The following is a 144,179-nucleotide window of genomic DNA, read 5'->3' on the forward strand; positions in this document are numbered from 1 at the left end:
ACTGGGGAATACCCTCCGACGTGTTTCTAAATTTATAAAAACACTAAATATAAATACTGCTTAATTCTGATTTTCCGTGTTGTTAAAAACAAGCATATAAATCAAGGGAAATATCAAACATGAAGATTATGAGAAGAACATTACAGGAAATTTGTTTTAAGTTCAATCCTTTTGTATGTTTTTACCTTTTAAAGCAAGGCAATCATTAGAATCTGAGATGTTCCTTAATGTTTAGAATAAAACGGTTGCCGTGAGGGCATAGCCCTGAGTCCATGGTATAAGTCTTCAGATTGCTTGAAAGCAATCGTATCCCAAAAACATATAAAAAAGATGCCGAAAGGAGTAGTAACACCCCTTTTTGGTCCCAAAATAAAGCAGTTTTACAAAATTGTTTAAATGTAAACTTTTAATTATTTATTGGACGGTAGAATGCTTCTGCTACATAAATATGGGCTGTTTTTGACAACAGAATGCACATATATCGGGTACTAGCACCATTAAGTCATGCTAAATTACTGAAATCTTCACAATTCTAGCATTTTAGTTAAATTTTAGACGGTTTTCGTGTAAAACGAAAGTGGCCGCATTCATGTTCATCCTTAGTATTGAAATGAAAGTTGTATTTGATGATAATACATAACATATAAAGATTGAGGATGAACACGGATGCGGCCACATTCATTTTTGACAAAAAAACATCTGAAAATTGACATTTGTCGGCATATTTGGTAGATTTTTCATATTTGAGCTTGAAACGGATCGTTTTTAATGACTAAATCAGTTAAAATCTTTCACATACACTAATTGAATCAAATAAAATAGACACTTAAGTGTTTAAAAAGTAATCAAAATCTTTCGTCAGACGAACCTGAAATTTGAGGCCAAAATCGGTCCTTACCGGACCTACTCCTTAGATAAACTGGAAAATCTACGTAGAATTATGTTTTATGTTAATTATGTAATGAGTAAATTTGGATTTTAGCATGAAATAAAATACATCACCTTCTCTGCATGATGTATCTATTAATGAATTGCTGCAATTTATACAAAAGCCGTTAGGTATACATTACATTCGCTCGAAACTTTATTCATTACCCCTTTCAAAACTTCATTCTCTGTTCAATTTATGTTTGGAATCCACTGTTACAAACCCTCATTCAAACCTATACAAAATTACAGTTATAATTTCGGATATTGCAAGTCACAGACTTTTCAAGCCAGTCCGCATTGGCAAAGATAAAAAAGAGAAAAGATCTTTCCTTAATCTTTCCTTTGCCAACACAGGTATCGATGGCGTCAACTTAGGCAATATCCTTCATCATAAATTAGTTCAATCGAAAATAACTCCTTATTTCAAAGACCAGTCTGTACCAATCATTTCTTATACCTATACCAAACCTATTGCAACTAAAATTTTCAATTACAAACACGTTTTGCAGGATCTCTATATTGACTTCAAGTCTAAACCTCCCGATTGCACTTGTGCTAGTTCCAAATTCACATACAATCCCGCTGGCCACGTTATTACCGGTGACCTCAACATTGTTAATAACACTTCTCTACGAAATGTGTTATCGAAAAGTCCGAAATATCGTGAGCCTAAATCCATCAATTGGAAATTCAACTTTAAAATTTTGATGGATTCAGTTGCGGATTATGCCAGGCAATGGGCTAAGCGCGAGAAGGAAGACGTAGATACTCTTTCCGAATGGATGAAGGCAGTGAGGTCGTTGATACAAATCAGAATTAAGAAACTGAATGGATCTATCAATGCCCATGCTACGTCAATCTTTGAAGACCCAAAATGTTGCAAAACACCTATCCTACCTCCATGACAAATATGTTGTTGTCCCCGCAGATAAAGCCCCAAACAACATCGTTTTTGTATGTAAAACTCATTACATTAACTGCTTGATAAACGAATTAGGTATTAACAATTCACTTGGAAACTCAACATATACCCTCACGACACTTACCAAAGAGGAAATCCTGGATAATCATAGGTCTGTTCTGTGTTCCTTTGGAATTTCAACCAAAGATGAAGAACTGGATCTGCCATCACTGTATTGGATACCTAAACTACATAAGTGTCCTTACAAACAACGGTATATTGCTGGGTCTTCCAAGTGCTCCACGAAACCTTTTTCTAAATTATTAACATCTCTTTTATCAGCAATCAAAGACGGGCTTCGAAGTTATTGTGAAACTGCCTATTCTAGAGGGGGCGTGAATCAGATGTGGATACTTAAAAAGTCCAAAGATCTTACAGAGTACATACAATCTAACTCTCTTTCATCTTGTAACAGTATTAAAACATTTGACTTTTCTACTCTGTACACTAGTATTCCACATTCAAAACTAAAAGACAAATTGAAAGAGTTGGTATTGCTTTGCTTCATAAAAAAGAATGGCCAACGTAGATACAAGTATCTTGTCTTAGGGAGGGATAAATCCTACTTTGTAAAGGATCACTCTGATTCGAACAAAAAATTCTCTGAAACTGATATTATCAAGATGCTTGATTTCTTGATTGACAACATATTTGTTACGTTCGGAGAAAGTGTTTTTCAACAGACTGTCGGCATTCCAATGGGAACAAACTGTGCCCCTCTACTTGCCGACTTGGTTCTTTATTATTATGAGGCTAACTTCATGCAGGAACTTCTTAGGAAGAAAGATAAGAAGTAAGCACTATCCTTTAACTCTACTTTTCGCTATATAGATGATGTTCTTTCACTAAATAATTCAAAATTTGGTGACTATGTGGAACGCATCTATCCAATCGAGCTAGAGATAAAGGATACTACACATACAGTTAAGTCGGCCTTATATCTTGACTTACATCTAGAAATTGACAATGAGGGTCGGTTGAAAACAAAATTTTACGACAAAAGAGATGATTTAAGCTTTCCAATTGTGAACTTTCCATTTCTAAGTAGCAACATTCCAGCAGCACCTGCATACGCGGTATATATCTCCCAATTGATACGATATTCCCGTGCTTGCATTTCCTATCATGATTTTCTTGATAGAGGGTTGCTGCTCACAAGGAAGCTATTAAACCAAGAGTCCCAAATGGTGAAGTTGAAATCATCCCTTCGTAAGTTTTACGGACGCCATCACGAGTTGGTTGACCGTTATGGAATAACCGTTTCACAAATAATATCGGATATGTTCCTTACGTCGTAACTACAATCCCCTTCCCTTTCCTGAATGTGACCTACCGAATTAGACTATTTACCGGATTTGTTATCACATAAGCAACACGACGGGTGCCGCATGTGGAGCAGGATCTGCTTACCCTTCCGGAGCACCTGAGATCACCCCTAGTTTTTTGGTGGGGTTCGTGTTGTTTATTCTTTATTTTTCTATGTTGTGTCGTGTGTGCTGTTGTTTGTTTGTCTTTTTCATTTTCAGCCATGGCGTTGTCAGTTTGTTTTAGATTTATGAGTTTGACTGTCCCTTTGGTATCTTTCGTCCCTCTTTTAAGAATGATTTCAGGCCAGAAAACAGATCGAACGCGTTATCATCTGTGTCATGTCGCAGGGAATGATGATGAGTGCTATAAAAGATAAGTTAAGATAGGTAAATGTATAAAGTTACTTACATGTTAAATAGTTGACAATACGACCACAACTGGAAAAACTGATCACACAACCGAACACTTGAAGAGAGGCTTTGTTAATGAAATAACACGTTGGAAGGGATGGTATATGTTTAATATCACGTTAGTGTGTGCGTGGTCCGAGGATGTAACACATGCTTACTGTCGTATCAGTGGTTCAACAAGGCAAATGTTTTTACGAATTTCTTTTTCTGAGAAGGAGCGGTTCGTACTAATATAAAACTACGTATGAATAATCATAAGAAAATAGAAAAAATATGTAACCTATTACGTATGAAAATTTATGTACATATTGCAAATAAAGTCTATGTAACACATTGCAAATAAATGCTTGAACAAGCACTATTGAATTCAACGTTTATAATAAATTATGAATTATTTGATTGAAGAAATTGTCAAATCATCAAATTAGATGAATTGTTTAATTTCATTTTGTTCATGCTTTCTCAATTTTAATTATTACAATTATTTGAAATCAGAAACAGAAAATGAAAACTGTAGCATACTAGGGAAAGCGAAATTTGCCATCAATTTACAAAATGTTTCAATAATATCAATACAAACTTTGATAACATATAATACATTTTGAAAAGAATAAATAAACTAAGTATCGAATTATTTTTATAGATTATCGTTGATCATCTCAACGAGATTGATTTTCTCGCTTGAGTCGGTACGTATACGGCGAAAGCGAGAAAAGCCGTTGATATGACCAATGCTAATCTGTTTATCGCTATTTTACCTATGAGGACGTTGTCAATTTTATGTCAATTTCATTAGCAACGCCATGTGCCTCTTTAGTTTCTAGCGATAATTTTCCATCTCAAGCAAGTAGCATTATATAAAAAAATATCACAAAAAATATCAAAGGCAAAATGCACAAAAGAACGATAGTATATTTTACATCAACCACAAATTGACATCTATAGTTCTCATGTCTAGGACTCATGTAATTTGGACCGAGTGTGGATTCATTAGTGATGTCTGCATACATTGTGAGTCGTTATTGTATTCATTCTTGTAAAACTATTCCGATATCGTGTGAAGTTTATCAAATATCTTTTATTTTTATCATATATCGAGAAGTAAATACAGTTCGTTTTAGAGAGGCAAGAGATAGCAAAGGGGCATTCAATCTCATAAGTCGAACATAGATAAAGGCAACAGTAGTTTACTTACTGTAAAAGAGAGGCTAAAGATAGCAAAGGGCCATTCAATCTCATAAGTCGAACATAAATAAAGGCAAAAGTAGTTTACTTACTGTAAAAGAGAGGCAAGAGATAGCAAAGGGGCATTCAATCTCATAAGTCGAACATAGATAAAGGCAACAGTAGTTTACTTACTGTAAAAGAGAGGCTAAAGATAGCAAAGGGCCATTCAATCTCATAAGTCGAACATAAATAAAGGCAACAGTAGTTTACTTACTGTAAAAGAGAGGCAAAAGATAGCAAAGGGGCATTCAATCTCATAAGTCGAACATAAATAAAGACAACATTAGTATACTTACTGTTAAAGAGAGGCTGAAGATAGCAAAGGGGCATTCAATCTCATAAGTCGAACATAAATAAAGACAACATTAGTATACTTACTGTTAAAGAGAGGCTAAAGATAGCAAAGGGGCATTCAATCTCATAAGTCGAACATAAATAAAGGCAACAGTAGTTTACTTACTGTAAAAGAGAGGCCAAAGATAGCAAAGGGGCATTCAATCTCATAAGTCGAACATAAATAAAGGCAACAGTAGTTTACTTACTGTAAAAGAGAGGCCAAAGATAGCAAAGGGGCATTCAATCTCATAAGACGAACATAAATAAAGGCAACAGTAGTAAACTTACTGTCAAAGAGAGGCAAAAGATAGCAAAGGGGCATTCAATCTCATAAGTCGAACATAAATAAAGGCAACAGTAGTTTACTTACTGTAAAAGAGAGGCTAAAGATAGCAAAGGGGCATTCAATCTCATAAGTCGAACATAAATAAAGGCAACAGTAGTATACCGCTGTTCGTTTTAGAGGGGCCAAAGATAGCAAAGGGGCGTTCAATCTCATAAGTCGAACATAAATAAAGGCAACAGTAGTTTACCGCTGTTCGGAATTCACAAATCAATAGAGAAAAAACAAATCCGGGTTACAAACTAAAACTGAGGGAAACGTATCAAATATAAGAGAACTATACGACACAACAGAAACACAACATCAAAATGTAACACACACAGAAACGAACTATAATGTAACAATGACCTTTTTTTTTTACTTGGTACAGGGCATTTTATGAAAAATGGTGGGTCTTAAACTATCAAACACTATAGGAACAAAAAAGAATAAAGCCAAATAAGAGTATACAAAACACAACATTGAAAATTGAAGACTGAGCAATACGAACCTCACAAAATACCGGATGCAATCTTAGATGCTCCGGAAGGGTGATTTGTTCTGTTTTGTCGCTCATTCAAGTGTGATGAAGTGATTGTTTCATTGCAAAGTTTTAAAAATGAAAGTAAAGGAAATTAATCATTTTTGAATAAAAGATATAACAAAAACGAAGTCGTATACATACTGTAAATGACGATTTATACTTTTGTTCAGGTTCTTGTGAGGAAAATTTTAAGTAAGTATGCATTCTACTGGTTAACTCCTCACAACAAATGATAACGAATGTATTTGCAAAGGTGCTGTCTCGAATGTAGATCGTAAAAGAGACGTCAATAAATGAGTTATCGACTATCATCAACGGATCTAAAACTGACACACGAACTTAGTTAAGAAAGAAATTTGGTTCAACTGTTCAAATGAAAAGGTAAACATAATACCGTATAGCGGCTAATTTTCGCGGGTGTAAAATTTCGCGATTTTCATTGAATAAGGTATACGTAATATTTTGGCGGTTATTGTTTTGGCGAATTCAAAACTTTTATCAATACCTTTGCATGTGCACTTTTAATATGGTGTAATTTATTTTGGCAATTTTGTTCTATCCGCGAAAATAAGTGAAAATGTACATCCCGCGAAAATAACATGCTATACTGTATGAAGAATGACTTCGGGAAAAAATGCAACACTTACAATACAATCTAATCAAAGAGCAGAATGCTCTGAGGGATACGATTGCCATACACCTTATCGCTAATCCCGGCTGACCCGGCCCCTTGAACTTTTGACGCATTCAACAATCACTTTTACATTTAGTGGGAGATATTATGGACATAATTGTGCAAATCGTGATACAAGCATGAAATTTGGTATAAAGGTTGACTAAATGATACTTAAAAAAAATCCGCTGCTGGCCAGAAAAAAAAATCATTTTTTCAAAAAGGCCCCCACACATTTGGGAAATAGCGTCATTACAAATTGACAAATTCGTTAATCCTTTGATAGGTGTGTTATATGTAATGTCCAATGTTAAGTTTGATAAAAAAAAAAAGTAAATGACAGTTCCTAAATTACGACTAGAAACACATTAATGAAACTAAAGGTGACTTCCGGTTTCAAATTGCCGGCAAAAAAGTAAAAAAAATCAATTTTTATACTTTCAAGCAATTTCACAAGGGATGTAAATCCTTGAAAGATGTATTATAGGTATAATCCAATGTAAGTTATGATAAAACGTTAAAAACAGTTCCTAAGTACGACAAAACAACACATAAATGAAAAAAATAGTGACTTCCGGTAAAAAAATGGCGAAAAATACGTAGAAATATTTTTATAATTTCCATCAACTTCACAAGTGATAACACTCTTTGTTATTTTTAAATGCCTAGTTTGGTTAGAAAGACAGGTTGCTTATCTTATAATTATCTGATAGTTGCCTATACAACAACCCGTACAAGGAAGGCCAGAACGGTAGCATCTACAGTTACCAACACAGCTGGATTTTCGCCTCCGCATTTCAAAATATCCTGACACGAGGATGCAACGGCAGTCAAAGAAGTTCATTTTTGTTTCCAAATGTCATTGATTCTTTCTTTCATCCAATCACAACGTTTATGACTTGGTACATGTACCTGTCGAATACATGAATCAGGCTGAGCCCAAACAACTCCTCCTTGATATACTTCTCTTTAGATGTGCTCTGGAAAAGAACCCCTAGTAGGCGGAATTGCATCACAATGCCGCTGCCTCCTGGCAAACAATTCACATCGTGCCTCGCTTCATACTTAAGCCAAAAAAAAACGTCCTTTACATCTGGAAAAACTTCCATTGTTAGCCAAGCTGACATCTTCCCTTTCTCACGACAATTCGACAAAGTGCAACATCCATAGAATGCATGGGCGAAAGGAAGAGCAACCACACAAGGACTAAACGCATTTGACATGTCACGTACAGGAAACCATCAAAAGTCGTTATTCCTTCCATAACCTATCCACAATTTGTTCTTCCTAATTTTCCGATTGCTGCAATTATTGATATTATTTCATCTGTGTCAGTACTACTTAAAATTACATTTTACAACACTTTTCATAATCATGCCGAACATGGACAAACATTCGTGTATCTGCTTCTTCATGATTACAAGGGGATAAATAGGAAGTATCCTTATTGAAACTGCAAAGAATATTTTAACCATGAGTAACATACACATTTGTATTAGTCTCTCAAGAAGCAATTTTGTCAGCAAGAAACTTGAACAATTTCGTTTCGTTGTCATCTTCACAGAGAAAACTACTACAAACCCTTGGTGTTCTACCAGAACCAACACCTTTCCATCTGCCACAAGAATCTTTAGTAAACATTAAATACAATGTCTACTTTTGAATATTTATATAAGGCAGTATGACATCATTAGTATAATCATCAAATATTTTTGCCCAACTTTGTGACCTGGAATTAACCATTTCTACCCCACTAACGATAAATTTAAATGCGTCCGAATTTGGATCAGCAAATCACAGAATGTTTCAAGTAAACCCATTTGTAGCGATTTAATACCACTATTTCAAGTGACATCCTGAGATAAAGACGGAGGAGCAGTTTAGTTTTTATGGATAAAGAAATATTCCAAGTAAAACTGTCTACTGTGACAAGAAATGAAAAGTCTAGAAAAGATATCGCAATCACTTAAAAGGGTCTTTAGCCTTGTTTTTGACAAAGACGTTTTGCATTTACTTCAAAAGATCTTCGTATTGTTTGGACCAATATATTGGGGTTTATTTACATATCTTATCTGTTTCCGAATCAACAATTTCCTAAATGGAGTATTTTTTTTTTACAAATCTGTCGACTCTTCTAGAAATAAATTTCCAGACTCGTTCATCACTTTACAAATCCTTTAAAGCTGTTTAAAATAATCTTTTTGTGTTTTCATAGTCTTCATTATGTCGTTCGACTGTTGTAGAATGACCCAAACCACTAGATCTTTTAAATTCATATTCTAGTATACTGAATCCTGGTCCAGCTACCATCCATTTGTCTAAACGTGATCTTTGGTTAATCATATGGCACCAACATCGCCCTTCATAATTTCATTATTCTGTTTTTGTTGCTGATCAATTGTGTAATAAGAAAAAATTTGCTGGTCTTACGTACAGTGAAATTATCATTTTCCATCGCCACATGTGGGTGATGTTCGGGAAAGGAAGTCATAGTTCGGAGACGGGTCGGTAACGATCGAGCATAATTCACATGATCAAATCCTAAAACAATATGCTATCATGCTTTATATGTACTGTTTGAAAAGTACGAAATTTCACACATAATGAACATAATACCAAAATCAAAAGAAGTTCTTAATTTTTAATTGAACGCAAGGAATAAAACTGTGGTCGAGATGACTCTGTTTCCTTACACCAGTCTTTTAAATCACTGAACGCCACAGAGTCATGACATAATTATATATTCTGAGTTTAGCTTTCATAATCTGAAATCAACAATTCAAGCAAACTACATGCGGTTGTCTGATGGACCTGTCTAGTTCTAGATACATTTGAACATTCACAAAAAGAATCTTCCGTTCTTGGTGTTGCAATATTGGCTTCAGTAAGACAACATGTCCGTCACGAAATATATCACCCAGAAATTTAGAACAAGTCATTGCAATATGCAATTCACGAAACATGACGATACACTTATTTTTTCCGTACAAATCAAGCCATTCCTACTGAATTTCAAAAAGTGGCTGATCTGCAATTACAATTGATGTTTTTCCGGGATTAACCACATTTTCGCCTTAAGCATCGAATACCTGAGAATTACCTGGTAGTGCATACAAATCGCTCTTGATGTCTATAAATAGTTTGCACATGCGCAAAAGTGGTAAATACATGTGTATCATAACCTTGAAAAATGTTATTTAACTAATTCATAATATTATTAGAAATCCAAAAACACTAAATAAATGTTTTTGAAAGAATTTTGTTACATTTTAGCGCATGCGCAAATACTGGATATGTCAAATATTCATTTTTTTATAAATATGTGATGTAAGGAATGAATCCACCAAACCTGGTAATTGGTTTTCACTAAAAACATGATAAAGAAGTTCAAAGAAAATTTTTCCAGAAAAATCAGTATTTTCAAACTAAAGAAAACAGCCATTTTAGAAAATGGCCGTGGCCATCTTGAAAAAAATCATTTTTTTAATGGCCAGCAGTTAATTCTTAAAAAGTATATAATAATGATGCTTTGTGGTAATTTTGCTTGCTAACATCTCTCACTAATTGTGGCGTCAGATATGTTGTTCTATGACGTCAAAATTTTAAGGGAACCTGTGCGATATCCAGTAATGGCGGACAAATAGCGATAAGGTGTATTGTTTTCATTGACACATGTATAGAGCAGTTCTGACAACTTTTCATAAAGCTAATGCGTGAAATTTGGTCAACATTGAAAAGATCAAAGAAAAAAACAATAGATCGAGAGATCATGCCGCAAAAAAGCATGATTATGTGTGAGTCTCGTGCATATATAGCAGCCCTGGTATAGCTGGATAGCATTATTTCAAAACTAATTCAACTGCACAGTCATTTTAAATATAATTTTCTTAATCTGAATAGTTACTCAACTTTAAAAATAGCAAAACCCGTATACACGTGTATGAGCAATGTACTTATTGGGTTTTATTTTTGTACTATAAATTCCAAGTTTATTTTCCACAGCAGTCACTGAGAGTGAGATAAAGTATTTCACTTCGTATCTTATCACCATTAATCCTAGGAGGAACCTCATTTCTAACTCTTTAAATATCTACTTTTCTTTGGGTCAGCGGGCATGACTCCTTTCCGTACACACTTCTCTGTTTAAATTGCGATCGATTTTAATATAATACGACGTTTGTCGTAATCTAAGGAGTTAATTTTTCTCGTATATTGATTTTTACGGAAGTTACTTACGGAAGGGAGACAACTCGAAACGATAATATGGAAGACTCCATTCCGGCTAAAGGAGTGTTAAAATAACACCTTTACGATGTGGACTACATTTATTTTAATTAAAAAGATGCATATGATTTACAATTATGCAATAACAATAACCCTCAATAGCAGACAGACATAGAAAGGATCCTATGAGTTTCAAATTAATCAATGGAGTGGGGAATCCAGAGAAACCATTTAATCTGATACCCCATGAAGTCAAGAAAACTATACGCATGCGCATAACTACAAAAACAAACCCTTGACTTGCGATTTGGAACAAAAACGTTTATTAAATGATAATTAAACGACCTAGATGGTTCTCCATTTCTTTATGCGCGTACAATATCAAATATAAGTTTCATAACGGTGACATATAAGAAAAACTCCATTTCAGTTCTTATATGACAGAAATAGATTTATTGGAATTCAGAGAACTGAGGAAAACTGGGGAATTCCCTCCCACGTGTTTCTAAATTTATAAAAACACTAAATATAAATACTGCTTTATTCTGATTTTCCGTGTTGTTAAAAACACGCATATAAGTCAAGGGAAATATCAAACATGAAGATTATGAGAAGAACATTACAGGAAAGTTGTTTAAGTTCAATCCTTTTGTATGTTTTTACCTTTTAAAGCAAGGCAATCATTAGAATCTGAGATGTTCCTTAATGTTTAGAATAAAACGGTTGGCGTGAGGGCATGGCCCTGAGTCAATGGTATAAGTCTACAGATTGTTTGAAAGCAATCGTATCCCCAAAACAAATAACAAAGATGCCGAAATGAGTAGGTCCAGTAAGACCCCTTTTTGGTTCCAAAATAAAGCAGTTTTACAAAATTGTTAAAATGTAAACTTTTAGTTATTTATTGGACGGTAGAATGCTTCTGCTACATAAATATGGGCTGTTTTTGACAATACAATGCACAAATATCGGGTACTAGCACCATTAAGTCATGCTAAATTACTGAAATCTTCACAATTCTAGCATTTTAGTTAAGTTTTAGACGGTTTTCGTGTAAAACGAAAGTGGCAGCATTCGTGTTCATCCTTAATATGGAAATGTAAGTTGTATTTGATGATAATACATAACATATATAAAGATTGAGGATGAACACGGAAGCGGCCACATTCATTTTTGACAAAAAAAAACATCTGAAAAGTGACGTTTTTCGGCATATTTGGTAGATTTTTCATATTAGAGTTTGAATCGGATCGTTTTTAATGACTAAATCAGTTAAAATCTTTCACATGCACTAATTGAATCACATGAAATAGACACTTAAGTGTTTAAAAAGTGTTCAAAATCTTTCGTCAGATGAAGCTGAAATTTGAGGCCAAAATCGGTCCTTATCGGACCTACTCCTTTGTTAACTGGAAAATCTACGTAGAATTATGTTTTATGTTAATTATGTAATGAGTAAATTTGGATTTTAGCATGAAATTATTAAGAATGATTTCAGGCCAGAAAATAGTTCGAACGCGTTATCATCTGTGTCATGCCATAGGGAATGATGATGAGTGCTATAAAAGAGGGACGAAAGATACCAAAGGGACAGTCATACTCATAAATCTAAAACAAACTGACAACGCCATGGCTAAAAATGAAAAAGACAAACAAACAACAGCACACACGACACAACATAGAAAACTAAAGAATAAACAACACGAACCCCACCCAAAAACTAGGGGTGATGTCAGGTGCTCCGGAAGGGTAAGCAGATACTGCTCCACATGCGGCACCCGTCGTGTTGCTTATGTGATAACAAATCCGGTATAATTCGGTAGGTCACATTCATGAAAAGGAAGGGGATTGTAGTTACGACGTAAGGAACATATCCGATATCATTTGTGAAACGGTTATTCTATAACGGTCAACCAACTCGTGATGTCGTCCGTAAAATTTACGAAGGGATGATTTCAACTTCACCATTTGGAACTCTTGGTTCAATAGCTTCCTTGTGAGCAGCAACCCTCTATCAAGAAAATCATGATAGGAAATGCAAGCACGGGAATATCGTATCAATTGGGAGATATATACCCCGTATGCAGGTGCTGCTGGAATGTTGCTACTTAGAAATGAAAAGTTCACAATTGGAAAGCTGAAATCATCTCTTTTGTCGTAAAGTTTTGTTTTCAACCGACCCTCATTGTCAATTTCTAGATGTAAGTCAAGATATGAGGCCGACTTAACTGTATCTGTAGTATCCTTTATCTCTAGCTCGATTAGATAGATGCGTTCCACATAGTCACCAAATTTTGAATTATTTAGTGAAAGAACATCATCTATATAGCGAAAAGTAGAGTTAAAGGATATTGCTAACTTCTTATCTTTCTTCTTAAGAAGTTCCTGCATGAAGTCAGCCTCATAATAATAAAGAAACAAGTCGGCAAGTAGAGGGGCACAGTTTGTTCCCATTGGAATGCCGACAGTCTGTTGAAAAACACGTCCTCCGAACGTAACAAATATGTTGTCAATCAAGAAATCAAGCATCTTGATAGTATCAGTTTCAGAGAAGTTTTTGTTCGAATCAGAGTGATCCTTTACAAAGTAGGATTTGTCCCTCCCTAAGACAAGATACTTGTATCTACGTTGGCCATTCTTTTTTACGAAGCAAAGCAATACCTACTCTTTCAATTTGTCTTTTAGTTTGGAATGTAGAATACTAGTGTACAGAGTAGAAAAGTCAAATGTTTTAATACTGTTACAAGATGAAAGAGAATTAGATTGTATGTACTCTAAAAGATCTTTGGAATTTTAAGTATCCACATCTGATTCACGCCCCCTCTAGAATAGGCAGTTTCGCCATAACTTTGAAGCCCGTCTTTGATTGCTGATAAAATAGATGTTAATAATTTAGAAAGAGGTTTCGTGGAGCACTTGGAAGACCCAGCAATATACCGTTGCTTGTAAGGACACTTATGTAGTTTAGGTATCCAATACAGTGATGGCAGATCCAGTTCTTCATCTTTGGTTGAAATTCCAAAGGAACACAGAACAGACCTATGATTATCCAGGATTTTCTCTTAGGTAAGTGTCGTGAGGGTATATGTTGAGTTTCCAAGTGAATTGTCAATACCTAATTCGTTTATCAAGCAGTTAATGTAATGAGTTTTACATACAAAAACGATGTTGTTTGGGGCTTTATCTGCGGGGACAACAACATATTTGTCATGGAGGTAGGATAGGTGTTTTGCAACATTTGGGTCTTTAAAGATTGACGTAGCATGGGCATTGATAGACCCATTCAGTTTCTTAATTTTGATTTATATCAACGACCTCACTGCCTTAATCCATTCGGAAAGAGTGTCTACGTCTTCCTTCTCGCGCTTAGCCCATTGCCTGGCATAATCCTCAACTGAATCCATAAAAATTTTAAAGTTGTATTTCCAATTGATGGATTTAGGCTCACGATATTTATAAAAGATAAGTTAAGATAGGTAAATGTATAAAGTTACTTACATGTTAAATAGTTGACAATACGACCAAAACTGGAAAAACTGATCACACAACCGAACCCTTGAAGAGAGGCTTTGAGAGAATGAAATAACACGTTGGAAGGGATGGTATATGTTTAATATCACGCTAGTGTATGTAACATATTACGAATAAAAATTATGTACATATTGCAAATAAAGTCTATGTAACATATTGCAAATAAATGCTTGAACAAGCACTATTGAATTCAACGTTTATAATAAATTATGAATTATTTGATTAAATAAATTGTCAAATCATCAAATAAGATGAATTGTTTAATATCATTTTGTTCATGCTTTCTCAATTTTAATTATTACAATTATTTGAAATCAGAAACAGAAAATGAAAACTCTAGCATACTAGGGTAAGAGAGATTTGCCATCAATTTACAAAATGATTCAATAATATCAATACAAACTGTGATAACATATAATATATTTTGAAAAGAATAAATAAACTTAGTATCGAATTATTTTTTATAGATTATCGTTGATCATCTCAACAAGATTGATTTTCTCGCTTGATTCGGTACGGTGAAAGCGAGAAAAGCCGTTGATATGACCAATGCTAATCTGTTTATCGCTATTTAACTATGAGGACGTTGTCAATTTTATGTCAATTTCATTAGAATCGCCACATGCCGCCTTAGTTTATAGCGATAATTTTCCATCTCAAGCAAGTAGCATGATATAAAAAAATATCATAAAAAAATATCAAAGGAAAAAAGCACAAAAGAACGATAATATATTTTACATCAACCACAAATTGACATCTATAGTTGTCATGTCTAGGACTCATGTAATTTGGACTGAGTGTGGATTCTTTAGTGATGTCTGCATACATTGTGAGTCGCTATTGTATTCATTCTTGAACAACTATTCCGATATCGTGTGAAGTTGATCAAATATCTTTTATTTTTTGTTATCATATATTTAGTAGTAAATAAAGTAGTTTTGAATATTTGATAAATAGCCTGCTGTTTAATCCGTATCGCTCAACGTTGATGTAGACCATTTATCACACCCCTATATCGCATGTCTACCCTTTATCACACCCTTTATCGCATGTCTATGATACCCTTTATCACAACCCACCTTTTTTTATCACACCTTTACTTGGAAATATGAAAATAGAACAAAAATTAAAATTGAGAATTTTTCTTCAATGGGTCTAAAATGGAATGGTCATTACGCCATTTTTTAAATGACGTCATTGTTTGGTATGTGACTTCACATACGACGAGCTCTCATATTTTCGAGACCTTAACCCATCTTATAAACCTACATTAAGATAGAATAAACAACCACACAGCAACACCACAGTAAAATCAGTTTAAAAGAAGTCCGAAACTGGTGTCAGAATAAGAAACAAAATAAACTGTTATCACAGAAATACATCTCAAAAGTTTCAAAGTCAATAGACCGTAATTTAGGGGGCCGGGCCAAATGATATCCATGGTAATGAGATGTGCCAATGCTAAAACAACTGCATACCAAATATATCTTTGACTTTTCACTAGAAGTTCACCATGAATTAAACCTAATCACAAACAAATACATTGTTGACGCCGCCGACGCCCGAAAAAAGCATACATATGTTTCGCTTTTTGACTCCGAAAAGCGAGAAAATAAACTAAGCAAAATTACAATCAAACCTTAATTATCAAAGGACAACTACAGGAATTACTGACATGCCAGCTCCAGACTTTCATTAAACTGATTGAAAGGTATGTCTTCAGTATACATTGTTTAAGAAAATCAAGTACAATCCCTCTCGTTATGGTTGTTTCATACCATCATAAAATATATGAGACGAACTTAACTCGTATCATGCCAACAACTGGTTTTAGAATAAATTTTTGGTTTTTATATTGTCTAATGCAAAGGGTCTTTGCATCGAAAAATGCAAATTTATTCTAAAACCAGTTGTTTTATGCTTTGTAAAGAATATTAACATGAAATATTAGATGGGAAATACCTAAAAGTATAAGTTGATTGCATGTTGAGTCATTTTTTCGAATGATGTCCTTGTACCGACGATACAATTGAGTAAATGATTTGAACAGTTTGTGATATCGAAAACCCGGGTGTAATAATTTTCAGTAAGACAGAGACTTCTTGTATTAGAATCTAATATGTTGTTACATACACGAGCGAATCGAACAAGTTGAGATACGGAAACACCGTACGATGGTGACAAGGGAACGTCATCGTCTAAAAATTGATAATTAACAATAGGAAAAGAAAGCATCTCCTTCATCATACGTTTTAGTTTCAAGCTTCCAGATACAGAACGATATAGATAATAGTATCAATATCCAGAAAAGGGAGGTATTTATTGTTAATATTAGCAGGATAATTCTAATCAGTCTACATACTGAGGTCGTAATTATTGAAAGCCAAATCATAATCCAAATATCTTGAAGTGTTATATTTTAGTATCAGATGATGATTCTTTGATCATTTTATAACGATACACAAACAAGTCCGCGATAAGTGTAGCACACCTAAGTATCTTTGAAAATCCGATAACATGGCGATATATGGAATCTCCATACAAGCAAAAATGTTATCTATTAAAAAGTAAGGTAAGTTATAGAATCAAAGCAGGTTCGTTTGACTTAATTCTTTTGTTTGTTGTTGCTAAAAAATGATCTAAAAGAGTTTGAATACATAAATTCGCATTTTGTAAATGTGCATTTAATTAGTATAGGTGTTTGATGTTTTTCTTAATAAGATTATGAGAAATAGTGGTATGTAGGGTAGAAAAATAAAACATTTGAACAGCTTTGGAAGCCAGGCCTCAGTTGAAACTTTACATTTGGGGTTCTGCAAAAGGAAATCACAAACTCACTTACATTCCAACTACTTCATTTTTGAAAAATTTCATCTGTAACAAACATAAATCTTTAGTTACCTCTGTACAAGAGAAACCACATACAATGAAAACATAACTCGTATCATGCTAACAACTGGTTTTAGAATAAACTTGCTTATTTCTATGTAAAGGCCCTATACATGAATCAATATAAATACCAATATAGGTCCTTTTTGCGCTTTGTAAAGAATATTACCATAAAGAATAGATGGGAAATACCTGAAAGTATAAATTAATTGAATGTTGATTCATATTTTCGAATGATAAAATTGAGGAAGGAAATGGGGAATGTGTCAAAGCGACAACAACCCGACCATAGAGCAGACAACAGCCGAAGACCACCAATGGGTCTTCAATGTAGCGAAAAACTCCCGCATCCTTATGCGTCCTACAGCTGGCCCCTTAAAAAACATGTATACTCGTACAGTGGTAATGGACGTCATACTAAACTCCGAGTTATACACAAGAAACTAAAATTGATAGTCATACAAGACTAACAAAGGACAGAGGCTCCTGACTTGGGACAGGCGCAAAACATGCGGTGGGGTTAAAGATGTTTTGTGAGACCTCAATCCACCCCCTAAACCTACAACTAAGATAGAATAAATGCAGCAATACCCACAATAAAAATCAATTTAAAAGAAGTCCGAACCAGATGTCAGAATAGGAAACAAAATAAACTTAGCAAAACTACAAGGATACGTTAATTAACAAAGGACAACTACAGCAATTACTGCCATGCCAGCGCCAGACCTTCATTAAACTGATTGAAAGGTATGTCTTTAATAAACATTGTATACGAAAGTCAAGCACAATCCCTCTCGTAATTGTTGTTTCATACCATCATAAAATATATGAAAAGAACATAACTCGTATCATGCTAACAACTGGTTTTAGAATAAACTTTCTTATTTTCTATGTAAAGACCCTATACATGAATCAATATAAATACCAAAATAGGCCCTTTTTGCGCTTTGTAAAGAATATTACCATAAAGAATAGATAGGAAATACCTAAAAGTATAAATTAATTGCATGTTGATTCATATTTTTGAATGATAAAATTGAGGAAGGAAATGGGGAATGTGTCAAAGCGACAACAACCCGACCATAGAGCAGACAACAGCCGAAGGCCACCAATGGGTCTTCAATGTAGCGAGAAACTCCCGCACCCTTATACGTCCTTCAGCTGGCCCCTTAAAAAATATGTATACTAGTACAGTGATAATGGACGTCATACTAAACTTCGAGTTATACACAAGAAACTAAAATTAAAAATCATACAAGACTAACAAAGGCCAGAGGCTCCGGACTTGGGACAGGCACAAATTGCGGTGGGGTTAAACATGTTTATGAGATCTCAACCCTCCCCCTATACCTCTAGCCAATGTAGAAAAGTAAACGCATAACAATACTCACATTAAAATTCAGTTCAAGAGAAGTCCGAGTCCGATGTCAGAAGATGTAACAAAATAAAATAAATAAAATGACATTAATACATAAATAACAACAGACTACTAGCAGTTAAGTGACATGCCAGCTCCAGACCTCAATTAAACTGATTGAAAGATTATGTCTTCATCATATGAATATCAGGCACAATCCCTCCCGTTAGGTGTTTAGTATCATACTATCATAAAATAATTTAACAGAACATAACCCGTGTCATTCCAACAACTGTTTTTTAATAAACGTGTTTAGTTCCGATGCAGAGACCCTATAAGTGAATCTATATTAAAGCCAAAATATGCAATCTTTAATGACCTGACAACAGTATCGTAACTATAACTCTTCTTAATAAGTCTGTTGAAAGGTTTTGTAAGCTTTTGAGGTGAATACTGACATTTTTGTGCTTTGTTAAGAATATTACCATAAAAGATTGGATGTGAAATACCTGAACGTATAAGATGTCTGCATGTTGAGTTATATTTACGAATTATTTCCTTATACCGATGATAAATTTAGTAAATGTTTTGACTAGTTTGTCATATCGAAAACCCTGGTGTAATAATTTTTCAGTTATACATAAATTTCTCTCGCTAAATTCTAATACGTTGTTACATACACGAGCGAATCGTACAAGTTATATAAACACCATAAGATGGTGACAAGGGAACGTCACCATCTAAAAATGGATAATTAACGATAGAAATGAAAAATCATCTCCTTTATCATAAATGTTGATGTCCTTGTTCCGATGATAAAATTTAGTAAATGATTTGAATAGTTTGTGATATCGAAAACCCTGGTGTGATTATTTTAAGTAAGACAGAGATTTCTTGTGTCAAAATCTAATACGTTGTTACATACACGAGCGAATCGAACAAATTGAGATATGTAAACACCGTACGAAAGGGAAGTATTTATTTTTAATATTAGCAGGATTTTCCTAATCAGTCTACATACTGAAGTCGTAATTATTGAGAGCCAATACATCATCCAAATATCTTAAAGTGTTATATTTTAGTATCAGATATTGTTTTGATGGTTATTCTTTGATGATTTCGGTCATAAGTGTAGCACACTTAATTTTCTTTGAAAATCCGATAACCTGGCGATACTAGTATATGGAATCTCAATACAAACAAAAATGTTATCTAGTAAAAATCAAGGGCAGTTATTGTATCAAACCAGGTTCATTTGACTTAGTTCTTTTGTGTGTTGTTACTAAAAAAATGACCTAAAAGAATTTGAATACATAAATTCGCATTCTGACTTTTTGAACTAGAGGCTCTCAAGAGCCTGTATCGCTCACCTGACTCTATTTGGGTTTTTGAAATCATATAAAAAAGATCAAATTTGGCTACAAAGTAACAACACTTGGCCAGCACTAAGGAACATTCATGCTATGTTTAGCTTCATTCAATTCAGTGGTTCTCTATAGGATGACTTTTGTATGCATTTCCCATAGGGTCCTATGTTAAACGAAGTCCCCCGCTGGCGGCCATCATGGATAATGGATCGAATACAAAGTAACAACACTTAGCCAGCACCTCATAAGGAACATTCATGCTATGTTTGGTTTCATCCTATTCAGTGGTTCTCAAGAAGAAGTCATTTGTATGCCTATCCAATAGGGTCCTATGTTAAACTCAGTCCCCCGTTGGCGGCCATCTTGGATGATCGATCGGCTACAAAGTAACAACACTCGGTCAGCACCTCATAAGAAACATTCATGCTATGTTTAGTTTCATTCTATTCAGTGGTTCTCTAAAAGAAGTCATTTGTATGCATTCCGTTGGCGGCCATCTTGGATGATGGATCGGCTACAAAGTAACAACACTCGGTCAGCACCTCCTAAGGAACATTCTTGCTATGTTTGGTTTCATTCCATTCAGTTGTTCTCTAAAAGAAGTCATTTGTATGCATTTCCTATAGGGTCCTATGTTAAACTAAGTCCCCCGCTGGCGGCCATCTTGGATGATGGACCGGCTACAAAGTAACAACACTTGGTCAGCACCTCATAAGGAACATTCATGCTATGTGTGGTTTCATTCCATTCAGTGGTTCTCTTAAAGAAGTCATTTGTATGAATTTCCCTTAGGGTCCTATGCTAAGTCCCCCGCTGGCGGCCATCTTGGATATGTCTTATTTCACACATTTTGATTGATCTAACTGTATGTTATTCTGTAATACCAAAGATTTCCTCCCGCCCAAACCATTGGTGTCAAAAAGTAATTTGAGCCAAAAAAGTCATATACGACATTTTAGAAGCCCAGCGACGATATAAGGATTTTTTATCAGCTTTTTCTCGTTTAATCCATTTCGAGCAGGAAGTACGAAGTGAGTCATGAATGATAATACTACACGCATTTCAATTAATAATTGACAGAGGAGGATTTTTATGATTTTTTTTTAGGGAAGTTCATCTGTTGCATTTAACCTATTGTTGTATAAACTCAGCAAAGATTAACAGGAGTGGCTTGAACTATGTGGTTGTAAAAACTCATCAAATATTACCGGCAGTGTATTAACCCTGTAGTTGTAAAAACCCATCAAAGATCACAACCAGTGGCATCTACCTTGTGGTTGTAACAACATATCAAAGACCCCAGTTGTGGCATCAACTATGTGGTTGTAAAAACTCACAAAAGACCAGTGAACATGAGGTCAAGGTCATATGACACATACCAGTTTGACATGCAAACCTTACTATCAATTTTTACACTAAATAAAGATGACCTATTGCCTAAAGAATCTGTGTTATGAACTTGACCAGGAAAACTTTACCTTGTTCACTGATCTGTGAAATGATTTCGAGGTCAGATGTAAACTGTCTGACAGGCACGAGGACCTTGCAAGGTATGCACATATTAAAGAAAGAAATTAACCTTACAAAAAAATCAAACTTCATTCAAGTAGTCACCTAGCAGTGAAAATGAAATCAAGGACAAATGACTGATAGAAATTTCATAATATAAGGCATCTATAAACAAAGTATGAAGCATCCAGGTCTTCTAACTTCTTAAATATAAAGCTTTTAAGTAGTAAGTTAACACTGATGTTGTGGTCAAATCACTATCCTTATGTCGAGCTTTCTACAACAGAAGTAGCAGGCCTTTTATAGCTGACTATGGAAAATGGGCTTTGCTTATTATTGAAGGTCGTACCTGACCTATAGTTGTTAATTTCTGTGTTATTTCTTGTGGACAGTTGTCTCATTGGCAATCATACCACATCGTCTTTTTTTAAAATGACAAACACTCACCAAAGATGAAGAAAACATTATAAAATTTATATTTATTCTACAGACAAAACATCTGGCACTACATTTCTATCAACAGAAATGTTGTTATCACAGGAAATACAATCACATTTGATTTAAAGTAGAGACAATTTCAACTCATAACAATTTCTAATCATTTTCACATGATTCACATTTGATTACATGTAAAAGACAATTTAAACTCATAATAAGATTTTTTAGTACAACTGGTGACTAAATGTTACATTATTACTTCTTATCAATCATTTTACACTATCAGTGATATAAATGTAAGTGAAATGTAAAAAAATATAATTTGAAAATTTTCTTTCAGAAAATGTGAAAAAAATAATAATTTATATCCTTAAATAATAGATTTTACTTTAACAATACAAACTTGATGTTAATATTAAGTTAAACTCATTTTTGTCTCAAAATTATTTCAATAATTAAAAAAATGTATTATTTCCAAAGCATCAAAAAATAATTAGCTGATTTAATTTTTCTAGTGTGACAAAAACATGAGAGCATGGAGTCTTCTCAAAATCGAAATCTTTTAAGTAAAATGTAAAATGTTAAATGTAAAATGTGTATTATTACAATGTAGCTTACACAACCCTGTAATAAATCTGACACAAAATTGTTCATTCTGTGATATTATAACAAAATATATAGCATCCACAACAACTAGTTCAGCATAATGTCCAAATATTGTTTACAGATGGAGAATCAGGAATGTTTATTACTGTATTTGGCTCAAATTTCCATTAATTTTACATCACATAAGTAGTGTCATGACATAATCAAACAGAAAAATATGTATAACTTTCATATAATTAGGCAATAAATTAGTTGCAATGTCAACCATGATTATAAATCTCAGTTAAATTTGACTGAAATATTAAAATAGGATATTTTTTTTATTTTTAAATATAAATCATTTCTTGCACATATTATTTTTTTCAATTAGTGTATTCTTCCAAAATATATTGTTTTGTGGAAATAAGAGTGAGATTTTATTTTGAGGCATAAAAAATTGATTCAAAATATTTTTTCTTTCTTTTAAACTATACATTAGTGTTGTTACAATTCAAAATATATATTTTTTGTAATGCATTCAGAGCCAAAAGTCAAGAGTTTAAAAACTTACAATAATAAGGCCAACATCAGAACTTCCATGTCAATTTGAATAGCAAATACAACAACAAGTCACAACCCTCAATTTATTTTTCAAATTGTATATAAATATCTCTATATAAGATTTGAAATATAAATAAACAAAATTCAATTAAAAGTTATTTCAATAAAAATAAAATCACAAATCACAACCTTGTTTTTATCAATGAAAAATATCACAATAATTTTTTTAAATGAGCAAATTTACAATATATTGAGTTCGTATTAGCAATGTGTGTGGACGGGAACGATTAAAAATGAGGTCAATATTACAATATATTGAGTTCGTATCAGCAATGTGTGTGGACGGGAACGATTAAAAATGAGGTCAATATTACAATATATTGAGTTCGTATCAGCAATGTGTGTGGACGGGAACGATTAAAAAATAAAGTAAAATTTACAATATATTTAGTTTGTATCAGTAATATTTGGACGGTAATGATAAAAAATAAGGTAAAATTTAATACACATTTAGTTTGTATCAGCAATGTTTGTGGACAGGTGTGATTAAAAATAAGGTAAACATTAAAATACATTTTATAGAATACAATTTAAGTTAGCAGAACATTTCATACCTTAGTTGTAAACAGAAATCCTATAAGGATAACAAATTTTACAAATTGGTACATTTTTTTTTGATGATTTAAAAAAAGAAATGCAACCTTAATTTCCATTAGTACATGAAGTATTGAAATGTTCACTGCAAGACGCTATCAGGTTATCATAAATATATTAAAACCTAGTAAAACTTATTCTCCCTATCTAGCATGTATTAAATGAATAAACGATATCTATTATTAACATAAAAAGTAAAAGTTACAATAAACAATTTAAAATTTGGACGGAAACTAATAATTCATAAATATATAAAAAGTTGTATAATAAATATGTTCGGTCACAGTATTGGCATGTAAGATAGAAGTCATGAATTATAATTAATAGAATTAGTATATACAATTACTAATATACTATATATGTTTTGAATAATTCCCTGTTTAAAAAAAGATACTTTTGTTTCACTGTTCTGTTGTTATATTCTTTTAAGTGTATGTACTAATTCCTTAAAAAAAAAAAAATAGAAGACATATTAATCTATAAAATTCTCATAATCTTAGTTAATTATACAAAAAATCTATAAAATGATGACTAGTGTCTACATGTAGCAAAAATAATTAAAGCCAAAGCCACCAACACCAAAGTCTTGACCATGCTACATTGACCAGCATGCTACATCCTTATATAACAAATCTTTTCTGTTTATAATTCATATAATGTTTTCCTTTGAACTAAATAACCTATGAAATGCTTCAAAAGTTTCAAAAATTAGAAAAAAAATAAGTTCTCAGAATTTGAAAAAAATAAGTTCTGAAAAAAATAAGTTCTCAGAATTTGAAAAAAATATGAAATTATAAATATTTTGTGCCAACAGCTACATCAACTGAAGAAATAAATGCTGTCTTGCAAACATCTCCTTATAAGTCATGGCCGTAACAGTCAGTTATGCACTAAAAGTAACAATCAATAATGGATAGAGATTATCAAATGACAAGATTTTTGTTTATACTTAAGAGTTTCCTAATAGATTTACAATTACTGCAAATGAAATAAACCAAGTTATCTTATTTAGATCTGTAACTACCTTTTTAAGCAAGAAAATGTCAATAAAATATTTCATATCTAACATTTTGGCAAAAGTTCACATTTAAGCAAAAGTCACAAGATTTATTTGAGAGTAGACACCATTTTGTCAGAGCTAGCTGCTTTATTAAGTCCAAGGTAGTTCCTAATCTCTTCCTGTGTTTTCTCAGAGATTTTATTTCCCGGCATGACAGTGATATCTAAAATGGTGGTGTTACATTTAACCAGATCAATTAGCAGCCGTCCTCCTTCATCAGAGATACCGGTTGACTCAAGGTCAAGTGTTTGTAGATTGGTATTGACCTTCAAACTATTGACAAGGGCAGCAACTCCTTCATCTCCAATCTTATTGAAATCAAGGGTCAATGATTGAAGAGTTTTGTTCCTTTTTAAAGCTTTTGACAATCTTTTCCATCCAGTGTATGAGACTTTTGAATTTCCATTTAAATTGAGAGTCGTCAAACCAGAATCATTTTCCAGAAGATGAGCCACATGCCCCATTCCTACATCTCCAATCTCTGTGTCTCCTAAATCCAGTTCCCTCAGTACATGATGTTTGGTTGTCTCCCTTGTTTTGGCTCCATCTACTTCCTGTTCTTCCATTTTGTTCTGATTAGAAGCCTGTTTGATGTCAAGGATACCATTAACTAACTGCTTCACACCATCATCTCCAAGAGGATTGCCATGCAACCTGAAATAAAACAAAACAAGATCAAATTGTTTAGTTATAAGTCTGCGACCCTATGATTATTTTATATCATTTAAACAGAAATTTAAATTCATGAATTAACATTTAATAGTTTTTTAAAAAAATTCATAAGGGTTCCGCGGAACCCAATGACAAATGTAGGATCACTGTATTTTTCTTTAGCGACAAAATACAAATTTTTATGGATTTGAAAATGAAGATTTTATGATTTAAGATTTTTCTAAGTGCTTTCTATACAAAATATGAATAAATTCAATCAGTTGTTTTTGGGAAACTTAAAGAAATAACAGCCATATTTTTTTCTGTTTTCAAATTTAATAATTCAATTTATGTTATTCAAAAGTTGCATGCAAAATTTTGACAAAAATAATATGACATAACCATTAAAATAAAATATCACGTTCTTCATGAGGTATATCTTTTTTAGCATAAAGTTGTCCTTAAAAGTTTTTAGTTCGTCCTGCTTGCTGGTATCTAAACATTTTTGTGGAATTATGCCCCCTTTCAAAACTCCTTGATCCACCTGCCCTTCCTAAGTGTATACTTACAGAAGTATCTGTATTGATGGTTTGCCTGATAAAATCTCTACCAGCTTGTCAGCAGAACCAGACCTCAACTTGTTAAGGTTAAAATTCAACATCTGTAACAACAAAAGCAACTATTAGTAAATAAAATGTCACATTCCATTATGAGGTTCCTGATGGGCTTTCAGAATATACAGAAAAAATATTGGAAAAAATATGTACGGCAAGAAAAAAGTATTAGCAAAAAAACTCCAAAGTCACTTCAAAAAGGGGAAAGTTCATAAAACATGAAATTTTTTTTAAATCAAATGTCAGACTATATCAACCCATCAGAAAACAAAGTTAACTGTGATATTCCTACTTGGTACATGCATTTTTCAAAGAAAATGGTGGGTTAAACCAGGTTTTAAAGCTAGCTAAACCTTCCACTTGTATGTGAACAAAGTTCACAAAAAAACAAAACATCATCTCCATACAAATCAACAAGCAATGATCAGACAAAATTTTGTGAGGTTCTAACTTTCAAGCTAAGAGTTGCCAGGTTGCTGATAACTGTTGACAAACTACTTAGACCCTGGACAGAGGAAGCCATAGGCAGTCTTTGGCCAGAGAAAACAAGCAACCTTTATCAGGCCAACTGGCAATTCTTGTCACATATGATGCAAGGGTTAGAAGATCAGTATCCCCTTGCCAAGTAAGGCCCCATCTATAAAGGGAACAACCAACCTTCATCAGGCCAACTGGCAATTCTTGTCACATATGATGCAAGGGTTAGAAGATCAGTATCCCCTTGCCAAGTAAGGCCCAATCTATAAAGGGAACAACCAACCTTCATCAGGCCAACTTGCAATTCTTGTCACATAAGATGCAAGGGTTAGAAGATCAGTATCCCCTTGCCAAGTAAGGCTCCATCTATAAAGGGAACAACCAACCTTCATCAGGCCAACTGGCAATTCTTGTCACATAAGATGCAAGGGTTAGAAGATCAGTATCCCCTTGCCAAGTAAGGCCCCATCTATAAAGGGAACAACCAACCTTCATCAGGCCAACTGGCAATTCTTGTCACATAAGATGCAAGGGTTAGAAGATCAGTCTCCCCTTGCCAAGTAAGGCCCCATCTATAAAGGGAACATCAATATACAGCTGTATTGAATGAACACAAGACATTAACTGTATATAACTAACTAACCAGTGGTTTGGATTCTGTAGTTTTCAAGGCATTAGCTATGGCTGTAAACTTCTCATCATCAATCCCAGAATTCCTTAGGCAGACAGATTGTAAATTGTCTCCCTTAGATAGGACATCACAAATTTCTGTTACCTAAAATAAAATAAAATCTTTAAGCATCTTTTTATTTTTATATATCAAATGTTAATTGTATCAATATCTGTATTCATAGACAGATATCCTTGGGTGATTCCTGTTTATCCCTCTGAAAAAACTGTTAGAAGGGGTATACTCAGAACACGTACAATTATGCATTTGTTAAGTTGAGAATTTCGTATTCATGAATCTTAAACTATGGACAATGACAGAAAATAACACTTTGATTAACATTTATAATTCGTTTTTAAAGTATTTACTTAATTATGCATGGTTTTATTTAAAATTCATACTGTTTATCATTAAAAATATTTAAAAAAAATTCCAGTTGAATAAAATTCAGACCATGTTTGACTATTGCATACCTGTGAACTACTAGTCTTGTATGATTTTTAACTTTAGTTTCTTGTGTATAATTCGGAGTTAAGTATGAGGTCCATTATCACTGTACTAGTATACATATTTTAGGGGCCAGCTGAAGGACACCTACGGGTGCGGGAATTCTCGATACATTGAAGACCCATTGGTGGCCTTCGGCTGTTGTCTGCTCTATGGTCGGGTTGTTGTCGCTTTGACAAATTCCCCATTTCCTTTCTCAATTTTACTGAAGGCAATACTGATAGGTTTTTTTTCAGTTTAATAAAATGTGCACCATGATTGACCAACTATTGCATACCTGTGAACTACTTAGGGCAATATTGTTGAGTTCCAAATCTCTTTTGCCTTCAATTGAAGATAAAATAGTTCCTTCCACTAACTGAGGCGGAGTAATACCAATCTTGGTCAGGGTAGATTTTACCTCTGTATGACTGGTAGCCAAGTTGTCAGGGTCGTTTCCTGTAAAAACAAGTTCAGTAAGATCTTATTTGTAGTTTCATAGAAAAATTTTGTACATGGCCATTATATCTTAGAATAAAAAAGAATTCATAAAATTGATATTTGAGGATTGAAAAAAGTGACAGACATGAGTAATGTAATGACAGACGGATGGACAGACAGACAAATGGAGGTATTATGGAAACAACCCTTTTGGTTTTTATAAAAAGGACTAACTTAAAACTTTATGTGAGATGAGAGCTTTTTTTGATCTGTGTTGAAGGCCTTATTGCAAATACATTTTTTTTGTCATTGATAGAAACCTCATGTCCTTAGTTTTTCTATTTAGGTCAATTAAGTATACATCGTAATTCATTTCTTGGATACCTATTTTTGTGGTTTGAGAAAATAGTGAAAGTTCGTGGATATTTGATTTTGCAGTACTGCCAAAGTCTGTATACAAGCCTATGGACAGTTTGTAATTTTCATCTTTATCCACGAAATCCATGACAATTGGTATCACAAAAAATAATAATAAAAATTAATCCACAGTATCTAAAAAAAATCATTTGTTTAACCTCCATGCATATTGTCATCTTCACTTTCACTGGCAAATATTGTGGTAGCTTTCATCTGTTCCCCTTCACTTTCACTGATAAATGGTTCTTCATTGATTATCTTCTCTTGATTGTCAACAGGTGGCGCTTCACTAACTGGAACATCATCTTTAGTCAGGATTTCTTTCATTTTTTCTGCAAGAAGAAATTACTGTATCTTAATACTCTTATACAAAAAAAATTGTTCTCTACTATTTAACTGTTAGCTCACTAAGAGTTATGGGCTTTGCTCATTGTTGAAAGCTGTATGGTGATCTGTAAATGTAAATTTCTATCATTTGATTTTTTTGTGGAGAGTTGTCTCATTGGCAACCATACCACATCTTCTTATTTTTTGTTTAATGAGAAAAATAATGTCCATTTATTTTCTAAACGTACTGTTTCATGTGTGCTTTATTTTTGTAAATACTTGTTGTCCTCAACTTTAGAAAACTTAATGGTTTCAATTACATAGTAAATCAAAGACACAAATTTATTATTTTGAAAATCATATTTTTATGCCCCATTTATGGCCATAATGTTTTCTGGTTTGAGCCTCCGTCTGTTCGTTTGTCCGTCAGTTCATCGTTCTGTCCCGCTTCATGTTAAAGTTTTTGGTCGAGGTAGTAATTGATGAATTTGAAGTCCAATCGACTTGAAACTTCGTACACATGTTCCCTATGACATGATCTTTCTAACTTTAATGCCAAATTAGAGATTTTACCCCATTTTCACGATCCACTGAACATAGAAAATGATGTTGTGGATAGTTCATCCCTGTACTGGGGACACATTCTTGTTTGCACTCCTTCAATATAGGATATTTTGTTGATCTCAAAGGACATGATTTATAACCAATTTGGAATTCAAAAGGAAGAAAAGATACGGATAAACGTACTTAATGACTATGTGTGTGGTTAATTAAACAAAGAACCCTCTCCTCTTTCCAGTGGCGGATCCAGAAATTTTCATAAGTGGGGGCCCACTGACTGACCTAAGAGGTGGCCCGCTCCAGTCACGCTTCAATGATTCCCTATATAAGCAACCAATTTTTTTCCCAAAAAGGGGGGGCCCGGGCCCCCTGCCCCCCCCTAAATCCTCCTCTGCTTTCTACAGATAAGCATTATATGACAGAAATACTGATATGAAGTGGAAATATCTATCATTTACTGATTCTTAAATGATGGTAACTACCTACTATAAATTCAGAAATTAATGCGAGGTTTTTATTATTGTGAAATATGTGATAGAGTTGTAAATGCAATAATTTAAACTCGCATTTTGAAATATTTTATATGAATTGAACAGGATTTTTCTAAAAATTGTAAAAAATAAAATTGCATTTAAGTCTAAAATGACAAAATCGCAATAATAAATGCACGCAATAATTTCTGAATTTTCAGTATATATAGGCCTTGTAATTTTAAATTTTCATAACTTTTAGCAACTCTTTATATAGTAAGAGAATGGTTTAAACAGAAAATCATCTAAAACAATATTTGAGAAAAACTAAGGTATTCTGACGGTTACTGCACCTGATCTATGTACATTACATTTCAATTTTCTTTATAACAAAAAATAGGTGAATGAAGCAAAAGTAAACAAATTTAAATGAAAAAGCTTTTCCACAACATGAAAACTAAATAACTAAAAATGCGAAAATACTGAGATGTGGTATGATTGACATTTTTTCCAAGTCATATTGCACTTTTAAGGTTATAGCACTAGTAGAATTATTGCACTATCAGATAAGGCCATATTGCACACATAAAACTATTGTATTGTAAAAGTTATAGTCTACAAGGAATATTACAATGCAATACAATTAAACCATAATTCGACTTAATTCTACACATTTAATATAAAATATTACCTTTAATGAAAGCCGCAAAGTCTCCTGGATGTTTGAATATTAACTCCAGCCAATAGGATAATTTGTTATATCATCTCCAGCCAATGAGAGAATTTGTTATGTAAACTACAGCCAATGGGAGAATGTGTTATTTTGTTGTATGGAGTGAGATGGTTAGTTACAGTAAAGCCAACAGAAAGATGTGTACAATACAAATACAACCTTGTTGTTGAAAGTGCAAAGGTCAATGACAGTTGCAGTGCAGAAAGTTCATTATCGGAAGGGCAGCAGCTGATATTACACATTAGGAAAGCATAAGTTTAAAACTGTGAGTTAGTGTATGGATATACACCACAGAACAAGCAGTGATTATAAAATCAAAGGAAGGATTTCAAATTTGGATTTTGACCCCATTTGCTAAAGAAATAATGTTTTGTGATTTTGAAAATAAAATGAGAAAAAAATAATGTTTAGGCTAAGTTTGGAAAAAATTCTAAATAACAAAGACAAAAATTAGAATTTCATTTATAAAAAGATTTGAACTGATTTTTAAATAAATTACTTGAAACAATAATGAATAGCACAAACACAGGTTTAATGAAAGATGCGTAAAAATGGAAACAAAGCATATATATATATATACAAATGCATTGGTGTGCAAGTGTTAAATTCAAACAGTTAAAGGCAAATGGCAATTTACAAAATCATTAAAAAATAATTTGGACCTAATAAATATTATGAAATTTTAAAATAAAATTACTAATTATAATATCTAAAAATATTAAAATATGAATTCTACATCCCAATATTAAAAAAAATTAAAATGCATTCACTTGAAAAATATTAAATTGATTTTTATATTTTATTTGTGTACAATGTCCAGACATACGCAACACACATCTATACAACTTAATTCAATTTTGTACAAGTTAAATTTCTAAACAATTATCATGAAAAAATCTGCAAACAGTCAGGGGCAATTATCCCAAAATATACAATCATACGAGTCAAAAACTGCAGACAAATGTTTCTCATCATAATTCTTTTTTTTTCGATTTGAATGGGTTTTTTTTTCAAAATAAGACAAAAAAAAAATTTAAATTGAATTTCAAAATGAATGCATTTATAAAACAAAACATCAACAAAAAGAGTGAAACATTGAACTACAAGGAGCAGAGAGAAAGGGGAAAGTTTTAGTAAAAACTCCATTTTTTTCTTAAGGCTGCTGTCCCTTCCCTGAAAATAGGAAAGAAACAAATGGTTAGCATTGGCACCTCTAAGCAATCTAGGATGTGTAATAAAGAATTCAAGAGGCAGGATATAAGCAGATTATCTCCCTTTGTGATAATTCTTAAGTTATCTTCCTTTGGGAAAATTCTAAATTTTGTTCTGATGCGAAATACATTTGATAGTTTGAAAATCCTTAAAATAATTTCTCATGTAATTGGTGTGTTATTTGAACTTTGTTGATTCATTTAAAACTTGTACCATTTGAACTAGGTGGATTCATTAAAAGCTAGTGTAATTTGAACTATATTGATACATTTAAATCTGGTGTAATTTTGACTAATCTGATTCATGTCCCACATTTGTCCCATATGGACTCATGTAACCTGGGTGTATTGATTCATATAACAAGTTTTTTTTTTAGTCAATTTTCAATAAAACTCTAACTGTCTCAGATTGTATTTGAAATGATGAGAGCTGTATGTTTTTATAGACAATCCCTATCAACTAGAAATTTAATAGTATTTTCAGCAATAACTTGTACTCTAGCTACAAAATAACAATATTCTAGCCTACATTTTTCTAGCTTAACTTATCAATTCAATTATTAGATCAAATCATTTTCTTGTACTATTTTTTCTACAGCTCACTTAGCTGCATTCCAATGATAGTGAAAGAAAAAGTAGATGTCTTTGAGCGTCAATAAAATGGCAACCTTGCAGGTTTCAGATTTAGTATCTATTGTAACATAGATTTCTTTGAAGGTCAATAAGACAGCGACCGAACTGGTTTCAGAATTAGTGTTCATTGTAAAATAGATGTAGATGAAAATACATCACTTCGTGAAGACTTACCAACAGTCTTTTGTTTATCTTCATCTTCACTGTCAGATGAATCAGACGAGGAATCAGATGATGAGCCACTAGATGAATCATCTGTTGTTGTTGTCGTGTCTGAAATAGGTGTTAAAAAGTTGAATACAAAAGAAAATAACTATAAATATAAACTAGAGGCTCTAAAGAGCCTGAATAGCTCACCTTTGTTTATATTTATTAAACAAAGAACACAGATGGATTCATGACAAAATTGTGTTTTGGTGATAGTGATGTGTTTGTAGATCTTACTTTACTGAACATTCTTGCTACTTAAAATTATCTCTATCTATAAAGCACTTTGCCTAGTACATGTAGTTACAGAGGAAAATATTTTGTAAAAATTTACCAAAATTTACCAAATTTATGAAAATTGTTTTAAATTGAATATAAAGAGCAACTCCTTAAGGGGTCAATTGACCATTTTGATCATCATGACTTATTTGAAGGTCTTCGGGACAGGTGAGCTAAAAATGTGGTATGATATATTGCCAATGAGACAACTATCCACCAGAGTTCAAAGGAAATTAATGTCAGCAATTATAGACATGGTAACTATGAAGTCTTGAACAATGATTAAAACCAAACAAAGATGTGACCACACAACTTCATAAAATATTATCATTACTCATTTATTTTTACCTGTCACTAGATTGATGAACAAATGACCTCACAGACCAAACTAGATGTGTCAAAGCGACACGAATGGCCCCATCCCAAAAAGTTGAAAAATCTGCAATTTCAATATAAACACAAACATGATGGTAGCCTCACATATCAAAAATCAGCTCAAAATCTGGAGGGGAATAGAGAAAAAATCTGTATAACTGTGATTTTCAATAATTTATCAAAGTCCAAAGCCCGCAATTTTGGCAAAAATTAGTGGAGCAGAACGAAACTTTAACTTGATCTGTAACTCATCATAGTTAACTCACATACTAAAAATCCGCCCCATATCTGAAGGCGTTTAGAAAAAAACTCTGTATAACTGTGATTTTCAACAATTTCTCAAAGTCCAAAGCCCGTAATTTCAGCAAAAATTAGTGGAGTGGTACAAAACTTAAACTTGATCTGTAACTAATCATGACTAACTCACATACCAAAAATCAGCCCAATATCTGAAGGCGTTTAGAAAATAACTCTGTATAATGGTTTGTTGCGGAATGACGGAATTACGGACAAGGGTAAAACTATATGGCACCGACAACTTTTTTGCGGGGCCATAAAAATATAATGACTTCTAGTATTGTGGGCCAAGCATAAATATCAATTTTTCAAAACTGTACCTTTTTTCTCCTCTTCTTTTTTCTGCACTGTTTCTGTTTTCTGTACTACTTCTGTTTTTTGTACTACTTCTGTTTTTTGTACTACTTCTGTTTTTTGTACTTCTTCAGTTTTCTGAACTGGTACCTGTTTCTGACTCCTATCAGTCTCAGTCTCTGTTTCACTACTACTGGTTCCACTAGAACTACTTGAGCTACTAGTTGTGCTCTTTTTCTCCTTCTCCTGGATAACAGATAATTTTGCCTTTTGTTGCTCCGGTTCCCTTTTAAGTTTTTCGTTATCAGTTTCAGTCTCAGTAGCAGTACCAGTCTCAGTACCAGTTTCAGTTTCACTATCAGAACTTGAACTTGATTCGTCAGTTTTTGGTCTACTGGTCGTTACAACATTAGCTTCTATGGGATGTGGTAAAGTGCTACCAGGACGAGGGGGTGTTATAGCCCTCGGTGTTTTTTCATTGTTACTTTCACTTTCAGAACTGCTAGAACTTGATGATTCCTTTTCTTCCTTTATAGCTTTAGTCTCGGGTGGAGTGATAGATTTTGGAGATTTTTGGTCGGTGTCAGTAGTAGTCTCAGTTTCACTACTAGAACTATCAGATGACTTTTTGGGAGTTGAAGCAGGGGTTATTGATTTAACCACCTTTTTCTCAGCATCAGTTTCTGTTTCAGTATCACTACTAGAACTTGAACTAGATGAAACAGTCCTTGACCTTGGGGGTGTGACCTTAGCTGGAGATGGAGTCCTTGGAGGGGTGACCTTTGAACCTTTTTCTTTCTCTGTGTCTGTATCAGAATCACTGCTACTAGAGCTGGATGATGCTGGGCGACTAACCTTTGGAGAAGCAACACGCTTTGGCGTAGATCTCTCTGACGCACTGCTTGTGTCGCTGCTGCTTCTATTCCTTGTTGACCTTGGTTTCTCTGTCACAACCTCCCTCTCTGCCTCTACCTGTCTATTAGCTTCTTTAACCTCTTGTTCGTACATTTTAGAGTAACTTGGTGCCTCTGGAATATAATCCATTCTAGGGGTGGAATTTAGATTTTCAGTCGGTTTCCTCTTAGCATAAATATCTCTTTTAATTTTCTCTTGTCTTTCTTCTTCTCTCCTTCTCCTCTCCTCTTCCAGCTCTTGTTCTCTCTTTTTCTGATCAGCCAGCCTCTTTTCTTCTCTTACTCTAGATTCTTCTTCATGTCTTCTTCTTTCTTCATCTTCCTCCCGTCTTTTTCTCTCTATTTCTAATTGTTTCTGTTCTTCTTTCAATCTAGCTTCTTCCTCTTTTTTTCTCTCCTCTTCTCTACGTTGATCAATACTACTTTGGTGATCCTTCTTTCTTATCTCTTCCCTAGACAATTGTCTCTTGAATTTTTCCCTTCTTGAATCAGTAGATGAAGAAGATGAAGATGAAGAAGATGATGTAGATGACCTTCTTTCTTTTCTTTTCTCAACAACAGGCTCACGTTGTATTGTCACAACAGTAGGCTTTATCTCTTCTGTCTTTCTTTCTTCTTCTTTTATCCTACAAAATATTAAAACATAAAGCTTATGTTTACCAGTCTTATGAACGTATTAACACTTTTGGTATTTAGCTGAATTTTGTCTCCAAATGACCCTAGATCCGAATAACCTTCCGAATTCAAGCAACAATCACGTTTTAATTAAGACGGGAATTTGGGAACCTGTTTTTTTATGTAATGGTAGACAAACTTGTATATAAGAGTAAATACATCTATTGTACTGTAAATTAAGATTTCTTTTATGAATTTAATAATGAGATTGTTGAATAATGGAACAATAATGCAATGTTGCATACAATCAATATCATGATTATCTCAAATAAGTTTTGCTAAAAATCTATCCTGTCCAAACTTAAAATTGGTTTATGGATTGATTTAAACGAACATCTTTTCTTAAACTTGGTTTTTGCACAGTGTTGAAGGCCTTGCTTTGACTTTGAGATGAAGAAAATTGATACAAGTTCAGTTCCTCTGCTTTTAATATTGTACATTGTACTGATTTTATGTCATGTATGGATACCCCACATATTTTTCTTTCTATTTTATCATTTGTATTGAAAAAGAGGGGAGAAAGATACCAGAGGGACATTCAAACTGATAGATCGAAAATAGACTGATAAGATCATGGTTGAAAAAGAACAAGAATGTGTCCATAGTACACAGATGCCCCATCTGCATTATCATTTTATATGTGAAAATGGGGTAAAAACTTTGCCATTAAAATTAGAAAGATGATATAAAAACTAAGCAACACAAACCCCACTAAAAACTTGGGTTGATCTAAGGTGTTCAGGAAGAGTAAGCAGATCCTGTTCCACAAGTTCCACCTGTCATGTTGTTCATGTTATTATAAACCCAGTAAACAGTCTAATTCGGTAAGTCTCAATTGTGAAAAGGGTACAGGATTGTAGTTACAACAAAAGGTATTGGCTGACTGTTTCTGACTGTTTATTTGTCTGACTGTTATTGACTGTTTATTTGTCTGACTGTTATTAACTGTTTATTTGTATTGACTTACTGTTTTTGACTGTTTATTTGTCTGACTGTTATTGACTGTTTATTTGTCTGACTGTTATTGACTGTTTATTTGTATTGACTTATGGTTTTTGACTGTTTATTTGTCTGACTGTTATTGACTGTTTATTTGTATTGACTTACGGTTTTTGACTTTTTATTTGTCTGACTCTTTTTGACTGTTTATTTGAATTGACTTACTGTTTTTGACTGTTTATTTGTCTGACTGTTATTGACTGTTTATTTGTATTGACTTACGGTTTCTGACTGTCTCTACTCTTAGCACTAGAGCTACTACTGCTGCTACTAGTGCTATCTTTTCTCTTCGGAGGAACTGTTTACAAAAAAAACATCAGATTAAAAAAATAAACTTACTAAATATTAGTTTCTCAAATACAAAAGAAACAACCAAATGATGTGTTATTGATGGAGGTTTATAAACATAATTAACTGATCCATGTTCTGTATGTGATGTCTTTAGTCAGAAATCTGTATTTCAGCAGAAATCTGTATTTCAGTGGTTGTCATATGCATGATAAAACATATTTGTTTTTTGTTTATTGTTTGGTGCATATATGAGGTTGATTGTTTTCTTGTTTTAAAAGTTTTACTTTTCTCTATTTGGTGCCTTTTGTAGCTGAAATTTGTGGTATGGATTTTGTCCTTTTTGATAGATTTAGGTGGCATGGTGATGTATAATTGTTAACTTCATTTGGTCTCTGATTTATCTCATAGGAAATCATACTAAATCTTTTAATTTTAACATAGTAGTAATGATTTGAAATAAAATGTAGCTTGTACTCAATGGGTATGTTTTGGGGGATTATCTTGTAAAATACTACTATTTTGTAGAATCCTCAACAATCCAAAACTGTGGCTATTATAGATTAGAATCATGATTGGAATTCCATTATTTCCTTGTACTTTAACTATTACACTATTTTTCTCTTATTATGAATTTATTTTGCCAAATATTCCCTATTTTTTATGATCAATATATGCTTCTTTCTCTCAGAATATTCTTCATTTTATTGCCCTTAAGCTGTTTTTTTGCCCCTATTCTCTAAACCCTAAAAAGACTCTTATAGATTACGGGTGTGTGACCGTGGCAAACACTTTACCTGGTTCACGTTGAATCCATTTCTTACTCTCTGGCTGTTCATCTTCGTCCGAATAACTCTGTAGCTGAAATCAAAATACCAAATGTTGATGACTAGGAAATATATTTTAAAGATAAGTTCTTGTATAAATATGTGTATTAGTTATTGAATGTACTGTCCAAAAAATAAATCTAATTGGCTTATGAATATTGTTTATAATAAAAGAATATTCCAGGTACCTTGACCTATAATATTTTACTTTTCTAATTTGTTACTTGGGTGGAGAGTTGTCTCATTGGCACATACCACATCTTCCTATATAAACAAAATTGAGAGGTGGTATAGGGTTGGGATGATTCTTTTTTTTTATACCCCTTCACAAATTATTATTGTTTTCACTGGTGACAAAATTGTACCTGCTTCCACTGGGATCACCAACAGGAAAAGCATAACGTGATGTCAAACCCTTTCATACATTTAGTTTCTAAAATAGCCCCAAGGACACTCAAATTTTTCTTTATTTAACACCTGAGTTTCAAAAATAAATCTGAATTTGCAGGAGATAAACCGCAGACATGACTTTTTAAATTTTTTTTATAGAATTTGACCTTCACCTTCACCGGTTTATCTTTCTCTGATCTTTCATCATCTGACAAATCTTTCTTCGTATCTTCATCTGCTCGCAGTCCATATATCTCTCTATCATTCACTTCTTCTGTCTTTGGTGTAGGGGTGTGAGATCTTGGTGGTGGTGACCTGGATCTTGAACTTGAGGATGAGGAACTGGATGAACTTGACCTTGACCTCCTTCCTTTAGGCTTTGTCTCTTCATCAGATTCAAAATCGTCTTTGTATTTTTCTGCAAAAAATAAAAGTTTCAAGTTAAATATTCTGAAGACTAAAAACCTCAATAAAAAAAAATAATTTCAGAATCTTTAACTGCAAATTATCTTTAATTGGTTTTCTTTTTTACTGTCAAATGTATTAGCTATTTGAGTTCGTTCATAAAATCTATCGATCAATTAAATAAAATTCTTGAGTGATTGCATCATTAATATGATTTGTCCTTCTTGTAAGAAAATATACTTTAACTTCAAATTACTTTTTGAAAGTTGCAATTGCAAAATGTATATAATCACAGCATGTTTCCTTCACTTTACAAAACAAAAAATAAACATTAACTTACCGTGCTGTGTATTCATTCATTTTTCGTGGATTGACAAAAAATTGAATTTTGTGGAAACTTGATTTAATGGTTTAATACCAAAGTCTACCTGCATTCCTATAGAGAGGTTGCATTTTGTTGAACGCTAAAATTTGAGGTTCCCCTTTACCCATGATAATTGGTTAAAAAATGAAAAATTATGAATCCACAGTAAACTTGCTGATTGCCAGTACACATCTCATAGCATTTGGTTTCAATTTATACTTACCATAATTTTCATCTGTTTCAGAATATATGACAACCACCTTATCAGAAAACTATATTTTGCATTATCCACTTTTTACATGCAGCAGCAAATTTACTTTATGCATATTTTGCATCTTCAGATTATTGTTTGAAGGGCAAAGTGTCCTTCTGTCACAGTTTAGGTAAACTTTCACTATTAAAAACTTGTTAATTTTTACGAATCTTTATCTTGATAAACAAAAACCCATATCTATAAAGCTATGAATAGATAACAATAATTATGCCTTTTTATCTAATATATCATAACCAATGAAGTGAAGCAACAACAAAAATTCAGATATAAGAGTGAGTGACATTAGAAAACATCAAAATCTGCATATAAACCTTTTACAATGTTTTTTTTTTTATGTTCACATACGACATATTTACTGGCAGAAAAGGGTATCCAATGAATAATAATAAATCAACAGTAATTGAAATTCCTCTAACTCTAGGTGGCATTTAACTAATATATCTACCTCAATAACAGACCTCATCCTCTAATGATAAAATTATTTATACTATGTCTTCAATCAGAAACAATTATGTGACAACTGTTGGACAATGGTGAACAGTTAATAAAAACATTTCAAAATAGAAACAATATTTATTGTGAAGAAATGAATTTTTATTTTAACATTATTACAGACATCTATTTAATACAAGACTTAATATACACAATATGACATAAAGCCTGGCAAAAGGGTAAAGCTAAGTATATTTTGGCACTAATTTCTAGGTTAAAATTCCTGTCAAGTGAAAACACTTCTTTGATTGGAATGATTTAAAAACAAAAAATCTTTCTTAAAAATCACATTTAGTTTTGGTTTTTATTCACTATTCTATTCAAAATTAACAAATCCTTTTTTTTTCGGTTATGTGTCATGAGTGCTAAAATAACTAAGTGCCTTGAACCTTTTGAGGGTCTGTGTGGGGATTAATTTTAAGGTAATTTTACTTTAAATTTTAATACCTATTTTTTTCCAAATTTTTTTTTGCCTGTTTTTCTCTACTTTCAGGGGGCTGATTTAAGTGTAGGTTTGGTCAATCATTCTCATACCCCATCCAGACCCTCATTTAAACATTCACAAAGATTAAAAAATACAAAATAAAATCTATCTAATACAATAAAGATAACCATTAAAAACATTACTATAACATTTTTTTTTATAAAGATTAATAAAAAGGAACAATATCATATATCACAGAGATCTTAGGGTTAGCATACTTAGACTTATATTGTACAACCAATATATGTATGATTTTTCATATTAGTCACAAATATACACTGTTGTACCAAGGGTGAATGATCATAGGGACTAAAATAATACAAACAAAAACAATAACTCAAAAGAAATCTAAAAAGGAGAAATCCATAAGAACTGACGAAATCAAAAGTTGAGACTTTATCAACCAACACAGTGGCGGATCCAGGGGGGGGGGGGTTCTGGGGGTTGGAACCCCCATGTTTTTTGGACGATCAATGAAATTGAATGGGAGCATATAGTTGGAACCCCCCCCTTTACTCTGGGTTGGGAACCCCCCCTTTTTAAAATGGCTGGATCCGCCACTGCAACAGAACGAACGGCAAGCAACTGTGATATTCCCATCTTGGTAGACATTTTCCTGAGAAAATGGTGAGTTAAACCTGATTTGATAGCTAGCACTTTTCTAAGAAAAGTTCCAAATTCAAAGTTTCACAACTCTTAAAAAACTTTTGTAATTGGTGGATGACCGCATATTTGTAGAGGATAAAATCTAGGGTTTATCTGTCAGAATGCCGAGTGAAATTTCAGATGGCAAAACAATTTATTCAAATTCAGGCTGGATCATTTAAATGTTAAACAAAAATGCACTTTAAAATTTGCCAATGTTAATCTTAAATTTATAGTCACAAATATCCTTTCAGGCGCTGATCTGTGTCAGTATGGAAAACTCATTGCCACAGGAAAATCAAAGATTTACTCAAGTAAGTTTATAAAATAGGATTGTTACTTAAAATATTCAACTTCAACAGAATTATATGCTGTGAATTATATATAAAAGGTAATTTAAAATATGAAATGTGAAAATCATTTAAATCAAAATCTATCTTGGTGTTTGTCCAAAGATTATGTGAAATATTCAAATTTTGTTAAAAGAAACAAGAATGTGTCCCCAGTACACGAATGCCCCACTCGCACTATCATTTTCTATGTTCAGTGGACCGTGAAATTAGGGTTAACCCTCTTATTTGGCATTAAAATTAAAAAGATCATATCATAGGGAACATGTATACTAAGTTTGAAGTCGATTGGACTTCAACTTCATCAAAAACTACCTTGACCAAAAACTTTAACCTGAAGCGGGACAGACGGCCGAACGAATGGACTGACGAACGAACGGATGAACAAACGGACAGATGCACAGACCAGAAAACATAATGCCCCTCCACTATCGTAGGTGGGGCATAAAAAAAAATTTCTTTTCATTTATTTTGTAAATCATATTCTCCATGTGATAATGCCAAATATAAAGAGGATATAACATATAAAAAGATTTTAGTAAAACAACAAATTACTCAATAAATGACTAACTAATACAATATATTATAGGTAACTTATTGTTATCATTATACAGTAGAACCTGTTTATAAAGGCCATCCTCCAGACCACAACAACCTGACCATGTAAGTGAAATGACCAATCAATTGAGGCTGAAATGAAGGACCTCACAAGAGATGTTTTCTTTACAGCAATGACTATATACTGTAGATTCCTTTATTTTTTGTGGATTGTTAATAAATCATGTTATTCCTTGATATTTGATTTGGAGTCCTTAAATGTCTTTATATAAGCTTATACAAATTTCATACTTCTTTCAGTATTGAAATTTGTGATTCCCCCAAACCCACTAAACCAAGGAAAATAAGTATCCCAAGAATATTAATGAAACCAAAGTAGTAACGTTTGTCTACTGTATACATGATTTATCACACAATATCTATACTAATTACAATAAACTATTTTCATATAAGGGACTTTTGGTTCTGGAGTATATAAATTTTCAACTGGTAACCTTCTCTGTGGAAGGACTTTCTGGTATTCTCTTGAGTCAGAGCAACTCAAAGACGTAAAAAAAAAAAAAAGATCGATGCAATTTTTGAAAATTATTAACTGTTTTCCAATATTTTTGTCATGTATAGAAAAACTTAAAAGGGTAACTTTTCCTAACATAATGGATCAATTGTAAGCTTGATTTTACTTCTTGTACTAATTGACAGAGTATCAGAATGTCCTACCACAGAGTACGTTACCTGCCAAACAAATTATATACTCAGGAGTCAAAAGTCAGTGGTATGAAAATAGTAAATTAAGACAGAACTATAACCAACAATTATTTTATAATTAAAAACATGTCTATTCTACTTATAATAAGATATGATTATGTTTATTAGGACTGGTTTCCTCTAAAGTTAAACTTCTTCTGTCTGGTACCCTGATGTCTTCACAGTCTCTACAACTAAAACAGTGTTCACGGTATAAATCTTAATTCACACAGACAATATTTTTCCTAATAGAATCTTCTTGGGAATTCTTTCAAATTTTGCAATAAAGCTAATTTCATGAACTGCATGTACTCTAAATTTATAAGAAGATGTGGTATGAGTGCCGATGAGACAACTGAGACTTCATTCAAGTCACAATTTTTATATAGTAACAGGTCTTATGGACGAAATAAAGTTAAACCATAACATCTAAGAGGTAATTTAAACCATGACATTCTTTTAGACAAAGTAAGTTAAACCCTGACATTCTTTTAGACAAAGTAAAGTTTAACCATTACACCTTTTATATGAAATAAATTTAAAAACCATGACATTCTTTAAGATGAAGTAAAGTTAAACCATGACATTCTTTTATATGAAGTAATTTACCATTATACCTTTTAGACGAAGCAAAGTTCAACCATGACATTCTTTTAGATGAAGTAATTTACCATTACACCTTTTAGACGAAGTAAAGTTAAACCATGACATTCTTTTAAATGAAGTAATTTACCATTACACCTTTTAGACGAAGCAAAGTTAAACCATGACATTCTTTTAGACGAAGTAAAGTTAAAACATGACATTCTTTTAGACCAAGTTAAGTTAAACCATTACACCTGTAAGACGAAGCAAAGTTAAACCATTACATCTTTTAGACAAAGTAAATTTATAAACCATGACATTCTTTTAGACAAAATATACATAATTGGGCAGTATTTCAGATTTTTATAAATTTTGTATGCATTTAAGACTTGTTGAACTGCATCTGAATATGGAAAAGTATACCCCTAGGGTAAACTTAAAAATATCAATTTTTGAATATTCAGAATGGACATAAAAAGGGAAAAAATGAAGTTTCCTAATTTTAAAATAGTGACAAGAGGTTATCATCTTTTTTCTAAAAATAAAATGGTTTGTGAACACTTAAAATTTAATGATAAGGAAAATGTTATTTCAAGACAACTTTTCGTGAGTTTTATACATCCCTCAACTTATGATTTAGACAGCAAACTAAAATCTGGTGACCCCTTAATATATCAAATCAAGAAAACAGAATTGTTCACAGCTAAAGCATACAAATTTTGTAAAATCTGAAATACAACTAAACTATATCTATTTTCCCTTCAGTTGAAACTTATTTCAAATTAAACAAAAATCTAATATAATAATATATACAGAGAAATATTCAAAGAAATATAAACAAAAATAAAATAATTATGTGACATGTTCAACTTGTGCTTTATAGACAACTACAGTTAAATATACAAAAAAATAAAACAATATGAAAGTTTCAACAAAAATTGCAGAGAGTTAATAAACTTTAAAGAAATGCAAAATGATTTTACTCGATCAAGTGGGTGCACTTGAAATTCAAAATATAGAGTTCAAGATTTTATTTGTGATAAAATTCAAGATAACAACATCTAGGAAAATCAATATTACAACACTGACTAAAAGTTGATTTCTGATAACTAAGTCTAAAAAGCTAACTGTGGATTCATTTAATTTTGTGAGTACCAATTTGTGTGGATGAAATAAAACTATTAAATTTTGTTGTTTTGCCGAGGTCAGCATACAAGTCAATAGAAAAATTTCTTACTTTGAAAATTTAATTACATTGTACACATTTCCCCACGAAATCCATGTAAAATTGGTATCCAACGAATATCAATGAATCCACAGTATCATCTTGTGTTTAAGTCACAAAAATTATCCATTTGTTCTTTCAGTATTTATTTTGGAACACTTTGTGTGACAGAGTCAGTTGTCACTTCAGAAATGGTAGACATGACATCAACATCATAAGCAGCAGACTTAATATCTTTCAGAGTCTGTTTGTCAATCATTAACTCAGCATCACTTTCCAATAACGCCTCAATGTCTTTCTTTGTCAATATGTTCATCTCTTCTTTCTGTTCATCATTGTATTGGAAGTTTTCTTTTAAAACTTCAGTTAATATCTTCTTCTCACCACTGTTTAGATTATCATCAATTTCATTTAAGATGGCTGAAACTTCTTTATCTTCCAATGATTTTAACTCTTTGGTTGCAGTATCTTTAATCTCTAACCCAACAGAGGCATCATCTTTAATCTCCAACCCATTGGGTAAAGCATTCTTAATCTCTAAATTTTCATTTGTCTCTAAACTAATTTTATCCGTTTGTTCTGAATTTACCATATCAGAGCCTGAATTTTCATGTTTAACGTCAGGTTCAGATGTTTCTGTCATAATTTTTTCTTCAGATTCTTGTTTTTGATTAGTCTGTTGTGGTTTGTTATCAATTGTTTCGGTTTGTTCTTCTTTAGCAACACTTAATGGCAAATCTTGTAAATCCTTTTGTTTTGAAACATTTGAAGTGTTCTGTGTATTTTCAGAAGTTTTCGTCTTTACTTGTTTTTGATCTGAAATTTGTACAATACAGTCCTCATTTGGTGGATTATTTGGACAGGTCACAACAATATCAGGTACATGAGTTATTTCCCCTTTTGTATCTGGATTTACTTCCTGCCCATCATTAACTTCTGCAATATCTACAGTCCAGTTTCCAGAGTTCACCTGTTCAACTGTATTGTTTTGTATGGCAGTGTCAGTTTTGGTTTCAAAAGGATTATTTTGTTGTGTTTTAGGTGTAGAGCATTGAACAGGCTGGACTGTTTCATTTTCTCTGCAGGTCAAATCAGTATGAGAGAGATCAACAGTTATATCTTTTGACTGCTCTTTCTCTTTAGTATTTGGTACATCCTTCTTTATTTCATCAATATGAATCACCCCAGCAGCTATTTTCTCAGAACTAATGACAATATTCTCAATAACACTGTGAACTGTCTGTTCATTCACAGCAGTTTCAGAAATATCATCTGCATTTAAGTGTACAACACTACCTATCACTTTTCCTGCCTCAGTTAATGCAGCTTCAACAGAGGAGCCAGTTTGACTACTGGATTCTTGCGCTTGAACTGGTTCTGCATTTTCTGATGCAACTGGTACTGCAATGATTCCCACTTTGCCTGCCTCTACAACAACAGAATCAATGATGTGTGAACTGTTGTCCTGTTCAGAAACTGGTTCTTTGATATCAGGAACATCTGGTACTGCAACTATTCCAATTTTTCCAGCATCAACTATAACTGAATTAATGTGACCAGGTGATGGACTGGTTTCCTTTTCATGGTTTGGATCCACATTTGCTGATACTTCTGGTACTGCAGTAATTCCTATTTTCCCTACCTCAACAATAGTTGATTCTACAATGTTACCAGTTGATGTAGTAGTTCCCTGTTCAGAAACTGGTTTGATATTAGCTGGAACATCTGGTACTTCAACAATTCCTATTTTTTCAGCATCAAGAATATTTGAGTCAATATTACCAGAATCTACTGGTTTTGATTCAGTCACAGGTCTCTCTGCAGTTTTCGTATCAATGATTTGTGAATTGCTTTCAGTTGTAAATGCTAGTTTGATTTCAGTGTTTTGTGCAAGTTCTGGCTTATTATCAGTGGTATTTGTATCTACCAGTTTAGTTTCAGTGGTTGGTTTATCTATTGGTTTAGTCTGAGTGCTTGGTATGTGTTCTGGTTTAATTTCAGTTGTTGGTGTATCAACTGGTTTTGTTTCAGTGGTTGGTGTTTCTACTGGTTTGGTTTTAGTGGTTGGTATATCAACTGGTTTAGTTTCAGTGGCTGGTGTAACTACTGGTATAGTTTCAGTGGTTGGTGTTTCTACTGATTTTGCTTTAGTGGTTAGTGCTTCTACTGGTTTTGTGTCAGAGGTTGGCGTATCTACTTGTTTAGGTTCAGTGGTTGAAGTTTCTACTGGTTCAATTTCAGCAATTAGTGTAACTTCTGGTTTTGTTTCAGAGGTTGGTCTTTCTAATAGTTTTGTTTCAGTGAATGGTGTATCTACTGGTTTAGTTTCAGTGGTTGGTGTTTCAACTTGTTTGGTTTCAGTGATTGGTGTTTCTATTGGTTTAGTTTCAGTTGCTGGTGTATGTACTGGTTTAGTTTCAGTGGTTGGTGTATCAACTGGTTTAGTTTCAATAGTTGGTGTATCAACTGGTTTAGTTTCAGTGGCTGGTGTATCTACTGGTTTTGTTTCAGCAGTTGATTTTACTACTGATTTTGTTTCAGTGGTTGGTTTCTCTACTGCTTTTGTTTCAGTGGTTGGTGTATCTACTGGTTTTGTTTCAGCAGTTAATTTTACTACTGATTTTGTTTCAGTGGTTGGTTTCTCTACTGTTTTTGTTTCAGTGGTTGGTGTATCTAGTGGTTTAGTTTCAGTGGTTGGTTTTCCTACTTGTTTTGTTTCAGAGGTTGGTACATCTATTGGTTTAGTTTCACTGGTTGGTGTTTCTACTGGTTTAGTTTCAGCGATTAGTGTAACTTCTGGTTTTATTTCAGTGGTTGGTTTTTCTACTGTTTTTGTTTCAGTGGTTGGTGTATCTACTGGTTTAGTTTCAGTGGTTGGTTTTCCTACTTGTTTTGTTTCAGAGGTTGGTGCATCTATTGGTTTAGTGTCACTGGTTGGTGTTTCTACTGGTTTAGTTTCGCCGATTAGTGTAACTTCTGGTTTTATTTCAGTGGTTGGTTTCTCTACTGTTTTTGTTTCAGTGGTTGGTGTATCTACTGGTTTAGTTTCAGTGGTTGGTTTTCCTACTTGTTTTGTTTCAGAGGTTGGTGCATCTATTGGTTTAGTTTCACTGGTTGGTGTTTCTACTAGTTTAGTTTCCATTGTTGGTTTATCTTCTGTTTTAATATCAGTGGTTGGTGTTTCTACTGGTTTAGTTGCAGCAGCTGATGTATCTTTAGGTTTAGTTTCAGGGGTTGATGCATCAACTGGTGTAGTTTCAATAATTGGTGTATCTGTTGGTTTTATTTCAGAAGCTGGGGTTTCTACTGGTTTAGATTCAGTGGTTGATGTTTCTACTGATTTTGATTCAGTGGTTGGCGTTTCTACTTGTTTAGTTTCAATGGTTGGTGGTTCTACTGATTTTGTTTCAGTGGTTGGTGTATCTACTTGTTTAGTTTCAGTGGTTGGTGTATCAACTGGTTTACTTTCAGTGGTTTGTGATTCAACTGGTTCAGTTTCAGTGGTTGGTGTATCAACTGGTTTAGTTTCAATGGTTGGTGGTTCTACTGATTTTGTTTCAGTGGTTGGTGTATCTACTTGTTTAGTTTCAGTGGTTGGTGTATCAACTGGTTTACTTTCAGTGGTTTGTGATTCAACTGGTTCAGTTTCAGTGGTTGGTGTATCAACTGGTTTAGTTTCAGTGGTTTGTTTATATACTGATTTTGTTTCAGTGATTGATGTTTCTACTGGTTTTGTTGCAGCGGTTGGTGTATCGATTTGTTTACTTTCAATAATTGGTGTATCAAGTGGTTTTGTGTCAGTGATTGTTGTATCTACTGTTTTTGTTTCAGTGATTGGTGTATCTACTGTTTTAGTTTCACTGGTTAGTGTATCTGCTGATTTAGTATCAGTGGTTGGTTTTTCCACAATTTTCATTTCAGAACTACACGTTTCTTCAGCTTTTCCTTTAACAATATCTTCATGATTTTTCTCCACTAGTTTGAGTTGATTCTCCTCTTTGATTACACCGTTAATGTCAGAAACACTCTTGTTATCCACTGGCGAAGTAGCACCACTAACAGACTCATTAGAACTAGAGTCCAGGTGTATAATGGCTGCCAGACTTCCCACCATGCCAGTTTCTAACGCAGCCACTTCTACAGCTCTCATTTCATCACTATCATCACTATATATATGTTCATTAACAGCTTCAGTTATCATTTTGTCATCAGGTAAAATCTTTTTGTCTATCTGTTTTGAAGTTACTTGACTGGTTTCTGTTTTTAATATTTTTGAACTTTCATTTTTAGGTTCAGTTCCTTCTGTATGTTTTTCTTCAGTTTCTGTTTTCAATATTTTTTTACTTTCTTTTTCTGGTTTTATTTCTTCTGAATAGTTATTACCATCGACAGTTATAACTGTTTCATCAGAAATTTTATTACTAGCTGGAGAAATTGGTTCCTTTCCCACAATACAAACATCAGACGTTTGATTTGTGCTATTTTCAGATACTTTGACATTTTCACATCCTTTAGATGTGTCCTGCTTTATATGTATTTCAGCTACCGCAACAATTGTTTCTTTCTTCTCATTCTGTTCTGTAGATATAGATGATGGACTTTCTTTGGTTTCATTGTTATAACTTGACTCTTCTGATTGTGTATCTTTCTGTATAGCTGCACGACTGATGTTTTTAAGTGATTCCGGGGCAGACATAGCCGATTCCTGTCCCTCTGGATCTGTTCTTGGTGTTTCAGGCACAACAGCCTCTTTTTCAGCTGCATTACGTCCCACTTCCTGTTCTACTTTAGGACTTTCTCTTTCCTCTTTGTTATTTATTTTACTTAAATCTTCTTTGATGTTATGTACAATACAATTTACATACTCCATTACAACAGAAGAAGAAACTGAAGATTCTTCTACATCATTATGTTTGTCTCTTTTTGATTCCTTTCCATCTTCTTGTAAAATCATTTCTGGATGGATAACTTTTTCTACCACATCTTCATGTTTGTCTTTATTTGATTGGTCAACCTCCTGTGTCTTTCCATTTTTAACTTGTGACATCAGTTTTGATTGGTTGACTAGTTTGCTCCCATCATCCTGTTCCTCTTTAATTGAATGATCAACCTCCAATGTCTTTCCATCTTCAACTTGTGACTTTATTTCTGATTGAACAACGATTGACCTTTGCATATCTTTTTGAGTGAGTAAAGTTGATCGGCTTTCCTTTTGCAAGTCTGGTGACTGGTTTAATTCTACCTTCTGATTTGTAGTTAGCTCTCCCTTAACAGTTTCCAGTACATTCCCCACATATTCCAAGACAACACTAGAGGAGACAGATGTCAAGGACACAGTATCAGCAGTTGAATCATCATTCTCTTGTAATTTATCAGTTGAATCAGTATTTGGCAGACTATCAGATTCCAACTTTGGACTTATAACTGATTGCTGCTCAACTTTGCACCTCAAATCTTCATCTGTAGTAGCCTCAGACACTGTTTTTTGCTGTGCAATGGTATCTTTATTATAATCAGTAGTAAAATCTGAATTGGGGCTTGTTTCAGAACTTGATATGGCTGTAGATATTTCATTTTGCTCGTCTTTTGTACTTATCTTTAGTTCTGGTTCAGGTACTTTTATTTCAGTAGCAGGCATTGTTTCTCCTGGTGTATCTTTTACACTATCTGCTTCCTGTAGCAAGACATCTGGTTTGATGTCAACAGCTAAAGGCACAACCATATCTTTCTTGTTTGTCTGTTCACTTACATCTTTATAAGTAACAGTTTGTTCTGTGGCTGTTGTTAACACATGGTTGACGTAACTTTCTATGACACTTGAGGATACTGAACATAGGTCAGTTTCACTTGTAGTGGACACTTTATCTGTTTCATCTACCTTGACTTCATCTACAACTATCATTGCATCATTGCCTTTAGATGAATCAACTTTTCTTTCATCAAAAGTTACTGTTGCCTTATTTTCATTTGTTTCTTTTTTCCTTTCACCTATTTCATCTGATTTTATTTCATCAGGATTAGATGATTTTATCTCTATTTCCTCTAAATTCTCTATTTTCCTTTCATTGATTCCTTTAGATTTCATTTCATCTGGAGTAGATGATTTTATCTCAATTTCCTCTAATCTCTCTGTTTTCTTTTCATTGATCTCATCCGATTGCTTATCATCATTTACAGATGTTTTGACCTGAATTTCCTCTTTTTTTCTTTCAGTGATCTCATTAGATTTTATGTCATCGTTTACAGATGATTTGACCTGAATTTCCTCTAGTTTCTTAGCTTCAGACATAATGGTCTGTACATGATCATTCATCACAGTGTGTGCCTCTTCTATTTTTTTAGCTTCTGCTATAATAGTTTGAACATATTCCCCAACAATGGCTGAAGATATTGACAAATTATCCTCTTCAAATGCAACAGAAGATTTTGGTTTACTAGTAACCGATTCCATTACTACAGTATCTGCTTGATTCTCTACAGAATATTTCTGATATATAAATTGTTTTGTATTAGTGTTTTCCCCCTTTTCTTTATGGTCTGCACCAACCAAATTTTCTTCAGCATCATGTATCACTATTTGGCTTCCAGTTTCACTGTTTTCCACTGGTTCTTTGGGTTCAGATTTCTTCTCCTTTTCAATATATGCATCTCCTTCTAACAAAGTCTTGTAACTACTGGCTACAGGAATATTGCTGTTATCTATTGGACTTTCTCTTTCCTCTAACATAGTAACGTATTTCATAGGTCTGGGTACAGTCCACAATTCTTGACCAACAGCATCATTTCCATCTAACATGTCTGTCACTTCATTATCCACAGGTTTAACATCTGATTTAGCTTGACCTGCATCTTCAGGATCAGCCACAGATACTTCAATAAAGGTAACATTACTCTGTCGTTCATCTTGTGAAGTTATCTCCCCATTAGGAGTTTCTGTTTTTTGTACAGACTGAATCTTCTCCAAATAAACGTTCTGCTTCTCATCTACAAATTTTTCATCAAAGAAATCAGCTGATGCCATTACCTGAGGTACCTCAGATCTTCCTTGTGTTGCCTTGAACACTTCGGCCTCTAGTTTCACTGTGATAGAACTATCAGCTGTTATGTGTATGGTTTGATCAATTGTAGCAATTTTCTCATTTTTCTGGCTTACAGAATTTTCATCTTTTTGGTTTCCAGTCTTATCATCCACTAAATTTATTTCGTCAATACTATCTGCTTTAAATTTGATACTGTAAGACTTTTCAGCAACAAGTTTCACTTCCTGGTCCATGGATGTAGTTGTTTCTTCCTTATGGTCTTTAGTAGTACTTTGTTCATCATCAGTCTTCTTACCAATGGTTGAAGTTTTGTTTGTTTGGTTTTCAGATTCATTATTATCATCATCCAATTTGATCTCTTCAATTTCATCAGTCAATTCAGTACACAATTTGGACTTTGTACCAATAACCTCTAAATTGGGGCCGTTATCCAACTTAATTTGCTTGGTGGTCTTTGTAGTCAACGTTTTACTTGGACTGTTAGTGTCATCATTTACATTGTCCTTTTTCAGGTGGACTGTCTGTGCAAAGCTCTCTGATAATTTATCAGTGGTGCTAAGTTTTTCAGTAATCGATGGCTCGTCATCATCAATATCTATAACACTTATGTCATCATCCACTTCATATGACTCATCAAATGTACTCTGAATTAACTGTCGTAGAATATCCTCATCTGTAGGGTCCTTCTTCTTCTCTTTCTCTTCCATCTTTTTCATACGTACTTGGTCATATCCATCATCATCATCATACTCTCGCTGTAAATAGCTAGGTTTAACAAATCTTACATTGCTATTCTGCTGTGGGACAACGATTTCTTTGCTAATGCTAACAGTAGGTGTTGTGACTATGTCAGCATCAAAATGATCACTAATTAATTCTTTTTTTGGTTTAATTTTGTGTTTCATAACCGTCTCAACTTCAACCTCTGACATTGATGTTTCCTTCGTAGCTTGTGCTGGTTTGACAACAATGACCTTTTCTCTTCGACAAGTTCTACATGTACCCTTTGAAGATCCGTTTAAACTTGATACACTTGATAAAGAGGAGTCCGAGTGCTGTGACCTATGAGATTTTTTAGTTGTTCTTGATTTAGGTTTAGATATTGGCTTTAGTCTTCCTTGGCAAATTATTTTATCAGAATTCTCAGCCTTACTGTCAGTTTCAGTTTCAGATTTAAAACCATCGTTCTTTATTATCTGACCTTTTACTTCTGATTTACTTCCTGTTTTGTCATCCTGAACATCGTCATCTGTTTTACCTTCCTTTACACTTGCATTACTTGTAGCATCAACTGGTGTATGGTCAACTTGTTTATCGCTAGCTTTACTTATAGCATTGACAGAACTATCATTAACTGGTTTATCGCTTTCTTTACTTGTAGTATCTCCAGGAGTTTGGTCAGCTAGTTTATCGCTTGCTTTACTGGTTGTATCTATAGGAGTATGGTCAGCCGGTTTATCAGAACTATCTGTTTCACTTTCATCAATCATAATCAACATCTGCTTTCTTGATCGTTTTTCCGACTTTTCACGTCTCCTTCTCCTTACTTTCACCAGAAGAGTTGCAAGAGGCCCAATGATGTCCATTTCACTAAATGTAATAGACATTGGTCCTCCTTTCCTAAACTCCATGCTAGAGTCTTCCTCTCCGTCACTTTCCTGTCTTATTTCATAATTATCTCCCTTTTCTTCCACCACTACACTTTTTTCTTCTTTCACTTCAGTATTTTCATGCAAATCATCTTCGTGCACTTTACTAACATGCATGTGCATTTGTGATACAACATCGACTGGTGTCTTGTTTTTATGTTCATTGTACTCACCAGTTTTTGGAGTTGAGGATTCAGAAGACAACGTTTCAGTGCTTTCCCCTTTAATGACCTCAGTGGACTTTGTACTTGATTCACTTACATATGACGTAACAGAATCAAAATCATCACTGTAAACCTCATTATCCTGTTTCTGGAGTCGTTTTAATTTGTCTTCTCTTGTTATCCCATTCTTTTCAATTTCTCTTGAAGACTTTTTCATACGACCTTTAGATTCTTGTTTTCTCCTTGGAGAGTCAAGGTCAGTCTCTATCTCTGACACCTCATCACATGTATCATTATCCTCTAAAAATTCTTGAACTTTGGTTTGGATATCTCTCTCTGTCTTTAAGTCCCTATCTTTGGCATTGTCTGATTCTTTCTGACCTAACGTGTCTTCAGATTCGTCTGAAGCTGCAATACATTGAACATCCTCATCAAAATGGACGTGTCTCTTACCATCAGTTTCATCGTCATCATCAACATTCTCCTCTCTGCTAATTATAGCTTCTTCCTTTTCCTCATCCCAACCAACAACTGGTGTACTTGACCTCATTTGATGAACTTTTCTAGGTGGTGAGACCTCTGCATCTTCTATATCTGACCAATCATCTTCATCATCTTCTTCACATCTATGACCTCTAATGTCAAGGTCATTTTCTGAAAGATATATCAAACTTTATATCTTTTATGTAAGTTTCAATTTTAAGTACAGATTATTTCAAGACATTGTTAAATTCATTAATTATTGAAAACATTAACACTTAGTACAGACAAGAGTTATTAATGAGACAGTTTGAATATATCTTAACAGTTTTGTTGTGTCTTTGGGTTACTGTGCTGTCTCTGTCAAGTTCGTTGGGATAGTTGAATTGTCTCATCTACTAAAACCATTTTAATTTTGTATTCCGAAAATCTTTATAATGATCCAGTTTTGTTGATTATGTAAATTAAATGATAATGTTTTTATGTTTGTTTTCTTTATAAGTTAACATTATGAAATCCTTATACTTAGTTCTCAGGTAGATACTAGCTTGTCTCATAGGCAATTATTTTTTGTACATTAGTTTTCTTGTTTGAATTGTTTTATAACAACAAATGGAAGTTGACTGGCTATACAGCCCTTGTATGGTAGGTGGAAATTGTTTACATTGTCATTTCAGGGCCTTTTATAGCTGACTATGTGTTATGGGTTTTACTCATTGTTGAAGGCCGTACGGTGACCTATAGTTGTTAATGTCTGTGTCATTTGGTCTCTAGTGGAGATTTGTTTCATTGGCAGTCATAAACATCATCTTTTTATATAACCTCATTTGTATTTACAAAAGGAGGAGACTCATCATTTGTAATTAATCACAATGGACAACAAGTTTGAGCTTTTGATTTTTAAGGGACTTTCGGTTTTTATTTTTCCTTGGACTTCAGTATTTTCTGTTTAATTACTTTTTCATCTCTTAATATGGCAAAAATATACAAACCTGTGAAACAAGTCTTGAAATTCAAAATCTGTGGTGATGAGGTGGTGGTCATGTGACATATCATGTGATATATAGGTGAAAGGCACATGTCATTCATATGAGTACAGGTAAAATGGTGATCCTGTTAAAGTCTAGTAAGGTGACAGAACATAAAATACACAACACACATGTAAACATGTAACTGTAGTACACACATAAACACACAAATCTGCAATAATCATTGATATTGTCAATAATATTCCTTCAACTTAAATTACCTGAATACTAAAATGTAAAAATGATTAATAGTTTATAAAATCTGTAGGCTCGATCTAAAGATTTATCATAATCATATATTAGTTATATGCATCTTACACAGTTGAACATGTCACTTATTTTACTTTTGTATTATATCATGGTTTCAATTTCATCTTGAACAAGATTGTTTGGCTGCAATGACAAAATTTGTAGGGGATTTTATTCTCTCAGAAAAGTCAACATTTACTTCAGACCTTAACTGTCAAAAACAATATTAATGCATTGTAATATTGTAATTGGACAAAATTTTAAAATCAAAATTTTACAAAACCTACTACATTAATTGTCGATAAAATGTCAAATAACAATAAATGAAAAGAAGCTTTGTCGCTCAATTATTTTTTTATAACAAAATGAAGGGGTCTTTCATGAGACCTATCAACCCTGAAATACTGCAGCCAACAAGGTTGTTCAAGGTCATTATTTGTAAATATCACATCAACCATGCAGTGATTTCATTTGCCACTGTGGTCAGGGAAACACGTACAATATCAATCTTAAAGATGGAATAAATTTAAATAACAAAATAATAAGCAGCATGCAAACTAAATTTGTTTTACTATCTGACTAATTTTGGCTTTAAATATCTCCCTGAACCAGCGACTTGGAAAACTACATGCTTGCGTGCTTTTACATTACAGCAGGTTTTCAGTTGAGTGATTTGCACAGTTCAGCTTTTAACAAAACATATTTATATCCCCCTTTTCATAGAATAATTAAATAAGGCCTTTAGTTTTCTCGTATGAATTATTTTACACTGTCATTTTGGGGCCTTTTATAGCTGACTATGTGGTCTGGGCTTTGCTCAATATTAAAGGCTGTACAGTGACCTATAGTTGTTTATTTCTGTGTCATTTTGGTCTCTTGTAAAGAGTTGTCTCATTGGCAATCATAACACATTTTCTTTTTTTAAATTTGAGGAAGAAACAGCAGGTGGGGTAAAATAAATTCCATGGACATTCAAATAATTAAATAAACATTATATGAATGAGAAGTTTTATATGTCATCCAATTTATTTATAGAAATATTGGGGTAACACAAAAGGAATATTTTAGTGCTAAGAGAGAAAAGTTCTACAACTACAGCAATTAATAACAATCAGGGGTATTGATTTAGAGCGTTAACCCACTTTAGAACCAGGGCCAGTATGCATAAAAGTGCTTTTCTGAGTAAAGAATTTTCCCGATCGGATGGATTTTTCTATATGTTCTTGGATAAATAAATACTACGAATAAAATAATGCAATTTAAGTGGTTTTAAGCATATCAGTCCAAATTTTTATCAGAATTGATTGCTGAAAAGGGACACAACTCTTGTTAAATGGGATTTATATTTTGTGAAAAGCAGAAATAGAAAAATCTTGTATAACTCAACTGAATAAGCTGTGACTATATATAATATTTATAAAATCTATAATAAGGTTACAGACTTGTTTTCCCTGACCACAGGTCAAACATTTTATGTGACACAGGAAGTGAACTTAAGGGGGGACAACTCAATAATCACCATTTGTTTCATCTCTGTCCAGAATATTTATCCTGGTATCTGGTTAAATTGAGAATAATTATTAAACATGGTAGGAAAAAATAAATAAATAAATAAGACAATAAACTACTATATTCTATAAGCACTTATGATTCATTTTCAACCTTTTCAACAATTCTAAACACTAATGATATATGGTATTGAAAATTTTAAATGTTTTTTAAATTCTTTTTAAAACACTTTAACAGTCTGAACACTTAAATTTACTAACAAATAATTGTACAATTTTAGGAAAATGGGGACTTGTATAGCACAATGTTAATAATATTATCAAAACAAGAATTTGTCTTAAGCCTACTCACAATGTCACATTTAAAAAAAAAATCTTCATTAACTTTTAAAATCTCAATTCATAATGAACATGAGTACTCAGTCTGCATGATGAACTGTAAAATCTACAGGCCCAGAGCTCAATTTTTGAAACTTTTTAGTTACATTCTGTTGGCCTGTAGATATGATTTTTACAGGCCCGAGAGCAATTCTACATGTCTGGGCTGCCCCTCAGCATGAAGATTGAGTACTAATCAAATATCAAAATATTTCTGTGACCACCGGCTACCTTTAACCTTATGTAAACCTAATATATGATAGGATGATCAGAAAACATATTGCCCTATAACTAATTTAGGTAAGGCACAATAGAAAGTTGCCCCCCCCCCCCCCCCCCCCATTTTTTTCATTTTATCAATGAAATATCCTTTTTCAAGATTGAAAATGAATATAAGTGGTGAAAAATTACATGAAATAGGCATTTACAATAATTAAACTACTTATGTATATAAAAACAATAAAAATATAAAATAATAATAACCCTTCTATAGTCAATCATCTGGAATTTAAAAAATATACAGTCATAATTTTTGCATTTTTTTAATCTATTAATTAAGACTATTATCATGTTAGGGCTATTCCAGAAAGAAAAGAAAACATGTATAGGAGGATAGGGTTGGGTACCTAAAGAGTTTTTTTATGTTGGTAAAAATACATTCCTGTTACAAATAAAATCAAAACTTCATGGGTGGTGTGGTTTAACAAAAGTGTTGACAAAACCTCAATACATCTCTTTTCTGGAATAGCCTTTACCAATCTTACAACCATCAATTTTTAAATTATAAAAAATCAAGAATATTTCATATAAAAACAAAAGATTAATATTACATTTAAGGAAAGATTTAGAAGGTTTTTTTTAAATTCTTCAATGCTAGGTTTGATTCTATGCTATGTACATATATCAGACAATCTTTTACATATTAAAAGTGGATATATAAATTACAGTCACACAGTATATTTTGAAAAAAGCTCAACACTAAAAAAATCTTTCAGCTACTATATTATTTAATTCTCAACATGTGAATTTGACACAATATGATCTTACATTACATATACTGTACTGAATTACAGATTAAAAATACCGGATTATTTTGTGTGACACTTTGTTTAAAAATTATTTCAATTTTAAATTAATCCTTAAATTAACAAATAAACTTTGAAAAAAATGTATCAATCTTTTTGTATGAAGTTTAAGCTTCGTATTTTCTCAAATATATATTATATAGTTACCTCTAGAAAAAACATTCTGACGAGACAAATGTTGAGAGCTCATGTGTTTTTTAGTTGTGAGTCATTCAAACAAGATTTATTTTACAAACTCAGGTGTTGTACTGATGTAAGACCTTTCTTAAAGACATTCGTTTTCAAATTGCAAGATACTTTTAATGAGAAAAATCTCATGTTCTCATCTATTTTCCTTTGTTAGTTAATTCTCATGTTAACTCATATATTTTTCTGTCAGACCAAGTTACTAGACAATTGCAAGTATTTACCTATTGTAGACCATTTATATAGACTCTCATGTGTTTACCTTATAATTCTAAAGTTGCAGATCTTTTTGAGACAAATCTTGTGTACTTACCAATTCTCTTCCTGTTTGTAGATCTTCCTTCTGTTAGACATTTCTTATGAGACAAATCTCATGTACTCACCCATTCTCCTCTTGTTAGTAGACTTGATTCTAATGAGACAATTCTCATGCACTCACCTGTTCCGCTATCTTTCTTACTGCCAGATTCTTCATCTTCAAAGTCATCATCATAATTGTCCTCTGCAAAAAAGAACATATTCAAGTGTAATTAGTCATCCTGTAACATTCAATAATTCTACACTGCTTGGGCTAAAAACATCATTGAAACAAATAAATTCAAATATTCCTCAATGCATAAAATTAAGTTTATTGAATTTATTAATTTCTCTTAGTGATGATATATCATTTTTTAAAACCCATCTTTCTTACTGACCGATTCTTAATTTTAATTTTTATCAAATGTATTAATTACAACAATTGCAAAATATGGTAATTTAAATTGAGAAATTATCAAATATCTGTGAAAATTACAATATAAAAATAAGGAGATGTGGTTTGATTGAAAACGAGACAACTATCCACCAAATTTCAAATGAAGTGGATGGTAGCAATTATATCGCCAACTGTACGGCCTTCATTTGATGAAAATCTTACTACATGCAGCACATTAATTATTATATATTATATTGTGATAAAATCATGCAATGTTTATAAATATGTTATGGTGAATATGATATATATATAGTCAAATTAAAAAATGTTCAATAATAAATGCATTCATACTAATAATTCAGTCAAGATGATCGATTGTTGTTTGCTAAATGCACTGCAATAAATGAGTTATGCATAATATTCAAGCATTGTTCTGTTTCATTATGATATCCTAAAACATATATTTTTTTCTCAATTTTATTACTTTAGTATAATAAAACATTCCAAATCATGTTCAAGTTAGACTCAAATAAATGGTAATATGAGGAAGGGTTGTCTCCCCTGTCTAACTGTGAGACAATTTAAGTGATGTATAAATTAATGTTTACCGAAATAAAAGCAATTATCATATTATCTATCTTGAATTTAAACAGGTTTTTTTGGCTAAAACTTTATCCAATTCCTTATTCTAATTGATTAAAACAATAAAATCTTGAAAAAAAATGGAACTATTTCATCTATTACTAATCTTGGAAATTTTTTAAGTGAAAAATAAATTTTAGGCATTTGTCAAGTCTCATATAAATAAATTAGTATCTGATATTACTTTTAGCAAAGTATAAGCATGCCTGTAAAGTCAACAAGAATAAATAGGACAACAAAAATAAAATCCATGCAGATAAAAAAATTCTCAGGCTACAACAAATCAAAATGTATGACCAATAAATACTCAACTTATCTATTGACAAAATTACAAATTTCTACCATTTTTATAAGCATTAACAATTTGACTTTAAAACTTTTGATAAATAAATATAAAGTCAATTAACCAAAAACACCCAACTAATTTTCTTTTAACAAAAATTCAATTTATATATAACAAAAAAAAAGGTTGATTAAAGACATGATTATAATTGAACAATGACTTATGGTCCAAAAAAGACAAAACAATAACTGGTTGTAGCCTGATAAAACAACAGAGAAACACAACTAGCATTCCTATAATATGGAGAATTTTGTACCATTCTGTTTTTTATTATCATTAATTTTGTTATCACTGCGATCAGAATCTGTGTCAGTTTTAATATAAGCTTTATGAGATCTTGCTTTATCGTCGTCATCATCACCAGCGCCCTCTACTGGTACAACTACATTGTCTTCTGCTTCCTCTGAAATGATCCATGTTAGTAACAAAAATCTAGGTTAGTTGAAAGCTTTCTTAAAATCAGGGTCAATCTGAATCGTTCAGTTCTAACTAAGTCAAAGCTGCATGTAAAGATTACCTCGGGGCAAGAGAAGGTCAGATTATAAGAGATATGACCTTGGAATTGAGGTTCAAAGTGCATAGATATTTTAACAGTGGGACCTGTGGGAAGTAATGACCTGACCGTATAGTATTTAGTATGATAGAGGTGACCTTCATAGCAGGTTTGACGGTAAATTACTCATATAGATATTTATGTTCGTGCTAATGAAAAATTAAACACCACAAATTAGTATTTGCACACATAAAAACACAACTATCAATTCATTCAAATTTATGAAGTTAGTTATATACTGTAAATTCAGAAATTATTGAGTGAATATATGTGGGAAATAATGTCCTTCAAACAGTTTTTTTTTTTGCTACTGTCAGCGTCGGCGTCAAATTGGATAAAATTTTACTGCGATGAAGAGTATGTCCTCATTCATCAATGTGATTTTTGAAGAAAAGATAAAATTTTTAGATCATTTATTGTGATTACTGTAAACCAACTTATTTTCGCGGATACTTTATTTCGCGTTTTACTCTTTGTAAACTATTTCGCAGCTATTTAATTTCGCGATTTTCTAATTTCTGGATATAGTTTAATAAGGAAAGATCTAAGTTTTACATATTCGCGACAATTTATATTCACGTTAATTTTCTACTCGCGAAAGTCGCGAAAAAAAATCGCTCGCGAAAATAAGTTGGTTTACAGTATATGAAAATCTGCAGACAGATTAAAGAATCAAATTCAGAATGACAACCTTATTATTGCCATACTCACACGGTCTCACTATTTACTTTAAAGAACTCGTAATCATTTCTGAATTAACTGTACTATATGTTATCCTAATGTGCAAAAGTTTTCAGTTCTTCAAACATCTAATAAAGTTTAGTGCTTTTTTGAAAGTATGAAACATGTGCATTTTGAAAAAGAAGTTCTCATCTATCCATTTGTTGTGCTAGAATGTCTATAATGTGTCCGAAAACATAGTCATTTTGAAGATCATGTGGAAATGTTAGAGTAATGTCTATAACATGTTTTAGAACATAGCCATTTTAAAGATGATGTGACGGCATATATATGTAAGAGTATGTCTATATTGTGCCCTAGAAAATAGCCATTTTGAAGATCATGTGACTATATTTGGAGTAATGTGACATTTACCTTCTTCCTTGTTTTTCTGCTCTTTTCTTACAACAATTATTTCCTCTTTAATTTGTTCTACTTTCTGTTGTCTTTTCTTTGAAGTAGGACGTTTCAATGTACGTGGACTAGCTTGAGCATTCAACTTGCATCTACAGAGAAAAATGAGGATCCCATTATAAGTGCTGATAAATTTTTTTTCATTAAAAACTCTTCTTGACCAAAATCCCTATTTGTCATATATTTTTATATCCAATTTTTAATCAGTCGTGGTTCTGACCCCTTTTAATATGATTCACGTTTTATTGCTATTTTGTGTATATTTCCTTTGATCTTTTTTGTGATTATTTTTCTGATCATACTTCTCTCTTGAATGAGATATAACAGCAAATGCTGTTGTCTATGTTAACATCAACAACCTCAAAATAGTGATAAACAGATTAACAATGGTTTATAGGATGTACATTTCTCGGCCATATCTCATCTCAAGGCTGTTGCCCTTCGAAGATATCAAAGCTGAGAAACACTCTCTCTATCAATAATCTATAAATATATGTGAGATATTCTTACTTGTAGCAAGGTGTAGCACCAGTGATGTTTTTCAGACAGAACTGTCCCATTTTCCCGCCAAGTCTAACTCCTTTAGCATGGCCATATTCACAACATGTACTGACACGAGCACTGATCCTACCATCAACAAATATAGACAGACTGAAAGGATATCCTCTATGTCTTCTAGATATAAAGGTAAACTCATCTGAAAATATAATCATCAAAATTTTTAACGTTGTTTTTTTGTTACCACCCTGACAACTTAGGGGTGGATCTAGTCATTTTAATATGGGGGGTTCCCAACCCAGGACAAAGGGGGGTTCCAACTATATGTGCCCATTCAAATGCATTGAACGTCCAAAAATGGGGGGGGCGGGGGTTTCCATCCCCAAGAACCTTCCCTGGATCCACCACTGCAACTAATATATCTTGCTTAGTCATTGGTTGGTGGAAAACAAATGTCAACTTCAAATACATACATTAGACAAAATTAAGCGGTAAAGAATCATAACAATTTGACAACAAATAAGATTTTTTTTTTAGTCTGGAAACTTTAATTTTGTCTATTCAATGGTAGTTAATACTTGTTGCTGTCTGTAATACTTGTATGATTTTCCTTTATATTTTTAAGCATAAAGCTTAAGGTTTGTCTTGCCAGGAGTATTTTATAGCAATACTACATAATAGGGTTTTGCTGATTTTTGAAGGTTGTGCTGTGATTTAAAGTTCTTTTTTTGGCAATTACTCCAAATTTTTATATCAAAGGAAGACATCAAAGGATGCCCCCTGGTGTGGGAATAGTGCTACATTGAAGACCTATCGGTGACCTTCTGCTGTTGTTTTTTTCTATGGTCGGGTTGTTGTCTCTTTGACACGTTCCCCATTTCCATTCTCAATTTTATGTATTCAATATTTCAATACCTCCAGGCTTTATTCTTTCCTTGAAAACAGGAAGTGTATTTCCCCCACAATGCTGTTGTTCTATTTCAATGTCTTGTGTAGGGTCTCTCTGGTCTCTTGGCAGTATAAGATTTGGTCCATAATATTTCATTGTCACTTCACAAAGGGTCTGGACCTCTCCTTGGTGCATCATGGCAGGTTCTTGTCTATGAAGCATTAAAGTCCCCTAAAACATGTATTTCAAAATAAATATTTCTAGAAATCAAAAGTCTTCATATTATTATTCTTTCATAAATCAGTCTCATAATAAATTTAAAAAAAATTGCACTGGGGGATCTAGATTTGTTTTTAAATGATACGGTACTTTCAATTTTGCGATATTTTTATTGTTAAGAAATTTGCAACAGGATTAATTTTATAAAAAAATATAACTGTTTTATTTCAAATATGAAACTTAGCAATATCTGCATGCACCTTTTCCTTAAATCGGAATATCTACTCTCACTTTTTTCTTCATTTGTCAAACTTTAAATCACAAGAATTTATAAATTCATAGAAAATATTTAGGACTTTTTGCTCCCCACATTGAGATATATCATGCATCCAATGAAATGTTTTTACTATGTATCATCTCTCAACCTTCCTTAGTTCCAAACGATAACTTGTACTTTTATCTTTCCTATTGTTTGTTCAAGGGCACTTTTTTATAAATTTAATGGTTAACTAAATTAATGAAATATTCCAAACTCATGCATGTAAGTCTTATGGAAAATACTGCATTCATTTAAATATAAAAGCTGTGCACATTTGGTATTTGTTTTATATATATGGTGCAAGGATTTTTTCCTTAGTATAACTATGATCAGTGAAATATAAAATAAGCATTGAGTCAAGTGTTCAACTTCATAGAAAATATTCTTGATATCTTCAAAATTATCATTTGTTGTTTGTTGAATCTTGTCAAGTAGCAAATACTGCATGCAGGGATGAAGTAAGCAGTATAACCCCTTTTTCACTTTGATGTTGAAATTCAGGTAAAAAAAAAATTTAAAATTTAATCCTTTAATACATATATATATTGATGAAGATTATATCTTTTGTATACAAGCATTCAATACATGATGAGAGCTGTAAAAAGAAATCAAAATAAAGTTTACATATTAACTATATGATTCTTTTGTATATTTTATGTCAAATGATTTTTTCCAGAACCCAGCAAAATTTATAAACCCAATTTATATATCTAATTCCATGCTGACTACATTTGCATGATCTAATTAGGCAATATATTTCAATTCATGCTAGGTTAACAGACCCAGCCAAACATAAATTGTATTAACAGGTCATGAGGTCCATTAAAAAATATTTTTTACAGGACCTTCATTTCTGTTACAGGACCAAATTATTATCACCGGTGAGCAGCGCGAAGCGCTGCGAACACGCTAGGGGGGTTTGGGGGCATGCCCCCCCAGAAAAATTTTGAAAAATAAGATGCAAAATCCTGCATTCTGAGTGCTTTGACTATGATAAATGAAGTAACCAAAACTACCATCATGTACTCCACTTTTGCATGTTTAATCACATTAAATAAAACTTCATTTTTTAAAACTTTATTTAAATTTATTCCTCTTTGGCATAATCAAGTATTTTGTTTGAATTCATGGATTCATCCTGCGCTTCATAGCTAAAATCATTGTCACACTCCTCATCTCCATACACAATGTTTATTAAATCAATGATTGTTTCTTCTTGGATGCTATCTTCAGCTTCAAGTTCTACAGGGTCAGCTTCAGCTTCTTCAGATGTGCCATCTTGTTGTGTTTCGACCTGTTGTTTTTGACTTGTGTTGTTAGAGTTTCTATTATAGTGAATCCTTCTGTGACCTTTTGGTTTAAATGATGCTGCCTATTGCAATAAAGAGAAAATGTTTCTTAAACACACATGAACAAATGGCGCATTATTGTCATGAAAGTTTAGATACCAGGTTACCATGCACTCTTTTACAATTGATAAGGACTATGACACGTACAATATAGCCAGTTCACTGAGCTGTAAAGGGTAACCATTAGTTAAAATTAAAACATCAACATTAAGTTGAAACCATTTAGTCTTTTATTTTCAGAAATATGCCAAACTACAGATTATTATTGATTACTATAGATTTAATGATCATGTCTAAAATAATATTTTTTTTTTAAAGTTGATGCTAAAAATACGAGAGCATAATATGGTTATAAATTTACCAGCCATTGTTCCACTGACTCCTCAGCTTTGAAGTTTGATATGTCAGGTGATGTCAGCTTCACTGTTAAAAGACTGTTTAAAGTCTTTGTTGTCATGCTTGACCTTCTTGTGGTTTTGATCAGCTTCATTTGACTGAATGATGTTTCACATAACACACTTGTTGGGGGAAGACTCAGCAGGAGGTCTATAACATTGATAATATTATTAAAATCATCATCAAGGTTCATCATCACAGCAGACCATTCCATTGTACTCAGTTTTTCAAATCTGAAAAAGAATTTGATGCTATAAAAGTCATATCAAAATAAAAAGATCATACTGTTTTAGTACTGAACATAAGAAATAGAAGTGTTAATGATTTATCAATTAAGGAAAATGATTGATATTGGGCAATGGTACGGGGACATCACCAAATTGAAATGCAACACACACACATAGAATGAGAGCGTAACACACAACAGAGCAGAAACTACCCACTTACCAGACAACTTTGGGTGGCCTCAAATTGAAATCATGATCTGATCATCAGCGGAAAGTTTTTGAGGGGTTATGTTGGTAATTTAGTATGTGTTTACAGTGCTTATATATACATAAATATCTGGATCTGCCATTAAAACGAAAATATACCTGTTACTAAGAAGCTTTTTTAACAACTGCCATTCTAGCAATGTATCGTCAACATCAAAATCTTTGTTGGCAGCAGACAAGTGACCTTTGTAGAAATCACAAACAAAGCTGACCTCTTCCTTACCAAATTCTATAAGATTAGAGAAAAATCAAAAAGTGTTAAAATTTTCTATTTAGAGTAGATATATTTATAAACAAAATTATATTTAGAGTAGATATATTTATAAAAAATTTCTATTTAGAGTAGATACATTTATAAAAAATTTCTATTTAGAGTAGATATATTTATAAAAAATTTCTATTTAGAGTAGATATATTTATAAGTAAGTGTATTTTATCACACAAAATTACATGTTTTTATTCTCCCTAAATAATTTTAAAAAGAACATATTACATAATCATAATAAAGACATAATATAAACAAAAACAACAACAACAAAAGAAACAGGCAAGCAAAGCAGCAGCAAATAACACCATTTTTTCTGAAACAAAATTGTTTAAGCTTTAATCAAAATAAACAAATCATTTCAACAGTTTTAACCTCCGAAGGTAGCATCTTCAACTGGCCATGCTTTTAAATTCAGGATTTTTGTACAATCTATGAGACTTTTGTCATCCTGGTTCAATTTAAATCGTTGTTCCATAGCATTTACAGCTCCTGACAATATTTCCTCCATGTAATTGTTTGAAGGACTACTACCCCTCTGCATGCCCCTCTGCCTCAAAGCTATGCCCTTGTAATAACCGGTTTGTAAAACCTCAGAAAGATTTTCATTTTCTCTGGGGAAAAAATGTTGTAAAATTGTAATAATACTAAATAGTATATAGAAATACACAACTATTAAAATTTTAGCATTCCTCTTAACTTCATATAACATTGAAAAGTCAGCTACTGCTAGCATGGTGTTACTGTACATTCAGGTAATGTTGAAAAGAAAAATTTCTTTTATTCTTATCTATTAGCATTTTAAAATATAAAACTTCATATATGACTATGAGAAAAAAATGAAATTATCAATATTTACCTGGGTTTAAGGTCAGAAATTAGATCTGATGTGCTTTTGATCCAGAGCATGCTGTCAACAAGTGTAATGTTGCCTCTTTGAAGTTTCATTGACAACTTCATCAGAGGTTCCAATAAAACTTGTAGAAATAATACAAATGTAATGATGTCTTTTCCCATCATGATCTTATATAGACCTTCTGCTTTTGGGTTACCATGGCTTAGTGTGCTAAGGTGGGCTTCATATGCCTTAAAATTGCGAAGAAGGGAAACTAATCCTCTGGAAAGGTGTGGCAACCACCGGGTACCAGTAACTCGTGGCGGCAAAATTCCTTTTATCTCTAGTGCACTGAATGTGTTCAGCAGTCCTTTTTTGTTGTTGTAGGACTTTTTATAAAAATAATAAAGGCCAATCAGAAGAGTCATGAGCTTATCATATAATTTGAATTTTTTGAAAACATCCCGGAATGCCAGCTCAAGCCTATGACACAAACAATGGACATTGAAAAACTCTCCATTCAGATCTTTTTTAATGAGAGCTAACAACCCAGACTTTGTGCCAACCATATTCGATGCTCCATCAGACCCCATGCCTATGAGCTTCTCTGTAAAATAAAAAAAAAAGTTGGAATCAATGAAGCAGTTAAGTTTGGAAGTTTGAACTGAACACACCATAATGAAAAGAATTTTTTTTCACTCTTAATAAAAGAAGACACAGAATCAGATCACCCCCTTTCTGGCAAAAACATAAAAAGGAACATCACTCCAGAATGACACTACTTAAATTAATCTGTGTTTGGTGGAAAGAAACATTGTGATGAAATTTGGAAACATACTAAAGTTATCCATTGGAAACCAAAAGTGGGACAAATGGTCATTGGTACATTATAGTACTTAATGACCCCTTTCCATTTGTCAGTGCCATCTGTCTCTTGCATTGAATTGATTGAACATGCAACAACATTTTTTCCAGAATCGAACAATTAATCATGTTAATGGTAAGATTTTAAGAAACAGCATTCATATTTGAAGCCATAAATACTTAATAGTATTGCAAGTTTTCTAAATTGTCCGTAAAAACCTTAACATTTATAACCATTATGAAAGACTAATGTTTGCTAAATTAAAACAAAATGGAGTACTATTACCATACATGAACATACTTCTGTCTATTCCATTTGATTCAAAAATTTGAATCAGGTATTGGTACAGGTCCTTTGAGCATGTGCTAGGTGGTGAGCCAATGTGAAGAAATCTCTCAGTCACTTTGCCTCTGTGAGAACACTGTATATATACCGACTCTTGCTCATCACCGCTGATGTCAGTGGAACCATCCATGATAAAGGAAAAAAAGTTGGACTGTTTCAATATTGTTGCAGTTTTTGCAGTTTCCACCTCAGCTATAGATTGGATAAATTTCAGGGGGGCCTTTTCATTGATATAAGTTTGTCCTATTTCAAGTCCCTTCGCTTTGTCCACTTCACAAAGCCATACATAATCGCTCAAAGGGCGATTTTTTTTAGCAATGGCATGAGCATTTCTAAACAAATTACATAGGCGGTTTTTATCCACTGATTTTAAAGATAACAGTGCCTTGGCAGAGTGAGACTGACGGACTTCAACTGCATTGCTAGATGATGCTTTATATACCTCAGAGGCTTTAACATGCCCTTTAGATTGTTCATGCTCGACTATTGTTGAAATCCGCATATTAGTACAGCCTGTGAGAAAGGCATTCTGTCCTTTTAAGTTGGAAGGTGTAGATGTGTTCCCATTTTTATACAGCTCAATGCAATATGAGCAAGTCATGCCAGTTTCATTTTTGTTGTTGAATGTCAACCAATCTCGACCTTCTCTCCATTTTTCACAGAATTTTCTGTCACCACGCTTTTCCTCGTACGCTTTCCATGTGTTAAGTTTTTTTTGGCGTGATGTACTTGGGTCATCGGCCTTCCGTTTTTGGCCAGGCACGGCCCCATCATAAAAACGGAGGAAACTCATTATGTTATTGTTTACAACATGTGTTTCCGGCGCATGCGTAATGAACCGGTGAAAAAAGAAATGCCGGAAACTGACGCAACGGACATGACAATCGAGATACAAAATTTTCAAAATATTCAAATTGAAAGGGTTTAGGCAGTTGGGGACAAGCCAGTGATCCTTAAAATTGTCTTATAATATGTTTTTAAAAAGAAGAAGTCATATCAGAAATGCCGATTTTCAGGGAATGCATAAAATAGTTGACAAGAAAATCTCGCCGCGTGTCAATGGAAGCGTGATTTCATTGGCTGCTTTTTATATTATTATGTTCTGATTGGGTTACTATTTGTGTTGCCATATATATCTATATATATGACTAGGGTATTTCCGCGATCCTAATTAATATAAAGACAAATGCTTTTCATTGATCTCGGGAGGAAAACCATATTTTGTGTTTGATATAGCAACACATTTTTCCCAATTTTAATACTGCATGCTGCAAAAAATGTACAGGACAGGAGGTCCTGTAGTTCAAAGGATGGTGGCGGACCTTCAAGTTTTTTACAGGTCATGACCTGCGGTCCGACGATGTTTGGGTTGGTCTGGGTTAATCTATTCATAGACCAATGAAATACCAATCTATTTATAGACCCATGCCAGATTACTACTATATATAGTAATCATGCTTTGACCTACATGTACAGATGGACTTTTGTGAACTTTCTTGTCAGCTACCTCCCATTTATCTCTGAATTCAAGCTAGAAAATCACAATCTGTCTTGTAATAATGAAACAAGTTTAAATATGTAGAAATTCTAAGACAAGTTTGTCCTTTCATGGCCATATCTCCCCAAAGAAGTCACCTGACAATTTTTATGTAAATGGACAGTAAGTAGAGCTCAAAATTTTAAATATTTCTGTCAGATTTCTCAAAATAGACAAAACTTGCATTTTACCCCCATGTTCTTTTTTTACCAGTTTTTAAAAAAGACAAAACTTGCTTTTTACCCCCATGTTTTTTTCTTAGCCATTTCCATCATCTTGGTTGTTAGAAAGGGTCATCAGACACATTTTTGAAACTACAATGTATGTACCCCAATGATGATTGTGGTCAAGTGGTTAAATTTGGCCCAGCAGTTTCAAAGGAGAAGGTATTTTGTAAAAGTTAACCGACAACAGAAGACAAACAGATTAGACAGATGCCAAGTGATGAGGTGAGTAATCTTTTAAAATAATAAAAATTAATCATTTCATCTGGATAACTCTAAATATTTATGTTTGTAACACATAATACAGATTTTGTGAGTGTTTTCTTGCAATATAAAGAAATCAATTTTTGAAAAAAAAACAAAAGAGTATTGACAAAAATAAAATAATTGCAATTAACCAAAATTTGAAATGAGGAAGTGTTTCTATAGAAAATGTTTAACGTACTTCTACCAGTTTATTTGTCACAGGTTTCTGGTAAACACCTTTAAATTTATCTGTTTCCTTAAACTGCAACAATATAAGTTAAATCCTTGCATATTTTTTAGAACAGAAGTACTAGAAGTTCTTAAAAAAACACTCTGTTAACATGTTAAATATGCATGTGAAAAAAAATTTATATCAATTATATACCTTGAAGAGTTATTTGATTTCTAAAAATCAAAAGAATATCTTAATTTGACTGGATCTTACTGGTTCTGAATAATCCAGCTGTATTTTGCTCCAAACTTCTCAATACCCTTAGTCTCCTAGTAACAACAAAGGGAGATAATTACCTGAACAGCTCCAGTCCTGGTACTTCTGTAAGGACTCAAGCTATTGGCTGTTCTAGGTCTTTGGAGGCGGGACTTGAACCTAGCATCCCTGTAGTTGTTCCTGGAACTAACTCTAGCACTTCTTGGTGGAGAAGGAACTTGTGAAATCAGATATGGTGATGTCATTCCTTCACCTTGTTCTATTTTTGACAATGTTAAAGCATATTTTTTCAAAGCAGCAGAGTCCAGCTAAAATGAAAACAAATTAAAGGTAAAAATATTAAACATGTGTCAAAACATCTTTCATTAAATGTTATGTGTTAAACAACAGGTATCCACATGTGGAGCAGTTCTGCTTACAGTTCCATAGCACTTAAAAGATCACCCCAGTTTTTGGTGGGGTTCGTGTTGCTGGGTCTTTAGTTTTCATGTTTTGTTTTGATTATTATTGTTTCTGATCGCTTTTTTAGCAACAGCGTTGTGAGTTTAATTTTGACTTATTAACTAATTTGAATGTTCCTTGGGCATCTTTTGGTTCTCATTTATTACTATTTTTAATTTGCGAAATATTTTTTGAATTCTACAACTACAAGTTAAAAATGGTACTCAAATAACCTCTAGATGCTTTGCAATTCCTTTTGGTCTTAAGAAATAATGACCTACATTTTCTTTTTTTGTATTCAAATATGGCCATGATAACTGCTTTAATTAGAATGGTTATAGATTATTGTAAGTGTAAACATACAAAAAGTCTACCATTTTGAATTTAAACCAGCTTTGAAATGTGATTTTTGTCCCACAAAATACGTACAGCATATAGATGTCTGGTATCAATTTCTTCTCTTTTATGATCTTCCTGTAGATCTTTAGGTGGAGTCACTGGACGGCCCTCATCATCAACATATATCACCTGAAATAGTAACATATATCATTATACATTTGTATAATTAAATATCACATCAAGCAAAAAGTGTTCATCGGTCAGGAGAGCCTAGAAATACAATTTTTTACACCTTATTTTGAACACAATAGCATGTTGAGTTTCAGATATTATTTTTTATAAGGACCCTTACAAGGTGAAATATAAATCCAAAAGAATGCACTTTTATAAAACTCATGTTAAGGGAGATAACTCCACTAATGAATGTCCTATATAATTTATTGTAAAGCAAATGCCAATTATATGTACGTACTGCTTAGGCAGAAAATGGAAATAAAATACTAAATCATACAAAAGGTGATTAATGGGTCAGGAGAGCTTGTAAATTTATACAATTTTTCATATCTTATTTAGAATATAAAAGCAGGTTATAGATTTTTATATGGACCCTTACCTAGATAAAATGCATCATTAAACTTATGTTGATTGAGGTAACTCTATTAATATTATATAATGTAATTGCCAGTTATCTGTCCTTGTAAGGTAGTAAATGGAAATATTCTTAGATTAATACTCACAAATTAGTATACAGTCAATGCAATTAGCCTTTTCAGAATCTAAAGGACTTTGGGTAATGTCATTGTTCTTACACCAAAATGAAAACAAAATTGCATTATTGGTTCAATTTCCAGTTTGTTTAAAACATTCTAAATCAATCACAACATGTTGGTGTATGCTTTTGAAAATAAAACCCAGAATGCATTTGATTCTGAAATGGCGAACTTGACTGCACAAAAAATATAAAGCACTTCAAAACTTTTTATTAGCAGTATACATTAATTGTAGTATAAATAAGTGTAAAGTATACATGTATTTATGCTGAATTTTAATTTTCTGACTCAGATATAAAACAAAATTCATAGTACTTCAGTCATTTATGTAAGCCATCCACGAATGCCTTAAAATTCTGTGTTTGGAGTGTTTCTAATGAAGGCCTGTGTTCCAATAATATTCCTGTTTCCTGTTTAAGATCAATTTTAAGTTTTGATACCAATTAAAAACCATGTGAATACTCACGTCAGCGTCATAACTATCATTATATTGTCTGTCTGCCGGGGCACTTTGTGGACGATATCTACCCGATCTACTCTGAGGTCGACTTGACCTTGGTGACAAGTAAGGTAATATATCTTCATCACCTTTTCTGAATTTAGTAGCCTGAGGATTAAAGCAAAACACACAAATACAGCATAGTGTTATAGAAATAAGCAGAAAAAAACAATAGCTGGTTAGTATCTGGAATAGACTACTGTAAACCAACTTATTTTAGTGTTTCACTTTTTCTTCTCCACTTCGCGACTATTTTCTTGTTCTACTTTTTCTTCTCCACTTCGCGACTATTTTCTTGTTCTACTTTTTCTTCTCCACTTCGCGACTATTTTCTTGTTTCACTTTTTCTTCTCCACTTCGCGACTATTTTCTTGTTCTACTTTTTCTTCTCCACTTCGCGACTATTTTCTTGTTCTACTTTTTCTTCTCCACTTCGTGACTATTTTCTTGTTTTACTTTTTCTTCTCCACTTCGTGACTATTTTCTTGTTTCACTTTTTCTTCTCCACTTCGTGACTATTTTCTTGTTCTACTTTTTCTTCTCCACTTCGCGACTATTTTCTTGTTTTACTTTTTCTTCTCCACTTCGCGACTATTTTCTTGTTTTACTTTTTCTTCTCCACTTATTGACTATTTAATTTCGAGATTTTCTTATTTACTGGATGTAGTTTAAAAAGGAAAGATCCAAGTTTTCCATATTCGTGACGATTGAAATTCACATTATTTTTCTACTCTCAGAAGCAGTCGAGAAAATAAATAGCTCACAAAAATAAGTTGATATACAGTATAAACAGAAACTTTCATGGTATGTTTCAAACAAAAAGCAACATCAAAAATATCAATTTAAAGTTGAATTTGGGAATGGATGTTTTTTGACAAACTAAGTCTGAAAGACAAAAATTGGTCAGATGTTAGTTTGGTAAAAAATAGTTTAAAAAAAAAATATTTGATTTGTGATAAAATTTCAACTTATATTTGATCATACATGTATATAAAATAGAGTAATTATTAGAACTGTATACTTATAATGGTCAGAAAAATATTGATTTGCACATCTTTAAATCTGAAAAGCAAATCAATGCCAATTAACTCATTAAAAAAAAAGATGAAATTAATTAAATCAATGGCTGTAAAAGAGAAGTTGATGATTTTAATGCTGTATAATTATTCCAAATATTCTGTATACATGTACATATGAAAATGTCATTCTAATTATTTTTGAGATATTAAGATACAATTTAAGTACATTTATACTTATGAAAAATGAATTAACTTTAAAAATTTTGATCCTTTGTTATATTTGTACAACATTACCATGATAGGGTCTACAACTTCAAAGATTTTAACACACAAAACACAAAAAAACAAATATTTGTTTTCATGTAAAACATTGTAAATACATCTCCACATCACAATGGTTAGAGAAGCTTCTATTTATACATATAAACGTTTGCATATATATGCAAATTTCATCACTGATTAAGCGTCAATACATTCAAATTCAATTCAAGATTAATTCAATCAGACAACAAGATCACATGACTATCCACTAACCAATGACCCTGGAGTAAGAACATTTTCTTCCTCCTGTACAGATTCTGGAGCTGATGGAGGTCGCAATCTAGGGGTCAACAAAGGCATCAGAGTTGAATCACTCCTCTTCTTTGTGTCTGCCTAAGCATCACAAAATAGTTCTCATTTAAATACGTTAACTTTGTTTTTCTTTGAATTTGTTTGCATACATTTTACCATACATACATACTAAGCTTTTTTTTATTCCATATTTTCATAAGCAATAACAAAAAAAAATATTAGATATAAAATATTGAAATAAACAAAAGAGAGAATTACCATAATTCTTAAAAAGGAAGCACTGGAAATAACTGACAGTATGATTTTAACTGAAAAGTGTGAAAATTGAGAAAGTATGACATAATGTATTAAAATGAAATAGTGAATAATGAAAGTTCTGAATTTGTTTTAAAAAAAACCAGTGTATGTTTATATCAGGTGTATATATGTGGGATAGACTTACAGTATCTGGTATCTGAGAGATTGAGAAAGAAAAGGTATACAGTACATGAGATGAAAAACTTGGTGATTCCTCATTGTGAATGCTGAAGAAATGTCTTCATAATGAAAGATACAAAAAGGGCAAATATCGAAAGATGTGACTAATTTATTGGAAAAGCAAGATGTTTTTATTACAATTGCTTTAATTTGCTTCTAAAAAAATAATCATGGTGATGAGCGGTCCCCCAAAAAATTCTGTGTACTAATTAAATATAATGTTCCAGAAGATGGAAAATATCCAAATATATCTATGGGTCTGTTTTGCGTTAATTGATATATGACAAGGTATATATTTTCAATAAACCATTTAAAATATATGAAAATATATATAAAGGGTGGGGTACTTGATGTGCTAATCCCTACCTAAAAAAACATTGAATGTCATGTATGTTGATCGAGGAGGGGCAATAGGGGGGTCGTTAACATGTTAACAACACCTCGATTTTGGCAAAAACAGTTAAGAAAAATGCAGAAATGCTGATAACAGTTAACAAAGTGGATTGAAAACAGATAACAGTTTAAATTGATCTCAGATAACAATTAACAACACCTTGAAAAAGGCCAAAACAGGTTAACATAAAAAGGTAATTGCCCCCCCCCCCCAAACAGGTTAACATAAAAAGGTATTGCCCCCCCCCCCCCCCCCCCCCCCCCTTTTATGTTGTTTTGAACACTAATGAACTTAACTTTAGCTGCTTGAATCACAATTTTCAAATCGATACAAAAATCAATGTGTAAAATTTCATGGGAGATGTGTTGATTAGATTAATGACACACCTAGAAAACTGAAAATGTGTATTTTAATCTCCTTTACCAAAACAAATCCTAATAAATGTATTTGTTTAACCACATGATTACATAAACACATAACTACTACATGATTGTAAACAAAGAAAAGTAGATTACTTAAAAATCAATATGACATAATATTGGATTTCAAGTAGATCTGTTTTATACCTGACTGGAGAATTGTTACCATGAATTATTAAATTATTCTTTATTTTCACAATTAGTTAAGACAGGGTGTATACATAAGCATGACAACATTCAGTCAATATTTATTTATACTCTTTTTAATGTTTAATTTAACAACTATTTCCATCATTCTTCGTGATAATCATGCTGAGAAAAACATATACAGTATGAACATGTAGTTATATATCTATAGACACTGACTATAAAATGGTGAGGTGTGATTTCTTGGCATTCCCTGTCATACTGGTTTGAAAATTAAAACCCCAGACCACTTTAAATATCCCCTCTACCATGGCATTCTGATCCAGCTGTTCTGATCATTAGCATAAAAATAAGGAGATGGGAAATGATTGCAAAAAATAGACCAACTATCCATCAGAGTAAAAATGATAAAGATCAGATTTCATAAGGAATTACATTATATAAGAAAAAAGATGTGGTATGATTGCCAATGAGACAACTCTCCACAAGAGACCAAATGACACAGATATGTACAACTATATGTCACAGTACAACCTTCAACAATGAGCACAGCCCATAACGCATAGTCAGCTATAGAAAGCCTGATTTATGACAATGTAAAAAAAAAAAAACTAGAACACTTAAACGGCCTAATTTATGAATTGCATAAAGCATTACAATGCGAAAAAAACCACATACTGAATATATGATAATGAAAAAGAAGATGTGGTATGATAGCCAATGAGATAACTCTCTCTCAACAAGAGACCAAATGACACAGAAGTTAACAGATATATAGCAGGGATCTCCATGGATGAAAATTGAACCATGGAGGAACTTTCACCATTACAAACCGTGTATACGCTGTACAGTGTAGCGCGATCGGAAGTATGTTATCCCTCCATACAAGGAATGGTGAACATGCTAATTCATTGCTTATTGAAATTATATTTATTTGAATTTTCATTATAGAATTAGAAGTGTCAATATGTTCATTTATTGCCGTTTTTAACCATTCAAATACCAAGTCTTCATGGTCCCCCCTTAGTCGAGAATGACCAAAAGCTGTCATGAAGGTCCCCATGTAGATCTCTTGTATTTTTGGTAATTGTTATGGGGGTCAAAAATCATATGATGTGGAAGCTTATTTTTCATGGACACTGTCAAATTCAGAACCCATTACCGGTATGGCTGATTTGCAGCAACAACAAAACGATTCGTACGGGTTATGTAAAAGGTTAAAGAGATTTGTAAAGCAAATGAAAAGGTTTTTAATGACTTTATCTGACAAATTGATGCTGTGCAACATGCATCTTTCGAGTCTGAATAGAAACCGGAAACGCGGATGTATCAATTTGATTGTAATATACGAAATGAATTCGGAATTACGATACGATATTTCTTTACAGGAAATATTTATAAGTTTTTACTTTTAAACTTTTAAAGTCATTTTAAATTATCGTTACAGCAGTACTCGAGTTATTTGTGATGAAATAATATTTACTGTTTTGCGTCTTATTTTGTACTTCTTAAAAAAGGGGGGATGCTGATTGCGTAAGTCAAAATAAAGCACGTGTTCGACTTGTTAAACTGTTTTCTTTGTAACTGGATTATTAATTTATTTATTTAATCCAAATTATCATAATCATTTGCTGAAACTTAGTTGATTAATTCGACAAATGGATCGTCTATCCTCAGATAGTATTCTCCTGTCTGGTTTGTTGATCTACCTGTACAAGCTCAGGTACAAGTGATTAGCGATCTTAATCCGGATATCCCTCAGGCGTTAGAACTGTGTTGGATTATAACACAAAAAGCCTGAGGGTTATGCAATTACATGCATTTGATTATAATTGATAAAAAAAATGGCGTCGGGCTACAAAAAATGATGAAGTTTTGAACGATGGCGGAAGACAATTTAACGATGGCGCAAGATAATTTAACGATGGAGCGAGTCATTTGACGATGGCGCAAGACATTTGAACGATGGCGGGGCGCCATCGTTAAACAGGCCATGGAGATCCCTGATATAGGTCACTGTACAGCCTTCAACAATGATCACAGCCCATACTGTAATATAGTCCTCTATAAAAGGAACTGACATGAATAATCTAAATAACTTTAAGGAGAAAACTAACAGTCTTATTTGTAGTAATACAATTAAAGAAAAACAAAATATGACATAATTGAACATAAGCTAGAACAATTGACAACGTTTACATGTACTGAATTACATTTGTACTGACTCCTGGCTTCGGATAGACACATAAAGAATGTGGCTGAATTCAACAACTGTTATCTGTTATAGGTTTAAAGACAGACAAGAAATATGATGATGAAAGCTTAGATAAACACAATTAAATTTCAAGAAGACAAGAAATATTAAATATTGAAAGAATAAGCAACAGGAGCAATTTAATTTTACAGAATTATGGCAAAGAGGCATGCAAGCTTGAACTTCAATAAAAAAAAGAATCTATGTTTAAATTCAAAGTGTCAATTATTAAATCATAAACAGATTCAAAAAGAATTGACTCTTTTAACATGTTTAAAAATCTAATGTTGTTTAAACTATCCTAACCTTTGAGCAACCCACACCTTATTTGAAAGACATTGAATGATAAAGAAATCAATTTATCAGGTTTTTATCTTTGAAAGTTTAAAACCTATCGAGAAAATAAAAAGAAGTATATATTCAGTTTTCTTCAGTGCTACTATTCTCCAGCATATCTAAGTCCCTGAGGTTTATCTTGTACTGAGACTTTTATTTACTGATTGTTAAATACAAATAAGATAGAAAGAAATTTTACAACAGTTCAATTGGGTGGATCATTAGAAAATCAGAGAACCCACTGTCTACCAGAGAACAAATTAATAACACAGAAGTTAAAAATTATACATGTACGACCTTGTACATGTACATCCTTCAACAATGAGAAAATCCTTACTGCTAAGTAAGCTATATGTGTCAAAATGACAAATTGACAACAATTATTTTAACAAGAAAACTAATGAACTGATGTATGTACTAAACAAAAATTGATAAAACAAGAGCGTCAATATGAAATCCAGAGCAGAATTGAAATCTTGGACAGTCATACTCATTAAGCAGAAGATAAGTAGAATTCATTGAGCCCCATCAACTTGAGCAATCACCTTTGTTCAATGCGCAGGGGCAGAGGTTCACAGTTTACTTCTTTGTTTCGAGAGTGAAAAAGAAATGTCCCCAAAATCTCTTACCTTTTAATTTAGCATGAGTGATACTTTTTGGTAAAATAGTCTTTCTGGTGAACAATGGTGAAGTGTCCTTCAACCAGCTATTTTGAGAAATCAATGAATTCTTCAAGTACATCACTGACATTTATTAATTGTATTTTTGAAAGTCCAATAAAATAGCGGCGACATTTAAGCTTACTCTGATGACATTAAAACTTTGAGTAAAAATGAAAACTTTTATCTTCTGACACCTATCACATTTATCACTTACCCTTACTCTCCTGACAACTTCTAGTTTGGCAATTTCTTCTAATTTCCTTTTAATTTCTACTTGTCTGTTCCTCTCTATATCCAATGTTTTATGTACAATAGCCTGTGCCAGTAAGTCTTTCACATGTTTTTTGTGTTCTTTCCTAGCCATGTTTAGTCTGTATTGGTTTTCAGATATGATCTGTCCTCTTCTGTCAACCTGAAAATTTTATAAAAATCAATTTTAATTTCATGTTTTTTTAATGAATTTCACATTATCTTTTAAAAGAAAGTTATTTAAATAACACCTAAAGTTTTCTAATTTGATCCAAAACATAATAAATACCATTTTTTTGGTAAAGTCTGAATCATGAGCAAAATTTGCATTTGATATAAATTGAATGCAATATAATTAGCAGTGATTAGCAAATGTCCTCGATGTATACAATAACAAATGATTAAAAAAGGGTGATTTTGACCTGAAGTATTTAAATGTACAGTAATACTTACCAGTCCAGCCTTTTTGAGATGGCGTCGCATTTTGGTGTTAGAAAAATACCCTGCCAAATTCTTATCTGTAAGACTACAGTATGTAGCAAGGGGTCTGAAAATAGACATGATCATGATGATTTACACAACACATTGTATATGGTTGAAGGCACACATAATTACATTCAAATCACTAACATTAGGAACATATTTATATAACATGTATAAGTAGTAAATACTTTGCATTTGTGACACTGAAAATTTAAAGTTCAACTCAATCTTAAAAAATATTGAATGTGTATGCAAATTAATCATCATGTGCAGTTAAAAAGTAAAATGTGTGATCATTCTTTAAATAAGTGCAGAAATTTTTGTGTACAATTACTTGACTGTGGTTTTAATAATTTGATGCCTCGCAGGTAAAGTAAATACTGTTTTTGACATTTACGTGTACAAGGCTGCAGTTTGTTTATTATGAGAGTCAAATGTGGACAGTAAGCGTATTTCCAATCTTCCAATCGGTATCCCTTATCTGACTAGTGACTATAAGTGTATAAATGTACAAATATGTGGTTGAAATATAGGTCATTTACACTGCAGTACATTTTTTGTGATTGTAAATTGAGATCGGGTGAAAAACAAAGATCATCAGTAATGAGCTTAGCAAGGGCAGAGTTTTGAAAGTGAACATTTCAAAAATTCTAATCATGTAACATGCGTATTTACAAAAAAATGTATGTAGTGGGTCTCATTGGGGTTTAAGCGCGACACAGGATTTCCAACTTTTTGTAAGCGTGATATGTGAAAGTTGAATTATTGTGCCGTGAAAACGGGAAATGAAGTCTAGCAGGACAGGAGAATTAACAAAAAATGAGAATTGCTTACATACAAAGTATAACAGGATACCAGAATCTGACAAAACAGTAAGCAGCATTTGGGATTGGAACCCTCAGAGGCTCTAATGAGACCCCCTACATGTATGTAAAGCAATGTTTAAAAAAAAGTTTTGTTTGATGCGTTTATTATGGTTTAAATGTGTATGCATAATATTGTTTGAACAAGGCCCCAAATAGCTGACAACTCATGGTATGTATGTATGTACTGGTAAATGCCTCCGATATCCGAAGAACCCCTCGAAAGCTGCGAGGGTACAGTGGCATCCATGTACACTCCCTAACGGGATTATAATGGAGATGTGTCACTAACGTAAGTTTATACGACAATTATTTTTACAAGGACAATCAATCCCCACCCAACACAAAGGGAGTGCTAGGACACCGGGCAGTCTGTTATTATGGTGGAGGAAGCCGAATTTCTCGGAGAGAACCACCGGGCCACTCGGTGGAAACAGACAAACCAGAGAGATATATCAGCAGATTGATCTCCAGGTCAAAGTAAGGGACAACTTTGACCAACCGAGGCCCCCTAAGTACCCATTCTAGTTTAAACTCCGGTCTGGGTACCAGAGATGTGTGTGAGAGGGTGAAAATTACCCTTTTGATGTGCTGATATTTTTAGCACCCAGAGTGAGAATCGAACTCGGGACCTTCAGCACTGTAGCCATCGGTCTTAACCACTAGACCACGAACTCACATGGTTTGAAAAGAAGTTGTGTAATTTTAGAACTTATTCACAATCATTATGGCATTTATAGCAATAAGTTCACTGGTGTATTGGGCTTAGATGAGGGTGGTATATGAAACTATTTCCATGAATGTGATTCAGCTACTGAGTTTTAAAAAAATAGCTAGCCAATTGTCAATATTAATCATACCCCTACATGTACATTTTGTAAATTTGGGTTGCCACTGCATATAATCAACATGACAATAAAAACAGATATAATACAGTTTTCTACAGTCTGTAATTCAAACTGACAGACAGGGATGTGTTACAATTTTCAATGATGGAAGTATTCCCCCTTTTTTCATGGACGATCCTACGACACGACCTACCCATCATGTATTTGGCTCATCTTGCTGATTTTCAGTTATCACTGTTAAAAGATAACTCTGCAAGCATAAAAACTGAAAATTGGACTTTAAATGATGTCACAAATCCATGTCGTTTAAATGTAAAATCACTATTTTGCCGTCATAAACATTCGTCGCCGGGGAGAGTCATGTGACCAAACAACTCTTTCACGCAGGTGCCCCGTTAATTATCAGTTTTAAGCTACCCGTATCTCCTCCTTTTTCTTCGGGAACACCAACGATTGACGTTAAACTTTTATCTAATTTATATTCTCATTTTTGAAAAATAATGCCTATTGACTTGTTGTATTTAAATTTGTTGTTTCACGGAGAAAAGAATACATATTACCTTGTCTTAATGGAAGCAGGACAAGTCGCCCACTGGCAAGTCGCCCCACACCTAGTCGCCCCACTTTTTCACCAACTCGCCCCACTTTCAAAAAAACCGCCCCAACCTGGATCACCAACTCGCCCCACTTTTTAAAAAATCGCCCCACATGTGAAATTGGTTAAATCATGTTTAATATTACTCCTGCCAACTCGCCCCACTTAATGGAAAACGGAATAATATAAGAAGTTTCTATAAGGTTTTCAATGGGATAGCAAATAAGTGGGGCTAGTTGGCAGGAGTAATATTTACGGAATTTAACTTATATACAACGGGATAACATCTTTTTCCATAAGTGGGGCGAGTTGGCAGGAGTAATATTTACGGAATTTAACTTATATACATCGGGATAACATCTTTTTCCATAAGTGGGGCGAGTTGGCATTACTACATTCATCCTGGTTAATAATATAATATAAATCTAGATATTATCGTTTTCTTTCAAGTGGGGCGAGTTGGCAGGAGTAATATTCATGGAATAACATCTTTTTCCATAAGTGGGGCGAGTTGGCATTAATACATTCATCCTGGTTAATAATATATTAATCTAGATATTATCGTTTTCTATAAGTGGGGCGAGTTGGCAGGAGTAATATTTACGGAATTTAAGTTATATACAACGGGATAACATCTTTTCCATGAATGGGGCGAGTTGGCTTTACTACATTCATCCTGGTTAATAATATGTTAATCTAGATTTTATCGTTTTCCATTCAGTGGGGCGAGTTTTCAGGAGTAATATTAACGGGATTTAACACATTTCACAAGTGGGGCGATTTTTTAAAAAGTGGGGCGAGTTGGTGATCCAGGTTGGGGCATTTTTTTTTAAAGTGGGGCGAGTCGGTGAAAAAGTGGGGCGACTAGGAGTGGGGCGACTTGCCAGTGGGGCGACTTGTCATGGATTCGTCTTAATTTTGAATTCAAATAATTTGAATATTAAAAAAGGGGGATGGTATCTAAATTATTAAAGATTGGGCAATTTGTTTTAATAGTGTTTTCGTATATCTAGGCAATATTTGACCGAACAATTCTAATAATTGGAATTTATTGGTGAATGGGAGGGTGTGATTTGTAATTTGTTGATAATCTACAGATGCGGATCCTGGATTTAAAAAGGGAGGAGAAAAGGGGGGGGGGGGGGCTGTCTATGGCTTGACTTAGCTCAGATTGGAACCTATAAATGTCTGAATAAACCATAAATGTAGCTTTAAAAGGAGGACATGGGCCCCTTAAATCTGTCTTTGAATTAGAAACATTTTTATACTGCTCTGTTTTATAACTATTTAATCATGACTGTGAACTTCGACAACAAATTGGAAAGTTACTCTAAGCTTTAAATAATTGGGACCAACGATCACTGAATGAAATATTATTTGTCGATATTATGTAGATTCGTAAAAAAAACCACACCAACAACTGAAAAGACATGCATACAGGACTTAATTTGGTCAGAGACATATATCATGTATATAAATAAAGTTCATTTAACGGCAATAAAATTCCAAAATAAATCGTTTCATATGATTTTGATTAAGCACAAGACAATTAATCTTTCAATATACATATTTTATACCAATTCAAAGTTTTATTGCCATATAAATATAAATATACCAGAATTTTGCCTATATTTTACTATGAGGAACTAAAATTGAGAATAGAAATAGGGATTATGCCAAAGAGACAACAACCCGACCAAAGTGCAGACTTGAAACAGCACAAGGCCACCAATGGGTTTTCAACACAGCGATAAAGTTCCGTACCGTGACGGAGGCATTCTGTATACATGTATTTAAATACATGACAGAAGTTGCAGAAATAGCTTGTTCTTCCTTAAAAATTGTCAACCTCTAAATTTAATACATATCATGCTGCTTTTTATCTTTATTGAATGTGTAGATTACAATGAACCAAGTATAAAATGATAATTTGTTTACAAATACGAAAATCATATCATTGCAAGATTGTTCATGTCAAGTGGCAAGTGTTTCAGATCTTTTCAATTGATACAGTGCTATATCAATATTTAAATGTATACAATGTTATTTGCCACGAACTTGCCATGAACTTGCCTGTCTTATATACATTAATTGACCAGATATTTTCGGAAACTAACCCATAATCATAAATACTGCGATTTGCAAACTTGTTCCTCAAATTACCATTGCTGTCACCCGAGTAAGTGGCTCCACCTTTTGTAGAATCTTGATTTGCTTGGTAATCTTTGAGCTGATTGGCATATGATGTTTCACAGGTACATGGATAAGACAAAAAATCATCAGCATTGTACTGGTATTGGTTTTTGTCAAATATTTCAAAAGGGTCATCAGTGAAACAGTATCCTGTCGAACCTTGACCAGGATATAATATACATGCGCAGTTTTCGGATAGTAATTCACTTCCATAATTTTTATTGTCATAGTATGTTTCACAATTCCATCGTTTTCTACCCTCGGAAAAGAAATGATCAGAGTAATTCACATGTTCAGATGCATTACCAGAAGTATGGATAGCATCAGTGTAAGCTGACTGCAAGCATGGACTTGATGAAAAAGTCTCACATCTGTTAAGTTCAGAGGGAATACCAACAAAATTATTATTACCACAAGACAGAAACGGGTTTGAGCACGATCTTTCGAAATTATCTTTCCAAAATCCATCTGCATTATGCATATCATGGCACGTGCACCCTAAATCCAAATCACCAGACATTTCCTGCAAAAATGCATCCTTTAAGTAAAACACAGTTTCATTGTATTAACAAGCTTTTAAAGATCGAGTCGATAGCGGAAAACTTATGAACCATTATTTATTGCAAATAACACACCCATTATACTTACGGATACAACGGTCTTTTTATAATTTAAACAACGACTGTTTTAATATCAAAATGTATAAGTTCACTTTATGCTAAAATATTTGAAAATATAATTAGAAATAATAATTTATACTTGAGCATACAGTTTAAACATTTTTAAACAATTCTTTAATAGCAGTTCTCAATTCGACTTTCTTTTTCTTTTTTGGTTGGTACACCAGAATAAAAATAACACGACGTTATTGGTTGCATGAACTTCCATTATTTAGTTCGTTTTAACCAAATCATTACGTTTTGGTGTACGTTTTTTTTTTGAAAAATCCCATTAGATTCTGAACCGGCGAATTCCTGATTTGTAATTATCATAAAAAAAAATTATAGTATTAAAGTTAAATAAGTATGTATTAATCATAAACAATTTTACCAGACGCATTTCAGGATTCACGATTAATACTTTTAGTCGTTCTTTTCACAAATTCAACGCTATCTATTGAATTGGCTATTTATAACATTTCTTTAAGATACACCTTACATTATTTATAGCACATTTTCGCTACTTCTGATGAGAATACAAAACATTAAAGTATGAAAGACTTACCAGTATTTTTTGCCTGTTTTTTAGGAAGTTTTATGACAATCAGTTTAAAATATTCAAGCAACTTGTCATTTAAAAAGTTTCGACAAGTTGGTTTCTAACACGATGCGTCACATTCTCCATCAAACCCATATCTTGTAACTTGTTTTAAACTAAACTAACCACGGTCTAAATATTTTGTACATAGAAACCATTAATAAAGTTAGTTTTATGTTGAGTTAATGCTTAGATACTCTATGTATAGGTAGGTATACATTCCGGGGCCGCTCCACATGCATCCTAGCTGGATGTTACTGAACAACTGATGATCACATGGTTCAATGAGTTTGCACATATTTAATAGTAATTTTATAACATTAAATATAGATTGCAAAATTAAACAACATTTTACTGTAAACGAAGAAACTTTAATTTAATTAAGTCATTTTGTTTTGTTTTAGCGACTATTTCAGTTTTTTATTTCAGTTTTTACGGTTCAAATAAATAGATGGAATGTCACGGAGATCCTCATAGGCACTGGTATTATAAAAAAATTAATTCCAATACGATACATATTTATTAATTATACACAGTTTAATTGAGGTCTGGAGCTTGCATGTCAGTCACTTCTACAGTAGTCCGTTGTTTATCTATGTACACCATTGTTATTTTCCTTAGTTTCTTTCGTTACCTATTCAGACATTGGACTCGGACTTCTTTTAAACTGAGCTTTACTATTTGTATTACTGTTTGTTTCTTTATTCTTCATTGGGTAGAGGTATTAGGGGGGATTGAGATCTCACAAACACGTTTAACCCCGCCGCATGTTCGCCACTGTCCCAAGTCATGAGCCTCTAGCCTTTCTTAGTCTTGTTTTGTTTTAAAATTTTTAGTTCATATATGTATTGGAGTTTACTATGACGTCCATTTTCACTGACCTAGTACACATTTTTATTTAGGAATCAGCTGAGGCCTATAGATCTCCGGGTGCCGTATTTTCTCGTTGCATTTTAAAGAAGACCCTTGGTGGACTTCGGCTGTTGTCTGCTCTTTGGTCGGGTTGTTGTCACTTTGCCGCCTCGAACACTCCCTTACACACACCAAAGTATCATGTACTCTTGACCACAGAAATATAGGGACAGAATTCAAACAAAGTAAATTCCCTTTTTTTAGGATATTAAAGGTAATTACTGCAGAATAAAGTACTTGAATTCAAAGAAAGCAGTAAAATAAAGGATGGCGAATGATAAAGAATATTGAGGTAGAATAGAGAAAAAAAGTCTATATATAAAGGCTAAGGAATAAAGAAATTAAAGACTCCATCCAGACCCTCATAGTCATTATTTACGATACACCCCTCATAACTCGGAAACGTGAAATAAATCTTAGATTTATAAAAATTGAAAGGATCTCATGTCAATAGATATAAAGTATAAACATTTCAACAAAATTTTCCTGAAAACCGCTAAAAGCACATTTGAGTTTGTCCAAAACTGGGGAAAAAAACTTTTTTTTATGAATAAAACCCCATAACTCGGAAACGCAAAATCTAAAATTTTAAAAATTGAAAGAGAGCTCACGTCAATAGACATAAAGAATTCATCATGCACATTAGTTTGAAGCGGGTTTTTTTAGTGTTTGTCCGACATGATGACGACGGACGGACGGACATAATACGTCCCCTAAACAATGAGATAAACTCCGAGGTTGTAACAACATTTTGGATTAAATTTTTGAACGAGCAATATGTGTTGAATAACTATGAGGAAGACATATTGACAATAACAAGATATTTTATTAACCTTTTATACAGGAGAGTATTATAATATGGTAAGCGGAAGAAGGGATCCCGTAGACCGCCCTACGTCACGATTCATGAATTATGCATATTCTATTTATAGGCTATTTTTAAACGATTCGGAAAATACTAATGCTAAAAATAGAATTTTCTTAACATGTAAAACTATCTTAAAAAAACGATGCAAAATCATTAACTTTCATGGAGAGTGGTAGAGGGTTATTTTCGTGGTACGTGATTGGGGTTTTTTTATTTCACGTTCAACGTGTTTTTACTTTTTTATTTTACGTTCAGTCGTGCAAAATAGCGAGGTGTTCAACATGTTCTGCTTATGTAAATTTTATACGTGCTTCGATCGTGATTCAAATGCTTATTTTGTGTGCTTAGTATTTTTCAAAAAAAAAAAACACTAGACAGGGATCGTGACGTCAACATGGACAAGAACGAAATTGATATAATTTTGTTTCCGTGATGAAATGATAAGGCGGTAAGACCAATGATGTTGTTCCTTTATTTGCATTTTTGTTCAGACTATATATGAGACAATATCTGAAAAAGTCTAATTTCCATGTCCCGCACTTCACCAGCAATTATTTTTTTATTCGACCATCTTTTTTGAAAATTTTAAATGATCCCCTGTTGTCTGAACCTTATATTTCTAGTTATATAGATCGTTCTTTAGGATCTCCTATATTGTTTATCATGTATATAGCAAAGGACGTTCTACAGGATCCCCTGTTGTCTGAACATTATATATAAACTATAGAACGTTCTATAGGATACTCTATTGTTTGTTTTTGAAGTATCTAATAGAGGAATTTTTACGGGATCCCTTGGTCGGTCTGTGTGATCCTCTGCTTTCTCAACATTATGTATCTACTACAAGACGTTCTAAAGTATCCCCCGTTGTTTGTTTTTCAAGTATATACTATAGGGCGTTCTACACGATCCCCTGGTCGGTCTACGGGATCCCCTGTTTTCTCAACATAATATATCTACTATAAGACGTTATATAGGATCCCCTATTGTTTGTTAATCAAGTATATACTAAAGGGCGTTCTACAGGATCCCCTGGGCGGTCTTCAGGATCCCTTGTTGTCTGAACATTATATATCTACTAAAGGTCGTTCTATAAGACCCCCTGTTGATTGTTTTTCATGTATATACTATAGGGCGTTCTACAGGATCCCCTGGGCGGTCTACAGGATCCCCTGTTGTCTTTACATTATATATCTACTATAGGACGTTCTATAGGATCCCTATATTGTTTGTTTATTATATATATACTAAAGGGCGTTCTACTGGATCCCCTTGGCGGTCTACAGGGTCCCCTGTTTTCTCAACATAATAAATCTACTATAAGACGTTCTATAGGATCCCCTATTGTTTGTTAATCATGTATATACTAAAGGGCGTTCTAAAGGATCCCTTGGGCGGTCTAAAGGATACCCTGTTGTTTTTACATTATATATGTACTAAATGGCGTTCTATAAGACCCCCCTGTTGATTGTTTTTCATGTTTATACTATAGGGCTTTCTATATGATCCCTTGGGCGGTCTACGGGAAACTTTGGGTGGTCTGCAGGAATCTCTGTTTTTCAACATGATATATGTACTATACGTTCTATAAGACCCCCTGTTGATTGTTTTTTCATGTTTATACTATAGGGCGTTCTAAAGGATCACCTGTTTTCTCAACATTATTTATCTACTATAAGACGTTCTATAGGATCCCATGTTGTTTGTTAATCATTTATATACTAAAGGGCGTTCAATAGGATCCCCTAGGCAGTCTACAGGATCCCCTTTTGTCTGAACATTATATATTTACTATAGAACATTCTACAGGATCTCCTGTTGTTTGTTTATCATGTATATACTAAAGGGCGTTCTACAGGATACCATGGGCGGTCTACAGGATCCCCTGTTGTCTTTACATTATATATCTACTATAGGACGTTCTATAGGATCCTTATATTGTTTGTTTATTATTTATATACTAAAGGGCGTTCTACTGGACCCCCTTGGCGGTCTAAAGGATGCCCTGTTGATTGTTTTTTTATGTTTATATTATAGGGCTTTCTACAGGATCCACTGGGCGGTCTAGAGGATCCCCATTTGTTTAAAAATATATATCTACTATAACACGTTCTAAAGTATCCCCCGTTGTTTGTTTTTCATTTATATACTATAGGGCGTTCTACAGGATCCCCTGTTTTCTCAACATAATAAATCTACTATAAGACGTTCTATAGGATCCCCTATTGCTTGTTAATCATGTATATACTAAAGGGCGTTCTAAAGGATCCTGTTGTCTTTACATTATATATATACTAAATGGCGTTCTATAAGACCCCCTGTTGATTGTTTTTCATGTTTATACTATGGGGCTTTTTATATGATCCCTTGGGCGGTATGCGGGAAACTTTGGGTGGTCTGCAGGAATCTCTGTTTTTCAACATGATATATGTACTATACGTTCTATAAGACCCCTGTTGATTGTTTTTTCATGTTTATACTATAAGACGTTCTATAGGATCCCATTTTGTTTGGTAATCATTTATATACTAAAGGGCGTTCAATAGGATCCCCTAGGCAGTCTACAGGATCCCCTTTTGTCTGAACATTATATATTTACTATAGAACATTCTACAGGATCCCCTGTTGTTTGTTTATCATGTATATACTAAAGGGCGTTCTACAGGATACCATGGGCGGTCTACAGGATCCCCTGTTGTCTTTACATCATATATCTACTATAGGACGTTCTATAGGATCCCTATATTGTTTGTTTATTATTTATATACTAAAGGGCGTTCTATTGGATTCCCTTGGCGATCTACAGGATGCCCTGTTGATTGTTTTTTTATGTTTATATTATAGGGCTTTCTACAGGATCCACTGGGCGGTCTAGAGGATCCCCATTTGTTTAAAAATATATATCTACTATAATACGTTCTAAAGTATCCCCCGTTGTTTGTTTTTCATTTATATACTATAGGGCGTTCTACGGGATCCCCTGGGCGGTCTACAGGATCCCCTGTTTTCTCAACATAATAAATCTACTATAAGACGTTCTATAGGATCCCCTATTGTTTGTTAATCATGTATATACTAAAGGGCGTTCTAAAGGATCCCTTGGGCGGTCTAAAGAATGCCCTGTTGTCTTTACATTATATATGTACTAAATGGCGTTCTATAAGACCCCCTGTTTATTGTTTTTCATGTTTATACTATAGGGCTTTTTATATGATCCCTTGGGCGGTCTGCGCGAAACTTTGGGTGGTCTGCAGGAATCTCTGTTTTTCAACATGATATATGTACTATACGCTCTATGAGACCCCTGTTGATTGTTTTTTCATGTTTATACTATAGGGCGATCTAAAGGATCACCTGTTTTCTGAACATTATGTATCTGCTATGAGACGTTCTATAGGATCCCATGTTGTTTGTTAATCATTTATATACTAACGGGCGTTCAATAGGATCCCCTAGGCAGTCTACAGGATCCCCTTTTGTCTGAACATTATATATTTACTATAGAACATTCTACAGGAACCCCTGTTGTTTGTTTATCATGTATATACTAAAGGGCGTTCAATAGGATCCCCTGATCGGTCTACAGGATCCCCTTTGTATTTACATTATATATCTACTATAGGACGTTCTATAGGATCCCTGATATTGTTTGTTTATTATTTATATACTAAAGGGCGTTCTATTGGATCCCCTTGGCGGTCTACAGGATGCCCTGTTGATTGTTTTTTTAAGTTTATATTATAGGGCTTTCTACAGGATCCCCTGGGCGGTCTATAGAATCCCCTTATGTTAAAAAAAATATGCATCCGAGATAGGAAATTCTATAGGTTCCCCTGTTCTTTGTTTTTCATTTATATTCTATAGGGCGTTCTACAGGATCCCCTGGGCGGTCTACAGAATCCCTTTTTGTTAAAAAAATATGCATCTGAGATAAGAAATTCTATAGGTTCCCCTGTTCTTTGTTTATTATGTATATATTATAAGGCGTTTATGATCCCTTGGGCCGTCTGCAGGATCCCCTGTTTTCTCAACATTATATATCTATCATAGGACGTTCTATAGTATCCCCTGTTGATTGTTTTTCATGTTTATACTATAGGGCTTTCTATATGATCCCTAAGTCGGTCTGCGGGAAACAATGGGTGGTCAGCAGGAATCCCTGTTTTCAACATAATATATTTACTATAGGACGTTCTATAAGACCCACTGTCGATTGTTTTTCATGTTTATACTATAGGGCGTTCTAAAGGATCACCTGTTTTCTCAACAGTTTTCATCTACTATAAGACGTTCTATAGGATCCCATGTTGTTTGTTTATCATTTATATACTAAAGGGTGTTTAATAGGATCCCCTAGGCAGTCTACAGGATCCCATTTTGTCTGAACATTATATATTTACTATAGAACGTTCTACATAATCCCCTTTTGTTTGTTTATCATGTATATACTAAAGGGCGTTCAATAGGATCCCCTGGGCGGTCTACAGGATCCCCTTGTGTCTCTACATTATATTTCTACTATAGGACGTTCTATAGGATCCTCTATATTGTTTGTTTATTATTAATATACTAAAGGGCGTTCTACCGGATCCCCTGGGGCGTTCTACAGGATGCCCTGTTAATTGTTTTTTTTATGTATATACTATCGGGCGTTCTACAGGATTCCCTGGGCGGTCTACATAATCCCCTTTGTTAAAAAAATATGCATCTGAGATAGGTTCCACTGTTCTTTGTTTTTCATATTTATACCATAGGGCGGTCTACAGAATCCCCTTTTGTTAAAAAAATATGCATCTGAGATAGGAAATTCTATAGGTTCCCCCTGTTCTTTGTTTATTATGTATATATAATAGGGCGTTTATGATCCCTTGGGCGGTCTGCAGGATGCCCTGTTTTCTCAACATTATATATCAATCATAGGACGTTCTATAGGATCCCCTGTTGATTGTTTTTCATGTTTATACTATAGGCCCATCTACATGATCTCCTGTTGTCTGAGCATTATATATTCTTCAGGATCCCCTGTTTGATTTGTATGCATCTAGGATAGAACCTTCTATAGGTTCCCCTGTTTTTTTTAAACATGTATCTACTTTACGTATATACTAGAGGGCGTTTTATAGGATCCCCTGTTGTGTAATAGTCGTGTATCTGCATGCTGAAGGGCGTTCTATAGGATCTCCGGGGCGGTCTTTAGAATAACCTGCTGTGTGTTCATTATGTTTCTAGTATACGACGTTCTTAAAGATCCTCTGGGCCGTCTATATGTTCCCCTGTTGGTTGGTATTGTTTAATAATTGTGAATCTGCTACAGGGCGCTCTTTAAGATCCCCGGGTCGGTCCATAGAATCTCTAGGTCGGTCTATAGGAGCCCTGTTGTTTTTCATAATGTATCTATTGGAGAGCGTTCTATAGGATCCCCTGGGCGGTCTATATGATTCCCTGTGGTTTAATAATTGTGTATCTGCTATAGGGTGTTCTATAGGATCCCGTTGTTAAGTAATCATGTATCTACTAGGGAGTGTTCTATGGGATCCCCTGTTGGGTCTATAGGATCACCTGTTGTGCAATATTCGTGTATCTGCTATAGGGCGTTTTATAGGATCCCCAGGGCGGTCTATAGGATCCCCTGTTCGTTGTTCATGTATCTGTAACAGGGTGTTCTATACGATACCCTGGGCGGTTTATAGGATCCCCGGGTCGGTCTTAGGATCCCCTCTTGTTTAATAGTCGTGCATCAGCTATAGGACGTTCTTTGTTATACCTTTCAAAGGGGGCATATTATATTGTTATTGTTCGTTTCTTTTTTTTTCATTTTGTTTATAATATATCTTCTTAAGTGTATAATATATCTTATTGAATTAATAAGATATCTTATAAAGTATAAAAGCTATCTTTTAAAGTTGATAAGATATCTTATAAAGAATAAATTATATAAAATATCTTATATATTATATGAGATATCTTGTATATTATATATGAGAGAGAGATTTTATATATCATTTGAAATATCTGATATATTATATGAGCTATCTTGAAGTAAGAATAAATAGTAAAACGGCTTGCCGTATATACTCATTGAATCTATTATCATTAATAGACAGTACATCATCAATATATCGGAAAGGGATATTAAAAGACGGGTCAATTTCTTTTCTCCTGTCTGTACAAATCCATAGGAATACGAAAACAAATAAAATTGCCATTGCGAGCAAAGGCGGATGTCATACTGTTGTCAAGTTGCCAGACGACCTTGCCATTAGAGATTTACGGAAAGTCTCGGTTCCGACTGTTGACTCCGACTCTGACAGAACAAAATACAGGGGTTGTCTCAAAAATTAATTTAGAGGTATACTAGATTCATAAGTTGTCCATAAGCGGAGCATACTATTGCTCCAACGAAAATAAGAATCAAAATTTAAATCAAGAGTTTCGTAACAGCACATTTCAATCGGGTAAGTCTTCTAGCTCATACACATTAAGCCTGGCACGTTATTTTGATTGATTTTTCCCTTTATCTATGCCATAGGTATATGTATATAAAAATGTATTTAAACTAATCTTTGATATACAAAAAAAAAGTCTTTCATATCTCAATTTTTCCATCAAAAAGATTTACTTAATTAGAATATCAATTTGTTTTTTAAATGCTGAGATAAAATAATTATGGTAAAGATATTTTAAAATGTTTGCTTTGTTTAATTTACCCCAATTTTTTTATCTGTCTTCCATGTTGACAATTTATATGCCGATAACACGTGGAATTAGTGTTAATTTTAATTTAACGGAAAAGGGTGCGCTCGATGGTCGTCCCCCTCTCCAAAAAAAAATCAGCTCGCATGTTCAATATTTTAAAGGTTAGGTACCCAGACATTTTTTGTAAATCATAACTCCAAAAGTTCAAAGCAAAAAGAAAAGAAGCTCAATTTGATTTACAAATACAAATTTACGGAAAAAGTGGCACAGCAGATTAAAAAGTAGACCGGTCCCTGTTAACGGTAACGAAAATTTAAAAAGAATATGGTCCGGTCCCTTTTACAAGAAAGAAATGTAGCTGGCCCTCTTTTTCAAATGTGTGGATCCGCATCGGAGGAAAAGGGGGAATTTCGCTTCAAACGACATGTACATGTAATGTACATGCTCACTTAGCTATTCGAAAGTTAATTTCTAAAACTAAGTTTAAGATAATAATTAATGGATCCTGTTAGAAAACAACAGTTTCTTCAGATTTTTCCTGTTTTAAATCTTCATCCTCCTGATTTAACGGAGTTTCTAAAAAAATGATTCAGATCATTCTTTAATGGATAACATTTATCCAATCAGCATCCATTCACAATTTTATCTTGTAATTACACCATTTACGCGACAGCAAATCAACAGAAAAAATGATCACCAGAAATGCAAGGCTCAAAATTAAATAGAATCATTGCCGAATATTGAATTTTTGTCGAATATTTAGTAACTCTTTGTGGAGGGCACCCAAGAGAAAAACTCAGACAAATTGTGGAGACTGTTACATGATTCGTTTACAGAGGACAAAAAAAATCGTAATGTAAAATCTCGTTTAACTAAATTTTACATCGAAATGCTAATTAATTAGTACCTTTTATTATTTTAAGACGACCCCCTTCATTTTACCTGTCAGAGTCGGTGTCAACAGTCGGTACCGAGACTTTCCGTAAATGTCTATTACTAGGTTACCGTCAGCAATTTTGAAATAAAATTTATACTAAAAAAACACAACTACCTACTGCTAGGTACATGTAGTTCTGAGGATCATACAAATTGTTGACACCTACTTTGTATATTGAATATCATGGTTCTATGCTCAGGAATACTAGAATTATATACAAAAAACATTAAAAAAAATACTGTTTACCAGTATTTATAGTAATCGAGACCATCTTGGACCATCCCCTTATTAAAAAGCACAACTTTATATAATGGTTTACATTATGCCATAATTCCATAAAGATGAATGTGTCTATCCTTTTCCGAGAATTTGTCGGGACAATAAAATTATGGGGAAAAAGAAAAGAAAAAGAAAAAACAACCAATAACAATATGCCCCCTCGACCTTTGAAAGGGATAACATAGAACGCCCTATAGCAGATGCAAGGTTATTAAACAATAGGGGATCCTATAGACAGACACAGGAATCCTATAGAACGCACTATAGAATATGCGCGATTATTAAACAAAAGGGGATCATATAGACCGCCAAGGTATAAACAATGGGGGATCCTATAGACAGACCCGGGGATCCTATAGGACGCACTATAGAATATGCGCGATTATTAAACAAAAGGGGATCTTATAGACCACCCAGGGGATCGTATAGAACAACCTGTTATAGATACATGATGAACAACCAACAGGGTATCCTATAGACAGCCCAGGGGATCGTATAGAACAAATTGTTATAGATATATTATGAACAAACTGTTAACAACAGGGGATCCTATAGACCGCCCCGGGGATCCTTTAGAACGCCCTATAGCAGATACACAATTATTAAACAACAAGGGATCATAAAGAACGCATATGGGAGCATATATATATAACGCCCTCTAATAGATACATGATGAAAAAACTACAGGGCTCCTATAGACCGACCCTGGGATTTTATGGAACACCCCCTAGAACATGTTGAACAAACAACAGAGGATCCTAGGGACCGACCCGGGGATCCCAAAGAATTCCCTATAGCAAATATGCGATTATTAAACAATACGGGGTCCTATAGACCGCCCAGGAGATCCTATAGAACAACCTGTTATAGATTCATGATTAACAATCAAAAGAAGATCCTATAGACCGCCCCGGGGAACCTATAGAACGCCCTATAGCATATACACGATTATAACACAACAGATGATCATATAGACCCAACAGGGGATCCCATAGAACGCTCTCTAGTAGATAAATATAGTGAATACATGATAACCAAACAATGGGAGCCTATAGACCGCCCCGGGGATCCTATAGAACGCCCCATACAGATACAAAACTATTAAACCACAGGGGATCATATCGACCGCCCATTGGCGCATATATATAACTCCCTCTAATATATACATAAAAAACAAACAACAGTCTAACCTATATAACGTCCCATAATAGATATATAATATTCAAACAACAGGGGATCCTGTAGACCGCCAAGGGGATCGTGTAGAACGCCCCTTAGTATATACACGATAAACATACAATAGGGGATCATATAGAACGTTCTATAGCAAGTATATAATGTTCAAACAACAGGGGATCCTGTAGAACGCCCTTTAGTATATACATAATAAACAAACAATATATGGGATCCTATAAAACGTTCTATAGTAGATATATAATGTTCAGACAAAAGAGGATACTGTAGAACGCCCTATAAAATAAACACGAACAACACCAACAGGGGACCCTATAGAACGTCCTATTTTAGATGTATAACGTTGAGAAAACAGGAGATCCTGAAGACCACCCAAGGGATCATAAAAGCCTTATAGTATATACACGAAAAACAAACTACAGGGGGACCTATAGAATTTCCTTTCTCAGATGCATAATTTTTAACAAAAGAGGATCCTGTATACCGCCCTGGGGATCCTGTAGAACGACCTATAGTATAAACATTCAAAACAATCAATAGGGGATCTTATAGAACGTCCTTTATTATATATATAATGTCTAGACAACAGGGGACCGTGTAGACCGCCCAGTAATTGAACAACAAACAACAGGGGATCATATAGAACGTCTTATAGTGGATATATAATGTTGATAAAACAGGGGATCATGTAGACCGCCCAGGGGATACTGTAGAACGCCCTATAGTATAAACATGAACAACAAACAACAGGGGACCCTATAGAACGTCCTATAGTAGATATATTATGTTGAGAAAACAGGGGATCCTGTGGAACAACCTGTTATAGATTCATGATTAACAATCAAAAGAAGATCCTATAGACCGCCCCGGGGAACCTATAGAACGCCCTATAGCATATACACGATTATAACACAACAGATGATCCTATAGACCCAATAGGGGATCCCATAGAACGCTCTCTAGTAGATAAATATAGTGAATACATGATAACCAAACAATGGGAGCCTATAGACCGCCCCGGGGATCCTATAGAACGCCCTATACAGATACAAAACTATTAAACCACAGGGGATCATATCGACCGCCCATGGGCGCATATATATAACTCCCTCTAAAGCTCTTTATTGAGAGCCCAGGTGGTCGTGTGGTCTAGCTGGACGGCTGCAGTGCAGGCGATTTGGTGTCACGATATCACAGTAGCATGGGTTCGAATCCCGGCGAGGGAAGAACCAAAAATTTGCGAAAGCAAATTTACAGATCTAACATTGTTGGGTTGATGTTTAGACGAGTTGTATAACTCCCTCTAATATATACATAAAAAACAAACAACAGTCTAACCTATATAACGTCCCATAGTATATATATAATATTCAAACAACAGGGGATCCTGTAGACCGCCCAGGGGATCGTGTAGAACGCCCCTTAGTATATACACGATAAACATACAATAGGGGATCATATAGAACGTTCTATAGCAAGTATATAATGTTCAAACAACAGGGGATCCTGTAGAACGCTCTTTAGTATATACATAATAAACAAACAATATATGGGATCCTATAAAACGTTCTATAGTAGATATATAATGTTCAGACAAAAGAGGATACTGTAGAACGCCCTATAAAATAAAAACGATCAACACCAACAGGGGACCCTATAGAACGTCCTATTTTAGATGTATAACGTTGAGAAAACAGGAGATCCTGAAGACCACCCAAGGGATCATAAAAGCCTTATAGTATATACATGAAAAACAAACTACAGGGGGACCTATAGAATTTCCTTTCTCAGATGCATAATTTTTAACAAAAGAGGATCCTGTAGACCACCCTGGGGATCCTGTAGAACGACCTATAGTATAAACATTCAAAACAATCAATAGGGGGTCTTATAGAACGTCCTTTAGTATATATATAATGTTCAGACAACAGGGGATCGTGTAGACCGCCCAGTAATTGAACAACAAACAACAGGGGATCATATAGAACGTCTTATAGTGGATATATAATGTTGATAAAACAGGGGATCATGTAGACCGCCCAGGGGATACTGTAGAACGCCCTATAGTATAAACATGAACAACAAACAACAGGGGACCCTATAGAACGTCCTATAGTAGATATATTATGTTGAGAAAACAGGGGATCCTGTAGACTGCCTAGGGGATCCTGTAGAAAACCCTATAGTATACACTTGAAAAACAAACAACAGGGGATCCTGTAGAACGTCTTATAGTAAATGAATAATGTTGAGAAAACTGGGGATCCTGCAGACCGCCATGGGGATACTGTAGAACGCCCTATAGTATAAACATGAACAACAAACAACAGGGGACCCTATAGAACGCCCTATAGTAGATATATTATGTTGAGAAAACAAGGGATCTTGTAGACAGCCTAAGGGATCCTGTAGAACGTCCCAACGACTCTCCGACCTATCCATTTGACCAATACCAATAAACGATGGAACTTAATGCCCTTTGACCAAATAACCCTTCAGACTGTCATTGACAAATACCACTACAGCTGCAGCATACCTTTTGTTGTTCTGGGGAAAGGCTCGGTAGTGCTAGGTTGGAATCTGCCTAACGACCTTTTTAAAAGAATAAACAACGAGAACTCAGTCTTGCTGGTAGGAAAATGATGTTAGCGCAAACCCAAGTATTTTACTTTTATAGGTCCCGGCTAATACCTGACATCATTTTCCCCCGTTCAAAACCGATCCTCGCTGCAAATAAGGTAATTTGGTGCCCAAAATACTTGTTATTTCATAATATGCAAAATGCACTTCTGTATTTTTGAAAAGCATCTGGATTATTATTTCTTCCACTTAATAAAATAATATTTCATTTGAACTCCAGACTCTGATTTTATTTTAATGGAAGATAATTTAAAATTTGTTAAATTCTAAATTTTATTTTGTGTGTGTCAATCATGGTAATCCAACATTTTGATTGGTTATTAATAACTTTCTTGTGTGCCTTAATGTATTACTGAATATTCATGATGCTGATGATGCTGCTCTATCTAAAAGTTCTGTAAATATGGTTTTAACCTTGGATGTAGTAGCAATTCGCCTCGCATCTGTCCTTCGACCTAATAACTTTATAAAACGTGTTACATAACCTATTAACTAATATTCTTGACTTGTACTTTTAGCTTGATCTTGTATCTTATATAATGAATGTTACTCTTATGATTGATGAACTCTTTTCTTTGTATTTTCTTCTTGTTATATTTTCTTATGCCAATAAGTTATTTGACATTTATATTCTATTTAACTGACTTAATAAATTAGAAATATATAATTTTTGTTTTTATAAGCTCTATTTTATTTCAATTTTTAATTATTTCTAAAAGTGTCCTAAATCATTTCATAACAAACGCCCTATAGTATAAACATGAACAACAAACAACAGAGGGCCCTATAGAACGTCATATAGTAGATATATAATGTTGAGAAAACAGGGGATCTTGTAGACCGCCTAGGGGATCCTGTAGAACGCCCTATAGTATACACTTGAAAAACAAACAACAGGGGACCCTATAGAGTGTCTTCTAGTAATAAATAATGTCGAGAAAAGAGAAGATCCTTTAGACCAACCAAGGGATCCTATAGAAAGCCTTATAGTATATACATGATAAACAAACAACAGGGGAACCTATTGAAAGTATTATCTTAAATGCATAATTTTTATAAACTGAGTATCCTGTAGATCGATCGCTCAGGTATTCTGTAGAACGCCCTATAGTATATACTTGAAAAATAAACAACATGGGAACCTTTAGAAGGTCCTATCTTAAATGCATAATTTTCATAAACAACAGGGCACCCTGTAGACCGTCCAGGGGATCATGTAAAACGCCCTATAGTATAAACTTGAAAAATAAACAACAGGGGATCCTATAGAACGTCTTATAGTAGATAAATAATGTTGAGAAAACCGGGGATCCTGCAAACTGCCCAGGGGATACTGTAGAACGCCCTATAGTATAAACATGTACAACAAACAACAGGGGCCCCTATAGAACGTCATATAGTAGATATATAATGTTGAGAAAACAGGGGATCTTGTAGACCGCCTAGGGGATCCTGTAGAACGCCCTATAGTATACACTTGAAAAACAAACAACAGGGGACCCTATAGAAAAAACGTCTCATAGTAATAAATAATGTCGAGAAAAGAGAAGATCCTTTAGACCGACCAAGGGATCCTATAGAAAGCCTTATAGTATATACATGATAAACAAACAACAGGGGAACCTATTGAAAGTATTATCTTAAATGCATAATTTTTATAAACAGGGTATCCTGTTGATCGATCGCTCAGGTATTCTGTAGAACGCCCTATAGTATATACTTGAAAAATAAACAACAGGGGAACCTTTAGAAGGTCCTATCTTAAATGCATAATTTTCATAAACAACAGGAGACCCTGTAGACCGTCCAGGGGATCATATAGAACGCCCTATAGTATAGACTTGAAAAATAAACAACAGGGGATCCTAAAGAACGTCTTATAGTAGATACATAATGTTGAGAAAACAGGGGATCCTGCAGACCGCCCAGGGGATACTGTAGAACGCCCTATAGTATAAACATGAACAACAAACCACAGGGGGCCCTATAGAACGTCTTATAGTAGATATATAATGTTGAGAAAACAGGGGATCCTGTAGACCGCATAGGGGATCCTGTAGAAAGCCCTATAGTATACACTTGAAAAACAAAAAAACAGGGGATCCTATAGAACGTCTTATAGTAGATAAATAATGTTGAGAAAACAGGGGATACTGTAGAACGCCCTATAGTATAAACCTGAACAACAAACAATAGGGGATCATATAGAACGTCATATAGTAGATATATAATGTTGAGAAAACAAGGGATCCTGTAGACCGCCTATGGGATCCTGTAGAACGCCCTATAGTATACACTTGAAAAACAAACAACAGGGGATCCGGTAGAACGTTCTCTTAGCCTAGTAGATACATCAAAAACAAACAATAGGGTATCCTATAGAACGTTCTATAGTTTATATATAATGTTGAGAAAATAGGGGATCCCACAGACCGACCAAGGGATCCAGTAGAGAGTCCTCTAGTATACACATGATCAACAAAAAAACAGGGGATTCTATAGAACGTTCTCTTAGATTGGTAGATACATCAAAAACAAACAATAGGGTATCCTATAGAACGTTCTATAGTTTATATATAATGTTGAGAAAACAGGGGATCCCACAGACCGACCAAGGGATCCAGTAGAGAGTCCTCTTGTATACACATGATAAACAAACAACAGGGGTTACTGTAGAACGCCCTATAGTATAAAAATGAACAACAAACAACAGGGGGCCCTATAGAACGTCCTTTAGTCGATATATAATGCTGAGAAAACAGGGGATCCTGTAGACCGCCTAGGGGATCCTGTAGAAAGCCCTATAGTATACACTTGAAAAACAAACAACAGGGGAGCCTATAGAACGTCTTATAGTAGATGAATAATGTTGAGAAAACAGGGGATCCTGCAGACCGCCATGGGGATACTGTAGAACGCCCTATACTATAAACCTGAACAACACACAACAGGGGATCATATAGAACGTCAAATAGTAGATATATAATGTTGAGAAAACAAGGGATCCTGTAGACCGCCTATGGGATCCTGTAGAACGCCCTATAGCATACACTTGAAAAACAAACAACAGGTGATCCGGTAGAACGTTCTCTTAGCCTAGAAGATACATCAAAAACAAACAATAGGGTATCCTATAGAACGTTCTATAGTTTATATATAATGTTGAGAAAACAGGGGATCCCACAGACCGACCAAGGGATCCAGTAGAGAGTCCTCTAGTATACAAATGATAAACAAACAACAGGGGATTCTATAGAACGTTCTCTTAGCCTAGAAGATACATCAAAAACAAACAATAGGGTATCCTATAGAACGTTCTATAGTTTATATATAATGTTGAGAAAACAGGGGATCCCACAGACCGACCAAGGGATCCAGTAGAGATTCATCTAGTATACAAATGATAAACAAACAACAGGGGATTCTATAGAACGTTCTTTTAGATTGGTAGATACATCAAAAACAAACAATAGGGTATCCTATAGAACTTTCTATAGTTTATATATAATGTTGAGAAAACAGGGGATCCCACAGACCGACCAAGGGATCCAGTAGAGAGTCCTCTAGTATACAAATAATAAACAAACAACAGGGGATTATATAGAACGTTCTCTTAGATTGGTAGATACATCAAAAACAAACAATAGGGTATCCTATAGAACGTTCTATAGTTTATATATAATGTTGAGAAAACAGGGGATCCCACAGACCGACCAAGGGTTCCAGTAGAGAGTCCTCTAGTATACAAATGATAAACAAACAACAGGAGATTCTATAGAACGTTCTTTTAGATTGGTAGATACATCAAAAACAAACAATAGGGTATCCTATAGAACGTTCTATAGTTTATATATAATGTTGAGAAAACAGGGGATCCCACAGACCGACCAAGGGATCCAGTAGAGAGTCCTCTAGTATACACATGATAAACAAACAACAGGGGATTCTATAGAACGTTCTCTTAGATTGGTAGATACATCAAAAACAAACAATAGGGTATCCTATAGAACGTTCTATAGTTTATATATAATGTTCAGACAACAGGGGATCTGGAGAACACGCCCTTTAGTATATACATTATAAACAAACAATATGGGATCCTATATATATATTTTTTCCCAAAATTACAGGGCCCATAAAGGGCATAAAATCAGATACAATTGATTTACATAATTGGTAACAACAACAATTATAGAGGCATATACATATATATTTGGAATGTGGGCGTTTTTCAATAAAAACGTATTTTCTTGTCCTATCCACTTTAAAAAAAAATGTGTTTGATCTTTGCAAGTAATTTTTTGTGCAGTCAGTATATTGAATAAAATTTAACATTTTTAAGCAAAGAAACAGTTTATTTTTAGAGGGATTGATAAAATATTGACTCCTGAATGGTCCAAAACAACCAAAATGGCATGTCCCTAGACCGCCTGTTCAACATTCATACTCTAAAATATCGTAAAAAAATGAAGAAATAAATGTTTTTTTACTTTACATAAGTTCTTTAATAATTCAAAAGTATGTTCAGAGCCAACATATTCTAATAAACACATTTCAATATAGGTTTTTTAATTTCAGAAGGTGTGTCCCTCACAAAATGTCCACTACGAAACGAAGTCATTAAAATTTGCCAATAAACAGTTTTATAAAATCAATGTAATTTTTGTTTGCAAGAGATATATACATTAGGGTCTTACAAAAGAAGTGATGCTTTTATAACGGCAATTAAATTGTTGGTAAGAAAAATTGAGCACATCAAATGGACCAGAGTGATACCGTACTTTTGATAATGTCCCCTACGAAACGGGTCAAATCTCCTTCAGTATCTGGTTTTAAAATTATGAAAAAAATATCAGTGTACAGCTTGATAAATGCTTTGATGAATACAATCAGTCTTGTTACTATTGCAATATAGGTATTGTGGGGAAAAATAAAAAATGCGAATACGTCCCTTACGAAACGGTCCCCTACGAAACAAGTATGGGAGAAAAACGTTTCGTAGTGGACACTACCACTACCATGGAGTCTTTTTTTAATCTTTTTTCAATTATATTCGTGCAAAACAAATAACAAGGGCTAGTTTCATGTAATTTTTATTATGTTTTTATTAACATATAATAGGGTTGATGTCAACTACGAAACTTTTTGTCCACTACGAAACGGTTTTGTCCACTACAAAACGCACCAAAATGTCCACTACGTAACATGAGTTGGACCTTCATATGTGAAGTACTGTCTAATCTTTATCGATAAAAATGGTTTTCCAATTCAGAAAAAAATTATATTTTCCTAGTATTTAAAGTAAACAAACTGGAATGTCTATAGGAAACATTTAAAATGGCAAAAAATATGTGTGTTTAGAAGAAATTTCGTAGGGGACTTTTACGAAACAGTACACAAATTATGAAAATAATATCATTTTAAAGAATATTTAAGATTGCACTTTTTGTTTACAAACAGGTCTATTATAGAGGTATTCAAAATAACTCTTGAAATTAAATTTAAGACAAGTTGATTTTCCATTTTTTTTTAGGTCTGAAAGTTACGCTTTTATTGAAAAACGCCCATATAAGCATCGGTCAGAATCAAGCCAAAAACCACTTATATATTGTGAATAAAAGAATAATAAAATTACATTATCTATGTATTTATTCTCAAATTGTTTACTTGACTTAGTGTCAGTGTTCATACCCAGAATCTCTTGTCCAGAAAACAGCGATCGAGTATAGCTAGAATTCGATGCGGTACACTACCTTTAGAAGTCGAACGTGGTCGATATCGAAATATTCCAGCCGACCGGAGAATCTGTAAAGTGTGCAACTCCAATGTGACTGAAGATGAAATCCACTTTTTGTTTTTGTGTAACCGTTACTCTGTTAGAAGGAACGAACTCAGACGAGAACTCATCTCAGTTGACTTTGACTCCCCAGAAGAAACACTAAAAGAACTGTTAATCAGCAACCCGAAAACGTTGGCAAACTTTATCATAGACTGTTTAAGGATAAGACAAGATGTTATATAAACATTTTTACTTTAACAATACTACACGACGTAAAAACTGTAAAACTTAATATTTTATATCAAATCAAATGTAGCTATACATGTATAATAATGTTTTAAAATGACAGTGCTTCGTAAGCCTATAAGGCTGGCTGAAAATAACAATGTTCATATCATATGTATTATATAATGGCAATTCAGGTTGCACTTTAATAAATTATTTATTCATTCATTCATTCATACCTGATCTCCTTAATTTAAAACAGTCTCCAATATAACAGTTCAGTTTTTCCATAGAGTAACATTTTCTTGGGTCAAGAGCCATAAAAATTTAGAAGATTTATTTAAATTTATAAAATAATAACAATTGTTAGAAATGTCTTGGAAAAAATCGTCCCTTTGAATATCATAAAGAGGGCATTCTAATAAAACATGAAGCTCATCTTCAACTTTACCGAATTAGCAATTAGAACAAAGACGCTCAGATCTTTCTATATGTTTTTTTGAATATCTGTTTGTCTCAATTTTTAAATGAGCGCTTATTCTTAATTTACAAATTGACTGTCTTTTTTTGAAGTCCTGTAATTCTAAATATTTTTCTTTTTTAAAACATTTTTTCCCCTTTTTCGGAGTTAATGGTTTGATGCTTCAGTTTATTCCAAAATATGAAAGAACTTTTACATAGTTTATTTTTAACATACTGACATAAAAAACCAATTGATTGGTCAAAATTTGGTAATTCAATCTCTTTCTGAATATAATCTATACTATAGAATACCACGTATTTACATTAGAACTATGTAACTGTATGTTTACAACATATAAATGCATCAAATAATAATCCTTCTTTCAAACGTTCCAGTCTATGACAATATTTTAACATTGATAAAATTATAGTAAAATGCATAGGAAATCTACCAATCTCTGACATTACACCTATATTACTTGACTTTCTGTTTACACCAAGAATATATTTCATAAATTTGGTATGAGCTTTTTCAGAAGAATCCTGACCAAAAACTTGTTCCTATAGAGAACGTTCTATACTATAGTAGATATATAATATTCAGACAACAAGGGATCCTGTAGAACGTCCTTTAGTGTACATGATAAACAAACAATATAAGGGATCCTATAGAACGTTCTGTAGTAGATATATAAGGTTCAGACAACAGAGGATCATGTAGAACGACCAGGGGATCCTGTAGAACGCCCTAACCATGCTAACAGTAGCTTTATTGTAAACAAGTAACAATGGTTCATAATAGAACGTCCAGCTATAGTAGAATTGTCAGACAACAGGGGGTCAGATTACAGATTCGTTTCTTTAAACGCAGACCAGTTTAAACACCCTCTCACACTCCTGTAAAGCCTTAACTACGTGTAACATGTTTAACATGTGTAAGCTACATCTTTTTTCAATTTGCCTACATAAAAATACTCTTTTAAACGGATCATAAAAATATTATTAACTCCATAGTATATCCAAAGCCATGAGACCACGTGCATGTGACATTTGCAGGTCTTAACAACATAATTAAGGCACTAAATACTACTGTTGATCATATCTATATGAAATGTATCAAGACATGTGTATTTTAAAAAAGGAATCTGTATATATATTTGCGCAATGACATATGCATGATATGCTACTGTAATGCGGTACATTTTCCTTTTTTTCATGTGATAAAAAAATAAATAAAGCAAATTCACCGTGTTTCATGAAAGTTAATGATTTTGAATCGTTTTTTTTTTTAATAGTTGTACATGTTGAGAATATTCTATTTTTAGAATAAGTATTTTCAGAATCGTTTATAAATAGCCTATAAATAGAATATGCATAATTCATGAATCGTGACGTAGGGCGGTCTACGGGATCCCTTCTTCCGCTTACCTTATAATATATAACAATAATATCCGGATCGTATCCGGTTAAGATATGTCAATATTACGGTATGTGACATCCCCCTTTTTCTAAAAGATGAAATGAAAATGAAATGATTTAATGAATAAATGAATTTGAGTATTATCCAGTTAAAATTAATACTGAATGATTATGACTAGAAATTAATACTGACTTGGTTTTGACTAGAAATTAATACTGACTAGATTAATGTCTCTTTTCCAATTTAACTTAAAGTCTATATATTGTCTTTTCTGATAACTAACTAAAACTAGCTAAATACTTTCTAAAATCTACTTGACAGTTCAAAAAAATTATTTTACATAGTCATTTAATTTGGTTGGCACTTTGACTGTTCTTCCAGATCTTGTCACGTGTCACGGGTGAGTTAGATGGTTCAATACTTTCATTTTCCTCGGACGCAACGGTTTCACTGCGGTCTAATGTTTGTGAATTGTTACAGACAGTTGAAGTTTTACGGACGGTTAAATTGTGATTGTTCTTGAAATGTTCATTTTCAACTGTGTTTCCATTGTAAGCGGTTGGTCTTATATGCCTACGGTTTCTTCTGTAACGCCTGCCATCTGATGTTTGTACTACATAAGAGCGAGGAGTGTGGTGTTTTTGAATTATTTTTCCTGCTTTCCATTTTCCATCTGTGTACATTACAATAGAGTCTCCTTGTTTTAGCTGTTTCAATTCAGGTCCACAATGTTTATCATAGTTGGTTTTAGCTTTCTTTTGGCGAATTTCGAGTTTTTTTGATAATTTCACTGTTGTTGACGTTTTGTGGCATCAATAGCGATAATGAAGTAGGTAGTGATGTTTTTAATCTCCTATTTAGGAACAATTGTGCTGGCGAAAGATCAATGTCCAACGGTGTGTTTCGATAGTCTAATAGAGCTTTGTGTGGATCCTTCGATTTCATAATTAGCTTCTTGATGGTTTGAACGCTTCTTTCTGCTTGTCCGTTCGACTGAGCATAGTGTGGGCTGCTCGTTGTATGTTTAAATCCATATTCTGTAGCAAATCTTTTGAATTCTAATGAAGAAAACTGAGGACCATTGTCGGAAACTAATTCGTCAATATATCCAAATCTTGACATTAATCCTTTTAAGTAATCAATGGTGTTTTTGCTAGTTTCATTGTCTAGTTTCATAACTTCTGGCCACTTTGAGTAGTAGTCTACTACTAATAGATAATGTTGTTTTTGGTATTCAAATAAGTCGGTAGCAACTTTTGACCAGGGTCTTTCCGGTATTTCTGGCATTAACATCGGTTCCTTTGCGTTTAGAGACTGATGTTGAGCGCAAAGTCCACATGCTTTAACTTTGTCCCCGATGTCTTGTCCCATGCCGATCCAGAATAGTACATCACGTGCACGGCTTTTGCACTTTACGATTCCAAGATGTGATTCGTGTATTTTGTCCAACATTTCATTTTGTAGCGCTTTTGGTACAATTGCTTTGTTTGACTTGTACAATAGTCCATCGATGACTGAAAGTTCATCACGGTAAGTCGAATATGGCCTCAAAGAGTGTATAAGTTCAGATTTTTCATTTGGCCATCCATTAAATATGACATCTTGTAATTCCTGAAGGTGTTCATCATTTGCAGTTTCCTTCTGAAATTTAGCATACATTTCTGGTGCAATTGGCAAGTATGATATCAAATGAATGTCATTCACGTGTAAGTCTGGTACTAATACTTCCTTTGTTTCTTTTAGGAACGATCTACTGAGATGATCTGCTAGATACATCTCTTTGCCTGGTTTATAGTCAACTTTAAGATCATACTTTTCTAATGCTATTAAAAGTCTCTGTAATCTAGGCGGTGTTTGGTGAAGCGGTTTCAGGAAGATTGATTGTAGCGGTTTATGGTCTGTCTCTATTTGAACACGGCGACCATATACGTACTCATGGAATTTATTACATCCATAAACAATTGCAAGAGTTTCTTTCTCGATCTGTGGATATCGTTGTTGTGTTTGAGTAAGAGCACGTGAGGCATATGCAACTGGTTTCTGATTTTGTATCAGTACAGCTCCAAGTCCTTTTGAACTAGCATCAACACTGAGTGTAAGCGGTTTGTTCGGATTGTAGTATTGCAGCAGAGGTGCATTTGTTGCCATTTCTTTCAACTTCTGAAAGCTAGTTTCTTGTTTTTCATCCCAGTGCCATGCTGTGTTTTTCTCTAAAAGTGTTCTTAACGGTGCACTGACTGTTGACATGTTTGGCATAAACTTGCCAAGATACTGAATAAAACCCATGAAGGTTTGCAGATCCTTGACGCACTCCGGTTTTGACATGTTATTAACTGCACGGATTTTTTCTGGGTCTGGTTTCACGCCTTCACTTGTTAGACGGTGTCCAACGTATGTTACTTCCGGTTTGCTGATTTCGCATTTTCCGGCACTGAGTTTCAAGTTGTATTCTCGAGCTCTGTCTAGAACTTGTTTAAGACGCATATCATGTTCTTTTTGGTCTGATCCCCAAATAAGAATGTCGTCGATAATCGCTTCTGCTCCTTCAATGTCGGATACCATTTCAGACACAATTTTCTGGAATACTTCCGATGCTGAATTTATTCCGAAAGGTAAGCGAGCAAATCTATAACGTCCAAATGGTGTATTAAATGTGCATAGCTTTGAGCTAGGTTCGTCTAGTTGAATATGCCAAAATCCACTGGTGGCATCCAATTTACTAAAGACTTTAGCGTTCGGCATTTGCGATATAACTTCTACTGTTTTTAACGGATAATGTTCACGTAAAATTGCCTTGTTCAGATCACGTGTATCGATGCATATTCGAATTTTGCTGTTTGGTTTAATGACAGTAACCATTGAGTTGACCCATTGTGTAGGTTCTTGCTGTTTGAAGATTACACCAATGTCCTCCATACGATCGAGTTCAGCTTTGACTTTGTCTTTGATAGCTATGGGTATCTTACGCGGTGCGTGTACAACTGGTGCTACAGTTTTGTTGATACGTATCTTATGTGTTCCTGGTAGACATCCTAATCCTGTGAATAAATCTCCATATTGGTGTTCCATATTTTCTGGTAAAAATTGTTTTGTCGTTTCTTGCGGATTGATTGTTTGAGTGATTGAATGTATGCGCTTTAGGAGTTTCATGGCTTCACATGTTTTGGCACCTATGACAGATTGTACATTACGGTCTACAATGTGAAATTTCACGGCATGATCTTGGCATTTATAACTACACCTAAGATTAATTACTCCAACAGTGTCAATGATGTGTCCTGAGTATGAACGTAGTGGCGATACCTGTTTAGTAATGATAGGATGCGAACAAATGGTTTTCAGTTTGTTTAGGGAAAGTACGTTGCACTTTGCACCTGTGTCTAGCTGAAAGTTAACTGGTACGTCGTTGACGTTGATTGTTTCGGTCCATTCGTCGGTATTTAATTCTTGATTATCAATTGTTGCTACAAAAAGTTCATCATCATCAGATTCACTGCATATGTCTAAAGTGTGCATTTTCTTTGATGATTTGTTTGATGACAGACAGACGGACGCAAAGTGGTTGTATTTATGGCATTTGTTGCACTGTTTCCCGAATGCAGGACATTTTCTACGCTCATGTTTACCTCCACAGTTTTTACATTTGTTTGCGAAATTGGGTGATTGCCCCTTGTTATTTTGAGGTGGTCCCCTTTGTGGTGTGTATTGCTTGCCATACTTTTTACCTGATGATCTTGATCCTTGTTTGTTTAACATGTTAATTGTTTTATCTTCGCTTTCCATAGTTTTAAGTTGAGCCTTTGAAAGTTCATATGTTCTAGCGAAATTTATAGCCTTTTCTAACGAGAGTTCGGACCCTTCAGTGATACATTTCTCCCGAACTTTGTGGTCTTTAGTTCCAAAAACAATGGCATCACGTACCATTTCCTCCGGCGTCGCATATCCACAATCTTTAACCAATATTTTGAGGTCTGTGAGATATTCTTCGAAAGTGTCAATTTCTTTTTGTACACGGCTCAAAAATTTGTATCGTGAATAAATCTTATTCGATTTAGGGCGGACGTGTTTTTCAAAGTTCTGATAGTGCACATCAAGTTTCTTTTTATCGTCCTCCGAAAGATCCCAGGTCGAGTATATGTCCCTTCCTTTATTGCCGATCCATATCATTAGATAGTTACATTTTTGTGCTTCAGCAGTTTTGGCTAGAGGTCCCGCGAACCAGAATTCTGTGTGTTGTTGGAAAGATTTCCAAGCGGTCACTAGGTCTGTCGCTTCCCAGTCCATTTTGGGGTGTGATCCTGATAGTGCATCCATGATTATGATAATTTAGGTAGCTGGATTGTTCTTGCAACTTTTCAGATTGCTTCCATCTACGGATGGCTTAATTTCATGATGATGAGCGGTGGTTCAATCTGACACCATGTTGAATAACTATGAGGAAGACATATTGACAATAACAAGATATTTTATTAACCTTTTATACAGGAGAGTATTATAATATATAACAATAATATCCGGATCGTATCCGGTTAAGATATGTCAATATTACGGTATGTGACAATATGAACGCATGAAAATAGCTCAAAACCGCGTACTATTTTAATAGATTATGGTAAATGTGTAGGACTCTGAAACGCGATAACACTCCAAACTGCGATGGTCACGCTGAAGTGCGATGGTCCACGCTAAAGTTCGTTTGTTTATACGCTGAAGTGTGATTGTGTCATTGTGACGATGACTTGTTTTACGTTACACTGAAGTGCGTTGGTGGATAGGCTGTAGTGCGATGGTCTAGCTGTGACGTTGTATATACTAGCTAAATGTGATGATCCGAAGTTAGTTAGAACCCAATTTGACGTGGCCGTTTAGTGGTTAACGTGATGGCTACGGGCCTCGTATTTCATTTCTGGTCCGGCCAAATTAAACAGAAGACTTAAATTTTCAATTTGCTAAGTATACGTCTAGCACACAGCAGTATAAATTCAGACTTTATAATGGATGGAAAAATATTTAGTGTTCAAGTGCGTTTACCCCCCCCCCCCTAAAAAAAAAAAAAACAAAAAAAAAAAACAACAGGTTCAGCTTGGCTGTCTATAGTAAGCACTAACTGGCAGGACTCCATCTGATTTTATCAAATATACTAGAATCTAGTTCGTGTCATAGACAGGCAATTATAGGACCCTAATGGCCTTCAACAAGGAGAAAAATACACACCGTAAAGTCAGGTATCAAAAGCCTTAATGTGACACATTTGAATGTTTGAAACAGTATAATCGACAAAATGTCAATAACAATCAAAATGTACAAAAACTACGACAGACATGAACCGACGAAAACCGACAGCACAAAGATAATAGTTACGCTGAACGGTGCCCACACTGGTCACCCTATAAATAGTACTCATCTGTGTAGTAATATTGTAGTTCTAAAAATAGAAAACTAAAAATAGACAATTCTTCTTTCTATTTAGCAATACACCATAGATTTAGAGCCTGTCACCGTCTGTATTATCTGTAAGTAAAATTAACATACCGAGCAATTGAATACAACGAATAACACAAACTTAAGTTTAATTGAGTCATTCAAAGCAAAATATTCGTTTCATCCATTTTGCATGATTTGTCATTTGTGGTGACATGTTTTTTTACAAGTTCGAATCACAGACTAGAAGGAAATCTTCTATTTTCAGAAGTTCCCAGAAAATGTAGATGAGAGTGGTATGTATGCATTTAATATATTGTATCAAACCTTTAATATGATGGAAACATGCACTATGTTTATATAATGCTACAACTGTTATTCTTTTTGAACTTAAAAACTTGCAATCGTTTCTGTTAAAATGGCCACTTAGGCTTGATTGAACAAATCATTTTTTGTTTCTTGATTACCTTACACAAATTTTGAATTTGATTACATGTGGTAATCTTAACCAGAAATGGGATTTGTTAACCTCTGTTGGACTTTATATGCTAGAATGGGATAACTTCTGGTCACCTTATTCATATATTGGATTTGGTGACCTCTGGTCACCTTATGTAAATATTGGATTTGGTGACCTCTGGTCACCTTATGTTAATATTAGATTTGGTGACCTCTGGTCACCTTATGTTAATATTGGATTTGGTTACCTCTGGTCACCTTATGCAGATTTCAGATTTGGTCATCTCTGGTAATTAACATTTACATTCAACTAGTTAATGTTTTTCATATCATTTGTAGAAAGTTTGAGACAATCAAAGAAAGAGAAAAAAGAAGAACAGGTTTGATATACATCATGGGTTCAACAAGAATATAGAATATTATTACATTAAGTTTAATAGATCGATTAAACTTTACACAATGAACATTATCTTTCACGATCATCTACAAACAAAACTTTTGGATAAATAAAATTCAATTTACTAATACAATTATCATATATTTATCTTCTTTTTTCAGAAGTCCTCAGAAAATGTAGATGAGAGTTGTATGTATGCATTTAATTTATTGTGTCAAACCTTTAATATTATGGAAACATACACTATGTTTATATAATGCTGCAACTATTATTCTTTTTGAACTTAAATCTTGCAATCGTTTCTGGTAAAATGGCCACTTAGGCTTGATTGAACAAATCATTTTTTGTTTCTTGATTACCTTACATAAATATTTTATTTGATTACATGTGGTCATCTTAATCAGAAATGGGATTTATTAACCTCTTGTGGCCTTAACATGCATGGATTTGATTACCTCTGGTCACCTTATGTAAATATTGAATTTGGTAACCTCTGGTCACCTTATGTTAATATTAGATTTGGTGACCTCTGACCACCTTATGTTAATATTGGATTTGCTTACCTCTGGTTACCTTATGCTGATTTCAGATTTGGTTACCTCTGGTCATCAAAACATAAGTCATGTTATGTTTTTTATCATTTGTAGGAAATGTAAGACAATCGAAGAGAGGAAAAAAGAACAAGAACAGGTTTGATATGCATTACTGGTTCAGCAAGACTATAGAATTTTATTGCATATTACATTTAAAATATTAATAACACTCAACAGAATGCACATTGTCTATCCTGATCTTTTAAAACACAATCTTAGAAAATCATTGACCTTACAAACATTGCCAAGAGCATTGACAGTTGATAATTTTGTCAATTTTTATTTATCCAATAAGATTGTTTTGGATAAATAAAATTGAATTTACTTATACAAATATCATATGTTTATCTTCTTTTTTCAGAAGTACTCAGAAAATGTAGATGAAAGTGGTATGTATGCATTTAATTTGTTAAATATAATTCTTATATATGATGGATAGTACATCAAGTGTGTATGATACTGAAACTATTATTCTATTTGAACTTAAAACTTGTTATCGATAGCTGTAAAATGGCTACTTCGGTTTGATTGAAAAGTTCATTTTTTTTGGTATATTTAATTGGCTACATGTGGTCAACTTTACCAGATATGGTATTTGAGTACCCTAAGTAACCTTAAAATGATATAGAATTGTGTTACCACTGGTCACCGAATGCAGATAATAGACTTGGTTACCTAAAGCAGATATTGTATTTAGTTATCTTTGGTCATTTTCTGTGGTTATTTGAATTCTCGTGGCACCTTTTGCCGATTTCGGATTTTGTTATTCACTGGTCATTAAAATTTACAAAAATTTGTCATATGTAGTCTTAGATGTATGATTGTTTTATTAGTTGTTGTTGGCTTTGAACTAGTGAGTACTCTCAGATTTGTACAAATGGTCTTTTGTTGTTGGGATGTTTAAGTGCTGAGCCACTTTCACTCTTTTTTGTTAGATGTTTTTCTATTTGCATCCAGGGACCTATATCAACTGTTAATATAGGTCCCTGTTGTATCCATCTGTTGAGTTAAACCTTTTCCAACTGATTTTTATAGTTCGTTCTTATGTTTTACTATTACACCACTGTCCCAGATTAGGGGAGGGTTGGGATCCCACTAACATGTTTAACCTGAAACATTATGTATGTATGTGCCTGTCCAAAGTCAGGATCCTGCAATTCAATGGTTGTCGTTTGCTGCTGTATTACATATTTGTTTTTCGTTCATTTATATGGACATCAATTAGGCCGTTAGTTTTCTCATTGGAAATTACACCACAATTTCTTTTTTAAATGTTGAGTTTTTTTTTATCATTTGTAGAAAGTGTAAACAATTTTAAGAGGGTGAAAAAGAAGAACAGGTTTGTATATATCATTGGTTCAGCAAAAATATAGAATACTATAACATTACATTTACTATAATATTAGTAACACTGAACAGAAAAAATGAACATTATCTTCCATGATCATTTAAAACTAAATCTTAGAAAATAATTGAAATTGCTTACGTTGTCAAGAGCATTTACAATCGATAATTAAGTCAATGTATACGTATCTTCATTTGGATAAATCAGTTGATTTCCCATACGATTATTCAATATTTAACTTCTTTTTTTCAGATGTCAACAGAAAATGTAGATGAAAGTGGTATGTATTCATTTTATCATTTTTTTAAGTATGATGGATAGGTTCATTAAGTCTATATGATACTGAAACCAAATTTCTATTTAAACTTAAAACTTGTTATCGATCGCTTTAAAATCGCTACTTAGGTTTGATTGAAAAAAAATCTTTTTCTTTATATATCTGGTCACCTTAAGCAGATATTAGATTTGAGGACCTCTGGTCACCTTATGAAGATATTGAATTTGGTTATCTCTGGTCACCATATGCAGATATTGGATTTGGGGACCTCTGGTCACCTTATGAAGATATTGGATTTTGTTAAATCTGGTCACCTTATGCAGATATTGGATTTGGGGACCTCTGGTCACCTTATGAAGATATTGGATTTTGTTAAATCTGGTCACCTTATGCAGATATTGGATTTGGGGACCTCTGGTCACCTTATAAGATATTGGATTTGGTTAAATCTGGTCACCTTATGCAGATATTTGATTTTGGGACCTGTAGTCACCTTATGCAGATATTGGATTTGGGGACCTCTGGTCACCTTATGCAGATATTGGATTTGGGGACCTCTGGTCACCTTATGCAGATATTCGATTTGGGGACCTTTGGTGACCCTATGAAGAAATTGGATTTGTTATATATCGTGTCACCTTATGCAGATACTGGATTTGAGGACCTCTGGTCACCTTATGAAGATATTAAATTTGGTTACCTCTGATCACCTTATGCAGATATTGGATTTGGTTATATTTGGTCACCTTATGCAGATATTGAATTTGGTAGGTAAGGAATGGTGAATGGATCGAAAGGAACAATCAAACTGAAATTTGGAGAACAAACTGACAAAGCTGGGCAAAAAAATAAAAAAAAGATGGAAAATCAAAACTGCAATCATTATAATTCAATATAGAAAAAATCAAACTGAGCAACATAAACCCCACCAAAAACCAGGGTGGTCTCAGGTTATCTAGAATGGTTAGCAGATCCAGCTCATTATGAGGTGCCGATAATATTGTTCATGCTTGAGTTTAGGATCCCTTGGTATATTACTGTATCATTAGAAATCATATGTCTACTGTGAATCATTTACATGTCGCTTTGTCAATCTGTAAGACATTTTTTTTTAAGTTGTAAGAACTTTCATAACGGTGCTTAATATGTTTTATTACATATATTTATTAGCTTAACTGCAGGAAAAGATCACAACTGTATCTCACTTTATTTGCAGGTGTTGTTGACTATCAAGTACAATCCTTAAATACTTTAACCGAGGCTCTTGTCGATAAAGAAGCAACCAAAAAGGCAGTATGCCGAAAAATGAAACATCTGCCCAAAAAAAGGGTGACATTGAAAAAACTAAGAAAGTGTTTGAGGGGAATTCAATTATTCAGATTTTACGAACATTGGATCTATAATGGCTACAAAAGCAATCGTCTTCTTGACATCTTTATTACATACTAAGAGTATGGAATAAAATACACAATAGAAAATGCAAACATCTAGATTAACATGAAATATATAAAACATACATTTTCCAAATACCATGATCATTATGTATTCATCTTCTAAACAATCAATAATAAACTGAGTATTCTCATCTCTTCAATTAATTCCTTATCTGTTTCAATAATTATTCTAGACTAAATTTGTAACAAAATTCAGATCATAAATTCATAATCAAGTCTATAATGCAATCTATCTTTTTGCACTCGAGGTCTACAAATGTATATATAGAAAATGAACAAGTGTGTTAACTGCGAATGGAAATGTGTAGGTATCATTTTAATTTACAGAGAAATGACACATCATAAGTAATTGAAAAAAAAACATGATTTAAACACAAACATACTACCAGCTGTTCAAAAATAGGTTTTGTTTGAATATAACTATATGGACACGGGGAATATGTCAAAGAGACAACAACCCGACCAAAACGTAAAAAACAACTCAAGGTTGTGCAAGTTTCATATTTCTCTGTGTACTAAATAATAAACTTATCAAAGCAAACTGACATGCACTCAATCATTTTGAAATTATTAGCATCGTTGGAATACTAACTATAAAATCATATACAATCTACTTCTTACTGGTCATAAACTTGAAACAATCCACACTACAATTTTATCGGAAAGCTAGGTAGAACAATTGACTTATAATTATTGATGTACAAATTACTATTTAATTTGGCCTTACAATTCGACTTCGTCCTATGTTTTATTGTTGATATGTATAACATTGCTTTTCTCATTTATTTTTCAACGGTTTAACATGCTCTATTGTATTGTAGCTAGGAAACATTTGAAATTATTGAATACAATTTTTGTTATAAATGACATAAATTAAGCATTATAGTACCAACATATTAAAACATTTTAAAAAGAATATTTAAGTCAATAAAATAAAATGCATTCTTGTAAAGTCTTTTCTTTGTTTAGATTAAATGATTCTTATTAAAACTAGTTTTAAAATGGTGTTATTGTATAAAATTATGTAGGTAAAGAAATGTCCTGTAATAATAAAATTGCTGTCTTAACTTATATTTGCAGAGAAATTATTGGCCATGTTATAGGCGAATTAAATAAAATAAATGTTAACAAGGCAATGCATGGGAAAGTTTTTTGAGGCCTTTTGGAAGACAATAGAGACAATGTTGCCAGGTAATGATTTATTAGACACATCACACGTATTATCTTAACTTAAAACATATTTGATCATTTGCTTAAAAAATATAACCTACTTGAGACAGCAAACAGACCTAGACCAATGTAATAATTAGCCAATGTATCTGCTTGACAAAATCTTCATTAGGAATAGGTATTTGTTGTATCAAATTATATACATTTGGTAACATCAGTATCTTTGCAAAACATTTCAAGAGCAAACTGTATATGTCCTACTTTTAAAGCCTTTATGCACCAATGTAACATATAAAATTATTGAGTGAATATCAAGAAAAAGCAGTTTTTCAAAAGCAGTATAATATTTCATTATTTTTTTCATTGAAATGGTTTACGAATGAATCCTTTTTATCTGTGTGTAGATTTAAAACTGCCATCATCATTAACTGTACGACCCCGTTTATTTTCAGAACACACTTTCTTTTTACTGAATAGTCATGATCAGTTTTTGAACTTTTGGATTTTCTGCTGGAAACAGCAGTTGTTGCTTTCGTTTTCTTGTTGTTTTGGAAAAGTTGGTTGTCTTACAAATATGTAATGTCGTTGTGATTGCTTGTAAAATATTTTTCTTTTTTTAACGTCAATTGTCTGAAATTTTTTATTGTTTACATATATATTGATTTCCTTATTTTTTCTTTTAATAGCCTGGTCGGTTGTTTCTTTGTCTTCCTTTAATTGTTGTCTTGTTTCATCGATTGAAGTAGACTCTATGTCAGGTGATGGAACTACCATTTTTGCTACCATCACACAAACACAATGTATACCATGGCTATTGGCAAAACATGTACATTTGAATGAGGTCAAATCAACAACTGATACATTTCCCAAAACATCTGGACAAAACCTCTACCTGGTTGTTATCTCTGTCATAAAAATATTGTTCTGCATTAAATACATTCATTGGTTCTGATCTGCGCTTTACAGTGAGGTCGATGTTGCTTTTAGAAGCAATCAATTCAGCTAAATGAACATGCTTACACATTCCTGAAAAATAGTAGAGAATGGAACATAAATAAATGCATTGTACCCTTATGGTTTACTTTCAATTGTACAAACTTTAAACAAAACCACCAATGAACATTCAGTAAAGATTTACTTAAATTGGATCGCATTGTTTTAGACAAGTTGATGAGGCTAATGATTAACCTGATGACGGTTGATAACGCCTTGTTGGAAGACAAAAACAATCAAAACCGAGGAGACTCATAAAACCAAAAGACATTTACAACAACAGTAAAAAAACAATAATAAACAACACGAACTCCACTATAAATCTGAAGTAAAATTAGGTGCTCCAGAAGGGTAAGCATTTCCGGGACCATTTACGGCACCCGAAATTAATTATCTTGATTTCAACAATTCATACTTGATGGTGTACTTTTAAACATTGTTGAACTGACTTAAGATAATAAGTTGCAGCTGGACAGTTGCACACTACATTGACATTGTCCACATTATAAATCGTCCCAAATGCTGTCTGTGATAGAACAGTGCATTCTGTGGAAGAAGTCCATTGCACAGTTTGGTCGAGTCCTGCCTTGAGAATATTCTCTGCTATCAATTTACTTTTGTCTTCCCTTTGTCCTCCCATATTTTTCAGGCGACCAATCTTGTCCAGTTCATCTAGATAGCTAAAATTACGATCTTTTTTATTTATTTTTGATTATGAAAACATAATTCAAAGATCTATTAATAAATTATTTCTTAAAAAAATTGAATTCACATTATTTAATACGCAATGTATTTGCATCTTAAATTGAAATGATCTTTCTAATTTCAGACGATATAAGTGAACGATAAGAAGAACAGGATTGTGACAATTTAAACTTAATTACTCATAAAACATAGTTACATTTCCATGGAGTAGGATTAGTAAGTCCTTTACTCTGCTATTGGCATATCCACCAAGGAAATGGTATTTCGTGCCCAGGAAAAACCTGAAAATGAAAAAATGTTAATGAATTTGAATTTATGATTTATGTTTGAATGTACAAATAGAAAGTACATAAGATTTTAATGTGTATACATTTGAATGTTATAAGTAGCATTATATTTTTTTCTTTTAATGTTCTCATACACATCAGGTTTTGCTAGACTACATTTTTTATTTTGTCTGCTTTTATGTAATTATCGACTTGCATTGACGATTATGATATTGTATTAAATTTGCATAACCTTATCATGAAAGAACGGCAATAATCTCTCCGTATAGTTAAAAATTGTATAGTTTATATCATTTTAAATCTTTCGTTACCCACGAAGAAGTAAGATTTAGACAAAGTGTAACACTTTCTATACTTCAGGTCATAAAAACAGAGACAGTTCAGAAATGTATCCTCAAAATAAAATATACTTAGTTACTATTATCAAACAGATAATAATTAAATGATGCTTAAAATTTCGATCTTGTAATATATAAGGTGTATAGTAATAAAATGTATTAATAACATTTCAACTAAGTTATTTCTATCTTGATCTTCATAAAAAATGTCTTCCATAGTTGGCCCATCGACATCCCCACTTGTCAGTACACCAGTTGTCTAACAAGTAGTCTGTTATTTGTTTCGAATGCATCTTCTCTTGCAACATTTGAACTTTTTGAAAAAAGTCTTCTTTCTGATGAAAAATTATATTGACACATTTCTTTTGAGTATAGAAACAGAATTTATAGATTATTGTACTGATATAATTCAATAGAGATTCATTGCAATAGGTTTTACTGGGTTTTTTCTTTTTTCTTTTATCAACCAAAATTCATTGATTGTATTTTTTTTTATTATTATTATTGCGTTTTAATTGACTCATTTTGAAAAATCTTGTTAATATGATTTATCATCTTTTGATATTTAAACAATTACAATATTGGAAAAAGAGAAAAAGATCCTACTGATGTCTCATTTCTACAGGGATTTTTCTTATAATATTAACATATCAATAACCAATCGTGTTTCATTGTGAGGCAACACACTCGTGATTATTTTTTAAAAACAATGTTTCACATCCTCTGCATATAAGACTGTTATAAAAAAAAATATCAGATTCAGGTCCATTTATACTATGTAAATTAACATTCACTTAGTACATATTTAATATTCGAATACATTATTTGAATTTGTCAGGACCAACTCAAAATTATTTACCAATTTAGAAATTATTCTGTTTCACTGTGGTATCATAGGTTCATTATATTTTATTTGTCTTAACTAGCACGTTTGATTACCTTGGTACATATTTTCATAGTTCTGATATAGTCAATAACTTTTTTTCTGGTTTGTGCGTGCATGGGTCCTGATACACCAGATTCTTTTTTATTCAAAAATATGTACACAGCCTGTAAACCAAATCATTTATATTTAGTTCATGTCTTAAAGATTTCTTGATAATAATAACTTAATATTGTCTTGAATATATCATAACTAATTATTTTTCAACAAGATAATATTTGATCTATGAAAGTATTAATGCGAAAGAGTTGATTTATTAAATCAAAACTGACCTGAGGCTTATAAACAAAAACAAGATATAAAATGTTAAATCCAATGCAATTAATACCTATTGATTCAATAGAGTGAAATTTCACAGAATAACTCTCATTTAATAACTGATTTTTTTCCCATAAAGAATAAGGTAAAATGTATGATACATATATTGAATGATATAATACCTGTAAAACATGAAACCAGCAAAGTAAAACGGAGCTGTTTGGGAATACTTTATTAATTGCGCTGATTTCTTTGGTATCTCTGTCTACCATAAAAGATCTAGTTAACAAAATGTAACACTGCAGTCAGGAGCCTGTAATTCAGTGGTTGTCGTTTGTTTATGTGTTACATATTTGTTTTTCGTTCATTTTTTTTTACATTAATAAGGCCGTTAGTTTTCTCGTTTGAATTGTTTTACATTGTCTTATCGGGGCCTTTTATAGCTGACTATGCGGTATGGGCTTTGCTCATTGTTGAAGACCGTACGATAACCTATAGTTGTTAATGTTTTTGGTCTTTTGTGGATAGTTGTCTCATTGGCAATCATACCACATCTTCTTTTTTATAGTATAAACAATTTGTATCTTTATCTCATATTGATTTTATTCTATAATACTATTTGTTAATTTGTAAATAATTATGTAAATTCTTATTTTTTTTATATCAACTAGATTCTCAATTTGTGATTGAAAAGTTTGGAAACAAGCCCAACAAAGCTTTAATTATTATGTTATATGTAAATAAAGGCAACAGTAGTATACCGCTGTTCAAACTCATAAATCCATGGACAAAAAACAAAATCGGGATAACAAACTAAAACTGAAGGAAACGCATTAAATATAAGAGGAGAACAACGACACAACACTACAATGTAACACACAAAGAAACGAATGTAAACCTGACTATGAATTAATCTTACATGCTCTGGTTTTATGGCCATCCATAGATCACTCTCAAAAGTTTTTAAGGAAATTGATGTTTTTTGTAAGTTTCATTAGTCCATGAGATAAATAATATTATGCAAAATTATTTATCTAATACTCTTTGCCAAAATTCAACTGAAATTGTTGTTGACCTTATTGTATTAATTTTGATATGCAGGAAAAAATGTTTCTTTAGATGAATCTTTCATAGCATTGTCTATTGGTCAATTGTCAAATAACTATCACTGCAAGAATATGTGAATAATGTCATAGTTTAACCTGTAATTTTTACAGACAAATTAATTAAAAGATATAATTGAATGGCCTTTATTTATCTTTTATATCCATATCAGATTTGGTGTTGACTCCGAATAATGTAACTAATTGTAAACAAATAATAACACGAAAATGAAAAGTGTTAATAAGCAATGATATTGAATTCGAAATATTGTCAACTTTGATACCCACAAACCTTGGATAGAAATCAAATCCATGATTTTCAGCCGTAGTCTTCAGAGATCTCAAAAATATTTTGACAACTTCACCAGTATCATCTGACGAGATACAGTACGAAAGAGGCGTGCCCCGACCTTGCTGTTCATCTCTTGCAACAAGAGGATATAATGAATAACCATAGGCAGTTAATCATTAAACTAACAAAAAATATGCTGTAAGTTTATTGTCACACAGTTCATTTTTTTGCTCACCTGGCCCAAAAGTCGAAGTGAGCTTTTCTCATCACTTGGCGTCCGTCATCCGTCGTCCGTCGTTAGCTTTTACAAAAATCTTCTCCTCTGAAACTACTGGGCCAAATTTTACCAACCTTGGCCACAATCATCATTGGGGTATCTAGTTGTCAATTGACCCGGTCAACCGACCAAGATGGCCACCATGGCTAAAAATATAACATAAGGGTAAAATGCGGTTTTTGGCTTTTAACTCAAAAACCAAAGCATTAAGAGCAAATCTGACATGGGTTAAATCGTTCATCAGGTCAAGATCTATCTGCCCTAAAATTTTCAGATCAATCGGACAACCCGTTGTTGGGTTGCTGCCCCTGAATTGGTAATTTTATGGAAATTTTACTGCAATAATGTTCAGCTTAGTAAGATTTACAAATAAGTCAGCATGACCGAAATGGTCAGTTGACACCTTTAGGAGTTATTGCCCTTTATAGTCAATTTTGAACCATTTTTCGTAAATCTTAGTAATCTTTTACAAAATCTTCTCCTCTGAAACTACTGGGCCAAATTAATCCAAACTTGTCCACAATTATCATTGGGGGTATCTAGTTTGAAAAATGTGTCCGATGACCCGGCCATTTAACCAAGATGGCCGCTACAGCTAAAAATAGAACATAGGGGTAAAATGCAGTTTTTGGCCTATAACTCAAAAACCAAAGCATTTAGAGCAAATCTGATAGGGTAAAACTATTCATAAGGTCAAGATCTATCTGGCCTTAAATTTTCAGATGAATCGGACAACCCGTTGTTGGGTTGCTGCCCCTAAATTGGTAATTTTAAGGAAATTTTGCTGTTTTTGGTTATTATCTTGAATATTATTATAGATAGAGATGACCTGTAAAAAAAGCAATAATGTTCAGCAAAGTAAGATTTACAAATAAGTCAACATGACTGAAATGGTCAATTGACCCCCTAAGGAGTTAATGTCCTTTATAGTCAATTTTTATCAATTTTCATTGGGCCAAGTTCATTATAGATAGAGAAAATTGTAAGCAGCAAGAATGTTCAGTAAAGTAAGATGTACAAACACATCACCATCACCAAAACACAATTTTGTCATGAATCCATCTGTTTCTTTTGTTTAATATTCACATATACCAAGGTGAGCGACACAGGCTCGTTAGAGCCTCTAGTTTTACACGTATCAATATTGTAAATTGAAATTTCCATGATTATATTTAAGTATATACCTTTATATGTAGCATCTAAAAACACCACATTTTCTGGTAGTTTCATCATTCTCTTTCTTTGTGCTTCATTCTGGTAAATGATTTCTAATGGCTGTACTCCTCTACAATGTAAATGTTACATATTTAATGTCCAGAAGTATGAGTATGAATTATATATTTTATGTTGAAATCATGTTCATTTAATGGAAGACAAGACGACAAACTAACTACATTGTACTCATATTAAATAACCTCAATTAAAACTGAAAAGACAAAAATGTAAAATCTATTGACAAAATATATGACTTGTGAACAAGTGTAGCACTAAATACACTCAAAAGGATAAAAACCAAAAATACAAAGCATCTATTATAAAAAGTCAGATATACGTTCAGTCTACAGAAAACTCATCTGTACAGCTCTCATTGAAACATTTTACGTACAAAATCATATACGAAATTCGACAGACGAGTACTATAAAAAATGTGATTTGAACATAAGGCAATCCAGTCATGTCTGAAGAACAAAACAGAGTATCAATCAGTAATTTCTGAATTACTCTTTATCAGCATTATGCTTATATCAGTCATTAAAATTTACAAAAGTACATTATTATATAAGGATAATTACTCTTTCAATTCTTGGTAGAAAATTATCTCTTCCTTCAGTATTTGTGTGCATAGCTCGTGTACAGCTACTGCATCATTCTGGTGAATTCTAAAACAAATGAGGAAATATAAAATTTAACCAACTTTTGTAGAAATATCATAGATCAATACCAGTACTGACATGTACAGAACCAATGTCAACAGTACATCTGTATAATTTGACCAGAAAACACCAAAGTTCATTTACTGTGTAAAGTGCATAATTACAATCAGATTGGTAAAAAGATTAAATGGTGAATAAAGGTCTAAATATCTATATAAAGTAATGATTTAAACAGACGAACCATTGGGTTTGCATACAGTGCATCAGTTTAAATGACCACAAACCAAAGTCTGTATCTATGAATGTGATAGAGGTAACCAACGTCAATTCCAGTGTAAGGTACTAAATACCAAATGCTCTTTACATTTAACTTTACCAAAGTATGTAGATGTAACAAGACGGAACCAAGGATATACTTTGTGTGAAGCTATCAATATTTTTAAATTGTCCAGATGTGACCAAAGTTGCGGTGAGCAGTGGTAACCAAAGTCAATATATGTGTACGGTTTCAAAAGGAATATAGATTATATACATATCTAAAATAGACATAGGAGACACAAGTATGTTTAAGGTAGCCCTAGTCAATATCTGTGTATCATTATATATTATATGTTTAAGGTGACCAGAGTTAACAAAATGGTGAAAAGTGATTATCAAATTCTGCAAACATTTAAGGGTACAAGTGGCGACCCAGGTCCATATCTGTGTTAATTAACCAGAGGTTACCAAAATCCTTATATGTTAAGTGTTATCAGAGGTAGCAAAGTCTTTGTCTGTGTACGTTCAATATAAAGATTTGGTTCAAATAATCAGAGATAACTTAAGTCCGGATAATGGTTATTTTTCGATGACTGGATGCGTAGAGACAAAGCCTGTTTCTTTGGATTTTTGACAAGAACAAAGTAGTAAGTACATATTTTAAGTAAATCTTTTGAATATGTTTTGATACCTTTTATCCATTTTGTAACGTTGACATATATTCTTAATGTCAACTGGTGTCAGATAGTATCTTCTATCGTGCACATCAAAATGCCTTTGATCTCTAGCCCATTTCCATGCTTTGCACAATATTTCCATTGTTTTTTCCCCCTATTGATAAAGAATTAGAAATTAAATTCGTCTCAATTACAATTCATTTCAAATTTAGTAAAAATCTTTTTGAGCTTAAGGATTTTTTCAAATCAGCACAAAATATGTCGTTGTATCAATATATGTCATTGTATCAATACATGTCTTCTGGAATATTTTATCATCAATGCTATTCTGCTTCAAACTTGTGTTTTTTTTTTATTAAAATATTTCATTCAAGCGTCCGATATTTATGTAGATGCATTAAATGACTCTCTGGCAAGCCAATTTTATCCTAATCATTTTATTCTTGATTTATTTCTAACTTATTCATTAATTATAATCTTTGCAAATTATGAAAAAATGGAAGAAAATAATCTACAATATTTATGCATGGTGTTTTAAGATAAATAATTTCATATCTGTGTATGGTGACCCGAGGTAACCACATTTCAAACGAGCCAATTGCTATATATATATTTGTTTACACAAGCAACATAATTCAATATATGTGTACAGCGACCAGAAGTTACTATATTAATTATAAAAGTAGCGCAAAAAGTGTGAACCGAGATAACCGATGCTAACCAAATTCATTTTTTATGAATTGTAACCATAGGTAACATAAGCCAATTTATTGTAGGTTGACCAGAGGTAACCATTTTCAATATCTGTGTAGGATGACCAGAGGTAACCATAGCCAATATATGTGTTGGTGACCAGAGGTAACCACATTCAATATCTTTTTAGGTGACCAAAGATAACCATATGCAATATCTTTGTAAGGTGACCAGAGGTAACCTTATTCAATATCTGTGTAGGGTGACCAGAGGTAACCATATTCAAAATTTTGGTTGGGTGACCAGAGGTAACCATACTCAATATCTTTGTAGGGTGACCAGAGGTAACCATATTCAATATCTTTGGAGGGAGACCAGAGGTAACCACATTCATTATCTTTTTAGGTGACCAAAGATAACCATATGCAATATCTTTGTAGGGTGACCAGAGGTAACCATATTCAAAATTTTGGTTGGGTGACCAGAGGTACCCATACTCAATATCTTTGTAGGGTGACCAGAGGTAACCATATTCAATATCTTTGGAGGGTGACCAGAGGTAACCACATTCATTATCTTGGTAGTGTGACCAGAGATTACAAAAATAAACATCTAAGTAGGTTTAATAAAGGTACCTACATTCAATATTTATGCATGGTGTCTAAAGATAAATAATTTTATATCTGTGTATGGTGAACCGAGGTAAACACATTAAAAAAAGTCAATTGCTATATATATTTGTTGACAATGGCAACATGATTCAATTTATGTGTACAGCGACCAGAAGTTACTATATTGATTATATTATTTATGAATTGTAACCATAGGTTACATAAGCCAATTTATTGTAGGGTGACTAAAGGTGTTTCAATATCTGTGTAGGATGACCAGAAGTAACCATAGCCAATATCTGTGTGGGTGACCAATGGTAACCAAGTTCAAAATCTGTCTAGGGTGACCAGAGGTAACCATAGTCAATATCTGTGTAGGATGACCAGAGGTAAGCATATTCGATATATGTAATGGTTTACCAGAGGTTACCTTTTTCAATATTTGTGTAGGTTGATCAGAGGTTACCACGTTCAATGTATGAGTAGGGTGACCGAAGTTTACAAAATTAAATATTTAAGTAGGCTAAATATAGGTAACAATTCAATATTTATGCACGGTGACTAGAGGTAACCAAATTTTATATCTGTGTATGATTAGAGGTAACCACATTCAAAATATGTGAAGGGTGACCAGAGGTAACCCCATTCAGTATTTGTGTAGGGTCACTTGAGGTATTTAAAGTTCATATATGTATAGGGTAACTAGAGGTCACTAAATTCAATATTTTAGTAATACATGTATAATTAAAAACCAATTGTTCAGAGAACAATTGAAGGTCTTTCCACATCAAAGTCATTTTCAAAAGAAGCTAGTTTCTTTGGACTGATGCGATAAATAATGGTTTTGATATGCTTGAAAGTGAACTAATGGAGATCATATGCTACTTCCGGTTAAGTAAATGTTACTTTTTGTCTCATATGATAGCTTCTTTCACACTGATTCCAAAAATATATAGTTTCTATATACTTTTGCCTGTAAACCAGGATATAATTGACCTACCGGTTTACAGAAAGTTACTTCTAGTCTTAAGTGATAAGTAAATGTATTTAAATTACAAAATATATGGAATCTGAGTACTTTGATATGAAAAAAGTGCAAAAATAGCTACTTCCGGTTTTCTAAAGGTCACTTCTGGTTGTCATTTTTCAAGGTCATATGTCACCTAACCTTTTGTACAAGGTCATATGGCTTTATAATGAACTTAGTTGAAGTTATAATCAAATAACCTTATATTAAGACATTTCAGGGGCACAAACTCCTATAAGATGTCATTTAATTGTATCAGACCAAATGTAACATATCTTCATGACACTAAAGCAAACATTTTGCACTTGTTCTTTAATGGATATCTTTAAAAATGTGGGAGAAATCTCAAAACAAGGAAAAGTCAAAATTTAGAACTTGACCTTGACCTTTGACCTTGACCTAATTTTCTAAGGTACAACCCAGGGGCCTCAAATAAAAACATTCCATGGTTATATGGTTAATAGTTGATGAGTTGAAAACACATACCGACAAATTTATTTTGTAAAGGTAGATAACTCCTATAAAATTTCATCGAATCGCTTCGATCCAAATTAGCCAAAAATTCCTGAGGATGTAACGAACGATTTGTAAAAAGAATTTTGTCGATATCTTTTTTTGTTACAAAGGAGATGCACTCTGATGATAAACAGTGAAAAGGGAGATAACTCTTACAAAGAAAATGGTTCGGCTTAGCAGGGTGAAATTAAAAAGCGCATAAACTATACAATACAATATGAGAAATATTTAAGCGACACATTGCGAAACAAACATTTATCGCAAGAACAAAATTTGGCGGAAGAAAAAAAAATAATAATCAGAACAAATACAATAGGTCTTTCCATAGAAAAGTGGAAAGACCTAATTAATTATATAAAAACTCTTCCACAGTCATCAGTACACTTTCATTATTACCGGACTTACGAAAGAACTCACACGATGGGAGCGTTCAAAACATCTAACCTCACTCACATGATTAAGAAGATTCCTGTTGTTCCTTACTTTTTTAATGTTGTTGTAAATGTCTTTTGGTATATCTGTTTACTTCTTGGTTTTGATTGTTTTTGTCTTAGTAGGGTGACCAGAGATTACTAACATCAAGACCGATTTAATGTGAAAAGAGGTAGTACAAGCCAGTATATACGTTTTTTACCGAACGTAACTCAATTAAAAGTATATGAAAGGTGTCCAGATATAACCGTGATCATTCTCTGTGTAGGATGGCAAGTTTATAACTAATTCAAAAATCTGTGTAGGGTGACCAGAGGATTCCATATTCAATATATGTGTAGGGTGACCAGAGGTAACCATATGCAACATCTTTGTAGGATGACTAGAGGTAACCTTATTCAATATCTGTGTAGGGTGACCAGAAGTAACCATATTCAAATTTTTGGTAGGGTGACAAGAGGTCACCACAATTAATTATGTAAAAGGTGACAAGATGTAACGAAATTCAATATCTGTGAAGGCTTGCCAGGGTAACCAGAGGTAACCAAACTCAATATCTTATATATAATTTTTAGGGGAATTCAATACATGTGTTGGGTGACAACAGGTAACCAATTTGAATATATGTGTAGGGTGACCAGAGGTCACCACAGTTAATCATGTAAAACGTGACAGGATGTAACAAAATTCAATATCTGTTTAGGGTGGCAAGGTTAGCCAGAGGTTACCAAATTCAGTGTCTTATAATTTGTAAGTAAATTCAATATATGTAAAGGGTGACCAGATGTTACCAAATTCAATATATGTGTAGGGTGACCAGAGGTTACAACAATTCATTATAAAAAAGGTGACAAGATGTAACGAAATTCAATATCTGTGAAGGGTTGCCGGGGTGACCAGAGGTAACCAAATTCAATATCATATAAATTTTAAGGGAATTCAATAATGTGTTGGGTGACCACAGGTAACCAAATTCCATATATGTGTAGAGTGACCAGAGGTCACTACAGTTAATTATTTAAAACGTGACAGGATGTAACAAAGTTCAATATCTGTTTAGGGTTGCAAGGTTGACCAGAGGTTACCAAATTCATTATCTTATAATCTGCAGGTAAATTCAATATATATGAAGGGTGATCAGAGGTAACTAAGTTCAATATATGTGTAGGGTGACCAGAGGTCACCGCAATTAATTATGTAAAAGGTGACAAGATGTAACGAAATTCAATATCTGTGAAGGCTTGCCAGGGTAACCAGAGGTAACCAAACTCAATATCTTATATATAATTTTAAGGGGAATTCAGTACATGTGTTGGGTGACCAGAGGTTACCAAATTCAATATCTTATAATTTTTAGGGGAATTCAATACATGTGTTGGGTGACAACAGGTAACCAATTTGAATATATGTGTAGGGTGACCAGAGGTCACCACAGTAAATTATGTAAAACGTGACAGGATGTAACAAAATTCAATATCTGTTTAGGCTGGCAAGGTTGGCCAGAGGTTACCAAATTCAATGTCTTATAATTTGTAAGTAAATTCAATATATGTAAAGGGTGACCAGAGGTTACCAAATTCAATATATGTGTAGGGTGACCAGAGGTTACAACAATTCATTATAAAAAAAGGTGACAAGATGTAACGAAATTCAATATCTGTGAAGGGTTGCCGGGGTGACCAGATGTAACCAAATTCAATATCTTATAATGTTTGGGGGAATTCAATAATGTGTTGGGTGACCACAGGTAACCAAATTCAATATATGTGTAAAGTGACCAGAGGTCACCACAGTTAATTATTTAAAACGTGACAGGATGTAACAAAATTCAATATCTGTTTAGGGTGGCAAGGTTGACCAGAGTTTACCAAATTCAGTATCTTTTAATTTGCAGGTAAATTCAATATATCTGAAGGGTGACAAGAGGTCACCACAATTAATTATGTAAAAGGTGACAAGATGTAACGAAATTCAATATCTGTGTAGGAGGCCATTCAATATCTATATTTGTGTCAGGTAATTAGAAGAACCACTGTAAATTTATATGCAAAAGGAGTAAGGTTAATAAAGTAACTATGTATTTGTATAAAATAACCAGTGTAACTGTAAGCACTTTTAGTTTCTGTGTAGGGTGACCAGAGGTAACCAATGGCAGTTTCAAGGTACCTGAGTTCGAGGCATTTCATCTTCTTAGTTATATGTCATGAGAGTGCAATATAGGCCATTAGGTTATTTTTTTCTGAAAAATAAGCCATGTCACTCGCTTTAAGATATTAATAGAGTAAAGGGTGAATCTTCTATACATTTTCAATTTTTTGTTTTGAGTGAATCATTATGATTATTGATTATTTGTCTATTATTTTTTACTTTTTGTATCTCTCGCAACAGTATCCTTTGAAATATGGTTATACCGGAACTTTGCATTAAGATCATATCCGTATTATATTGCAGCAATTATAAACTGTGTATCCCCTTAGTAACGTACTTTCACTTTAAACCGGAAATCATGTTCTATTTTTTGTCGCTTATAGACTCAATTTTAACCGTTTCTGTTCAGGTGACCAGTGGGTACCGTTCAGCGTAACTATTATCCTTGTGCAAACCGACAAGCAGTGAACTATAGGTTTTTGATTTCGAACAGACACATAAAGAATATGGCGATGTTACATAAAGGCAACAGTAGTTTACCGCTGTTCAATGGTCAATAATCGATTTAACTGAAACAAATCCGGGTCACAAATAAAAAAATATATAAGAGAAATACATCGGAACAATAAAAACACTGAACTACTACAAAAAACAAACGCCAACATACATAGAAACGAACTTGGTACAGGGCATGTTAATAAAAACATTTGGTTGAAACGGGTTTTAGGTCTAACCAAACCTCCCGCTAATAATGACAACAATACGGTGACATGAATACAAAACAAATAAAGGCAAGAACACTCAGGAGAAAGTGGCATAAATTAAAGAACATGTGTATTTGTGATCAATAATCACACTAATCTAGAACAGTTGCAAAAAATGATCAATGACAATACAAACTGTAAACTTTGACCCGAAAAGATATGTAAGAAGTAAGAAATAATTAAGATAAAACCTTTAGACACAGAGCAACGATATCAGATATCAGACTACCCTCATTATATTCTTCCACACCAAGTACCTTCATCAAATGGGGAATATGTTTTCTATTCGTTATAGTATTTTGTATAATATAACTTTTTATTTTGGAAGATTTAATGAAGTTCTCTCTTTTGAATATACCTTGGATTTCTGTATTTCTGTTAACACTTTTTTCATACACCATATATATACTTATATTTGATACACGGACTTAGGCCTTGACTGATCAATGAAATGAGATCAAGGTCAGAGATCATGTCTGATATAATATTGTTGAAGGCTAGATAAACAAATATTTAGAAATATTTAGGTCTATACTCTGAAATATAAAACTTTAAACGAACAACATCGTCATCACTACGTGAACCAGGTTCTTATCTCAAATGATATTTTTTTTTTAATTCTTAAACAGGAATTTTGGATGATTTATAAAACCTCCTCCTCTTTGTTGGTTACAAATGCGTGTTGCTGAAACATTACGATATTAAAAAAATGTCACTTAAGTTAGACATTTGAACATGTTTAATGTCCCGTCTATCTCGTTATAAGCTCACCGGGCCCAAAGGGCCAAGTGAGCTTTTCTCATCACTTGTCGTCCGTCGTCCGTCGTCCGTCGTCGTCCATCGTCCATCGTTAACTTTTACAAAAATCCTCTCCTCTGAAACTACTGGGCCAAATTTAATCAAACATGGCCACAATCATCATTGGGGTATGTAGTGCTTGATGACACGGCCCGCCAACCAACATGGACGACATGGCTAAAAATAGAACATAGGGGGTAAACAGCAGTTTTTGGCTTATATCTCTAACACAAATCTGACATGAGGTTAATACAATTGTATTTATCAGGTCAAAATCTATCTGCCCTTCAATTTTCAGACAAATCGGACAACCCATATAGTTGTGTCGGTAATTTAAAGGAAATTTTGCAGTTTTGGGTTATTATCTTGCATATTATTATAGATAGAGATTTTAAAACTGTTTACAGAAATAATGTTCAGCAAAGTAAGATTTACAAATAATTCAACATGACAAAAATGGTCAGTCGACCCCTTAAAGAGTTATTGCCTTTTATAGTAAATTTTAAACAATTTATAGTAAATTTGTGCTATCTTTTACAAAAATCTTCTTCTCAGAAACTACTGAGACAAATTTAACCAAACTTGGCCACAATCATCATTTGGGGTATCTAGTTTAAAAAATGTGTCCGGTGACCCGGCCAACCAAGATGACCACAATGGCTCAAATAGAACATAGGGGTATAATGTAGATTTTGGCTTATATATCTGAAACTATTGCATTTAGAGCAAATCTGACTCGAAGTGAATTTGTTTATCAGGTCAAGATCTATCTGCCTTGAAATTTTCAAATGAAACGGACAACCCGTTGTTGGGTTGCTGCCCCTGTATTGGTAGTTTTAAGTAAATTTTGTCCTTTTTGGTTATTATCTTGAATATATTTATCATATATAGACATAAACTGTAAACAGCAATAATGTTCAGCAAAGTAAGTTCTACAAATAAGTCATCATGACAAAAATGGTCAGTCGACCCCGTAAGGAGTTATTGCCCTTTATAGTGAATTTTTAACAATTTTTAGTAAATTTGTGCAATCTTCTACAAAAATCGTCTACTCTGAAACTACTGAGACAAATTTAAGTTATTATTATTTAACCAAACTTGGCCATAATCATCATTAGGATATCTAGTTTTAAAAATGTGTCCAGTGTCCGGCCAACCAACCAAGATGACCTTTTGCAAAAAATTGAACATAGGGGTAAACATGTTCATCAGATTTAGATTTATCTGCCCTCATATTTTCAGAAGAATCGGACAAACTGTTGTTGGGTTGCTGCCCCTGAGTTAGTAATTTTTACAGAAATTTTACATATTTTTTAAATATTATCTTAGATATCATTGTAGAATCTAATTACATCTTATATCTAATCCTATTAATTATTTAAAAATGATTCCACCACTCGAACACACAAGTTTATTGAACGCTCGATGTGCTGACTTTAATACTTCTTATATTTTGCTCTTTGTTTTTCACATTATTACCATCTCTAACGAATCACAATTGAAAAATTCACTACGATGATGAATTTACTCGGACATAAAGGATAAAGTCATGCTAATTGTATAAAACGCGGAACTTGTTGTGCTTTCTATATCAAGTTTGAATCCGTTCTTGCTTTCTTACTACAACCGGCAAAAACATGCAATATATATTTTTTTGTCAATGATTGAATTTAGTAGTGTTAATTCCTGTATAATGATGATATTCAGGTGTGATTATGACCAATGTATATAGTAAATCCTAAATACACCATTTGGTGGTGCTCCTGATGGAGACGGAATGCATACATCGGGTACTTTTGATATCGGTATCTAAATCAACCCGGAACTTTATTTTTAATATCAGTCAATTTTCTTTTATAGTGTCTTTGTAATTTAAATTCATACTAAAAATATTGACTTTTAACTTATTTTACACCACATTTGAGTAACCGTTAGAATGCCTTTTTATGTGCCTCCTTGCTCCTTATTAGACTGATATGTAAAGCTTTGACATACATTTAAGGGCACAGTAATATACAGCTGTTAAAAAGTCATAAATCAATTGAGCGGGTTACAAACTAAAATCGACGGAACACAACAACTATGAGAGGAAAATAAAGGAACAACAGGAACATTGAATTGCATTACAAACAACGCCAACATAACTGATATATTCCTGACTTGGTACAAGACATTTAAAGAAAAAACATGATTGATTGAACCTGGTTCTATGGCTAGCCAAACTCTCGCTTAAATGGCTCTCCCTTGACACCATTTGCGAGTATGGTCTTGAGGAAACGATGATAGTCCGTCGGAAGGGGACGATAAATGGCTGACCCGTGTTAAGAGAGAGCCACATCTCTTGCACGTTAAAGACACCCTTGTAGATTTCGAAAAAGAGCAGGCTAATGCCGCTACAAGGCAGCACTCGCACCCGCAAAGTGGAAAGGGATTAATATAAGTTGCAAAACTTGTTTCCCAATCCACTCCAAATAAATATGTTTAAACTAATGGCAATGTTAACAAATATCGCTTAAATGACTACACTACGTGATAGAAATACAGCCGAAACACACACAAGAACACTCATAAAAGAGAAACGCAAAAACATATAATATAAAAGTCGACACAACATGAAAAGATCAAAACAACACTAAACATCTTCCATTAAGACAGACAGCACATAACTACGCAAACAGTGGCGCATTTACATAACGAACATATAATCTTGAAATTCAAACTATCAATTTCACAATACCGGTCCAAAAATGATCATGACAATTTCATAATTATTTTGACTTCGTTAAATTTCAATGTGACAAAACCATCTGGTTTAAATACTTTTAAGGACTAATTAGGGCACTGTTGTCATAGCGACTAGAGACACCCTCACATGACTGTCTTGGAAATTCGAAAACCTGATTGGCGTTGTCATAAGAACCCCCAACATGACAACATAAAAAAGTTTTTAAGGCACTTCATTTTTACTAATAATTGATGATAAGATACTTCTGGTTAGCTCAAAGTAACTTTTAGCGTCAATTCAAAGGTTTTGACCAAATATTTCAATAAATATATGAGTTCTATATGTTTTTGACTAAGTCAAGAATGTTAAGGGAGATAACTGACAACTTCCAGTTAAAAAATGTCATTCCCAGATGATAATAATAGCTGTGGGTGCTATAAACAGTTTCGTATAAAAAAAAAAGTAGGGGTTATTCCCCGACTAAAAATAACCATGGAGGGAAACCCCTGTTTATTTACTTAATTGGTGAAAAAGTATCATGTTTTTTATATTTGATTTTGCTTTCAATTTAAACAGGTTGAAAGATTGAAATAATTCTAAAAATTATATTAAATATACATGTTATGAGGGGAGACAACACTGTAAACATCCTGTTTTTTAGGCAGTGAAAAATGAAAACTTATTTGCAGCCACTGTAGCTCTTTTGTGGAGCAGTTAACCGTACCCTGAAACAAGATTTTTTTGAAAGGCCATGTAAAAACCTATGAATTTCATACAATTTTGATTATGAAAACTGTGCATGGATCATGTCTTCATGGGTGTGCACATGACCTGATGTCAGTTTTTTTATGTTGAAATTAGCCGTTTTTTTCCCCATGTTCTTTGGATGGAATTTTTTTAATATATTAAAAGTACTCTTTTTTTTTATTTCATTATAAACTAGAGAACATTCTGATTCCAGTGATATCTAGTTTTATACAAGTATCTTTATTAAGCAGTCCAACACTAAGGGTCACTTATGGATGGTCCCTCAAAATATGACGTCATAGAAAAAAACCTGTTGATTGCACCCTGTATTCACACTGATTCCAAAAATGTATGGTTTTTTTATACTTGCGCCTGGAGGTTACTGGCTACTTTCGGTTTAGAAAATATATAACGTCCGTCTCAAATGATAGCTTCATTCACACTGATTCCCAAAATATATGTTTGTATATATTCATGCCTTTTTTACAGAAACAATTAGCTTCATCTGGTTAATAGAATGTCATACATCATTTTAATCATGTATATGTATTATATAGTCACTAAATAAAATTTACTGTTTGCAAAAGTATGAATTATTCATGTTATTCTTAATAATAAGGATGTTCTTGTCCCAGGCGTATTACCCTGGCCGTATTGGTCACAACTTTTTGGAACTTTTGGTCCTCGGTAATCTTCAACTATGTACTTGTTTTGGCTTTCAAACTTTTTCATCTGAACCTCGCTGGTTATTCTTGTGTGGACTTGGCGATCGTCTGGCGTATACATTTTTTAACCTGGTACCTTGTTGGCTATTATTCGTTTGTTTCTCTGTCCTATATTTTCTCCCATTTATTTGTATTGTAGTCCTGTCATGTAATGTTGTCATTTTAATGTTATATTTACCATTGCCATTTAAGCGGGAGGTTTTGGCATACCACAAAACCAGGTTCAACCGACCATTTTGTTTCTAAAAACGCCCTGTTCAAGTCAGGAAAGTGACCATTGTTATATTATAGTTCGTTTCTGTGTGTGTTACATTTTAATGTCGTAGTTCTCTTATATTTGTTACGTTTCCCTCAGTTTTAGTTTGTAACCCGGATTTGTTTTTTCTCTATCGATTTATTAATTTCGAACAGCGGTAAACTACTGTTGCCTTAATTCATTTCCGGTCTCAAATGATAGATTATGTTTCCACATTTAAAAAAAATTATATAGATTCCAGGTTCATTTCCATGAAAAAAGTGCACAAATGACTACTTCCGTACAAGCGGAAAGACCTAAATACTAGTAATCAGAACAAATACAATAGGTCAGAAAAATGGAAAGACATATAAAAAAAAAGCTGATGTTCAGTGAATGTCATTTGTTGTTGTTGTTGTTCACAAGTGGTTCTCGTTTCTCGGTTTTATATACTAGTAGATTATACTGTTAGTTTGTCCCGTTTGAATGTTTTTTCACTGGTCATTTTGGGGCCGTTTATAGCTTGCTGTTTTCGGTGTGAGCCAAAGCTCCGTGTTGAAGACCGTTCTTTAACTTTTCCGGGGCGGAAAACCCTAGCCGTATTGGGCTCTATCTTTTTTTGTTATCTTTTTGTCTTCAGTGCTCTTCAACTTTGTACTTGTTTTAGCTTTAGAACTGTTTTCATCTGAGTGTCACTGGTTAGTCTTGTGTGGACGTAACACGCGTCTGCCGTATTAAATTTCAAACCTGGTACCTTTTGTTACCTATTATTCGTGTGTTTCTCTTTCCTATATTTTTTCCAATTTATTTGTATTGTAGTCCTGTCGTGTAATGTTGTCATTTTAATGTTATATTAAACATTGCCATAAAAGCGGAAGGTTTGGCATGCCACAAAATTAGGTTGAACCAACCATTTTTTGTTCTTAAAATGTCCTGTACCAAGTCAGATAAATGGCCATTGTTAAATTATAGTCCGTTTCTGTGTGTGTTACATTTTAATGTTGTGTTTCTGTAGTGTCGTAGTTCTCCTCTTATATTTGAAGCGTTTCTCTTAGTCTTAGTTTGTAACCCGGATTTGTTTTTTTCTCAATCGATTTATGAATTTCGAACAGCGTTAAACTACTGTTGCCTTTATTTATAACGGGTTTCTTTTACAAATTTAGACTTGGATGGAGAGTTCAATTGTCAGTTGGCTGATTGACACTCATATCACATATACTTTTATCAAGTGGGTGTCATTTGTTGATTTGTTCATAAACGAGGGACGAAAGATACAAGAGGTACAGTCAAACTCATTGATCGAAAATAAACTGACAACATAAGTGGTTCTTGTTTCTCGGTTTTTATATAGATTAGGCTGTTAGTTTTCCCGTTTGAATGTTTTTTCACTAGTCCTTTTTGTGGTCCTTTATCATTTTTATAGCTTGCTGTTTTCGGTGTGAGCCAAAGCTCCGTGTTGAAGACCGTTCTTTAACTTTTCCGGGGCGGAAAACCCTAGCCGTATTGGGCTCTATCTTTTTTTGTTATCTTTTTGTCTTCAGTGCTCTTCAACTTTGTACTTGTTTTAGCTTTAGAACTGTTTTCATCTGAGTGTCACTGGTTAGTCTTGTGTGGACGTAACACGCGTCTGCCGTATTAAATTTCAAACCTGGTACCTTTTGTTACCTATTATTCGTGTGTTTCTCTTTCCTATATTTTTTCCAATTTATTTGTATTGTAGTCCTGTCGTGTAATGTTGTCATTTTAATGTTATATTAAACATTGCCATAAAAGCGGAAGGTTTGGCATGCCACAAAATTAGGTTGAACCAACCATTTTTTGTTCTTAAAATGTCCTGTACCAAGTCAGATAAATGGCCATTGTTAAATTATAGTCCGTTTCTGTGTGTGTTACATTTTAATGTTGTGTTTCTGTAGTGTCGTAGTTCTCCTCTTATATTTGAAGCGTTTCTCTTAGTCTTAGTTTGTAACCCGGATTTGTTTTTTTCTCAATCGATTTATGAATTTCGAACAGCGTTAAACTACTGTTGCCTTTATTTATAACGGGTTTCTTTTACAAATTTAGACTTGGATGGAGAGTTCAATTGTCAGTTGGCTGATTGACACTCATATCACATATACTTTTATCAAGTGGGTGTCATTTGTTGATTTGTTCATAAACGAGGGACGAAAGATACAAGAGGTACAGTCAAACTCATTGATCGAAAATAAACTGACAACATAAGTGGTTCTTGTTTCTCGGTTTTTATATAGATTAGGCTGTTAGTTTTCCCGTTTGAATGTTTTTTCACTAGTCCTTTTTGTGGTCCTTTATCATTTTTATAGCTTGCTGTTGGATGTGAGCCAAAGCTCCGTGTTGAAGACCGTTTTACTTTTACAAATTTTGACTTGAATGGAGAGCTGCCCGATTGGCACTTATATCACACCTACTTTTATCAAGTTGTTCTAGGTTATTGTTAGAAGTATGATTAAAACCGAAATGCATATTGCAGTTGCAACACTTATTCAGATAAACAAGGATAATCTGGAAATAGTATTTATTACAATTAATTGTTACCATTGAACATATTTAAGTTACAAATTATGTATCTTCAATAGGATAAAATATATGGTACAAAACTATACGAAAACTATGTCAACAATAAAAAAAAAAGTTCAAACTTACTCAACAGTATAATGTGTTATGCTTTTAAATGATAAATAATTTTGTTTACATCAGGACACACTTATTACTCATTCATGCGAATCACAAATAACTGATAACATGGGTAAAGTCAACTAGTTTGCAATTTGCAAATTTTATTTCTATTGGGTAAACGTAAAACATCGACACCATACAATTTATAGATCTGTACATTAGCTTTCATAATCTATTATTTTGTGTAAACCGTTATATCTAAATATTATGTTTTACTATGTTCATATCTATTTTTACCAGAATAAAAAAAACGGCTTTCAAATATTAATTTATCTGGCAATACTTGATTTAATAGTTAACAATATACAATTATTCTTTATATATTATATATATATATATTCAAATTCGGCTTAAGATTGACAAATGAAAAAGTAAATGCAATATATTAGTGAAATTGTTGTTAATTTAATTTTTGAAAATAGGTAGACAGGTAGCATTTATTTCAAAAAACAAAACTAGACCGACTTTGTAGCATTTGTCAGTTATCGCTTCATTCAAATTTAAACTATAACATATGTAAAGTTAACATAAAACATAAATAAATACACAGTGTTATCTACACGATAAAATGATTCAAATATATTTTAATTTTTAGTATGCTCTTAAAGCATTGTATTGCTTATAAAGAGATATTCCAATTGAATTTACAAAAAGACACTCAGAAGTCAAATAAGACCCATTTACACACTACGTTTATGTTCAGGATTTTATTAGTCCAGTACCCATTACATCGGTACTGGCAACAAAAAACTGAAATTATGAAAACAATTTTAAATTGCTTTGATCTATTTGATGTATAGGTTTGATTCTAGTAGAGGGACAACATAAGGCTTTTCTATTGTCTTTGGTCAACTCTTCAACGTATGTACCACGGTTTTGATTTCATGTTGTGCATCTCCTTTCATAGCATCGGCATTTCCTAGATCAATCCGAGTATGAACAGTGAGTGAGGGGCGATATGTTATTTAACAAAACAATATCTATCGCTCTCCCACTTACTAATTTTTGTTTAGCGACCAGTTGAAGCCAGCTTCCAGGTGCGGGATTTTCTTGCTGTGTCGAAGACCCATTGATGGCCTTCGACTGTTTTCTGCTCTTTGGTCGGATTGTTGGCACTTTGACACAGTCCCCATTTCAATTCTTGATTTGATCTTATTATTCAGTAGTAGCCGTAATTGTCACCCCTCGAACAGGTCATCAAACTTTGTAGGAGCAAAACCCCAATTGCCTCTGATGTTTAAGTTGGTAAAAACAATAAACGTTTTAAAAAATTGCATGGTATAATATGCAGAAACAGCTTTTTACAAATGGTGTACTCCGTTCAGAATCACATATCTAACGGTTTATCACTTTCTCTTATTATCGTCACAATATCACACACAGACCTTTTCCCATATGATCGGACAATATCTTCATTACTTCAACGTGTCCATTGACTTTTGCTGCTAAGTAATCCATTGTTTCTATTTCCACTTTTAATGCTTTATCGGTTATACTAAGCAAATATCTAACTGCGTCAGCATGACCGTTCAGACAGGCTTGATGAAATGGTGTAAAACCTCTAAATGTTCTGGAATTTGTATTCAAACCAACTCCAATCAACAACTTTATTATTTCTGTATTTCCACCCAAAGAAGCCGCATGTAAAACTGAAAATCCTTCTTTATTTGTTTTTGTTGTATCTACAGGACCTTCAGATGTTTCGCCGTTTAAATGCATGAAACATTTCACTGTGTCATAGTGACTGTAGCGACAAGCAAGATATAGTGGTGTTTCATCTTTATTTGTTGCGTCATTCATATTCATACCGACATCAACAAATAACTTTACTATTTCTGTATGTCCATTTGAACAAGCTGCATGTAAGGCTGATGATCCACCACCATCTTTTGTAGCCGTATTAACACGACTATTTAATGTTTGGCCATTTAAGGCAAGAAGAAATTTCACTGTGTCAGTGTGACCATAAGCACATGCTAAATAAAGTGGTGTCAATCTATCGTTGTTGGTATCATTTACACTCATACCGATATCGGATAATAACTTAACAACTTCTGTATGTCCTTTTGAAGAAGCTAGATGTAAAGCTGACCATCCCTTTTTATTGGTTGTTGTAATATCAACACGGCTCTTTGATTTCTCTCCTTTTAAATAAATTAAAAATTTCGCCGTTTCAGAGTGACCTTTCCAACAGGCGAATAGCAATGGTGTAAAACCGTCATTTGTTTTCTCGTTTACATCCATATCGACTTCAACCAATAGCTTTACTACTTTTAAATGTCCACGAACACAGGCTATATGTAATGCTGAACACCCAACTTCATTTTTTATAAATTTATCTACACAACTGATTACTGTTTGGCCTTTAAAGTCAAGCAAAAAGTTTACTGAATCATAGTGACCCTCCTGACAAGCTATATATAGTGGGGTATCACCTTCTTTTGATTTGTCATTTACATCCAAGCCTACATCAATCAATAGTTTTACAACTTCTGTGTGTCCCTTGTGACAAGCTGCATGAATAACGGACCATCCGAGTGCATTTTTGACTCCTGTATCCACACGACTATTCGATTCTTGGCCGTTTAAAGCAAGTAGATATTTCACTGTGTTGTAATGACCTTTATGACATGCTAGAAATAGTGGTGTAAAACCTATATTTGTTTTATTATTTAAACTAAAACCAGCACCAACCAATAACGTCACTACTTCTGTGTGTCCACCGGAGCAAGCAGTATGTAAAACTGACAACCCATCCATAGTTTTGATTGTTCTATTTACTGTATTTCCAGAAGTTTTGCCTTTTAGATTAATCAAATATTTAACTGTGTCATAGTGACCGTACTGACAAGCAAGATATAGCGGTGTGCATCCTTTATTTGTTGTGTCATTGATATCCATACCGACATCACCCAATAACTTTACTACTTCTGTATGTCCATTTGAACAAGCTGCATGTAAAGCTGACCACCCACCGCCATCTTTTGTTGATGTATATACACTACCATTATCTAATATTTGTCTGTTTGAGGCAAGTAGGGATGTCAATAAGTCAACGTGCCCACCAGGAAATGCTGTACGTAAAACTGAAAATTCATCTACAGTTTTAATGTTTGTATCGACTCTATTTTCAAATTTGTCGCTGTTTAAGTTAATTAAATATTTCACTGTGTCATAGTGACCGTACTGACAAGCTAGATATAGCGGTGAAAAACCTTTATTTGTTGTGTCATTTATATTCATTCCGGCATCAACCAATAACTTAATAACTTCTATGTGTCCACTTGAACACGCTGTATGCAAAGCTGACCCCCCTTTTCCATCTTTTGTGGTCGTATCAACACAACTATTTAATGTTTGTCCATTTAAGCTAAGTAGGAATTTCACTGTTTCATATTGACCATAAGCACATGCTACATAAAGCGGTGTCAATTTATCAATGTTTGTATCATTTACACTCATACCGACATCAAATAATAACTTTGCAACTTCTGTGTTTCCTTTTGAACACGCTACATATAAAGCTGATCCCCCTTTTTCATCTTTCGTGGTCGTATCAACACAACTATTCGATGTTTCGCCATTTAAATCAAGCAAATATTTCACTGTTTCGGAGTGACCGTTCCAACAGGCGAACATAAATGGTGTTAAACCTTTATTTGTTTTGTCGTTTACATCCATACCGACTTCAACTAATAGCTTTACTACCTTTATATGTCCACGAACACAGGCTACATGTAAAACGGACAATCCATTTTTATGTCTTATCAATATATCGACACCATCTATTAATGTGTGGCTGTGTAAATCAAGCAAATATTTAACTATGTCATAGTGACCTTCTTGACAAGCTACATATAGTGGTGTAACACCTTCATTTGTTGTGTCGTTTACATTCAAACCAACTTCAATCAAGAACTTTACTATTTCAGTATGTCCCCTATAACAAGCTTTATGAATAATTGACCATCCGGCTGTATCTTTGATCATTGTATCTACATGACTATTTAATAATTGGCCGTTCAAATCAATTAAGAATTTCACGGTGTCAAAGTGACCTTCATAACAAGCTAGATAAAGTGGTGTAACACCATCCTTTGATGTGTCATTAACATTCAAACCAACACTGATCAATAACTTTACCACTTTTGTATGTCCATTTGAACAAGCTGCATGAAGAACTGACAACCCTTCCGTATCTTTAATTAGTGTATCTACACGACTATTTAATGTTTTGCCGTTTAAATCAAGTAAGAACTTTACTGTGTCATAGCAACCTTTCTTACAAGCTAGATATAATGGTGTAATCCCTGTTTTCGATGCTTCATTTACATTCATATCAGCTGCAACCAATAACTTAACTACTTCTGTATGTCCATTAATACAAGCTGCGTGTAAAGCTG

General features: G+C 33.4%; 3 protein-coding genes and 1 long non-coding RNA gene across 4 annotated transcripts; all 4 read right to left on the minus strand.

The window, feature by feature from the left end:
- Nucleotides 1–23,379: 23,379 nt before the first annotated feature.
- LOC139497388 (titin homolog) lies at nucleotides 23,380–85,199 on the minus strand. The gene is made up of 24 exons (XM_071285601.1): nucleotides 85,093–85,199; nucleotides 83,793–84,391; nucleotides 79,340–79,433; nucleotides 78,852–79,049; nucleotides 72,324–72,464; nucleotides 71,178–71,276; nucleotides 70,388–70,615; nucleotides 69,321–69,383; nucleotides 62,792–62,996; nucleotides 61,889–62,075; nucleotides 61,340–61,470; nucleotides 59,948–60,094; nucleotides 58,396–58,514; nucleotides 44,405–53,771; nucleotides 38,293–38,537; nucleotides 37,700–37,763; nucleotides 36,837–36,912; nucleotides 34,053–35,566; nucleotides 32,749–32,847; nucleotides 28,798–28,971; nucleotides 28,080–28,240; nucleotides 27,269–27,400; nucleotides 26,104–26,195; nucleotides 23,380–25,537 (listed from the first exon to the last, which is right to left on the minus strand). Exons 2-24 carry the CDS (start codon nucleotides 84,386–84,388, stop codon nucleotides 24,931–24,933), a joined length of 14,739 nt encoding a protein of 4,912 aa, XP_071141702.1. The 5' UTR covers nucleotides 84,389–84,391; nucleotides 85,093–85,199; the 3' UTR covers nucleotides 23,380–24,930.
- Nucleotides 64,258–65,775, minus strand: LOC139499661 (uncharacterized). Its single transcript, XM_071288414.1, has 3 exons — nucleotides 65,642–65,775; nucleotides 65,014–65,281; nucleotides 64,258–64,675 (listed from the first exon to the last, which is right to left on the minus strand). The coding sequence occupies exons 2-3, from the start codon at nucleotides 65,260–65,262 to the stop codon at nucleotides 64,391–64,393; spliced, it is 534 nt and encodes a 177-aa protein (XP_071144515.1). The 5' UTR covers nucleotides 65,263–65,281; nucleotides 65,642–65,775; the 3' UTR covers nucleotides 64,258–64,390.
- Nucleotides 66,536–68,811, minus strand: LOC139499659 (zinc finger protein 862-like). The gene is made up of 2 exons (XM_071288412.1): nucleotides 67,808–68,811; nucleotides 66,536–67,249 (listed from the first exon to the last, which is right to left on the minus strand). The coding sequence occupies exons 1-2, from the start codon at nucleotides 68,643–68,645 to the stop codon at nucleotides 66,663–66,665; spliced, it is 1,425 nt and encodes a 474-aa protein (XP_071144513.1). The 5' UTR covers nucleotides 68,646–68,811; the 3' UTR covers nucleotides 66,536–66,662.
- Nucleotides 85,200–121,317: 36,118 nt separating the features above from the next.
- Nucleotides 121,318–122,701, minus strand: LOC139499666 (uncharacterized). The gene is made up of 2 exons (XR_011658244.1): nucleotides 122,573–122,701; nucleotides 121,318–121,456 (listed from the first exon to the last, which is right to left on the minus strand). It is a non-coding gene; the product is annotated as an uncharacterized lncRNA (long non-coding RNA).
- Nucleotides 122,702–144,179: the final 21,478 nt, after the last annotated feature.

Source organism: Mytilus edulis, chromosome 12, assembly GCF_963676685.1.
Source record: "Mytilus edulis chromosome 12, xbMytEdul2.2, whole genome shotgun sequence".
Classification (NCBI taxonomy): Eukaryota; Metazoa; Mollusca; class Bivalvia; order Mytilida; family Mytilidae; genus Mytilus; species Mytilus edulis.

Bases quoted from the DNA above. Each gene is read 5' to 3' on its own strand.
- LOC139499661 (XM_071288414.1), bottom strand. From the start codon at position 65,262: ATGGAATGGTCTGCTGTGATGATGAACCTTGATGATGATTTTAATAAT. The intron at 64,676-65,013 runs GTAAATTTATAA...TTATTGCAATAG, and splicing joins AGTCAGTGGAACAATGGCTG to GCAGCATCATTTAAACCAAA.
- LOC139499659 (XM_071288412.1), bottom strand. From the start codon at position 68,645: ATGAGTTTCCTCCGTTTTTATGATGGGGCCGTGCCTGGCCAAAAACGG. The intron at 67,250-67,807 runs GTATGTTCATGT...TTTATTTTACAG, and splicing joins ATCAAATGGAATAGACAGAA to AGAAGCTCATAGGCATGGGG.
- LOC139497388 (XM_071285601.1), bottom strand. From the start codon at position 84,388: ATGTCTGGTGATTTGGATTTAGGGTGCACGTGCCATGATATGCATAAT. The intron at 79,050-79,339 runs GTAAGTATTACT...TAAAATTTTCAG, and splicing joins ATCTCAAAAAGGCTGGACTG to GTTGACAGAAGAGGACAGAT. The intron at 26,196-27,268 runs GTTAGTTAGTTA...TTGTTGTTACAG, and splicing joins CTACAGAATCCAAACCACTG to ATGTTGAATTTTAACCTTAA.